The 143,655-nt window shown below is 40.1% G+C and overlaps 9 protein-coding genes, 1 long non-coding RNA gene, 1 other non-coding gene and 1 pseudogene across 13 annotated transcripts; 6 read left to right on the top strand and 6 right to left on the bottom strand.

The window, feature by feature from the left end:
- Positions 1-2,321: 2,321 nt before the first annotated feature.
- Positions 2,322-3,264, bottom strand: LOC126629818 (NDR1/HIN1-like protein 12). The gene has a single exon (XM_050299957.1). It carries the CDS (start codon positions 3,163-3,165, stop codon positions 2,524-2,526), a length of 642 nt encoding a protein of 213 aa, XP_050155914.1. The 5' UTR covers positions 3,166-3,264; the 3' UTR covers positions 2,322-2,523.
- Positions 3,265-24,846: 21,582 nt separating this feature from the next.
- LOC126629817 (uncharacterized) lies at positions 24,847-26,042 on the top strand. Of its 2 annotated transcripts, XR_007625866.1 has the most exons (4): positions 24,847-25,122; positions 25,207-25,304; positions 25,388-25,485; positions 25,661-26,042. It is a non-coding gene; the product is annotated as an uncharacterized LOC126629817 (long non-coding RNA). The 2 variants fall into 2 exon arrangements; XR_007625867.1 differs by having other exon boundaries at positions 24,847-25,304.
- Positions 26,043-27,641: 1,599 nt separating this feature from the next.
- On the top strand, positions 27,642-29,486 carry LOC126629816 (uncharacterized). The gene is made up of 3 exons (XM_050299956.1): positions 27,642-27,835; positions 27,922-28,397; positions 28,478-29,486. Coding segments are annotated over exons 1-3 (1,131 nt in total). The 5' UTR covers positions 27,642-27,834; the 3' UTR covers positions 29,132-29,486.
- A 50,220-nt stretch (positions 29,487-79,706) lies between these two features.
- LOC126629815 (29 kDa ribonucleoprotein A, chloroplastic) lies at positions 79,707-81,204 on the bottom strand. Its single transcript, XM_050299955.1, has 3 exons — positions 80,666-81,204; positions 80,177-80,482; positions 79,707-80,086 (listed from the first exon to the last, which is right to left on the bottom strand). Exons 1-3 carry the CDS (start codon positions 81,134-81,136, stop codon positions 80,018-80,020), a joined length of 846 nt encoding a protein of 281 aa, XP_050155912.1. The 5' UTR covers positions 81,137-81,204; the 3' UTR covers positions 79,707-80,017.
- A 1,106-nt stretch (positions 81,205-82,310) lies between these two features.
- LOC126629814 (conserved oligomeric Golgi complex subunit 4) lies at positions 82,311-85,737 on the top strand. The gene is made up of 2 exons (XM_050299954.1): positions 82,311-84,001; positions 84,942-85,737. Exons 1-2 carry the CDS (start codon positions 82,433-82,435, stop codon positions 85,569-85,571), a joined length of 2,199 nt encoding a protein of 732 aa, XP_050155911.1. The 5' UTR covers positions 82,311-82,432; the 3' UTR covers positions 85,572-85,737.
- A 1,689-nt stretch (positions 85,738-87,426) lies between these two features.
- LOC126629813 (pyruvate dehydrogenase E1 component subunit alpha-3, chloroplastic) lies at positions 87,427-90,141 on the bottom strand. The gene is made up of 3 exons (XM_050299953.1): positions 89,548-90,141; positions 88,267-89,047; positions 87,427-87,890 (listed from the first exon to the last, which is right to left on the bottom strand). Exons 1-3 carry the CDS (start codon positions 89,785-89,787, stop codon positions 87,613-87,615), a joined length of 1,299 nt encoding a protein of 432 aa, XP_050155910.1. The 5' UTR covers positions 89,788-90,141; the 3' UTR covers positions 87,427-87,612.
- Positions 90,142-92,706: 2,565 nt separating this feature from the next.
- On the top strand, positions 92,707-92,778 carry TRNAC-GCA (transfer RNA cysteine (anticodon GCA)). The gene has a single exon. It is a non-coding gene; the product is annotated as a tRNA-Cys (tRNA).
- A 114-nt stretch (positions 92,779-92,892) lies between these two features.
- On the top strand, positions 92,893-94,946 carry LOC126629812 (mediator of RNA polymerase II transcription subunit 4-like; annotated as a pseudogene).
- A 26-nt stretch (positions 94,947-94,972) lies between these two features.
- On the bottom strand, positions 94,973-105,096 carry LOC126629811 (uncharacterized). The gene is made up of 19 exons (XM_050299951.1): positions 103,514-105,096; positions 103,113-103,424; positions 102,747-102,986; positions 102,497-102,623; positions 102,268-102,425; positions 101,480-102,113; positions 100,104-100,168; positions 99,918-100,019; positions 99,675-99,817; positions 99,367-99,422; positions 98,426-99,075; positions 98,150-98,340; positions 97,725-98,016; positions 97,184-97,459; positions 96,963-97,072; positions 96,206-96,539; positions 95,648-96,052; positions 95,290-95,536; positions 94,973-95,202 (listed from the first exon to the last, which is right to left on the bottom strand). The coding sequence occupies exons 1-19, from the start codon at positions 104,939-104,941 to the stop codon at positions 95,177-95,179; spliced, it is 5,796 nt and encodes a 1,931-aa protein (XP_050155908.1). The 5' UTR covers positions 104,942-105,096; the 3' UTR covers positions 94,973-95,176.
- Positions 105,097-116,164: 11,068 nt separating this feature from the next.
- Positions 116,165-120,009, top strand: LOC126629807 (granule-bound starch synthase 1, chloroplastic/amyloplastic-like). 2 transcript variants are annotated; one of them, XM_050299948.1, is made up of 13 exons: positions 116,165-116,515; positions 116,675-117,054; positions 117,272-117,352; positions 117,453-117,551; positions 117,651-117,740; positions 117,867-117,930; positions 118,023-118,233; positions 118,319-118,562; positions 118,655-118,831; positions 118,944-119,135; positions 119,216-119,302; positions 119,387-119,515; positions 119,599-120,009. In XM_050299948.1, the coding sequence occupies exons 2-13, from the start codon at positions 116,698-116,700 to the stop codon at positions 119,713-119,715; spliced, it is 1,848 nt and encodes a 615-aa protein (XP_050155905.1). In that variant the 5' UTR covers positions 116,165-116,515; positions 116,675-116,697; the 3' UTR covers positions 119,716-120,009. The 2 variants fall into 2 exon arrangements, with proteins under 2 accessions (XP_050155905.1, XP_050155904.1); XM_050299947.1 differs by having other exon boundaries at positions 116,165-116,519.
- Positions 120,010-120,277: 268 nt separating this feature from the next.
- Positions 120,278-121,541, bottom strand: LOC126629810 (60S acidic ribosomal protein P1-like). Its single transcript, XM_050299950.1, has 4 exons — positions 121,393-121,541; positions 121,179-121,256; positions 120,678-120,890; positions 120,278-120,564 (listed from the first exon to the last, which is right to left on the bottom strand). The coding sequence occupies exons 2-4, from the start codon at positions 121,245-121,247 to the stop codon at positions 120,511-120,513; spliced, it is 336 nt and encodes a 111-aa protein (XP_050155907.1). The 5' UTR covers positions 121,248-121,256; positions 121,393-121,541; the 3' UTR covers positions 120,278-120,510.
- Positions 121,542-123,136: 1,595 nt separating this feature from the next.
- Positions 123,137-126,404, bottom strand: LOC126629809 (uncharacterized). The gene is made up of 6 exons (XM_050299949.1): positions 125,317-126,404; positions 125,083-125,215; positions 124,700-124,820; positions 124,517-124,553; positions 124,034-124,313; positions 123,137-123,915 (listed from the first exon to the last, which is right to left on the bottom strand). Exons 1-6 carry the CDS (start codon positions 125,533-125,535, stop codon positions 123,824-123,826), a joined length of 882 nt encoding a protein of 293 aa, XP_050155906.1. The 5' UTR covers positions 125,536-126,404; the 3' UTR covers positions 123,137-123,823.
- Between the last annotated feature and the right edge of the window lie 17,251 nt (positions 126,405-143,655).

Here is a 143,655-nt window from a genome sequence, read left to right as displayed (position 1 = left end):
TCCAAAGAGGCATCACCCATGTCATCCTTGGATATTCACCGAAGTCCGGAAGGTCAGCTGACCCTTCTTGCCCCTTAATTGATTCGCCAGTGTGCGTTAATAAAAGGAATACTTGTTTCCGATCTGATCTATCAAAAAAATCAGAGTTTTTCTTATGCTTGTTTCCAATCTGATCCATCCAAAAATCAGCCCTATTAATAACCAACGTTTAATCAATCAATCAACTATTCCCACATGTTGGCTAAGATTATTCAATAACTACCCTTTTTAACACCCACATGGTGATCAGGTTTGAAGAGAACAGAATTAAGCACATTCCACATGAGTCTGCATAATGTGTATGTTTATATTGGTAAAACCTTTGCATTTCTTTACAGAAATATTTCTACAGATGAGAGAACTTAATTTATTACCAAAAGAAAAATGTAACAAGTTTGAGTACAACCTCCAAAAGTTGTTTCCAAATCCTAACCCTAAAAATAAAATTAAGACGACAAATTACAAAATTGTCATATGTTCAGTAGAATCTAGAAAAACATATTTTACGTATAGCAAAAGACATTAGAATGCGCAAACTACTCTTATGCCACGGCGAAATGAGTGGGTTTACCATGGGCTCAAATTATAGGTTCCAAAGCCTCTCAAAAGTTGTTTTATTTGTTTATTTTACGCTTGTCAAGCTGCTGTATAATTTAATTTGTTGATTGCAGCAAATAGACCAGAGTGTGTGATGGTGTACTGCAAGTTGGAGTCAGGTGCCTCAACATTCATTACAAGCCATTCAAGCTGTTTTAAATGAACGAGAATGATTTATCCAAGCAAGTTCCTGCACATAGAAGGTGAATCTGATTTTTCTATGTTCTTTTTCTTCTCCACTCTGTGTGTGTATGAAAATTGAATCACTTTACTTTGCTTTATCCTTGAAAGTGATCCCACTAAATTTTTCTCGATGATTTAGGTCCTTCACAATAATAATATTGACTCATAACAAATGCCAATCTTTAAGTAAGATGTGAATCCGATACCTTAAGCTGCATGCACTAGCTAGACACCGAGAATATAAGTATTGCAGAGAAAATTGAGAGATGCGATGCCCATTAGGCAATTGGGCCGGATTCCATCCATGTTACTCTACCTCATTCTTAACTGAAGAAGTATAAATAGAGATTAGTACTGAAGGTATTCACCCCTGGGCGAAAACACCTTTGAGGGAGCTTTGGCACAACAAAAATAGTGCTCTTTTGTGACCGAAAGGTCACAAGATCGAACCATAAAAAAAACCTTTTTAAAAAGCAAAGGTAAAATTGTAACGATAAAAATACTCCGGAATCTCGCAAAGTAAGAAATCTTGCTAGCTTTAGGCAGCTCTTAGTGCTGAAGATATTCATCTTAAATGAATTACCTAAAACAATTAAAGTTAAAATTTAAAGTAAGAAGTCAATCGTTAATTAATGTTTAGTAATGCCTCTAAAAAGTGGTTCAGACTACGTTAGGTTTGGCTTCTGATTCATATATAAAAAATATTTGTAAAGAAAAGAAGTTGTAAGGAAGCAATTGACAGGTAGTAACACTCCCAAATCTTTTTGGGGAGAACTCGAAACATTTTAATATAAAATATTTTGTAGTAAAAATCACTTGTAATAGTTTCTACGGAAGCAATCCAAAAAGAATACAAACCTTTACTTTGGCTTATATAGATATTAAACTAGTATATGACCACAAACTTGTGTGTGTGAAATTTCTATTTTTGTTTTTAAAATTGAAGGAGAGAGGAAGAATGTGAGAGTGGGAAGAGAAAGAGGTTTATTTTTAATTTTTTTTATTTGTTATTATTATTTATGTTTTTTTTTTCAAAAAAAAAAATCATTTTTTTAATTTTTAAAATCAAAGATGTTAAAAACACTTGTAGTGAAGCTTAAACAAAAATTAGCAAATTGTATTTTATGAAATTACATTAATACCCTTACCTTTTTTTGTTGTAATAGAAGACTAGACAGTCTTTGCACCCTCTTTTAGTTGAGGAATAGGGTTCTATTAATATGTAGTTATATACATATATACATATTTTTTTTTCAAAATGAAAAGTTATTATATATGTACATAAAATGATGGTAAAGACAAGCGGTTATAGCTAATCAACTGCATGGATAGCCAAGCGTCCAAACGTCATGTTTATACCATGTGGCAATGCTAGAACATGAACACCAATAAACCATGCATTCAAACACCAAACCAAGAGCAACAAATATGTACATAAAGTATAGATATGGAGCTAGTTTTGAGTGCGAAAGGAGGAGGAGAAGAAGAAGAAGAAACAACCCTAGCATATTATATCCTTGTTCATTTATTATATGCTCAAATGGTTACAATTAACTTCCTTAAGTTGACCCACCATCGATGACTAGTATTACAGATTAAATGAATAAGGAAAAACTAGACAAAATTAACCAAAGAAAAACTGCACAAAATACAGAAGGAAAAAAGTCGGCAGACCTAATTGAAATCTAATTTTTATTATGATGCTCATATATCAACCTTACATGCAGGATTACCAAGCAAGGGCACTTGACCTACAAAACCTCTCTTCAATCCAACCAAAACATCACATTTCACATAAATCCCGTAGTGCCCCGTCCTTATTGCGCCGGCCTTCCACCTCAGCCTCCCCGTCACCACCACCCTTAGCCCCACCACCCCGTACACCTCGTCCATCATCAGCCCATTCACCACCTCCACCGCCACCGGCACCTCCCCACCACCCAGAACCGGCGACACAGCCACCGTGCTTCGATGCTCGTGCACCAGCGGTGGCAGTGCCACCTGCGGTGTGATCGCCTGGTTCTTATAGGCGACGAAGGCAGAGAGGCGGTCGTAGTAGATGGAGACGCGGCGATTGGGGTTTCTGGTGACGAGGGTGAACTGCATGGCGGTGGAGATTAAGGGAGGGGAGGTGACGTTGAGGCTGTAGACGGCGGCACCGACGATGGTGAACTGGGGTTTGTGGGGGCGGTAGACGAGCCAGAGGGTGAGGGCCGTGACGCCAGCGAGGAGGAGGAAGATGGAGAGGCAGGTGCACAAGGCTCTGTAGGGGCCGCTGGGTTTGTCCTTGGTCATTTTAGGGAGGTGGTGGCCTGGGGTTTCTTTCTTAGTGTGTTCTTTTGCCATGGGTGTGTGAGATTTTGATTGATTTATAGATAGAGATAAAGACCAAGAATAGTTCTCTGAAAAGCAAACAATACTCTCCCTTTCTTTTCCCCTTAACCTTTTGTGTTCCAATTGTCCCACAGATTCTTCTTCTTCCTTAGCTTTTTATATCTCCCTCACTTGCCACGTCCACCTCTGCTTTACCTTCTTAACATTAATTTCTCTCTCTCCCTCTCTCTCTTTCGATAGATATAAACTCTTACAACTTTTATTTCTTAGATAAAACCTCATCTAATTCTAAATATCTAAATAAAATTCAAATTTAAAAAAAAAAACTGCCAAGTAAAAAAGTAATTGACCTATGATTACAAAATATTTACAGCTTGTGCCACAATAATCAAATTAAATCAATAAATGTTATTGCTCACCTTAATTATAATGAACAAATAATTATTGCACATACTATTACCCCTAACACACACACACACACACACATATACACACGTTCAAAAGTATATAGTACTACTATAAGTTCAATATATATATATATATATATATATGCACAGTACTAACATATATGTTAAAGTAATTAATTTACCTATATGTAAATTTATGATTAGCAAATAATATATATTTTGTAGGTAAATTAATAATGAATCAAACAACATTCTTTTATTTTGTAGGCAACTTATTTTTTTTTATACATTATTACATAAATTTGACACATTTTATTACTATAAGATATATGTACAAATAATAGGTAAATTAGCTTCGAATCAAATAACATTGCTTTATTTTGTAAGTAAATTAATTTTGAGTCAAATAGCATTCTTTTGTTATGTAGATATTTTATTTTGTATGTGATTTGGTAGAAACTAACACACAAATTAAACCCTATAAATTATGCAATCGTAGTACAAGTAAGTAGGGATCGTTCTATTCTGGGGATTAGAAGGAATGCTAATCAACAAAAATTAAACTTATAAAATTGAAAACTAAGTTAAACTAACAACAAAACAATGACTGGGGGGATTTTGTAACCTGTCCCTGATTTTATAATTTTATTAATTTTAAAAGTGTGAAATTGACGAAATTGCCCCAGAATCGAGATTGTTGACTTTAGTTTACTGTCTTTTACGCGTACGAGCTATTATTTTATCATATTCTCAAAGTACTCGACGATACGAACGCGTAGGTGCAAACGAAATCAAAATTGGAGCTACAGTTAAAATTTTACTAAACATCAAATATCGAGGACAAATTGATAAATTTCATATTTTGGAGATATTTTTGTGACTTGTTTTAGGGAGCCATATGGATGATTGTGATGAGAGAGAGATGGATGAGATGAGGAAGAAATGAGAGATGGGGGAAGGGATTGCCTAATTGGAGGAGAGAAAATGAGGGTGGATAGACCAACCAGAAGAAGGAGGTAAGGAGATGGACCAATTAGGAGGAGATAAGGGAGAAACAATATGGAAATGAGAGAAGGAGGGGATCCGAACCCCCCTCGACCTGGTTGGCCTTGGACCCGCCGTCGACCCAGTTCTAGGTCGAAAATCCGACGATTTTTCCGTCTAATTTCCGGCTTTCTTCAACCTCCCATCATCATCAAACCTCATCACAACCTCCCCATCACCTAATTCTAGCTAAACCTAATGAGTTTTAGCTCGATGTTGCTAGAAACCCACTGACGGGTACGGGTGGTTCTCGGCTTTGAACCATCATTTGTGAAGTGAATTCTTTCGATCTTCATCACCATTAAACTTCCCTTGAGACCTAGAACAAAGCCCAAACAACTATAGGGGTGGCGAAGGTGACGGTCGAAGCTACCCATTTCTAGGGTTTCCACCGAGTTTGAGACAAATTTTTCCTAGACGGTCTGTCTCCATAAAAAATCATACGAAGTACAATGGGGTGGACATGTACCCAAGGATGACTAGAATGCCTTCTAGCACAAGAGGTGAATATGGAATCACAGTTAGAATAAATGCTAGTCTAAACACCAGAAAAATTTGATAATTTCAAGAATGAGTAATTTTCTCAAGTGATCTAAAATGTAGTCCCTCTAGACTAACAAAAAGTAAGCTAACTTGTCAAGTTGGTCGATAATCACCGAAACATCATCATAATATCCACATGTACTAGATACCTCGTGCCGATAGCTTATGTGATAGTTCCCCATCTTCGATCGAATAAAGGAAGTGATTATAACCATTCGAACGATTTCTTGGTGGTTTGTAGGTAATGCCATGTCAATACTTGTGAATTCCACTTGAAATGAGATAAGACAAGCTGAAGGTGTGCAAAGGTATACACGTCTTTTGATGTGGTAAATAATAATTACATTTACACAATCGGAGGAATGCACGTTAGTGCAATCGTGGACATTGATTTGGTTCATCTAACGCCATTGTCAGAAATCTAATTCTTTTCAAAAGAATATGTACTTGAGAGGTCTAAGATTGATGAAGTGTCATCCACTTTTCAAGTAAAGGTGCTAACTGTTGACTCTAAGTCATGAATAAGATGGTTCATGTCGAACGGTTATAAGCGATACTCTGCCATACTGCCTCTACACGACCAAAACATCCAAGAAAAACATCACCATGGATTTCAAAATAATCCATGTCATCGAAGGGTGTAAAACAGAGGTAAAGCGAGACAACAAATCGGTTGTCAAAAACTTTACTCATAATCAACATCCCAAACCAAACTAATTTTCCTTGGTCGACTTGGATAGAAAAACATTATATCTGAAAAGTCGTTAATGGACTGCTGATAAAATCGATAAGGCCAAAATATCTCGCATTTCACAACACTTGTGAGAATTTCAACTTTCTTTCGCTACAACCTTTTGGGAAAAAGAAAAGAATCTCGTCCACATAGATCATGTCTCCCAAGAAGAGTACCAATTTAATCAAAGTTTATAGTCAAGCAATTTGGTATAAAGCTGACTAACAGTCCTTAGAGAATTTGGTCTCATTGCTAAAGTAGATGAGAAAGTCGTCGAAAAGACTACTACGAATTTGTCGGGTTATGGAAGAAAACTAGGGCTCAAAATGTTTATCGGAAAGACCAACAATTCAAAATATGGATTAACGATTTTAATCGTCACCAGATTAAGTTGCTAAAATATAGGTACGATCCTAAGATTCAGTCTTTCACCTTCGCGGATAAGTTTGAGGTTCCCAAGATAAAGTGTTTAGTCCCTTGTTAGGTAAATTCCTAAGTGGTAAGCTTTAGTAACTAAGTTCTCTCAATGAAGTAAGACTTGTTCAAAAATTCGCAAGGAAAACTGATGTAGTACGAGAAAATGGATTGATGGTGTACTTCACTTCACCATTTGGTGATATCCCATGTAAGATTTGAGAATTGACACCAAAGGTAGACTTCCTCGGAATGTACAATACTACTTCCTTTCACTACACCACATGTTGATAGATCTTCATAGCTTTCTCAATATTCAATTCACTCTTACAACGGAAACTAATTTGTACTTCGACTAAAATTTACTTGTGGAAGTAATTGGAAAGATGGCTGACCAAAGTGGTTTTGGTTACCCAAGTGGGATATGGTTAAAAACAACTGCATGTTTACGGTCCTCCTACAAGGCTGTTCCTAAGTTTACGGTCCTTCTAAAATGGGTGCCCCGATTTCATATTAGACATCCGATTGACGAAATTCCGTTTGGTTATATTTCCGTTAAGGGCCACCACTTGGTTATTATATGATTCGATGATACGACCATTGGATCGTCACCAAACTTTAATACATAGTAGTACATAATATTTAAGAATATTAGGAACTGACGGATTGGGAATCTGAAGTACGGATCTTTTGGGATGAGTTTTCTAAGTTTGTAAATCAAAACGTCAGCCGCCACTTAATGTTAGCGATTAGCGGAGATCTGACCGTTGGATTATTCCAAAACTTTAGGATGTTGTTCTAGAAGCTTATTGAAACTCTTGGGAAGTTACGTGTAATGCCCCGACCCGAAAAATTTACTTTGGAAGATAATTACTATGATAGGCCCAAATTAAACTCTTCTTTAATTTCTACCAGTTATCACAATTCCTTTATCTAAATCTTAGTTACTCACAAAATCTATAACCCAAATTTGTTTACCAAAAACGTAAGGTTAATTTTTAAGTTAATCACCCAATTCCCTTTCTTAGACAAATTTTCAACAAAATATTATTCTCAGTTATTTTGAAGGCTGCATCTAACTCTCGTTAGATTACCTACGTACCCTTGAACGGGATCAAGCATTTCGTAGTTCACATTTCATTTTCAATCCATTTCCATTTATATTCAAATAACTGAAATAACCAACATTAACTTTAATAAATGAAACACAGCAAATGGATACCAAATTCGTATTTAGAATATTAAAATTACCAAATTTTACAGGCAAGTAGAGTTCAATGAAAGGAATTACTTTTATACCTGGGTTGAAGTTCAATTCGGCCGGGAAGTGCTCGAAATTGCCTCGAACCTACCGAAACCCTAAAATTTGGGTGTCCTTTGATTCGTCCATTTCACAGCTCCGCTGCCCCCAAACTTGTTTAGGCTTCAATCCAAGCCTCAAGGGGAGTTGGACAAGGGTGGTGGTTGTCGGCGATACCAGCAGAAACGTCAGAATTTCACCGTGTACCTATGGTTCCCGTCGAGGTGTTCTTCCCCAAATCCACCACCAAATTCCTTCAAATTTTTAGTGGAAATGGAAGAGGGAAGCCTAGGGAGTGGTTTACAGGTGGCAATTTGCCTCGATTTGTCATGAAACGCCATAAATGGCATCGGGTTTTGCAAACCACTGTTAGGTCGGGTCGGCGGGTGTAACGGTTTTAAGTAATTCCATGCCTCTCGCCTCTCTCGCTTCCCTTCCTTTCTTCTCTCACTCATTGGTCACTTCTCTTTTCTCTCCCCTCCTCATTGGCCGAGCCCCCCTATTTTCTTCTCATTTTTTTTCTTTTTCCTCCCTCCATCTCTCTCCTTTCTCTCCTCAATCCCACACCCAGCCACACACGTGGCATGTCTTCCGTACTCCAAAATTGCTGGAGCCTTCTAGATGAGGGCCAAATTTACAAGAATGTCCCTAACTTTAAACATTTGTAACTCTTTCGTTATAACTTCGTTTGGTGAACGATTTTCACCTACACGCTCGTGGGACTGAGCTCTATCCAAATATGGCAAGAAATAATTTAAAAGATATGAGGATAAAATACGTCCTTGTATAATTACGTTAAACCAACTAAGGACATTTTCATCCTTTTCACTTATTGATACATTTTACAACATAAATTATAATAATTTTCAGTAATGAAACTTTCAAATTTCTCAATTAAATTTTTCGTAACCATAAATCGATTTATTTTCAATTTTCTCCACATATTCATAATTATGAATATCAACTCATATACTTAAACTTTTCAGGGTATTACATTACAAATTGGTAATCTGAGGTACAGATCTTTAGGATCGAGTTACGTAGGGTTATGGACCCTACCGTCGACCTTTGACCGACAGTTGACTTTTGGTCAATTGGTTTCAAATCATTCTAGAACGTTCTTGGGGATGTGTTTTATGTAAGTTACGTGTTCTATCAATAAGAATTCTGAGACGTGATTTGATATTTGTTCTAGGCGATGATCATTCGTGATGCCTCGATATTCGTGCTAGGTAGTTGTAGCGTTGACTTTAGGTGAGTGGGTCTTTTCTTTTATATAGTATATACATATTTGTTAGTTTCCATTTATACATTGAAAGAGAATTTACTACGTATGCCTAGCTTAGACTAATGCTTATAAGAATTAGCGAAATAACGAAAAATTACAAAGTGATCATAAATCCTACGGGATGCACAGGTATGCGTATGTTTATTGATGTCATGATTATACCTATGGTTATGGATGATATTATGTTGATTAGAACTATCGAACCATTATGGCATGCTTATATTTATGTAGTCTACTCATCATTGCTGCACCCTGGTGTTAGTGCTCGCCTAGGGCCAAGGCCAGTTCTATCGTACAGGTTGCATTAGGCAACTTCGACTCATAGGTGATTACGAATAGCGCCAGTCTTCACATGATTATAGCACTAGAGCGTATATTATGATTACTCCCAGTCTTGTCGTACAGGTTGCATTAGGCAACTCCGACTCATGTGTTAGCATAGATTGATGAGCATCAGTTTAGTTGTACAGGTTGCATTAGGCGACTCTGACTTGTGTGCTAGTAGAGATCAATAAGCACCCGATATGATATGTTGTTTATGTGAGATTTTGTGATTATGGATATCATGCTTTTATTTATGAGATATTGTGCTGTAATGAATTCTTGAGATTTTTGCAGGCTACGATAAGTATTTTGATACTATACGTAGTAAGTATATTTTGGAAATTATACTTGTTTTACGGCGATGGGTTACAATGTTTTCAGAAAGGTTTTTATAAAACTTTATTTTCAAGCCCACTCACCCTTGTTTTTCGCCCCTCCAGGTTTTAGCTGCTAAACTTTTGTATTGACCAAGATTCTTGGCAAATCTTAGTATAGGTGGCTACCTTTGAGGGTATAATCTTTATCCTATCTTACTATACTTCTCTTATGCTCTGACATCACGTGTGAAATGGGTTCATTCCCGCTCACAGCGCACTCTTGTAATTTGGCGTTTTTAGGTTTGAATTTATTCACGTTTTCCACATCACTACACTTTATGGCTTCATCACCTTCCGGGTGTTGGTGAGCACAACTCGATTCGGAGTCCTAATGGACATTCTGGGTCGGGGAATGTCATTTTGGACAAATTTAATTAAAACAAAAGTAAATGGTAGCAAGTGAATTAAGTTGTGAATGAAATATGGATGAAAGGATAGCTAAAGGATTTTTCTCCACACATGAATCATATGCATACAAATCGATTTCCAATTATTCTTCCTATAAACCATGAATGACAATGCGCCAAATTAACTGTGAACATCACTAATTAACTCTCAGATTTTCCAAAGTTCATTGAATTGGACTCAGCGACGCAACCAAATTATTCTTCTCAAGTTCCCTAACTATGAAAAGCATGATAGAGATACATATCAAAGATCATTAAATTATGTGAAAAGTATAAGCATTGACAAAGCATTCGTAACTATGAAAAGCATGATATTCCTGCCAAGAATTTACTTAGCTCAATCATGACTAGTGGCTTTTACTACTTACAAATATAAGTTCATAGCGATTGAGTTGATTCTCTTATATTATAGCATCTAATCCCTGTATGCAAACTAAGTATGCATCCTTAAAAAACATACAAGAATAAGTTCCCTATAAAACAGATAAGTAAATCGCATTCATGTTCTATGAAACAATAATTGGATGTAATCAGTTTATATAAAACATGTGATCATGGCTTCTAATTCACCTCTAGCTAAAAAGAAACTTAGGTACACATGTTCATCATAACTGAAAAGCAATCTAAAATAAACATTGAAACTTAAAACAATGATATAAAGAACTCTGAAAATTAAAGCAACTTCAATGGATGAATGGTAGGCGCGGCACACTCTAAATGATTGCATGAAATTCATATATATAGGGGAAACGGCTGAATCTAAGGAGGAAAGGGTTTTGGTGTTTTAAATTATTTTAGAACTCTAAGAATCAGGTAGAAAGTGTTGGAATGTGATTAGGATTCCTCCTTGCAGCTAGGCATAAGATAAGATAATGTTGGATAAGATAGGATAAGATAATGTTCCTCTCCAACTATGATTCCTCTTTCTTGTGTAATTCTTGCCTTCCAAGCCTCAACTTTAATTTCTCCAGATTTTAGCACATATATAACACCATTTAAACACCAAAAACGTCCAGCCCATATGCTATCCACGCATGTTATCCAATCCAAGTCCAAAACTGCTCCAAATTGCTCCATTTGGTTATTTATTGTCATCTTTACCAACTGGACCTACAATAATACGAAAATAACTTAAATTACTACAATAAATGGAAATTAACTAAATAAATGTAAAAAAATAAAATAACAAAGTCACATAAATATGCTCATATCAGTATGTATCAATATCATATATATATTTGGCACATTTTATTATTATATGTACAAATAATGGGAAGTGTTATTGGCACTCCAAAAATCTCATTCTACACTCCTCACAAGTGTATTTTTCTTTCCTAATATAGAAAGTCTGGAGTGTAGAATGAGATTTTTTGAATGCTAATAACAATTCCCCAAATATCAGGTAAATTAATATTAAACAAATAATATTGTTTGATTATGTAGATAAATTAGTTTGCATGTATTTTGCATATATGGGTTTGGTATTATGTAGGTAAATTATTTTGTATGTATTTTACATATATTGGGTATATTATTTTTTTTTTTTAAGCAATCTAACATTTTAAAATTTTAATAGTAAGTACACTATTTGAATCAAATGTGTTTTTTTAGGTAAATTATTTTGCATGAATTTTACATATATCAGGCATTATAATATATATATATATATGTGTGTGTGTGTGTGTGAAATAATTTACCTACATTAATATGTAAAATATAATTTTATTGACTTAATTAAGCATGTATAATAACATATATTAGACATGTTTTATGTTATTATATATTAGGCAATGAATTTATAACATTATTTTTTTTTTTGTAAAATTAATTCTCCCTTACCATCCATCCTAATGGCATTAATTTAATTATGTACATCAAATATTCAAATAGGGTTTATAAAATAAAATATAAAAAAAATCAAATAGGGGTATTTTAGGCATTCAAAAATTTTTTAATGTGTTAAGTCAAACATAATTAATGAATTTGTTGATGTGAAATCTAATCAATGGGTTTTATTCAAATAAAAAATTTATATTGGGTTTTATGTGGAGAAAATTATGTTTTAGGGTCTAAAGTCATAACCATGGTGCCATACTAGCAAGTAGTTAACCTTCCCCATTATATTCTAGCTAATTTAATAGCACACTATTCACTCTTTATCCATCCACAATGTAATCCATAGTCCGCAATAGCATTTTTTTAGTCACTTTTTACCAAAGCACAACAAAATTATATTTCGACACTTGATACTTATTATTAACACGTTCCCTAATACGACTTTTGAATGAATAATTTATAAGCAAGATATAAGAAAACAACGGTTCAATTTGCAAATTAACCGCACTGTGAGGTCACTGACATGAGCTCAAGAAAAAGATTAGCTTCGTATTAAGTAATTAAATTGTGGTATGTCCTTGAAATTAAGTTTCTCCACATTAATTACTGTTTACATTTGTTATTTCTCACGTTAGACCTAATCAATTAGACTTTGTTCAAATAACTTTATCGACTCTTCTTGTTTTAATCCTCAAGTTAATAATTATTTACTCTTTTTCTTAACTGTTAGTTAATTGGCCATACGATTGTTTAGCTGAGTTGCTTTGTGGTTAAGTATTAGGGCTAAGCTCCCAAAGGCACCAACCCCACTGCTTGCGTATACATGCACTAGCACTAGTTGCCCTGTATTCAACTGGGACTGCCCTTTCACAATTTTGTTCCTTTTTTTTTTCTTTCAGTCCTTTCCTTTTCTACTAATGAGATATTAGCAATGACTTAATTAACCTGATTAGCCATTTTAATTATTTCCGTCTTAATATATTTTCCATGTTCGAGTTAGGCAAACCTTCTATAAGTTTCTGGAGGGAGGGAAGCTTACGTAATACGTACTGCTATTTTTCTGAGATCTGGATAAGCTCTATCGAGTCCTTTGATGAGGTTGAGGGAAGCAAATGGAGCTATATCTGCATGAAGACAGTAGGTGGCTACGTTTTGCCATTAACACATGCTTTGCTTTTGCTGGATCCCTGCCTAGTCACATCCCACGTGTTACACACAATGTTTCAAATTACAAGGGTCCCATATCGCCAACATTTCATGCTAATGCTAAGGTGTATATAAAAGCAAATGTTGACCTTGCATGCAATATATTTGCGTCACTTCATTTTTTTATATTGGTATGTGTGACTTCATTTTGCACTCCAATGGAATTCCTAGCCTTATGGTCAAGAGGGAGAAAAAATTCCAAATGAGTCGGTTTTATTAATAAAATGCATAAATTTAGACTGGCTCGACTCGTTTACAAATAAATAAATAAAAAAGTAGACACTACAAGAAAAATAGACTAAGAACACAATTGATTTGTGCCATTCTCGTTTTATTGAGCACAAATACATATTTGTGCTTTTTAAATTTCATTGAGCACCAAAATATCTCAAATGTACCCTCTAACATACAAGCACATTAATTTGTGTCGGGTATTGGTGCCTACTAAAATTTGAACACAAAACTTTGTGTCCAGCTTGCATGTCAAAGATGAATTTTTTTTTATTAATTTACACACACACAATAAAGGCTTTTGTGTCCTCTATTTTAATATATTTAAATAAAAAATATAGTTTCCTATTCCCAATTATTTTTTCCCTATTCACAATTTATGAAAATATCTAATTGCAACCAACTTGAATTATTAGTGAGGCATTTAGATTGAGATGCCTCATTTTACTATTTCTTTTATTAAACATTTGGGTGTTTTAGACCTTTGAACAAACTGCCACCTTAAAATATTGCGCCATTTAGATTATCAGAAGCCCATTTTTCTTTATAAAATTACGTTAGACGCCATTGCACTTAAATAAATGGACTACAATTCTTGAAAAACAGTGATTGATATTTCTATGTTTCTGGAAATTAACTGTTTAAGTCATCAATATTTTTTAGGGAGTTTTAACGGAAAGCCCACGGTACTGTTCACTTTAACGAAAAACCACATTTTTACACTAAAAAGTCAAACTTGGTATTATTCACTTTACCCTTTATTTTGTCCTTATCATTAAAACTCAAAGTTTTCAAGCCATTTTCATTAGTTTTCCTTATTTTTTAATGTTGTGTTTGGTTTTGTACATACATGTTAATAGTTGTTTATGCAATTTTCTCTCTCTCTCTCTCTCTCTCTTTTTCAACTTTATTCTCACATCTTACCATAGAAATCAATGTACAAATGTCAACAAAATTATGAAAATGTACCCATAGTACGTGTAACACAAATGTACACAATTTATTTGTAATACCCTATGTATTTTTAGATGTATGATTTGGTTATTCATTCTTGTATGATTATGTGGAACTTGTTGGAAAACAAATAAGATGGTGGGTAATTTCGTCTTTTGTGGGACTTTCAAGTTCAAGACACTTGGTGAATATTTTATTTAAATAATACTTATTGTAATGAACGTGTGGTCACAAACAGATGTGAATTTGAAGTTAGAACGACTAAGTTACGAATTTTTTAAGTTAGAGGGCAAAATGGTAATTTTGGTTGGGAGTATTCTAGAAGAAAAATGGTAATGCTACTGTGTTCTTCTCTGATGCGAAATTAACTAGCACTCAAATTAAACCCTCTTTTTATCAATTGTAGTATGGAAGTAAGTAGGGATCGTTCTAGGCCGGGGATTAGGAGGGATTGCTAAATCACTTGAAAATTGACTCAAAACGTAAAAACAAAGTTTAAAACACTAAACTAGACTCAAAGAATGCAAAACTAAACTATAAAACACCAAAACAAAGCAAAAGACTCAAAACAGCAAACAAACACTCAAAACTGCCTTAAAAACACTTTCTGGGCAGTTTTGAACACTAAGGAAGAATTTGGATGAAAATTGGTTTTAACTTGACTCAAGACACTTAAAAACACAAACTAAATTGATTTCTAACTAATATGACTTAACAAAGTAAAGGGGGATTGATTTTGACGAAAATTGAAAACAAAACAAAACTTTGTAAATTGACAGATTCTAAAACGAATTTGGTTAAAGTGAATGGATGGAAAGCTAGCTATGGGGTTCTTCTCCACACATGTCACACTTGCATACAAAACGATTTCCAATTGCTTCTCAATAAACCATGAATTCTCAACGCCCCAAGTTAATTAGGTCCGCTTAAATTAACCCTTAGATTTTCCTTAAGTTATTGAATTGGATGAATTGCATACGACAACCCAAAGCATTCCCCACAAGTTCCCTACATGAAAGCGCATAATAGAGATTTAAGCAAGGATCATTAAGTTCTATGAAAATCATAAGCATTGACGAGGCACTCGTAACTATGAAAGTGCATGATACTTATGCCAAGAATTTACTTAACGCGATTGTGATCAACAACCTTTACTACTTGTGAATATAAGTTCATAACAATTAATTGAAATTCCCTTATATCCTAGCATCAAATTCATGCATGCAAACTAAGCAGGCCCTCTTAACCAACATACACAAACCAGTTTTAATTCATATAGATAAAAGTAAATTGAATTCACAACTCATGAAACGCAATTAGAAGTAATCAAATCATATAGCAAGCATAAACATGGTTTTGAATCCCCGCCTAGCCAAGGGGGGGTTTAGTTCCTCATACTCGCAAAGCAACGATACATAAATTTAGAAATTAAAATCCAAAGAAAGAAAACACCTAGAACGCTCCAACTTGGCAGCAAGCGCATCAACGATTTCTCCTTCTTCCTTGCTGCGGCAGAGAAGTTTAGAACAGGTTTTAGGTGGTATTTATGGTGTAGAATGGATGGGGAATGGTATGGAAAGGTTTAGGGTTGATGGGTGGCGCGGCAAGGGGTTGTTTTTGGCAGAAATTTGGGAGAATGGTGGTGGAAGGCTACGGTAAAGGGCAAGGCAGATTTCTGGCTTGAATTGTGAATTATGAGAGGTGGTATATTCGGCCAATGGAGTTAATGAGTATATATAGGCACCCAAAACCCTAAGGCAATCAGATTAGGGCTTCTAGAAACCAAATCCAACAGAAAATAGGTTAAAGTAATCAGATTTTGAATGGGAAAAGGCCTAGGGTGCGGCTGGATGGATAGGGTAAAGGATGGGCCTTCTAGAATGCCTTGCAAGGCAAGGCAAAGGGTTTCTAGAAAGGGGAAAGGTGCGGCAGGTTTAGGGTATGCAGATAGGGCTTCTAGAAAGCCCAAAACCAAGAAGAAATAGACCCTAACCCATGGCAAGGATGAGAAAATATTCTAGAACCCCTCTTCGTGTCTTTCAACGCTTAGGAACCTTCTAAGATTGCTTAAACTCAAGGCCATTTAGGTTTAGGAAAGATCAACCCAAAATGGAAACTTTTAGGCTTAGCTTTCCTACTTCAAGTAAGAAACCTCGTTTGAGTAGGAATCTTCGTTCTTCTAGGAATCCATCTTCAACTAGGAATCCCTCTTTGATTAGGAATCCTTCTTCAGTTAGGACTCCTCCTCGGACTAGGAATCCTCAAATCTTCAAATCTTCAATTTTGTCCAAACCTTGTGTTCTAAGCATGTACTTTTCAATCTAAGCTCACATTTGCTCCAAAAGCTCCAAATTGCATCATTTTATGTAATGTGCCCTTTAAACCTGAAAACACATGAAACTAGCTTAAAAGACTACTTTAAACTAAGAAAACATAATGAAAATGCATAAGAACTAGCTAACTAAGGCGCATAACTATGCTCCTATCATTCTCCCCCTTAATTCTTCTTCACTCAAAAAATGATAACTTTCTCATAGGGCAACGAAATCACGCACGGTTGAAGGCTATGTATTCATAGTGAAGCCCTCTTCAATTTGATACCAAACCCATATGCTGGAACCAAGCGTGCTCATATATTGAAGTCTAGAAGTTTCAACGGTTTCGTGGTTTTTTCGTCGATTCCAGCCAACCTCGCAAGAGATGGGTCTCGACCCAAGAGAGAAAAATACTTCTTTCATCATGCACTTCTAGGATATGTAAGTGGATCTTTTGAATTCCAAGGCTCATTTTCGAACAAGTTTGAGATTTAAGGGTGCGTTTGTTACCCTGGACTATCTCGGACTAGACTAGTTTCAGGGACTAAGCTGGACTGGCTTAGACTAGACTAAGCTAGACTAACTTAGTGAAGTGTTTGGTGCAGTGTTGGACTAAAAAGCTAGATAAAATGACAAATTCTAATATTATATTATTTAATATATATCTAATAATAATTTATTATTAATTCAACATTTTTTCCCCTTAAAATTCAAACACACACTTCTACCTCTCTCTAGAAAGTTCTTTACTTTTGTTCCTCTTTGATTATGTCCCCAATACTTCCTTTCATCCCAACTTTTTCCTTCAAAATGCTTCAAAACCAAGTTTCTTGCAAAATTGTCCCCAAATCTACTGTCTTATCCATCTCTGTCTATTAATCTCTCTTCGTCCCCAACTGTCTCCCCTTCTCTATCCATTTCTCTCCATAATTTTATGGGAAAAAGGGAACCTTTATGAGAATTTTCTAGGATTTTTGGAAATAAGGTAGAATTTTTCTATTAAGATTGTTGTTGTTATTGTTTTTTTTTTTTTTTTTTGGATTTGGTGGTTGGATTTTGAGATTTAGGTTGTGAGTGGGTTTGGGTTTCAGATCTGGGCATAGGAGGGCAAATTGAGTTGCCCAGAAGCATGCTTGCAGACTTGCAACTTTCATATGACATGCAGACAGTTTTGAAAACGGGACTAGCAATCCCATGGTTTTTTAGGGGTTTCGCTAAGACCGATTAATCCCATGGTTAGTTGGGGCAAGTGAAGGTTAGTGCAATTAAAGTTAGTCCTAGAGGGTACCAAACACAGGATTGGACTAACTCTTAGTTGAGTCCAATCCAGTGAGAGTTAGCGAGGGCAAACAAACGCCCCCTAAGTGTTTAACTCGAAATTTTGGGGTTCTTGTTGAGGATTCGTGGTGATGAAGTTGATTTAAGAGCATAGTAGCGAAGTGGCAAATTGGTGAACAACTTTGGAGGAGTTTGGAGGTGAGAACCCAAGAAACCTTATCATATTTTCTTCTTGGTTCCAATAGATGAGTTAATTTATGTTGAGTTCTTAGTGTAAGTTGGATGAATTTGTGTGGATTTTTAAACTTGCAACTAAAGTGGCAAAGAATTGGATTAAGTTGATAAGTAGGCTTGCCGTGAGCCTTACCTTGGATTTTGGGTGATCTTTGGCTAATTTTATTCATGTTGGACTTGATGGAGGAAATATGAGAAAGTTGTGGAATCTGGTTATGTATATATAATTCTTTGTTGAGTATTAATCCATTATTTTATTAATTTTTTGATGGGATTTTGTGTCTCGTAGGACCCACCCACTTGGGTCTTCACCTTTCCCCATGCTCTTACTCATCTCTACACTCCATCACTCTTATGTCTCCCTCCTTCACGTAATCCTCTCTCTCACTAACTTTCTCTCTCTAGTTCTTCAGACCTTTGTCTGTCATCTCCCTCACCATCTATGTGCTCACTACACAGAAAATCACAGCATCCATCTCCACCTTACTCGCCACTCCGGCGAACCACCACCCAAACACTACACTACCACTCTCATTCTCTCACAATCATTCTGTCTCTCTATTTCGACTTCTTCCTTGAAACAGAAAAGCACAGATGCAATGACGGCGGTGGAGCTGCCGATCTCCGGCGAGGCAACCACCAGCCTCACCTTTCTCTCATCACTACAAACTCCCCATTACCTTTTGCATTCTGGAAACCGAAACTGACGTGATGAATTGACAAGCTCCATCGCAGTTTGACTCCCCGGTGAGATTTTCCGTCAAATCCCGTATGGGTGAGTCTCGAAAACACCTTAGTTAGGCTCTTTAAGTTGTTTAAAGAAGTTTTTGTGCACTGCATGCTTGATTTGGTTAAGGTTGGATGCAGTTTCAACTCAGGGGACAAATTCCCCAAATTTTTGGCGAGGGCTACATTTTTTAGGCTGATTTTAGGTAATCACTGGCCACCCAATGGCCCTAAAGAAGGTAAATTTCGAATACTTACCTTTGTAGTTTTGTTTTAGCTTTTAAATTGTTGAAAATGGTTGTGTTTTGGACCAAAACAGACTCTGAAACCCCTGGTGTAGCTGCAGGTCGCACTATCACTGCATGTGGTACTGTTGTGGATAGCGCGTGGAGTACATGCGCCTCCACCGAAAGGATCACTGCCTGAAATGATGAATATACGTTTTCAAATGTTTGTTTCAGGTTGTAGGGTATTTTGAATTTGTTATTTTTATTTTTTTTAAATTTAATTGATAGGGCATAATTACAAAAATTGTGCTAACATGAATCTGAAATAGCATTTGACACAGGTGTCAGAACATGGCACAAAAAATACCTTATTTGTGCTCAACTCTTTGAGTACACGTGGCCATATCGTGCCCTCTAATCAAAAGGCACGCTCATAAATGGCACACATATAGTTTAGTTGATGCATTGTTACCATTGCTTTATAGACACATATGTTGGTGCCCTTTGACCTCATAGGGCACACAAAACTTTTTGTGCACACTGGCCATATTTTTTGTAGTGAGAGTTCACACAGACTAAAAATGGATCTAGCTCGATCTACACCCTCCTATACGAGAGATTTTTCAGTGTGATCGACACACAGGTAGTACATCACATGTCACTTTACAAATGATGAAATATGTGTGTAAAAAGTTAATAACTTAAAAAAGAAATTTTTTTACCACTTATATAAAAACACGTGATGTACCACATATGTTCTCGTTCACAATGAATAATTTCTCCTCCCGTACAACCCTTATTTAACTTCCATGTAAGCAAAAAAACACACGCGCCCTTGAAAAAGTATATCAGCTACTTGACAACTTAAACAAATAAATAGGCCAACGCAGTGCAAAAATTTGCAACTTTGTGAGTTAGGTTTTTACAAATTGTTACATGCGAATCAAAAGTATGCAAAATGTAGGCTAAGTCTTCCATCAATGAAAAATATGCAAAATATGAATGGAACAAAAAGTAAAAGAAAGAAAATGAGACATTCCTCAACTTAGTGTTGATTAAGATAATTGAGTGAACTCTTGAATTGGTCCTTGAATTTGCATTTTAGTTTAAAATTTGTTCATGAATTAAAATCTGTTAATTTAAGTCTGTGAATTGAACAAAATGTGCACCATTGATCCTTGTCGTTAGCTTTCCATAAAAATTCTAGTAGCCAAATGACATGAACACATGCCGGTCCCATATGTTTTTATAACATTCATAAAAATTAAAATTAAAACACAAATAGCAGAAAAAGAAACCCTCACAGTCGTAGCCCTATCTCTTCCCTCTCCAATCAGCTTCCATCCCAGCAACTCAACTCTTCTGTGTCCTCCCAACCCCTCCGGTGCCAAGCCATTTCCACCAAATCTTGTCAATTCGGTCGAGATGATCAAGGAAAGGCTAAAGGCTACTTAATCTGAAATTTTTCCTCGCACTTTGACCATGCTACATCTCAAGCCTTTGTACGTGACTATTTACATCGAAGGATTGCCAGTGTTTGAGGGTTGTGGGGCTACTGTAAATATCATGCCAGTCTCACTCCATCACAATGAGCAGCTCGTTGGTGATAAGTCTCAAACAAAGGAGTTCTTCGTCGTCAATTCTATACCCGAGTATAATGCTCTACTCCAGTCGAGATTGGATTCACCAGACTGGTTGTATTATATCTTCCCTATATCAAGTTTTAATCTTCTGAGATAGAAAGTCAGTTGTGGTGTACCCGGCAGACAGTCAGCCAGTCGAGACCAATATAACCTGTTGATGCACAAAATCAGCGAAGACTTTGGTACAACAGAAAGTGTCAGGTTTTGTGACCTTCGCTTGGTTGCTTCGGTCACTAGTGAGGATAAGTACGTAAATGAATAGAGACAGAGAAGCAAACACAGGATGTACATGGTTCACCCAGATTGGCTACGTCCACGGAGTAGAGGAGTTCTTATTAGTAGTGAAGGGCTTACACAAGTACAAAGGATCAAGCTCTCAATTTAGTGAGTTCTTGTGAATGATTTAACACAAATGGCATTAGGCAATATTGTGGGGGAATGACCCCTATTTATAGAAAAACTTGTAGCTTTGTCACATTGACATGTGTCATGTTATGATTGGTTCTTGATGTCGACACGTGCTGCGCTCTGATTGGCTTCTAATCTTGACACGTGTCGAGTAGTGATTGGCCTCCTGGTCGGAGGGGAACTCTTCTGGGTCCTTGACAGTATAGCGTTGGCCGGTGCTCGGTAGTTTCGGGATTGGTCAAGTATGGTACAAACAGTGCTCCCCTAAGTTCCCGAGTGAGGGAAACTCCTCGGTTGGGGACTTGCAAGATCCAATCCCTTGAGTAATCACGAAACTTCTAAGTACTGAAGTGTGGTCTGATCTTCATCTGCCCTTCTCTGGAAGTACCTTTCCTCCATCCGGGAATGGTGTATTTAGCTGATGTTGACGCACAAGGTAATGTATCAATTTCACTTGAAGCTTAGTTGTAGTTTCGGGCTTAGTCAAGTGTGATACAAACCCTATAGTAGGAGTCCCCCAAGTCGCCGAGCTAGGAGATCTGCCGAAAGAGGTGACAGACAAGGTAAGCAGTCAAACTTCCAAGTAAGCAACCCAGGATCAGAGGTTTGACTTCGGCTTCCGGTTGATTGTTCTCCTTCTCCTTGTCTCTCATTCAACTGCCAGGATAAGGAGAAGCAAATGGATAAGAGATGATATGAGATACTTTTGCTTTTGAAGAAGTAACTTTCCACAGGCTTATTCTTGAACTGTGCTGGAGGGTTTTCTGGTGCCCTTCAGAGTATAAGGCCGATTCAAAAATTTGAGGGTCAAAACAAGTCCATCAAATCTAGAGTACGTTCGACCTTGATGATATGGGATACTTTTGCTGTTGACGGAATAATGAATGTGGTATGGAAAGGTGTCGTGCTGTAATGATCTGTTTCAGCTCACCGTTGAACCTTCTGCTTCAATCTTTTGCATGGCAGAAGTGGTGTGCAACCTTTGCATTTAAATGGTCATTCAGAACATTCCTTCATAGTGACTCATCCACGCTTGGCAGCTTCAGTGTAAAGAGCCAATATCTGATCAACTATCATGAGGTATTTGCCGGTGGAATTCGTGACCTTGACAGCAGTTGAGGATGAGTACTCGAGAGCAATGCTAAGTAAGCAACCAGGCAAAGGCTCCAGGCAGTCAGTTCTAAATTGGAGGTTTGATTTCAGGTTCCGACTGACTGCTCTCTTTCTCCTTGTCCTGCAGGTGTGGACAAAGACAAAGACAAAGACAGGGAGAAAGCATGATATGGGATACTCTTGCTTTCGATCCTGATGATATGAGATACTCTTGTTCTTGGTGTGGTTTATTTGCTGAGGTATTATCGGGGGGAAATAAAGCTGAGTATTTCGAGAGGTTATGTTGAGGGTGCCTTTTCGAATGCGAGAAAGGGTTGAGCATTTTTGCAGGTTTGCCTGTCCGTTGAGGAGGGAGGTCAATGTATATAGGGATTTCCCAATAACAAGTAGTAATGCTATTCCTTTACCCTTCTTGGTCACAGCAATGTAGTGGGAGCTGCCAGCTTCACGTGTTTTAATTTTGTCAGAGCACTTTGAAAAAGTGGTATGTGGTATCTGGAAAGCTGATGTTACGTGTGAAGATTACAGACAAGCTTTATCTAAGGAAATCTGGCTCTCGAAGTTCTGAGAGTTGTGCCTCTTCGGTTTTCGAACAAGCAATCCCGTCGAGGATCTGACTCTCGAGATTCGGAAAGCGGTGCTACTCCGGTTTTTGAGAAAGTAATTATGTTGGGAGTCTTTTCTCGAATGTGAGTAAAGGTTGGACGTTTTTGCCAACCTATCTTGCCGCAAAACACGGAGGTCGACACACATAGGGACTTTCCAGTTGTCAAGCAGTGGTGCTGTTCCTTTACCCTTATGGGTAATAGTAGGGTAGCTGGAACTTCGAAATTCTCGTGCCTAAACTTTGTCAGAGATCTTTGACAAAGTTATATGTGGTACCCGAGGAGTTGATGGTGTATATGGAGAGCGGTGATTGAACAGTAAGATTCACGTGCTTTCTACTTCACCAGAAATCTTCGACAGATTGCCCGTAATTTCCGCAAAGCTGAGTGTGCATGTGACAGGTGCTGACGAGGCTGAAAAAGCAGGTGCTTCTTCGATTTCTGAGATCGGCCCTCGTGGTCTCTGAGCAGCCCAGCTTTTGAGAAAGCAAACGCCTCTTCGATTTCTGAAGCTCCGTCGAGTGCAGATTTTTATAGAGGCTGGCATTAAGTTCCACAGCACACTTGAATCTCTACCAGTAGAAGCTCATTTCTTGCACTTCTAAGATCTTGATTTGTCTGACCTCTTCCCTCTTCAACACATTTGAAAATGTCTGGACCCTCCGACCGTCGTTTTGACTTGAACCTTGGAGAAGAGACAGCCACGCCTTCTCCAGACAACATATGGCGCCCATCCTTCATATCCCCTACTGGTCCTCTTACCGTTGGGGATTCTGTGATGAAGAATGATATGACCGCTGCAGTGGTGGCCAGGAACCTTCTCACTCCCAAAGATAACAGACTACTTTCCAAACGGTCTGATGAGTTGGCTGTTAAGGACTCTCTGGCTCTTAGTGTTCAGTGTGCAGGTTCTGTGTCTAATATGGCCCAACGCCTATTTGCTAGAACCCGCCAAGTTGAATCATTGGCTGCTGAAGTGATGAGTCTCAAACAGGAGATTAGAGGGCTCAAGCATGAGAATAAGCAGTTGCACCGGCTCGCCCATGACTATGCTACAAACATGAAGAGGAAGCTTGACCAGATGAAGGAATCTGATGGTAAGGTTTTACTTGATCATCAGCGGTTTGTGGGTTTGTTCCAAAGGCATTTATTGCCTTCGTCCTCTGGGGCTGTACCTGGTAATGAAGCTTCAAATGATGAACCTCCAATGCCTCCTCCTTCTGGGGTTTTGTCAAGTACTGAGGCTCCGGATAACCACCCTCCGGTGCTTTCTCTTTCTGGGGCTCTACCGACTGCTGAGACTTCCCCTAAGCAACCTTTGTGAAGGCTCCCTTTTGTTTGTTTATTTTGACTCATGTATATGTACATATTTGTGGCTTATCGAAAATATTAATAAATAAGCTTTGCTTCATTTCAACATATTGTGTTAAATACACCAAAGCCTTCTTAATAAAGTTCTTTGAATTTTTGCTTTTGTTGAAACCTGTATTGTTGAAGCTTTGTGAGTGAAGCATGTAGTTTGAGGTAGTGTTCCCTTAATTTCCCGAGTGAGGAAAACTTCTCGGTTGGAGACTTGAAAAATCCAAGTCACTGAGTGGTTGTGAGACTGCCGAGTATCAAGGTGCAGTAGCATATGGTGGGAGTCCCCCAAGTCTTCAGGCGAAGAGAGTTGCCGAATGAGGTGTCTAGCTAGTAGTCAATGTCATGAGTAGGAAAACTTCACTTGTTTCTTTTCGAAGTGGTAACTCAGGGCTCTTTCTTCATATATTGTTTTTTTTTTTATGAAGATGTGTTAGGCCCAAAGAAGTGGAGGCCTAGGCCCTTTTTTCTTTTTTCTTTTTTTTTGTTTTTTTTTTTTGTTTTTTGTTTTTTGTTTGTTTGTTTTTTTTTTTTTTTTTTTTTTTTTTTGTCGACTGAGTGGGATGTTTTCAGCTGGATCCAAATAGGGGGATGTTTTCAGCCGAATCCAAGGAGGGGGGAAAGCATGACTCATCATCATTTGTCATGATGTTGTTCCCACACTTCATCATCATGTACTACTTTTCCTTTTCTTCTTTCATAATATGCCATCAATGTGTTTAATTTTCTTTTGCTTTGCCTTTCCTTTTTGGCTGGAAAGATTGCCATCTTTCCTCACAATCGGATTTGCTGCAGTCTTGTTGAAGGAAATGTGGGTGTTGGAGCTAGGTAAACCAAGGAGGGTGTCTACGTAGAGGGAGTGGTAGCTCTTCAATATAACACCATTTTCTGTGGCTCAAATCGCAAAACCATCTTCATGAAAGTTGTTCCTTAGCTCGTGAACTACAACATATCCGAATTGGAGATCCATCGGAGCAGTACAACTCCAGAAATTCAGGTATGATGAGTGATTGTTCGTCATTTGTATATCAACGCGTCAGACTTGTTGTGAGCTTCAAAAACTCCATTTTCTCTTGCTCAGATCAACATACTTTCTTCATCGAAGTTGTTCCTTAACTTGTGAACTACAACATATCCAAATTTGAGGTCCCTCGGAGCAGTATAACTCCAGAAATCCAGGTATGATGAGTGACTGTTTATCATTTGTCTGTCAACCCGTCAGATTTGTTGTGAGCTTTGAAACTCTATTTTCTCTTGCTAAGATCAGCATGCTTTCTTCATTGAAGTTGTTCCTCAGCTCGTGACCTACAACATATTCAAAATTGAGATCCCTCGGAGCTGTATAACTCAAGAAATTCAGGTATGATGAATGACTGGTTATTATTTTTCTGTCAACCCGTCAGATTTGTTGTGAGCTTCGAAACTCCATTTTCTATTGTTCAGATCGGCATGCTTTCTTCATTGAAGTTGTTCCTCATCGACTCTTTCATAACATATCAAAAATTCAGGATGAACTAACGGTTAAATATTTCCAGATCTTCGAAACATCACAACAGCTTCGAAATCTGCAAGAAGCCGACTATCATGTTTGTAGCTTCAACACTTTAATTTCCGTCGCTCAAACAGAAACGATTCCTTCTTGAAAGTTGTTCATCTGCTCAAGAACTAGAGGGTGTCCAAAATTCAGCTCCATTGGAGAAAAGCAGCAGCTGCAAAAATTTGATAGGGGAAAGGAGGCGAAGCTTTGTTGGATTTCTAGGCTGGGGAAGATTCCAGTTTTTGTAGCAACTTCAGTACTGGTGAATTGCTTGTATTTTTGTCCATAACTAAATTTTGGACTTTGAATTATTATTTGATCTATTATAATATGTTTGGGAACATATATAAGTGAATAAATAAGAAGGAAGATTTTGGGCCCTTGTGGGTGTAAAACAAAAAATGTTTATGTTTACCCAAGTGTTTTTGTACAAGTTCAAGGGCATCTTGGGTTTTGTGAACAAAATTTGTTTATTTGGAGCAAGGTTTTGTGTTGAAGCTTTGTAGGTGAAGCTTTGGTGTTGAAGCTTTCTAGGTGAAGCTTTGATGGTGAAACTTTGTAGATGAAGCTTTGTAGATGAAGCTTTCTAGGTGAAGCTTTGATGGTGAAGCTTTGATGGTGAAAGTATGTAGAGGGAGCTTTCTAGGTGAAGCTTTTTTAGGTGAAGCTTTGTAGGTGAAGCTTTTTTAAGTGAAGCTTTCTAGGTGAAGCTTTGATGGTGAAGCTTTGATGGTGAAAGTATGTAGAGGGAGCTTTCTAGGTGAAGCTTTTTTAGGTGAAGCTTTGTAGGTGAAGCTTTTTTAAGTGAAGCTTTTCGGGTGAAGTTTTTTGGGTGAAGCTTTTTTAAGTGAAGCTTTCTAGGTGAAGCTTTGATGGTGAAAGTATGTAGAGGGAGCTTTCTAGTTGAAGCTTTTTTAGGTGAAGCTTTGTAGGTGAAGCTTTTTTAAGTGAAGCTTTTCGGGTGAAGCTTTTTGGATGAAGCTGTTTTTTTTTTTTTTTTTTTTTTTTGGCGCTTGACACGGTCTTCATTTGCTTGTTTTGTAGTGACTGTGGAAGACGGATTGCTTTCTGATTGAGAAGGGTTCCGGCATCGCTTTGCACCATCTTCATGTGGGTAATATAGGAACTTCCTTATGCTTTGATCATGCATGTAGTGATAGAATTTGTTTCTTCTTATTGTAGATGTCAGAGCCTGGAAGTTCTAGTGATGAGGGCTCTTCTAGCTTTAGCTCTAAGTCTGAGTCTGCAATGTCGGAGTCTTCAGGGTCTTTGTTAGAGTCCGGTACTAGAGAAACATTGGATGATCTTCCCAACCGTCAAACTTTAGCTATTGCTAGTTCTTCCTCCATGGCGTTGGGTGAGGGGGTTGTTTTTGATGCCATACCCATAGTTCGCTCTGAGTTCACAGCAGACCATCTAAAGAATAACTTGTTAGATAATGAGAAGCAGGTTGAGGCGCTAAGGCAGTCATGTAATATCCCTCGTAGTGTAGGGATACGTTTGGTACATGATGAAGAATGGCCTTCTGAGCCTCCCCAGGGTCATGTTATGTTCTACACCCAGATATTACTGACTTTAGGGGTGAGACTACCTTTACATCCGTGGTTGCAAAAGATGTTATCTTTGATCGGATATGCACCTGGGCAACTCAATCCTGGTTTCTGGGATACTTTGATTGGATTTTATATCATTTGGATGGAGTGTGGGTTGTGTGAGCCTTCCTTCCATCAGTGGCGTTACTGTTACAAGATGCGCCCAGCAAAATCATGCACTGGTTATGCCGAGTGTGCATGTCGGAGTGAGAGAGAGCGTATTGTGTATGGTAAGAAAAAGGCATACTACACATGGAAAAACCGTTGGTGCTTTCTGTATAATGATAGGGAGTATGATAAGGGTGTCACGCCTGAGCGACGTGTGCTTACTCACTTCCAGACTGTAGGTTGTAACGTATCAACCGTTCGTACTATTTGCTATTTGTTGTGGTCTTTTCTTGCTTCTAACACTTTGCTTCATGTAGTGACGCGGGGCACCATCAAACTGTTTGGGCAGGAGCTATCTGACATAGAGAAGGTGTTGAGGGTGCCCAAAGAGGATAGACACTTAAGCAAGCTACGACCCTTATTTCGTCGGTACGGTTTCCAACCCTTAGTTTCCGAGAGCCAGGGACGATCGAGTAAGTTGTATCCTTCATGTAAACTTTGCTCTTTTCCTTACTTTATTTGGAAAGTTGTATTTCTTATTTTGATTTTCTTTATGCAGTGGAGAAGGTAAGCAAGAAAACAGGGACTAGCACCCATAAAAGGAAAGCACCAGTGTTAGTTCCTTCGGAAGACATCCTACCGCATAAGAAAATTCATAAGTTCCGAGGGGAACCATCCGTTAGACCTAAGTCCCAAGATGGGGTCCTTAAGGGGCCTGCCTTTAGGAAGACTGGAGTCGAGGCCGTTGAAAATGCTGCTGCCGTAGTTGCAGGAGAAGGGAGCCGACTGTTGCCTCCTCCTCTTACTATGGAGCACACTATCCAGGAAAGTGATCCTGGTTCCCGCCATGAGGGGAAAGGCAAGGAAAGAGCTGGCAGTGTCCCGTGGAAGGACTTGAGGGTTGCCACGCGGCCAAAGGATTTTGGGGATATCAACAATTGCTTGGCAGGGCGTCGATTCGCCTTCGATGAGCTCGGAGAGCCCTTAGCTAAGGATGAATCGGATTGCGACCGGATGTTGAAGCTGTCTTCATATGTGAGTGTTACTTTGTCATTTCCTTACTTTTTCCTCTTTATTATCATTATTTAGGTAGTGATGATCGTCTTGCCATGCAGGTCATGGCCGAGTATCACGACAGACTGCAAGAGGTTGAGCGGTACAAGGCAAAACTGAAGGAGAATAAGCAGCTTGTGGACGAGGCCCGAAGGAATAAGGGACTTTTGACTCAGGCTCTCCAACTGAAGGACGAAACCATGGAGAGCTTGAAAAGGCGAAATGGTGAGAACCTAAGGCTTAAGAAATTGTTTGAGGCAACTAAAAAACAGTTGGAGGTGGCTACCTTGGAGGTATCCAAGGTTAGGGGAGAATTGGATGGTGCCTTAGTTGAGATTTCTGAACTGGAGAAGAGCATTCCAACTGAAAGGGAGGCTGCTGTGCAAGAATACTTAAGTTCTTCGACCTTTCATCTTGCTATTAAACCCTACTGTGCTCAAGAAGCTCGCTTTGAAAAAAGGAAATGGATGGCCGTCCTTGATCGTTATGATGATGGGAGCATTCTTCGAAAATACCACGAAGATATAGATGAGCATCATCGAAAGGGCGAGACATTTGTCCTTGCTGTTGATCCTAGCAGCGAAGATGAGTCTGATAATGAAGGTAATGCTGATGCACAGACTCAGCATGGTGAAGAGGATCTTGGGGATGCAGAGGATGATGGTAGGACGCGGAGTGATACTGCCAGGGGTTCGGCTTCAGATGAGAATGAATAGCAGTGTCTTTACTATCTGCATGTATTCTGGATGTAGTAGTCTGATGTGTGTATAACATGTGCCCATGTTATAAGCTTGAGAGTTTTGGATTTTAGGTGTTTATGAGTGTTTGCACTATTATTAATGCATGTTTGGCTATGTATGAATAGATCTATTGTTTGGATATAAGCCATTGTTTGGTTGTTCCTTTCTTTGTATAGTCTTGTCGACACATACTTAGATTTTGTTTCGTGTTGGATATATCTGCTTTGAGGTTTCAACACTTGAGTGTTCCCTTGCTAGGAATGTAAAAGAGTGAGGGCTGAGTTGGCTAAATTACCTCTTTATTGAATTCATTGCCAAATGGCCTTCATTACAGAGGATGCCGAACGGCTATAGCTCAACACTTGTACATCGTGAGTCTATTTGTAGTAGTACTTCAAGTGATCAGCGTTCCATGGATGGCCAAGGGTCTTGCCATCGGAGCTTCTAAGTGTGTAAAAGCCAGGGCGACTGATGCCAATGACTTCATACGGTCCATCCCAGTTTGGACTAAGTGTGCCTTCACTCGGGACTCTGTCGCAGAGTAATCTTTTCTTTAAGACCCAGTCTCCTATTTTGAAAGAACGAGGCTTGACCCTAGAGTCATAATAGTTGGAGATGCGTTGCTTGTAGGCGACATTCCTCAAGTGAGCTTGGTTTCTGTGTTCCTCGACTAAATCCAAGTTGAGGGTGAGTTGTTTGTCATTTTCACTTTGAATGTAGTTCTGGACTCGGAATGTTGCTTGCTCGAGCTCAACAGGGACAACCGCCTCTGTGCCAAAGGCAAGTGAGAATGGAGTTTCTCCTGTTGAAGTCCGATATGAAGTGCGATATGACCAAAGAACTTGGGGTACAAATTCTGGCCAACAGCCTTTAGCTTTGTCCAAGCTGGTTTTCAAAGTGCGCTTGATTATTTTGTTGATGGCCTCAACTTGTCCATTAGACTGGGGATGAGCTGGAGAGGCAAAGCATAAGTTGATGTTGAACTTAGAGCAGAACAACCTGAACTTCTTGTTGTCAAACTGTCGCCCATTGTCAGTGACTATCGCATTGGGAATGCCGAATCTACAAAGGATGTTCTTCCACACGAAGTCTTCTATCTTTGCCTCAGTAATGGTTGCCAAGGGTTCTACTTCGGCCCACTTTGTGAAGTAGTCCACTGCAACGACTGCGTAACAGACTTTGCCCTTCCCTGCCGGCATTGGGCCGATCAAATCAAGTCCCCACTGGGCGAAGGGCCAAGGGCTGATCATAGGAGTAAGAGGCTCTGGAGGGGAATGAGGAATAGTTGCATATCGTTGACATTTGTCACATGAGCGGGATACTTTGATGGCATCCTGGTGGAGTGTTGGCCAGTAATATCCTTGGCGAAAAGTCTTGTGTGCTAGGGACCGAGATCCAGCATGATCTCCACAGACTCCCTCATGTATTTCCCGAAGGACGATTTCCGCCTCGGCAGGCGTAAGACACCTTAAGTATGGCAGGCTAAAACCTCGCTTATAGAGTTGATCATTGATGATCAGGTAGCGGGTAGACTTGTATCGAATTTGCTTAGCCTGGACTTTATCATTTGGGAGGGTGCCATGAGCAAGGAAATTATAGATCGGGGTGATCCAACTATCCCCCTGTTGTAAGTTGCATACTTCTGCGGCCATGGTGCTTGGTGTTGCCAACAGTTCGACATGAATTTTTCTTCCAATCTTGTCTTCCACAGCTGAGGCGAGGCGAGCCAGGGCGTCTGCATGACTGTTTGCCGCTCGAGGAACTTGGGTGATCTGGTAGTGGAAGTGCTTGACCAAAAGTTGTGTTTGCGCAAGATATGCTGCCATGGAGCTGTCCTTAGCATCAAAGTTGTTGGTAACCTGGTTGACCACTAATTGGGAGTCACTGAAAATATCAATTTGTTTAACCCCGAGGTGTTTGGCCAAACGTAATCCTGCTAGAAGGGCTTCATACTCGGCCTCATTGTTTGATGCCTTGAATTTGAAACGAAGAGCATACTCCATTGCTACTTTGTCGGGCATAGTCAAGACTAGTCCCGCTCCACAGCCCTGTCGGTTGGATGAGCCATCAACATACAGACTCCATGCTGAGGTCGTTGATTCTACTTTCTGAGCTTCCGATGGTAATGAAGCTACTGCTTCAGGTGTAGAAGCAATGTCAACAGGATATGTGAAGTCGGCGATGAAATCTGCTACTGCTTGACCTTTTTCGGCTGGTTTTGGTTGGTAGGAGATGTCAAACTCACCCAATGCTATCGCCCATTTGATCATTCGCCCAGACGTGTCAGGACTCTGGAGTATCTGTCGAAGAGGGTGATTGGTAAGCACGATGATGGCGTGTGCTTGGAAATAAGGGCGAAGTTTCCGAGCAGACATGACCAATGCTAGAGCTAATTTCTCAATGTTGGAGTATCGTGTCTCCGCATCTTGTAGGGCCTTGCTAGCGTAGTAGACGGGCCGTTCGACACCACTGTCCATTCGAATAAGAACAGAACTGACTGCTGAAGCCGAAACCGATAGATAGATGATGAGAGTGTCACCAACTTCTGGTTTGGAGAGCAGAGGGGCTTTACTCATGTACTCTTTGAGGTTCCTGAATGCCTTGGCACATTCCTCCGTCCATGTAATGTACTTCTTATTTCCCTTGAGTGCTTTGAAGAAAGGAGCACATCTGTCTGTGGCCTTAGAGATGAATCTGGTTAAGGCTGCCACCTTGCCAGTAAGGCTTTGGATGTCTTTTGAAGTTATTGGCTCTTTCATGTCGAGGATTGCTTTGATCTTTTCAGGGTTAGCTTCAATGCCTCGTTGGCTAATCATGAAGCCTAAGAATTTGCCAGAGCCCACGCCGAAGGCACATTTGTTGGGGTTCAACCTCATTCGATACCTCTTTAGAATGGTGAAAGTTTCAGATAGGTTGGTGATGTGTTGGTCAGCATGTTTGCTTTTGACTAGCATATCATCAACGTAAACTTCCATGTTCTTCCCAATTTGTTCGGCGAACATTGAATTGACCAGTCTCTGATAAGTTGCTCCTGCATTCTTTAGGCCGAAAGGCATGACTTTATAGCAATATAGTCCCCTGTCAGTAGTGAAGGCCGTGTGTTCTTGGTCTGAGGGGTTCATGAGGATTTGGTTGTATCCTGAATAAGCGTCCATAAAGCTCAAGAGCTCACACCCTGCCGTAGAGTCTATAAGCCTGTCAATAAGAGGAAGAGGGAAACTATCTTTCGGACACCCTTTGTTTAGGTCGGTGTAGTCAACACACATCCTCCACAAGACCTTTTGAAGCGAAAGACTTTCTTTGGTCGGATTTTTCCTAACAAGGACCACATTTGCTACCCATGTCGGGTAATTGACTTCGCGGACAAAGCATATGCCTTTGAGTTTTTCAACTTCTACTTTCATTGCCTCGTATCGTTTAGCGTCATAAGATCTTCGCTTCTGTCTCACCGGCTTGATCTTGGGGTCAATACTCAAACGATGACAGATGACATCGGGAGAGATGCCTGGCATGTCCTCGTATGACCAGGCGAAGACTTCAGTGTTCTCTTTCAAAAAAGATATCAATGCTAACCGAAGGGGTGGTGACAATGTGGTGCCAATATTCACCATGCGGTCTGGATGATCTCTTGAGATAGGTACCTTCTCCAACTCTTCAGCAGGTTGGGCTTGCTGGGTGAAAGAGTCATCTCGAGGATCATCGGGTTGATTGTTGCTATCAGGAAGATCCAAGGTCGCTTCATCTAGGCTGGTCTTTGTGACTTGGTCATGTACAGACAGGGTTTCCTTGGGTCCGGGCAAGTGTTGTTGCTTAACTGAAGTGTTGTAACATGATCGTGCACTAAGCTGATCTCCTCTGATGTAGCCGTTGCCATGGGGGGTTGGAAATTTCATCAACAGCATATGCGTGGATACCATAGCCTTGAGATCATTGATGCCTGTGCGCCCAAAGATGACATTGTATGCCGTTGGGCAGTCAACCACTAGGAAGTTAGTGGTAATGGTAGCCGTGTAAGGGCCTGTACCAATAGTAAAGGGTAAATGTATGCTTCCTAAGGGTTGCACGATATCACCGGAGAAGCTTATCAGAGGAGAAATCGAGCGATCGAGCAAGTGTTCAGCTACACTGAGTGCCCTGAAAGCTTCGGCAAACATGATATTGACCGAAGCCCCTGTGTCTACGAGGATTCGTCGAACATCAAAGTTGGCTATGTGAGCTTCCACGATCAATGGGTCGTTATGAGGGTAGATGATGCCTCTTTCTTCCTCAGGGTAGAAACATATCGGATCCCAGTTAGGTTTTTGATACTTCCCTCCCCTGATGTCTTCCACGTGAAACACTTGGTGACCAGGCCTCAGACTTCGTTCACTGTTTTTCATGGCCCTATTGGAAGATTCAGATATGGGTGTGCCGCCGCTTATGGAATATATGACATTCACCTGGTGTTGGTTACGGTTATCCCTTTGAGGGTGAAGAAGGAATTGATCAATTTTTCCTTCTCGTGCCAAAGCTTCAATACGATCACGGAGGATGATACATTTCTCGCTATCATGGCCGTTATGCTCATGGTAGCAACAAAACATGCCCGCGCTATTCGGGGGCGTGTAATCTGGGTGCCTCGGCTTTGGCTTTGGTATTAGGTGAGCTATGCTGGGGTAAATGGCCGCGCATGTGGCATTCAAGGGCGTGTATGTCTCATACCTTGGGGTAGGGGGTATCTTGACGCGAGTTTGACCCACTGCATTGACTGCCTGGGGGCGAGCGTTATTGTGACGATACCCTTGGTTATCGGGATAGTGTCCCTTACTCTTTTTACTGAAAGGAGAGTGGTGAGGATGGAAATCCTTCCTCTTGCCTTGAAATTGATATGTCTGTTGATTCGGTGAAGCATTATGCAAGGCATGGGGAGGTGCCACTGCTGTTTGGAAAGTCGAGGTCTTCTCATTTAGGTGAGTCTGGCTTCCACCTCCCACTTGTTGATAAAGGATGGTTGTAGGGGGTTTCTCCTGATATGTCTTTGCCTCGGCGGAGGCATGGTTATAAGCCTGCGCCATCACCTCAGAGTAAGTCTTCCAAGTATTGGCATTGATCATGTATTTAAAGAAACAATCACGTAGGCCTGCCGTGAAGGCTTTGTGGGCAGTCTTGTCGTCTGCCTCGGCACACCGGGAGTATTCATGGCTGAAGCGGCCAGCATACATACGTAATGACTCGTCCGGCTTCTGGCGGATAGTGTACAAGTCATCTGCAGAGTGCAAGCGATCGGTTTGGAAAATGTGTTGGGAAACAAATAGTTTCCTCAATTCCTCAAATGAGTCTACCGTCTCAGGTGTAAGACGACAATACCAATTTAGAGCTCCACTAGAGAGGGTGGAGGGGAAGAGAAGACATCGCTCTTCGTCGGTGTGCATCCGGTATGCCATGGTGGACTCAAAGAGGTTAAGGTGCTCAATCGGGTCCTTTTTTCCAGTATAAAGTTGCAAGCCAAGCTTTTGCTTTGTCTTTGCTTGAAGGGGGGTGTTGAGGATCCTCCTTGTAAGAGGGCCAGGCCTAGGTTGGTTCCAGTCAGGTATTTCAGCCTGACGTTCAGCCTTCAACTTGTTTACTTCCTCAAGAAGTTGTAGGACAAGGGGGTCCTGAGCGGAGTTATGTGTCACTGGAGCTTTCTTTCGTAAATCTCCATCTCCTATTGGAATTAGGAAGGTTTGATCAAGGGCATGTGATTTTTCCCTGGACTCGCTGTACTGGCTTCCAGGGTATGTCTGTCGGAACACCTCTGAGTCCCCTGTACCCTCATGTCTCTCTAGGACTTGTTGCCCCTTCCCCAAATTGGTGGCCGGCTTGGGCCGTGGTAGGGGACCGAGTCTCTCAGAAATCCTTAGGTCATTAATCTTTGAGCTTATATGGATGGAATTCTCTCGACGTTGCTTCAGGAAATCCCGACAATCGCGAAAGACGGCTGTCGATCCTTCTGCCCCTTCAGCAAAGAGGTGTCTCCCTCCACTTCTCATGGTTCGGGTCGAAGCAACTGGGTTAAGAGAAGCCTCATGTTGATTATCAAGTCGAGGGGTAATCTGTTCCCTATCAGGGATATCTATGTCGAATGCATGTGACCCTCCATGTTGGAGGGCACCCAGTTGATGGTTGACTTCCACGGGGGCAACAAGCTCGCGTGTCTGAGCTTGCCTAGCTTCGTGGAGTGTCTCGAAGAGCTTCTCATATTGCTCCTGGAGGACCTCATTCCTCATTGCTATCTTGTTGTTCTGAGCTTCCAACTCATCGACTTTAGCTTGAAGAAGAACTCGTTTTCCTTCCTTCTTTCGTTGTTTCGCACTATGTGCAAGGGGGGTGTCATTCTGTGTGCTGTGGCTTCCTTCGCTTCCCATGTTGGAGAGGGATGCCTGATCAAAAGAAAGTGTACGAATGATAGAAACCAGCTTGACACAGCTGAAGAGAGTAGGAATAAGTGTCGTTTCCCACAGACGGCGCCAAATGTTGATGCACAAAATCAGCGAAGACTTTGGTACAACAGAAAGTGTCAGGTTTTGTGACCTTCGCTTGGTTGCTTCGGTCACTAGTGAGGATAAGTACGTAAATGAATAGAGACAGAGAAGCAAACACAGGATGTACGTGGTTCACCCAGATTGGCTACGTCCACGGAGTAGAGGAGTTCTTATTAGTAGTGAAGGGCTTACACAAGTACAAAGGATCAAGCTCTCAATTTAGTGAGTTCTTGTGAATGATTTAACACAAATGGCATTAGGCAATATTGTAGGGGAATGACCCCTATTTATAGAAAAACTTGTAGCTTTGTCACATTGACATGTGTCATGTTATGATTGGTTCTTGATGTCGACACGTGCTGCGCTCTGATTGGCTTCTAATCTTGACACGTGTCGAGTAGTGATTGGCCTCCTGGTTGGAGGGGAACTCTTCTGGGTCCTTGACAGTATAGCGTTGGCCGGTGCTCGGTAGTTTCGGGATTGGTCAAGTATGGTACAAACATAACCCAAGTTCGTTATACAATGATCAAGTCGGCTCCATCACGCTTCAAGGTCTAAATGAAGGTGGCCGACCAACCAAAATCTTTATTCAGAAAGTTATCAATGTAAGTGCCGAAAACATTCAACAGGATTCAGCGCGACTTGGTTTGGCTGATCTCATTGATTTCTCCAATGAATAGCCACATTAATGACGACAAGCAAAAGACCACAATTTCATCTATAATGGAACATTTGCTAGCAAGTTGATACACAAATTCTCAAGACGCTCATTCTATAATCAACTTGATCGAGTTCCTCGCTGAAATGGATAATGGTGTTAATCTTTCTTTTGAAAATTTGAAAGCAGCACTGGCCGAACTTGAGCTTAATCGGCCTGAAGTCCAAGACTTATTAGAAGAAATAAATGTAGGCATGACCGATTATCCACGACCTCTTTTTATTAGCTCATTGTTACCTTGGCCCACAAAGGGCAAGCTTTGTAAATTACTTATTGAATTCAAAGATTGCTTTGCTTGGAGTTATCACAGATGCCTGTCCTAAATAGGTCTTTGGTTAAACATGAACTTAAAATAAATAAAAAAGGATTATAAGCTGTTTCGCCAACCTCCACGCTGATTCTTAACCGAAGTACAACTTGACATCAAAGATGAGATTGTTCGTCTACTGAAAGCCGACTTTATAATTTAGAAGGCTCAGTATGTAGAATGGCTTGCAAATATTGTGGCAACCATAAAAAAAGGGCATCCTTCAAATTTGTATTGGATTTCGCTATCTTAATTTGGCAACACCTAAAGATGAATATCTAGTGCCAATATAATTTACACTTAGTGGTTCTATTTCGAATTAAACATATTTTGCATATATGTTTGGAATTGAAATGATAAGTATACAAGGTATATCCATTCTTGATAAGTAAAAACATGTTCAAGTGGCGACAACACAAAATGACTCACTATGGATGGGTAGCTCTAATCACAACAATAATTAATACCTCAGTCATGAAAATCAAGAATCAAAAGCGTCATCAAATGATGCACGAGATGTTAGTAAAAGAAGAACAAAAGAAAACATACAACCCACAAGAGTGTCCTTAAGCCTATCTCCCAAAATTTCAAGCGTTTCCAACACTCATATAAACAACTAGCTAGCCAAGCACACACTGATGCAATGAGTCTCGGCAAAAAAGTTTCTCAAACAAAATTACTTTGGATAGAAAAAAAGTCCATCACATATGTTACAAACTCCAAGTGAGAAATCAAATGCACCCTGATACTCTCCATGTCATCAACAACATTGAAAAGCTTGAAGCATCAAACTTACATAAAAAAGAGTAATGTTATTCATACTATGTTTTTTATTTTCATACCACCTTAGGTGGCATTTGATGTGAACAATCACATTATTTGAATTAATCAAATTTTTAAATTTAGTTCATTATTTAATAAACTAATAATTATGTAGATTTTGTGGTTTAAAGTTTCAATGTATATTTCATGTATGTTTGTACAAGAGTGAGTCTAGGTATATATGAGAAGAGAAAGGGAAAAGAGATGGGAAAGATGGCTGCAGCAAACAGCCGACAAGAAAGAAGAAGGCGTGTTGCCTACCTAATCTAAACCTTACACAAAGACATTACCCTAATCAATCTCATCCCTTAAATCAAGGGAAAGGAGATTTACATACCCTTACCCTAAAGATTACAATGAGCCTTACCCTAGAGATTTACCCTAGGGGTTACCTTGGTAATAGACTCCATATGCAGCATCAATAGATGCAGCATCAGTAGATGCAGCATCACAACACTCCCCTTCAAGCTGGATCGAGGAGGTTAATCGAGCCAAGCTTGCCCAGAAAACGATGGAATAGAGCAGAGACCAGAGCCTTGGTAAAGAGATCTGCTAGTTGATCATGGCTTCGCATGAAGATTGTCAGGATGACTTGAGTTTGCACTTGCGCTCTAACAAAATGACAGTCCACTTCAATGTGTTTCGTTCTTTAATGGAACACAAGGTTAGCAGCAATGTGCATGGCTTCTTGATAAGTTCACATAAGAGACATGAGAGAAGTACTAGTAAACCCTAAGTCTAAAAGAAGCCCTTTAAGCCATATAAGTTCACATGCAGTGGCTGCCATGGCTCGATATTCAGCCTCTGTGCTAGAGCGAGCAATGACATGTTACTTCTTGCTCTTCCAAGTGACAAGATTTCCACCAAAAAACATGCAATAGCCCATGGTAGATTTCATATCAAGTGCATTCCCTGCCCAATCTGCATCAGTGTAGCCACTTATAGCAGTGGAATTGTTGTTACTTATGATGATTCCTTGTTCTATCGAACCCTTTAGATAATGCAAGACTCTCTTAACCATGATCAACTATAGGAAAATGCATAAATTGGCTTGCCAAGCTCACTGCATATGTGATATCAGGACGTGTGATGGTGAGATATATAAGTTTGTCTACCAATCGTTGATAGTAGGTCACATCATGCATGGCTTCTCCATTTGTGTTAAGCTTTAGTTTAGAGTCCACAGAAGTGATGGCAAGTTTGCAATCAAGCATTTTTGCTTCCTGAAGAAGATCCAATACATATTTTCGTTGATGTAGAAACAATCCATTTGAAGAGGTTGCCATTTCGATGCCCAAAAAATACTTCAGCTTTCCAAAGTCTTTGATAGAAAATGTTTGGTGTAGTGAGAGTTTTAGTGCCTCAATTTCAGCATCACTATCTCCTGTGATGATAAGATCATCCACATAGATAAGCACCACCAATTTCTCACTAGTGCTAGTTCTTATAAACAATGAAAAGTCAGCATTACTTCGTAGGAATCCAACCTTTTTTAGAACTGAGCTGAGCTTGGCATACCAAGCTCTTGGGGATTGTTTCAATCCATAGATTGCCTTGTGTATTTTACAAACCATGTTGCCTTTTATACCATTATAACCTGGAGGAGGCTACATGTACACTTCTTCTTGTAACTCACCATGAAGGAAAGCATTATTCACATCCATTTGATAAAGAGTCCATCCACAATTGATTGTAACTGAGAGTAGAACTCTTACTGAATTCATCTTGGCCACAGGTGCAAATGCTTCCTTGTAATCTACCCTAAAGGTTTGAGTGAACCTTCAAGCAACAAGTCTAGCCTTGTGTCTCTCGATAGAACCATCAGCCTTGAATTTAATCTTGTAAATCTAACGACTTCCAACAGCCTTTTTTCCTGGTGGCAGTTGAACCAAGCTCCAAGTTTTATTTTCTTCTAGAGCACGAAACTTATATGTCATGGCTTGATTCCATTATGGGAAGGGAGATGCCTCTTGAAAGCTTCTAGGTTCACTGTGTTTATCAATTTCACAGAGAAATGCAGCATGAGATGTTAAGAACTCACCAAGGCTGATACTTTCACTGATAATATATCGTGAGGCATAAGTAACATAGTCATGCATCTTGGTTGGAGGTTTTCTGGTTCGAGGAGGATTTCTTCTAAGCCCTTGAGACTCTTTAGAAGATTGTGAATGATCAGAATGAGACTCATCATCTTCCTCATTACCAGGGATACGATGATTAGAGATGAAGTCAGGTTGTATTTCTTCAATATCTGGTGTCACAGCAACTGAGCTTTCTTCCAACACTGGATTATTTATGACTGGAGGAAATGGAAACATTTTAAATAGTTCATCCCCCTGACCTACAGTATTCCATTTGTGAGTAAAATAAGGGCAATCTTCTTCAAATTTGACATCCCTTGACACAACACACTTCTTAGTGGCTGGATTATAGCACTTGTATCCCTTTTGGGTGGAAGAATACCCCACAAACACACACTTAGTTGCCCTGGCATCTAATTTGTCACGGTTCAAGGCTTGAATGTGAACAAAGCAAACACATCCAAATACCTTGAGGTGTGTCAAATCAATTTTTCTACCCTTGAGTACTTCATAGGGAGATTTAAACCCTAGCACACGACTTGGGAGTTGGTTAATGAGGTAAGTGGCAGTGAAGATGGCTAATGACCAAAATTTCTTTGGAACATGCATATGAAGCTATTAACCCTAAAAATTACCAAGCCTACGTGGCGCGCAGGTTGAATAACTAATGGGCTAACTAAGTCCTTCGGTTGATGCGGGGCGTGCCAACTTGTCGACCGAGCTCGATCAAAGAGTAAAATAACTTGAAGTAACGTTGAGCGCACGGCTGACTTCTCGATCTTACGACTGCGACTAAGGAATGAACACGTCTCGACCTTTAGTTTCTAGAGCCTGAAGACAAGGCTACTAGTTCTGTGAAGTTCACAAATTGTCGGCGCCAGATTCGGTCATAGTGATTATATTCGTACGAGTATAAGCACGTTGAATTAACACCAGAGTATAGGGGCACATATACTCAAAACGGATATATGTCTTCATGGTAAATGTGGCTCGACCGTCAAAATGCCAAACTCTAAAACTTACTTGTGAGTATCCAACAACTCGACGTTCAACGTGCTGAGCCCTAGAAAACTGTAACACCTCACCTCGCCGAGAAAGCTAATGAGATGACCCCTGAAGATGTTCGCCAGTTGCCTTCACAATTCTGTTTATCCAAACTGAAGATATGTTGGCGGAAAAAGAAAATAAAATTCTCAAGGTTGTTGAGAGGTTTCGCATTGAGCAAGAATTTACGCAAGGTAGTTTGTGTGTTGAATTGGAAAGAGCTTGAATGATACCCTCTATTTATAGTAGCAAACCTGCTTCCAATCGAATCAAATCTACACTCAGATTAGGACTCCTTACCCTGATCTAATCTTATCTCTGTCAGTCCTACTTCTATTAGGATTTTGAACTCAACCCCTTATCAGGCCGTATTTATTCCCAAATTTCAGCATCCTCATCCTGCCGAGACTCTTTGTTGTATCAGGATTCAATTACCCCATCCTGATAGGATACGGTTGACCCTTGAGCAACGCTTCCGGGCTGAGAATAATTCTAAACTCGACCCAAACCAACATGGCCGGCCCATAAGAAATGCTTCCAGGCCGAGAACAATTTCTAAACTCGACCCAACCCAATATTTTGGGTCCAAACATTGCCCCCTCGCTTCTGAGGTCGTCGACCTACGCTCCTTGGTTCGAGCCTCGGCCTTGAAGAAGGGAAACCAACCTAAAACGAACATTGAACCCTTCTTGGGAAATACTACCATGCGTATTTATGAGACATGATCCCACGATCTCGATTTTCCCAACCATCCTGCCATGTGTTGGTCATTTGGTTAACCTAGCAGCCCTTAATCATGACCCTCGAAAACGTGCAACCACCAAAACATCTCTTTGACACTAAACATGTCGCAACATGCAATTGTGCATCCTCAAGCCGCGAAAACCTCGGTCTTTTCATCCGTATTCTCTGAACATCTACAATGATTAGCAACTTTCTCGCTTGATTCTATCCCCAATTTTGAAAATCAAACGTTTAACCTTCCTTCTAAAATGCCTATAAATACCTGAATCCTTTCTATTCATACATTATGCTTTCTGAAACCCTTAAAACCTTCTTGCTATTTTGCTTTCGAAACCTAGAAATCCTCGACTCTTCATCAATGGCCTCCTTCATCTCTAAACTCTCTGATGAATGCAACAAGTGTAAGGACTTCATTGACTGGAGCGCCATCAAAACTCTACGCTTCGAGAGTAATTTAAGCGCCACTCATCAAAACCTAGGACCACTTTTCAAGGATGCAGTGCCGTCATCCATCATCAATATCTTTAAAGACCACTGTCTGACACTCTTGCTACAAGGGTTTGATTAGTCAAAGTGGTGTCTGAAGAAGCCTCAAGGAGCCTAGCCTTCGACCAACGCGACCTGGGTGGCCTGGGTCGAACGAATGGAAAAGTTCGTTGGCAAAGAATTGGGGGCTCTCGGCATCCACAACGCTATTAAACTTTTGACCATGGAAATTGCCATGGACAAAGAACTCCTTATGGCAACTCTGAGCTTCTGGTGCTCGGCCACCAACACCATGAACCTTCCCTTTGGCCCTATCACCCCCACCATCATTGACATCTCAGCCATCCTTGGGACTTCTCTTTCAAGCCTCCTAGTAGATGCCGCCCTTTTTGGGTACCCGTCGAATCCTGATCTTAAAGCACTATCCAACGAACGGGTCGTCGAGACGCTAAGCCAAGAAGGTCAAGAGCCTTCAAAAAAAGAAGTTCAGAAGTTGCACAAGAACTTCTTCAACTACAACACCCATATCCTTCAATTTGCTGGTTGAGGGGAGGAGAGTCTGAAGAAGGGAGAACATGAAGCCTTCCTATTTTACTGGTACAACAAGTTTATTTGTTATACCAAGTCAAATAAATGCTTGGTCGAAAATATGCCCATGGCTGAAACCTTGGCTAGTGGTCACTCCCTGGCGCTAAATCCAGCTATCATTGCCAACCTCCTGCCCTGTCTAGCCAAGATGACCATCAACAAGATCTACCCGTACCAGAACGGACCTCTCTGGGTATTCGAACTTTGGCAGCAGTTCTATTTTTCCACACTTCAGCCAAAGATCCCCAACTTTCAGTCCACTATAACGTTCGGCCTTTAGTTGGCCTCTCGACCGGCGCCTCCTCACCAGGCCGAACAAGTCTTCAAATACTTCTTCGGCTTAGATGTCCTTTCAAATGATGAGTTTTTGATATGTCGTTGTCAAGAATACCCTTTTTCCCTCATGCTTCCATCATCAACATAGGATGAAAATGAAGATACTGATCTTCGTCAAAATTAGGGGTCGTTCGTGATAACACGCAACCTTCCCTTTGGATGTGACGCTCGTCAAGCGAGCTGGGAGGTCTACCACCCCCACTTTGCTGCCCAACAGCTCGGTTACCTCCAAGGTTGCCCGGTACCTTTACTCACTTCCCGCTCCTTCCTAAGCCAATGACATCTCTCTGGTTCTTCAAATAGGGAATGTAAAGATACCGAGAAAGAGTTCCAGGAACGGTGCAAAAAATTTGGTCTCCAACCGGCTGTTCCTGAATCTCTCGGCATAACACCTTTGGCGACTGGTGGGAAGGGTATACTCGTGACTCCTTCGGCGCTTCCATCAAAGATATGGTCAACAAAATTTTTGGCGACTGACACCAAAAAATTCCTGCCCTTCAATCCAAAGAGACGACCTAAGGTATATGGCTATCTTTACCTTTAGTCTTCAAACACTTAACTCTATCTTACTAACTTGACTTCGCTCTTTTAGGCAGTCAAGTACTGAAACGAGTGGACGTGATCGCCGCGGCTGCGCCCAAGAAAAAATTGCCCTTCCTCCAAGACAACTAAAACTGCTATGCAAACCCTGCCAAGCAAATGGCCTTGCCAGGAAACCGAGATGGCAGCTGAAGCTCCTCGTCCCAAGAAACGTGTTAAGAAATTGACGAAGAAGGGAGAACGGGAAATTCATGTTATCTCCAGCCAGACCACGGGGAGCGACCACTTCTAGTGCTTCTCATCTGCTCCCGTTATCCAAGTCTTGATGAGAAGCGGCCAACTCCCACTAGCCAAGCACCCAAATTCAACTCATCTTTAATGTCCCTGAGGCCGTGGTCGAACGAGCTGCTGCACCGTTGGTCGAAAAGCCTACAGCTTTGGGGTCGACCATTGCACCTGTCTCAGAGGAGGTAACTCCTTCAGTCGGGAAAAATCTCCTTAAAAATCCAAAACAATCAGCGGTCATCCTAGAAGAGGTATGATTATGTTGTTGATAAATCCTTTTTCTCCTTAAATTTTAACAAATTTTTATTTCAAGATGACAAGAACGACGAGACTCTACTGGCGATCGTGGAAAAGGGCCTCAAGTTAAGCCTGAAACGACAACAGAGACACCAATTCACCCGCAAGATCAAGACCTCGGCATTCCCCTTCAAGAAGCGACTTCAGCTTTTGTAAGACTCGATCACTTTCTCTTGTTAATTTTAATATAACGAGTCTGAACCGAAAAAAATATTACATGTCAAGTGCCCAATTATTCATTTCACCAAAAATTTTATACGCCGAAGAGCGTTATCTACATTTCTTGGCTACCTCCATGGCCGCCAAATGTAGATAACCTTCATCAGCCGCATGAATTGAGAAGCAATCTAAAACATTGGGCTCGGCCATTAAGCTTTCTAGGTTCGAGCAATGAACCAAGAGACCTAGCCGAAATCTCCTCTCGACAGGTTTAAAAACAAATTATCTCTACTATATTCTTTTATGTTTTCCTTTTGCCTAAATTCTTTTCATATGCAGCCTTCATGGGAAGTCGAGTTCGATGCTCTTCTTTTGAATACTTCGGGAATGGCCGGCTTTTCGGTAGCTACAACCGGGTCCTCCTTACTAACGGCCGAATCAAATGCTCTTGTTAAACTATAAAAGCTCTTGTCTTGATCGGCTTCACAGGTTCTCGAACGTTAGGATCTCGATTCCATGGGTGCATGCCTAAACAATCTTGCAGCTGATGGTCACTTGAGCACTGAAGCCATCACTCAAGTGTTTTCTACCGTGGAACGAACCCGAGAATACTTCAGTATTTTTTAGAAAGCTCTATGGGTCGAAGATGACTTGAAAGTTGGGACGGCCGTTTGAGAAGCTCTTCGTCCAAAGGTCAAAGTTTTAAAGCGAAGAAAGAAACGTTGGCCGACCTCGACCGTCAAATTGCCAAACTTTAAAATTGAAGGTCGGCAGTTGCTTACAAGCTTGCAAAGGATTTTGAGTCAAGTGGCAAATCTTGCTTAACTGAATATACGGCTAGTGTGAAACGGGTCGAGCAGCTGAAGATGGACAAGAGGAATCGGCAAATGGAGGTCACGATGGGCGAGGCAAGGTGGTTGGAGTTGAATGCCGTTCTTGAATCTCTCCTACCTTCATCACCCTAGAATTATTTGATTGTAACTGGTCGACCAACTCCATTTGTACACCTTTTTGCGAACTTAATGAAATGAACTTTTATTCTCGCATTTCCCATGTGATTGGATAATACTTCTTTAAAAACTTCATGTTGGTTGGTAACTTGTGAACTTCACCAATTCGATCCTTAAGATAGTATGTTCCCTTGCTGAGAACTTTATGAATAATGAATGGCCCTTCCCAATTCGACGACCATTTGCCGAACCTAGGGTCTTTAATATCTACGGGTAATACGGTTTGCCAAACCAACTCTCCTTCCCTGAACTTTTTTTTCTCTAACCCGTTGATTATAAGCTCGCTCGACGATCTTCTTTTGTGCCACTAATAAGTTATAAGCATCAAGCTGAGCTTCTTCTAAATCTTCTAACTCTTGTCTCATGGCCCAATTGTACTCGGCGCTGAACAAACTACTTTGTTCAATTACTCACAACGAGTTTATACTTAGCTCGACTGGCAACATTGCATCGTGTCCATAAGTCAACGCTTATGGAGTCGTTCCAGTGGCTGTCCATAGAGAAATTCAATAAGCCTATAATACTTCGTTTATCTTTAAATGCCACATACCCGGCCTTTCTTTTATCATTTTTTAAAGAATACTGATTAAAACCTTATTACTTGCTTCGGCTTGTCCATTCGCCTACGGATAATACGGCGTAGATTGCTCAAGTCGAATCATTAGATTTGCCGTATATTCCTTAAACCTGTCAAATGTAAAGATCATACAGTTATCTGTTATGATTGTTTCTGGCACGCTGAATCTAGTTACAATGTTTTCTTTTACGAAGTTACAAACTTCTTTAGACATTAACTCGGCATATGACTTAGCTTCGACCCATTTGGTGAAGTAGTTCGTTGCAATGAGTATCCATGCATGTTTGGCCACACCAGAAGACGGTGTGATTTTACCAATTACATTCATGGCCCATCCTCGGAATGGCCATAGTTTGGTGACCAAATGTAGTGATTCGGCCGGAGCTCTCTGTATATGCCCATGGATTTGACATTGTATACATCCCTTTGCGTACTTAATACAATCTTTCAGAATATTCGGCCAGAAATAACCGTGCCACCGAAGTAGCCAATGTATTTTTCATCCAGATTGGTGAGCTCTGCAAATTCCTTCGTGTACTTCTGCCATTGCTTGAGCAGCTTCCTGCGGGTCGAGGCACAACAACAGTAACCCATCCTCACATTTTCGATACAACTCATTCTGGTATAATACGTAATTTGTGGCATGAACCCTTGTCTGTCGGTCGTGTTTTTCGTTGGGGTTATCAATATATCGCATAATCGTCCTTCTCTAATCGTCTGGTAATGCCTCGACAACATAAACCTCAATAGTCTCCTTCCGTTTTAACAAGGAAGGTAAGGACATGACCCGTGTACGGATCACGCAATCACGTTGGAGAACTTGCTGATTAATCAAGGCCGAATGTGCTTGTCATGATACATGTACTTCTCGACCTAATTTTCCCCCAGGAGTTGTGCTCTGGAAGCTATTTGAGCTAATTCATCGGCGTCAATGTTATGAACTCGTGAAATATGTTTGAAAGTAACGCCGTCAAAAGATTCGTCCAAATAGCTTGCAACCATGTGGTAGGGCGCCAGAGTACAACTCATGCAACAAAAATTCCCATTGAGTTGATTAATTACAAGTTCAGAGTCACCAAGAACAAGGACACAAGTCGCTCGTAAATCATGTAGGACACCGAGGCTGATGACAAGGGCTTCGTATTCGGCCTGATTTTTCGTAAAATCAAAGTCGAGGTTGAGAGAAAAATACCAACAGCTTTGAGTTGGGGATTGAATAACAATCCCAACGCCAACCAAGACTGAAGTGCTAGAACCATTAAAGTACATTGTCCAGTAATTATCACATGTTTCTACCATGCCAATTTCAACGTCACTGCCTCCAAACTTGTAAGGGGAATGGTGTTGGGCTAAGAAATCGGCCAACGCTTGGCCTTTGATAGCTTTCTGAGGCACATATTCGACCCTTTACGATTGGCCGAGTGAGCATGTAACGAATTACATCAGTTTGGGCGATGACCTGAGTGACTGACGGGAGCATGTAATGTCAAAGTTTTGATGTAGTAAAAAATAGGGCGAGACAAAGCTTCTCGACGGCAGAGTAATTAATCTCTAGTAGGTTGAAGTTTTGGCTAAGATAAAAAATGGCATGTTCGCGCCCGACGTAATTGTCCTGTGCAAGAAGGCATCCGATGGATTATTTAGCTGCCGAGATATATAGCTTAAAAGGTCTGCCACATCGTGGTGGGACCAAGACGGGTGGAGTTGTTAGGGAGACCTTAATCTACGTAAATGCCTCTTGGTGTTCTTCATGCCATTCGAAGTTATCGGAAGCTTTGAGTTTCAAAAGTGTAAAGAAAGCTTTCAGTTTCTCGGCCGAATTAGCAATAAATCAATGAAGAAAGTTAGTCTTACCGAGCAACGACTGTAGTTGTTTCTTAGTCGTCGGGGATAGAGCGTTGATGATTGTGCGAGCCTTGTTTTCGTCTACCTCAATACCACGATGATGTACGAGGAATCCTAAAAAATTACCGGCTGATACGCCGAAAGCATATTTGGCGAGATTCATCTTAAGATTGTGACGACGCATACGCAGAAAAGCCGGACAAAGGTCATCCAAATGTGTATGCCGACGTTCTGATTTGATTACAACATCATCGATGTAGACTTCGACGATGGTACCAATCAAATCATGGAAAATAGTGTTCATGGTTCGTTGATATGTGTCACCGGTATTTTTTAGGCCGAATGGCATGACGACCCATTTGTATGTGCCGAGTGCCCTCGAGCAACGAAAAGCAGTTTTATGAACATCAACTTCGACGATGAAAATTTGGTTATAACCAGCATGTCCATCTATAAAGGATAAGATCTCGTGGTTTACCACTGCATCGATTAACAAATTTGAAATTGGCATTGGATACTCGTCTTTAGGCGTTGCCAAGTTCAAATTTCGTAAATCAATACAGATGTGCAGGGCACCATTTTTCTTTAAAACGGGGATGATATTCGCCAGCCATTGGACATATCAAGCTATCTGAATAAACCCAGCTTTTAAAAGTCGGACAAGTTCGTCCCTTACACCAAGCTATACTTTGGTCGAGAATCGTCCAGGTGGTTAGCGGAATGGTTTACATCCAGATTTGATACGCAATTCATGTTCAACTAGGGTGCGATCTAGACTAGGCATCTCATGGTAACTCCAAGCAAAACAATCCTTAAATTCTTTAAGCAAATTACAAAGATCAATTTTTACATGTTGGGGTAACAAAGCACTAACGAACAAAGGTCGTGGCTCTTCGTCCGTTCCAACATTTATTTCTTCCAATGGATCTTTAACTTGAGGTTGACTATCCTCGAGCTCGGTCGGTGCAGTCTAAACCTTGTCTAGTAATAATATAGGGTCGTTGTCTCCTTAGGCCAAAAATTCAACTAAGTTAATGGCCGAATTTGGGTGTTTAGAAATAACGTACCAGTGGGCTAGCAGTCGTTCCATGGTAAATCAGATCGGCCATCAGTCTTTCTTCAGGCATCAATGTCGGCGATCAGATCGGCCAGCCCAAGTCTCTTCGAATCCTGATGGACAATCTCGGCACCTACCTCGATCGCTTTTTGGACCGACATTTGAGTCGATCACCCTTCCGCGTTTAAACCCTGTAGGAATATAACTAACATGGTCATCATAATACCGTGCCTGAATCATATTGGCTTTGAACGGCTGACTGTCGACCGGATAAACCACAATTGATTTTCAGTCCCAAAAGATGACAACTTGATACAAAGAGGAAGGAATGCAATTCGTTTGATGAATCCAATCCCGATCGAGCAATGCATTATACTCAGTCTTAGAGTCAACGATAAAAGATATGGTCATGTGATTGCGACCTACGACGTTTACCTCTAAATAGAGTACTCATTTGGTTTAGGATTTGTCACCGACGAAGCTGCTCATGGTTATTCCTGATGGGATGAGTTCGTCGTTGGATCGTCGTAATGCTTTCATGACAGATATAGGCATGATATTGATCGTTGCCCCACAATCGACGAAAATTTTAGAGATTGGATAACCTTCAATGTGGGCCGTGACATACAACGGCTTTAGATGTTGAAGATTAACCGAGGATGAGCAAGGAAACAATATGGCCAGAGCTGCTTTAAGTTTGTTGTCGTTACTTGCTTGCTCATCTTCGGTGGTGGCGACGAAGTCGACTTGATTTGCTTCCTCGGCAACCACATCGCCATCCAAGAAATTTGGTTAGTGTGCAGTCGGTTGAAATTCAGCAAGTAAAACGTGGACCATGCTGATTTCCATATTATCGAGGACTGAAGAGCCCATTAGATCTTGGTCGTCATCTTCCGTGTTATCGGGGACTGATCATCGTGTGCCTCAACAGGTACTTGCTCTTGTGGTATGCAACCTAACCTTGTTTCCTTCTTACTATCGCCCTTGAGCCCGTCCATTTCTGGTGTTTGACTTTGTCTCTGCAATGCTTTACGGGCTCGTTCTTCATAAGCGATCCGAGCGTCCCTTGCGTCTAGGTAGGCATCCAAACGTGTCATCCAATCTTGTTCATCGACCGTTAGACAGAATAAAGATATGATCGAGAAGACTTTAAAGTAATATCGTAAATATTAAAGGTCTTCAAGAGAAAAAATGAGCTTGGCCATATCAATGTTCGTGTATGGGTTGACCTCGAAGGTAAGAACCCTAGCCTCTCGTATATGCTGGAATTTGGCCTTCATTACCGGATCAGTGGTTTTTTGGATGATCTGCTCAGCATCAGGGCAAGTTAGTGCCATGTCGAGAGCTTCTTAACACGCATTAGGTAATCTGTACAAGTCGTTGGCAGAAAATTTCTTGTGAAACTCCCTCATGTATTCCAATGACTCACCGAGGAATGGAGGGTGTAGATTCCGCCGAACTCTTATTAGCGGCTTTTGTAGGGGTAACGGGGGAAGTTTACTTTTGGCTTCATTCCTAAACTGCTTGAAGCAAGCTTTCATCTTCCCGGGCCGGAGGATAAGTTTTATGCACTTCTCAGACTCTTCAATGGTAGTTTTGACGTCGTGATTGGTTACATTTTGCCCCTGTAATTCAGCCATGATTATTGGGGTTGACTGGTCATCTCCACTTCCTATCGCTTCTTTCGACTGCCATTTAGCGGCCGAAACAATATGGGCTGCCTATCGTCAAGCCATGCAGTCTATATGCTAACGTCGATGTTTCTGAGATTTGGAGAGTGCAGTATACATCCCAGTGGGAGAATTGTAACTGTACCAATGTTGGTCGCGTGGTTCAAGCGGCTTGAAGGTTTTTTTATTCACCGATGAACTTAAGTTGCTGGAATTACACGAGTAATAATCCTCGTTATAAAACGGCGCATCAAAATTAAGACGTCGTCTGACCGAGGTAGGGTCGTTTGTCCGTTTCTGGGGGCCAAGCCTATCGAACACTTTTTGGCGCTGGCTTCTACCAAGTTCCTTTGGAGGTGTCGTCGCGGCCTTAGATGGTTGTCGTGGTGTTGGAGTCTGAGGCGGTTTCTCCTTTGGTTCGGTTAATACGACGCTTACCTTGCAATTGCTGCATAAAACCATTGGCCCGTTGGTCTCTTCTGTATTGGAGTCTGACATAGGTTCAACTATGACCGGTCCCGAAAGCTCTGTGGGTGGTTCGTTGGAAAATAAATCAATTTTGATCTGTGGTCGAGAGTTCGACTTTGGGATGTGTTGTATTGGGACAAACTCGGCCTTCCCTTTCCCTTTGTTCTTGGGCAAGTAGGCGTTTACCATACCGACTGTTACCGAAGGGAATGGATCAATGTCAACCGTCATTTGTTTTTCAGGAAACTTTAGCTTGCCTTTATCAATCCAGCTTTGAATATCATCACGGAACACGACCCAGTTGTTTGTGGTATGCTTATTCAAGTTATGGTACTTGCAATATATCTTGCCTTTAAGTTCTTCGGCCTTGGGAATGTTATGTCCTGGCAAAAGTTTGATAATCTTTGCTAGTATCCAATCATAAAATAACTCGGCGTTTAACGTGGTTCGGCCGTCAGAATGCCGAACTCTAAAACTTACTTGTGAGTATCCAATCATAAAACAACTCGGCATTTAACGTGTCGAGCCCTAGTAAACTATAACACCTCACCTCGTCGAGAAAGCTAATGAGATAACCCCTGCCAATAAGGATTCAAATATCCTTCTCGACCGAGACTTGGATAGATAACCAGTCGGCCTCGACGCAATGCTGTTTATCCAAACTGAAGGTGTTTCGCAGTCGGCTGATTCTGTTGCAACAGTGTTGTTTATCCAAACTGAAGATGTTCGCCGATTGCCTTCATAGTGCTGTTTATCCAAATTGAAGATGTGTTAGCGGAAAAAGAAAATAAAATTCTCAAGGTTGTTGAGAGGTTTCGTGTAGAGCGAGAATTACCACAGGGCAGTTTGTGTGTTGAATTGGAGATAGCTTGAATGATGCACCCTTCCCTCTATTTATAGTAGCAAACCTTCTTCCGATTGAATCAAACCTATACTCGGATTAGGACTCCTTACCCCGATCCAATCTTATCTCGATCAGTCCTACTCCTATTAGGATTTTGAACTCAACCCCTTATCTGGCCGTATTTATTCCCAAATTTCAGCATCCTCATCCTGCCGAGACTCCTTGTTGTATCAAGATTCAATTACCCCATCCTGATAGGATACGGCCGACCCCTAAGCAACGCTTCCGGGCCGAGAACAATTCTAAACTCGGCCCAAACCAACACGGTCGGCCCATGAGCAACGCTTTCAGGCCGAGAACAATTTCTAAACTCAGCCCAACCTAATATTTTGGGTCCAAACAGAAGCATAAGAGCACGAGTCTTCTCCAAGAGATCTCTATTTTTTCTCTCAACTACTCCATTTTGTCGGGGAGTCCCTACACAGCTAGTTTGATGTATTATGCCCTAAGAACTTATGTATTGAAGCATGTTGTTGGATAGAAATTCAGTGCCATTATCAGATCTCAACACCTTAATGTCTTATTGAAATTGTGTTTTAACATGCATATGAAAATCTTTGAAAATAGTTTGGAATTCACTCTTTGATTTCATAAGATACACAAAACTCATTCGCGAGAATGTTGGAAATGTGCCCTAAAACCAATCATATGATGATACTTTACGGACATTTCACAAAGTTAAACTAATGTAGTTTAAACATAAAGGGCAAAGATTATTGTTTGAGCCGTCTCATATAAATGTTATATGCTTAAACGATAAGTCCAAGGAATATGTGATTGGGAGAATGCAATCTAAAGAAGTTAGATTCATGAGACCATTCTTTCGTAGACACATCCTAAACGTTCCTGATCATAGGATTGCCAATTGGGCATTGACAGTCCGTTAAGATCAGTACGTGATGTGTCTTCTCTCAGGGAGAGTGACTAGTCTTGAGTCATTGGTGTGTGTGACATCAAGACAAGTACGTAGGTGCTCAATAGAGAATGAGTTCACTGAACACAATCAACGAAGAGTTCTCATATTCATGTCACATAAGAACTCATGGTTGGGATAATGCAAAGTAGTCCTTTGACCTGAGGCATCACAGTTGTCTTGTGGTTAAGTCCTTGATCTTTGATTATGTCAAAGTCACCCCATACGCGAGTGTCCACGGCATCGTTGGGGTTAAGCCACTTAGCCATGGAGGCAATTGAATGCGCGACAAGGGATCTCTAACTTTCAAACCGTTTGGGGGAGAATACTCTATGATATGATTGAAAATCTCTTATCAGAGTATGAATGAGATTTAGGAAGGCGTTCCAAATCACATTCAAGGTAATCATATAAGTAAACGAATCACATTGGATAGTAGACATGAATAAACTATCAAACCAAACAATGTGGTCAAGAGTATTGTATTAGAGAAAGACCGTATCGCATTTGTAATCCTAAACTGAATAGGTTCTCCACCTCTTCTGATTAGCATGGGTAACCATGATATGCTGCTAGGTGTCACTCATGGTTTGTGGAAGCCCTAAACGTGTATAATCACTAAAGGGAGAATTGAAAGTAAGTTTCAATTCACAATCGGTTCGAAAGAGTTCTAATCGCCCACTGCCTCGCTAAAAGGAACCTAATGGATCGTACACCGTGTAAGGTAAAGATTGAAGAAACAACGGAGATGAGTAAGAATAATTAAATGGGTTAATTATTTATGGCAAGGATTAATTAATATGTTAATTAATCAAACGAATAAGTTCGTTAAAAGACCACGGGTTAGTTTTGGGCCTCAAGGCCCAATGGGCTTCGAACGTCAAGCCCATTGACTTAAGTTGTATGACAACTTAATTCACAAAGGCCCAAAAGCCCAATAAAACCCTTGTGGCCGGCCATGTTAGAAGAATGGCTTTTTGGTTCTTTAGGTCACTTATTTGAAGGGACTATATAAAGGACTTTATAGCCTAAATTCATTAAGGGTTTTCTTTTTGAGAAAAGATGAGAACACAAAGCTCTCTTTTCTCTCTAAAGAGGCCGGCCACCCTAGAGGAAATTATCTAGCAATCTTGCTTCCTCTAGGTCACTCATTTCTTCATCAATCCATCCTTGGTGTGGAAACTTAGAGGTTCTCAATTTTGGGAACTTGGAGAATCCATTCTTCCATCCAAATCCATGGATCTAAGAAGCAAGGAATGAAGGCCCTCTCTTTGGGTGATTAGCCTTTGCTTATGCAAAGAGGAATCTACAAAGGTATAATTTCTCAACTCACTTTGATTTGAGTTGAGTATTGGTTCACCAATCTACTAGGCTTTGAATTTCATGGTTACTGTTTTGTTTTTGAGTGCATGCTAGCATGATTCCGCCTTTAATTGTTAATTGCATGCTTATAGATGTTGCTTAAATGAACATGTTTTCACAAAATCATCCTTCAAGTGGTATCAGAGCCTAGGTCTAGTAGTTGGTGAATCCTTTTGGGTTTTGTATTTCATAGTTTTGATTTAAAAGTTGTAATATGTTATAAGCTTTATTCTTGTTTCTTTGAATGTAAATTTTGTTAGAAAATTTGCCATCTCAAATGTTGTAGATGTAGTTCATATGAGCATGAATATTAGAGCTAAAATTTGGTGCCATGTTTTTGGGAAAAATCGGCCAAATCCAAAGGGTGGATTTTTGGGTTCTTGTTTGACTTGTTAAAAGTGTTTTCAAGTGACTTTTGGAACCCCTATGTACCCTAGTTTGGTTATATGTTATTTCCCTAAAGTTTGAGTGGTTTTGGGATGTTTTTTGGGTGAAAATTGTTCATGGAAATTTTTTGAGTTTTTCATGAGTGTTCTTCATTGTTCTTGACATTTTTGCCAAGAACAAAAAGTTTAGTGTTTTGATTCAAAGTTTTGATTTATTTCATAAAGTTTTTGTTTTATGATTTATCATATATTTAAATGTATTAGATATTTATTTAAAAGGTGTAAGAAATATTGGTGGGTGTGAAAGGATTAATTTCCTTTCACACACACCACTTGCATGACATTTATGTCATGCACCACTTGCATGCTTTATGTCTAAAACTACAAATCAACACACACATCACTCCCTTTGCTTCCTATAACCGGCCACTCCCTTAAAGGGAATACTTTTGGGGCTTTTATGCAATTACATAAAGTTTTGATACTTTTGTGTATTTGCACTTTGGCCCAAAAGTTTACGTTTTTACATTTAGGTCCAAAAACGCTAAGGGACAAATTGTTTTGCTCCTTTAATGGAGTTTTTGCATTGTTTAAATTTTGGGTTCTAGTTGTAATTACATGAAGTAGTGGACTTTTGTGTTTTTACAAAGTGACCCCAAAAGTTTGTGTTTTTTTGCAATATAGCTCAAAAGTTGTGGTAATTGCATTTTGGCCCAAATTAGGTTGAGAACAAAATTGTTTTGTCTCTTTAAATGAGAATTGGATTTTCATTTTATTTAGCTCCATTTAAATCAATTTTATGGATACAAAAACCCAATGAAAATGTTGCATTCAATTTAATTAGTTAAAGTGTTAATTAATTAAAGGGTGATTATGAACCTAAGCCTACGATAATTGAGCTATGTGAAAGGCCGTTTCAAATTTGTTTGAACCATGGGAATGTGTAGATTAGATTTTGGTTGTAATTTGATTTGATCAAATGTTGTAAAAGAGCTTAAGCTCTTCTTTACTTTAAAGTAATTTGAGTTGTTCAAATGTTGTAATGAGCATAAGCTCACCTTTACTTTGAAGTACTCCTTTCTTGCTTTATTTGATATGCATGAAAATGAAGTAGTTGGGTCCAACGCCCCTAAGACAACACGCCTTAATGTGATTAAACGCGTAACTAAAATCAATCACCATCCTTAGACCGAGATTCAACACTAGGCTCGTGTTGAATCTAAACAAAGGTTCATAGTCATCCTAAGGCCCTAAGGCAACTATATAGTCCATCAAATGAATGCAAAAGGTTATGTTAGTAGTATCATATACTCTTACTTTAAAAACCGTTTTATAAGTATAGTGGGAGTATTATATACAACTAAAACAATCAAATTGACCAATAGTTGTAATAGGACCAAAATTGTTTTAATAAAGATTAAAATGAATATTTATATGTGATGAGACCTAAAACCCTCAAACCAAACCATTATTAAGTTTGATAAGCGTGAGAGTGCTTTGAACACTCTTTCGTGGCCTTCCACCATGGTAGACTCCAATCGTTTATGACTTGTACACCGCCTTCACCCTATCATGGGGGAGTGCAAAGTGCATGCTTATACTCAGGAGGAGTTTATTTAAAACATTTGATGAGGTTAAGGTAGGCAACGAGTGTGGCCAACATCGTATCATCGTGAGGTCATACTTGAACCCCTTTCTAAACCGGCATGGTGGGAAAGAACTTAACTAAGAGGAATGGAGCCAACATCATATCATTGTGAGGTAACATTCTCTAGAGACCAAATAAGATGGGTACTTGCAAGAGATGCAAATGAGTAAGCGTACTCTCTCATTATTATTAATGATAGCCAACATCATATCATTGTGAGGTGGGCTTGGTAATAGTGAGTCTCTCATACCCTACTAAGAGTTTCATCCAAAACTCTCGAATTCCAATGAGGGATATGGAATTTGCCAAAAAATAGTGGGTGGTGCTATTTGATTTAAAGACCCGAATCAAATGGCTTAAAATCAATCAATTTATATTCGTTATGTATTTATTTACCAATATATTTGCAAACGCTATCCAACACTTGACAAATAAAAGCCGAAAGCTTTAGTCTCCGGACTTGGTACTACAAAACCATAGATTGTCTTTAATGGCTTGTAAATGTACCTAAGTAGTCTCATCCTCACAATCTTCCTATTGATAATGTATCATTAGAAGAATATGTTAGAAAAAGTCTATCATAAAGAGGACAACACTTTTAATGTCATAATTCTTCAATTACAAATTGTTGTATGAAGAAATAAGAGTTGCTTTGAACAACCCTTAGTCAATGCAAACACTAGTGCTTGTTTTCTTTGTTAAATGAACAAAGAACTTGAGAAGAAAGCACAATGGCATGGACACTTTATGTGCCATGATTCTTCACTTACAAATTGTTGTATGAAGAAATGAGAGTTGCCTTGAACAACTCTTGAAAGTTTGTAATTATGTTTAGAACATAATGGTTGGTTGACAAAAATAGTCCATCAACATGGACTTATGATGATTTTGAATCATTGAGTGTTGAAGTGTTAAACCACTTCTAGAGACGGAAAAATAGGCTAGGACTTCACCTTTATGTCCCTATCCTAATGGTTCACTAAGTTTATTGCAAACTATATAGTGAACAATAACCACACACTCTCCAAATCGTTTGATGTGTATAACACAATTGAAATAAGTTTCAAGAGAGATAGTGGGAGTTTAGGGACCATGACTATTGTAGTCAAAGGAGAAGTCAAATGAAGAAGATAAAATTAACTCCAAGGGAACAAACTTTCTTTATGAAAGGATGGACATTGGAAGGGGTATTTGCAAGAAATGTCTTGCAAATGTCAAGAACACACCTTTCGAAGGTGTTGTAAATTGTTCTTGAATAGTTCAAAATAGTTGGTTCTTCTACTTGAATGCTTGATTCCGTATTAGTAACTATGTTTTACAATCGTTGTAAAAGTGTGACTAATAAGAAGTAGAAGATATATGAGAGAAGAAAAAGGTGCTTCACATTCGGAAAGTGAATAAAATATAGATCTCTGCGAAATCAGATAGTACTTACTTCCTCATATGAACTACCAAAGAAATTGGAAAAACCAAAGATAGTCTTTACATTCCAATTTTAAGGAACTTAATTCCGTCACTATAGTAGAGATGGATGAATGTTTTGTTTGACAAAACATTGTTCTTTATTAATCAATGATTGGATTATAGTAATCTAATTGATTGTCTCTATAGTAGAGATGATATGGTAATGTTAACTGTTTAGAATATAATGATGCTTAAAACCCAAAAGGTTGCAAGGTAGTGACTAATCCCAACTGAGTTGTGATACCTCTAAAACATAAATTACGAGTTGATCATAGATGGATGCTTTGGATCGTAAGATCCGGATCCAATACCTTCTTGTTAAAATTGTATAGAGGCGAAATGTTCGAATCTTTATTCTTTTGGAAAGAAGAAAGAATCACAAAGTTGTTGAGGTTAATTCACTTAGATGTTAGTGGCACTTGTCCACAACATAATACTACTCATGTTGTATGACATTCACCGAAGATCACTCTCGGTTGGACTATAGTTTATTTTGAATAAACACAAGTCCGAATACTTTTAAAAGGTTTCAAAGAATTCAAGAAATGTAAGTTGATGAGTAAGATATCTAAAGTATTGACCTCATTAGATTTGATCCAAGGAAAGGTAACACTTTAGATGAGTTTCCTTGAAAGATATCAAGGAAAGAAGCATCATAAGATAATAAATTTCTCCATTAGAAGAAGAACGAACTCGAATAAGATTTAGTTCGTTAGATGTTATCTATTACCCATATATAAGATATATACTTCTAAGACAATATGATTGTCAATTAGAAGATCTTCCAAAATTTTCATAACTCCATAAGATGTAGTTGGAAAGAAAGACAAATCTTAAGCATGTTAAGATTTGGGGTTGTGTGCTAATAAGCAATATTTGTTTGATAACAATCTTGTGGGATATCCTTAAATTAACTTTTGGATATCGCTTCTATAAACCAACTAACAAATGTTGTTTTGTTGGGTAGTTCATTGTAATCCTACAATGTGATTTGCCTAAGCGCAAATGAACGAGAGATAGAACTCAAAGAATGGGTTCTTTGAAAGACAAGATAATAATCAACAAATATAACAACCTAGTTCCTATACCAAAAGCTCCAAGGTAGTCGAGAAGGATTTATAAACCGTCTCAGTTGAATGGTTTGAACTTTATGACTATGTCATAGAGTTGCACCTCTTAATTCGAAAGAAATAAGAATGAAAATCCTTATGACTACATTGAGTGTATATATGATATATACTCAAGGAAATGGTAAAGTACCATTTGACCCGAAATAATGAAACCTTCATAAGCTAATTGGTAGCTTAAGGTGACTACAATCAAAGAGAATGGTTGACTTTGAAGAAACCATCTTTGAGATAGTCTTGGTTTCAATTAATTCGAAGATTGCTAGCTACAACTAAATGGTGATTCAATGTTTGGACATAATATGGGTTTCCGAAACCATTATTAAGATAGTCTTGATAATATATGTCTAAAACTATAAATCACAAGACATGTAAGTTGTAGAGATCCATCCATCATGAATCTTAGCAAGGTAGTGGGAGCTATAAGCATTTTATGAGAAAAGGATCAAATCGTTTGATTTCTCATAAAGATGTAAATGAATCTTTTGTTTACTAGGTTTACAAAAGATTAGTGGGAGTTATTCATATTCCTAAAATTTAACATATATATGATATATTAATTTTGGAAATGAAAAGAATTCTTCTTCGTTAAAGTTATGACTTTAAAACATTATATGAAGATAGAATGTATATGGGAGATATAGTCTATATACATGGGATGGAAATCTATAATGATATATTTCATGATATAATTGGATTATATCAATCCCTAATAATAGACAATAGATGCTAGGAAGTTTCTCATATGATGATAAACTTCAATTAGAAGGACAACTCTAGTGAGACTAAGAAGTTGCTCTTCTCAAAGAGAATGTACTCTTTGACTCCCAAAGAAATAATGCGTAAATATAATCCTTTATGCATACGCATAAAGGTGATTTATGTATTTCATATTGTATGAAAAACATTGATATGAGTTGTACCTAGAACGGTACAAGACGATATCAGTGCAAGCCCAGGATCAGAACCATGGCAACTGTCAAGTAAGTCCTTAAGTATTTAAGAAATACTAAAGGATAGATTCCTCAATAATTGAGGACGAATTAGAGTAACGTAATGGAAGCGTAAATGTATTAGATTATGAATCTAATCCATCATTGGATGTTTCTTCATTATGAATGAAGAAATAATCAGATACCTCTTTATTATGACTAAAGAGATATTTGGATGGAAACATTAAAGTAATGACTTTAGTGTGTTCCATTATGAATGCAAAATATATTGCCATATAGAAGCTTACAACAATGTTGTTTGGATAGGAAAGTTCATTTATGAACTCTCTATTCAGTTCCAACCAGAAAGTGTATCTAGTGTATCGACACTATGACACTAATGGGGCGATAGCTCAAGCCAGGGAATCAAGGTCTCATCAAGATCCGAACTCATATGAGAGACTGAACCACATGATTGAGAATCATGTATAATGGTGACGTCGTTATTCTCAAGGTTGCTTCTATGGATAACATATAGATATCCATTGTCTAGGCCTACTACTCAGCCATTTATGAAATGACTACAGAAGAGGTATCATCACTGATGACCAAGCTGATTGGCTCTAGTGCAAGTGGGAGATTGTTGGAAATGTGCCCTAAAACCAATCATATGATGATACTTTACGGCCATTTCACAAAGTTAAACTAATGTAGTTTAAATATAAAGGGCAAAGATTATTGTTTGAGCCGTCTCATATAAATGTTATATGCTTAAACGATAAGTCCAAGGAATATGTGATTGGGAGAATGCAATCTAAAGAAGTTAGATTCATGAGACCATTCTTTCGTAGACACATCCTAAACATTCCTGATCATAGGATTGCCAATTGGGCATTGACAGTCTGTTAAGATCAGTACGTGATGTGTCTTCTCTCAGGGAGAGTGACTAGTCTCGAGTCATTGGTGTGTGTGACATCAAGACAAGTACGTAGGTGCTCAATAGAGAATAAGTTCACTGAACACGATCAACGAAGAGTTCTCATATTCATGTCACATAAGAACTCATGGTTGGGATAATGCAAAGTAGTCCTTTGACCTGAGGCATCACAGTTGTCTTGTGGTTAAGTCCTTGATCTTTGATTATGTCAAAGTCACCCCATCCGCGGGTGTCCACGGCATCGTTGGGGTTAAGCCACTTAGCCATGGAGGCAATTGAATGCGCGACAAGGGATCTCTAACCTTCAAACTGTTTGGGGGAGAATACTCTATGATATGATTGAAAATCTCTGATCAGAGTATGAATGAGATTTAGGAAGGCGTTCCAAATCACATTCAAGGTAATCATATAAGTAAACGAATCACATTGGATAGTAGACATGAATAAACTATCAAACCAAACAATGTGGTCAAGAGTATTGTATTAGAGAAAGACCGTATTGCATTTGTAATCCTAAACTGAATAGGTTCTCCACCTCTTCTGATTAGCTTGGGTAACCATGATATGCTGCTAGGTGTCACTCATGGTTTGTGGAAGCCCTAAACGTGTATAATCACTAAAGGGAGAATTGAAAGTAAGTTTCAATTCACAATCGGTTCGAAAGAGTTCTAATCGCCCACTGCCTCACTAAAAGGAACCTAATGGATCGTACACCGTGTAAGGTAAAGATTGAAGAAACAACGGAGATGAGTAAGAATAATTAAATGGTTTAATTATTTATGGCAAGGATTAATTAATATGTTAATTAATCAAACGAATAAGTTCGTTAAAAGACCACGGGTTAGTTTTGGGCCTCAAGGCCCAATGGGCTTCGAACGTCAAGCCCATTGACTTAAGTTGTATGACAACTTAATTCACAAAGGCCCAAAAGCCCAATAAAACCCTTGTGGCCGGCCATGTTAGAAGAATGGCTTTTTGGTTCTTTAGGTCACTTATTTGAAGGGACTATATAAAGGACTTTATAGCCTAAATTCATTAAGGGTTTTCTTTTTGAGAAAAGATGAGAACACAAAGCTCTCTTTTCTCTCTAAAGAGGCCGGCCACCCTAGAGGAAATTAACTAGCAATCTTGCTTCCTCTAGGTCACTCATTTCTTCATCAATCCATCCTTGGTGTGGAAACTTAGAGGTTCTCAATTTTGGGAACTTGGAGAATCCATTCTTCCATCCAAATCCATGGATCTAAGAAGCAAGGAATGAAGGCCCTCTCTTTGGGTGATTAGCCTTTGCTTATGCAAAGAGGAATCTACAAAGGTATAATTTCTCAACTCACTTTGATTTGAGTTGAGTATTGGTTCACCAATCTACTAGGCTTTGAATTTCATGGGTAATGTTTTGTTTTTTAGTGCATGCTAGCATGATTCCGCCTTTAATTGTTAATTGCATGCTTATAGATGTTGCTTAAATGAATATGTTTTCACAAAATCATCCTTCAGAGAAGTCATCAACAAAAAAGACAAAGTACCTAAACACTTCTATTGATTCAGTTGCTGGTCCCCATACATCGGTGTGCACCATTTCAAAAAGTTTACTTGTCCTAGACATTGAGTTACCAAAAGGTAGTCTAGTAAACTTAGAAAATTGAGAAGTATCACAAGTAAAATGTGATTTACAAAAATTTGGAAACGGTTTAGACAAGATAACTTCAGAGGGGTAAGCTAATCTCTTATGCCAAAGTTAGTTTTCATCTATGGACTTTGATTGAGCTTAAAGAGCTTGAGTAAAACAAGTGTTTTTCCACAGGTAGTAAAGTCCATTTCTGAATACCCCTTCACTAATCATTTTCATGGTGAGAACATCCTAAAACATCACGTTATTTGGTGAGAAAATGGCACGGCAATTTAGGGTGTTTATGATCTTTCCAATTGACATAATTTGGAAAGGAAAGGTTGGTACATATAAGGCAGTGGAAGGTGTTTTGTGTGAGAGTAAGTTTATTTCTCCTTTTCCCAAAACTAAAACAGTTTTTTCATTTGCAACAAACACATGTGAGGGATTTGAAAAACGTTTAAAATGATGCAAATTTTTTATTTTGTTTGTCATATGATTTGTGGCTCCTGAATCAATTATCCAACAATCATTTTTAGTACTAGTTAACAAGGCAGTAGTGAATGCTTTGAGTATACCTGGTGCTTCATCCCGTGAAACTTTCTCATTTCGAGCAAAAAAAGCCGGCAAATTGTCCCAACATGGATGCATGATTGTTCTCTTCATTTCCTTGAGCTTGCGAACCTCCTTCGTGTCTCTTGCTTTGAAGATACACTGCAAACTCATTGATAAGAGACAATGGATTGGCAGTGAACTCCATGGATCCTTGTGAGACAATAGAGGGATGAGCAAAGTGTTCTAAAAAATGGCCTAGGCAGCCGCCTAGACGCTGGGTGGAGGGTGGCCGAGGCATTTTCATGCAAAACAGTGGAAAAAAAAACTGCTAGGCTCTAGGCAGGCGAGGCGGGCTAGGCGATCTTTTTTTTTTTTTTTGAAATTGAAAAAAAAAATTCCTATCTTTATTGAAGTTTATTCTAACTTTGTAAGTCCCCGTGCCCTGCAGCTACCCTAATTTCATTTCAGAAACCAAGTCCTTTGTCTCTTCTTCCTTCCTCAAGTGCAGTGCACTCACAGACTCACCTGCTGGCTGCTGCGACTTCGAGAGGTTTTCTGGGTCTTCGACTCATCGTCGTCAATCATCTTTCCCTATTTCCACAATCTCCACTCTCCACGTGCTCTCGCATCTCGATTCTCCATAGCTTGGCTGTGACTTCGAGTCGAGGAACTCATCGATTACGAAAAAGAAGAGGAAAAGGCCCCTGACTCTGCAGCTGAAGTAAACGGCAAAGCCCCCAAAAAGTGAGTTTTTGTTCTACGGATTTGCTTGCTTATTTTTTTTCAGTTCGTTGTTTGGTCGATCGGAATTAAAAATTCAACCTTTTTGTTATTCTAATTGCTTATTATATGTTGCTTTGCTTGCATATGATTGTTGTAAGTCAAAATCCGATCGTAATGCAGAAGAGAAGTATTTTGATTGCAATTGAATATTATTTAGGTCTAATTTGGTTATCTTTGCCATTGTATTTTTGCAGGGGATACGTTGGAATTCACAGTTCAAGGTTCAGAGATTTCCTTTTCAAGCCTAAGGTTCTTCGGTCTATTGTCGACTATGAATTTAAGCATCATTTTGAAGGTAAAATCTTAGACTTTTTTTTTCGATTGTTATTTAGTAGCCGAACTGCCGAAGTCAAACCATGTTATCTTGATTTTTTTTTCCTGTTTCATAAGTGAAGTTTATGATTATGTTTTTGGTCATATATGAATATATAAGTATATTTGAATGCCCATTATGTTATTTTTATCAATCTATTTCTTTGTCGGTTAAATATTTAACTTCTCGGGCCTCTTCTGATTTGTTTTCTTTTATGTGCTTAGTTCTAAACTTCATATATATTAGCAAGTATATATATAATATATGTAAGTGGGATTTCATCCCAATGTTTATGTAGCTACTGTTTGGGATATTAGCAAGTATATATATAATATATGTAAGTTCTTTGTAATGTTTATTTTATATGAATTTTAGGATTGTTTCTTGTGTGATACTGATGACTGGTACCTCATCATCTGGAGCATCTAATGCAATGTCATCATCCTCCCAAACTGAAAATGTGTTGAAGCGTAGCTCGGAAGATGTGGGATGGGAATATGGGATCTTGGCAAATCCTACAAACTTAGATAAGGTGAAATGTAAGTTGTGTAATAAAATCATTAGTGGTGGAGTGCATAGATTAAAACAACATGTAGCCAACATAAGGGAAAGCATAATGAGTTTATGTGTCAATTGCAAGGAGGGCACCGTATTTCTTTCTTCTAAGGAATGCTCTAGTGAAGCACACACCAGAGAATATATCTTTGAATATGTTGACCAGTGTATTGAAGAAATTGGGCCTCAAAATGTGATTCAAGTGGTAACCGATAATGCATCTAACAATATGGCGGTGGCAAACATGATGAAGAAAAAAAGGCTTAATATGTTTTGGGCATCATGTGCCACTCATACTTTGAATCTCATGCTTCAAGGGATTGGTAATCTCCCTAGGTTCAAAGGAGTTATTGACAAGGCAAAAGCTTTCACTATCTTCATTTATGCACATCATAAAACTTTGGCATTGATGAGGAAGCACACCAAGAAAAGAGACATAATAAGGCCCGGAGTCACTAGATTTGCAACTTCTTTCCTCACATTGCAAAGCTTAATGGATAAGAAAAAAGACTTGAAGGTTATGGTTACTAGTGATGAATGGGAACAATGCAAACATGTCAAGACTACAAAGGGGAAACGACATATGCTACCGTAGTGAATGCACATTTTTGGAATGGGGTCTCACTTTGCTTGAAAGTGTTTGATCCTTTACTCAAGATACTTCGAATTGTGGATGGGGATAAGAAGCCATCAATGGGCTTTTTGTATGGAGAGCTACAAAAAGCAAAGATGGAGATTAAAGAGACATTCAAGAACAATGAGGTCAACTATCAACCAATTCTTCAAATTATTGATGAAAAAGCTCGTGAGCGGCTTCATAGTCCATTGCATTTGGCGGGCTACCTCTTGAACCCTTATTATTTCTTCAAAGATCAAAGCATACAACATGATCCAATTGTCATGGAGGGGATTTTTACTTGTATTGAGAAGTTCTTCCCCGATAATTATGAGATTCAGAACCAAGTGATAAATGTTGTGTTTGGATTAAAACTGAACTTTAGGCCCAAGGATGGAGTCGGCCCAAAAGGGGGCCTAGAGGAATAGAAGATCAAAACCCAGCCGAAACTTGGAAAGGCAGGAAAGGGCCTTTTCTGACTTGATACAAATCACAAAGGCCACTTGCCTACCTACCTAAGGACCAAGTGGTGTAGACTGATCAAACTGCACAGCCCATAAAGTACTTTATGGTGGCATTACATGTAATAAAGCTGATGAGTCATCACCCTCAGACCGCATTCGGGCAAAGCTGTTGCTACAAGAGCCAAACCGAGTAGTCTATAAAAGGAGGAAGAGAAGACAGGAATAAGGACACTCAAACAAACAAACAAATACAAGCCAAAACTCTGCTCAAAGCCAGATTTGCCTTCCAAATGAAGCTGTAGTCAGCCAAGCCTTCATCCCATTCGGGACCAGCCTTTATCCCCCGCGGGATACTCTTTTCTCCTAAACTTTGTAATAGCTCTACTACCCTGCTCTAACTTGTCGTAGTATCGATTCACCCTTTTGTATTCTCCTTCCCCCTCTCCACCTCTAAGCTTTCAGACCTTTGACAGAACCACAAAGATAGGGACCTGCAAGACGATCAGCCTTAATTGATAAGGTTTAATCTTGCCCGACCTGCTTTGTTCTGTCTTTTTCTTATCTTTCTTTAAAGTCTAGCAATATGTTGTATGTTTTTAGTTATATGCAAGTCTGTTCCTAGCAAAATCACTATGACAAAGCTTTCTCAATACTTGGATCCGATTTAAATATATCTTCGATGCTTAAATCAGATCCAAGTCCTAAGCCCGCAGGCATGTAAATCTGATTAGTTTAAAAGTCCTTGGCCTCAAGGCATAAAAAAGAACTTTATGTGGACTTAACCCATCCACGACAATCCTTGATAAACGAGAAGTCCGAAGTTACTTGGGGCGCAAGTAATCGACCTACCTTCTAGTTTTCTTTCTATTATATCATGATTATCATAGAACGCTTAAGTATGGGATGAACTCTAATGGAAAGCCTCAAGGCCTACACCTAAGGCCTCACAAAGGCATCCATTTGGATTCATCCTATTCAGCGATCTCAAGAGTCTAAGCATAAGAATGAACTCTGATGGGAAGCCTCAATGCCTACACCTAAGGCCCCACAAAGGCACCCATTTGGGTTCGTTCTATTCCTTGGATTCAGGTAATCAGAAATATAATAGTTAGAAGACTCCTACAATCACAAGAATAAATATGATGTGTTCGAGCACTGGTTTAGCTATTGATGGGAAGCCTCAAGGCCTACATTTAAGGCCCCACAAAGGCACATGTTGTAACTAACACGGTTTCTTGGATACATATATATATATACAATGAAAGAACGACAACCATTTTACATCTGCCATGCTAAAGATGGCAGTGGCACGCCTGAGCACCTAAATGTTAACCTTGATTGTGAGCCTCAAGGCCTATACCTAAGGCCCCACAAAGGCACCTCTCAAAGTTAACGCTGTCCTTCTCTTTCAGCCTTTCCCGAAGAGCCTTGCCCGAAGAGTCTTGCCCGACGAGACTTGCCTGACAACGCCCAGAAACGAAGCAGAAGCCCGACAGCAGCCCTCAACCGGCGCCAACCTCCAGGGGAGCTGTGTGCTCGTCGGCCAGGAAACATCCCCAGCGGAAATTCCTGCCACGAACATAGTTTTGGCACGCCCAGTGGGACCTCTAATCAGAAGATAGAGAAACAGATATGCTAGAAGACTTGCAGACCACGTTATTTCAAATGCTGCAACGCTTGGAGAAAGCCTCATCGGGCTCTAGAAGTGACATTGATGTGGTTTCTCCCAAAGGAAAAGGACGTAAAAACAACCAGCTAGACGGGATGGACGTAGTCAACCCTGCATTTCCCTTTTCAGAGGCCCCTATAAATATGCTCAATATGACGTGGGCGGAGAAAGGAAAAGGGAAACCTACAGAGAGAATAGACAAACTTCCCGAGTATCCAAAGGCTGCCATAATCAAGGGGATGGTTATATGCAGTAAATGTCAGTGTAAGTGTGAGCTCGAGATTCCTTCGGCTGGAGTTCTCATTGATCGCGAGTTAATCAGGAGGAAGGAAGAAGATGCAAGAAGAGAAGCCCGCGAGAAAAATAAGCAGGCAACAAGGAAGGACACCTCCCGAAGTGTTTTTCAACGCTTAGGAGGTGATTCCCAACCCAAGGCTTTGTCAGAAGTGTTTCGAAACCATGAAGCTTCTGACGAGGCAGAAAAGATGGAGGCCACAATCCAAAGAGGTGCAGATCATCCTCAGAATGGCCAGATGGGGAGGGAAGTCAAGAGAACTGATGGGATAGCTAACCCCGACAGAAAAGGGAATCCTGCCCACCTCGGGAGAAAATGGTATGTGGTCGGGAAGAACGGACAGCCTACCAAACCAATGGGAGCCTCTATGATCAGAAGGGTTCAAAGGCAGCACAAGGCCTACATGAATTCCTTAAAGACCCCCACTACCTCTAAAACCTCAAAAACTCAAAAGTTGGAAAGAGCGACATCTGGAGGTAGTAGCCAGTTCCGTTGGCGAAATAAGAATGAGGTAGAGAAAGCCAACAGCAAAGCAGAGGGGGTGGGGGATCATGTGCCACAGAACCGACATCCTGGGAAGTATAGGATCTTGAGAAGAGCTCAAGAAGATCTGATCATGGTACCAACTCCTGGATGGAAGCCGGAGCCTATTCACATGGGAACTGTTGCAAAACCACTTTCTCTGCCAGTGGTGGATCCCTTTGGTGAAGTTCCGAAACAAACGCTGTACGAGGGTATGGATCAACCACAACAGGAGGGGATACCAGAACCTCTGCTTCCAGCCGATGCGATGGCCTGGTTAGATGAGTTCATGGACCAAATTGGGAGCAAGAAGGAGGATGTACTCGAGCCTAGTAATTTCCACATCAACATGGCGTATATATTATCCGCCACGTTTGGGGCCAGACCTGATCAGCCTGCTACTATGGAGGGTGATTACTTAACAACAGAGCCAATGATGGCACAAGTCAATGTGGATATAGCGGAAGAAGAAGACTTGGGCAAGGCTGAGCCCTCAGAAGCATCCAAAGGTGGTCCTCTAAGGATTTACACAGATGAGATGGTGTTCAGCCGCCCGAGTATTTCGTTGGCCAACCATTTGAAGCCTATATATGTTTCAGCTCACCTAGAGGGTGTGCCCTTCAAAAGAATTTTGATTGATGGAGGAGCAGCTGTTAACGTGTTACCGGCCAAGCAGATGAGGAAGATGGGGAGAGGTACAGAAGATCTTATTCCCACGGACCTTACGGTATCTAGCTTCTTAGGTGTTATCACTAAGACTCATGGGATATTACCTTTGGAGGTGGACTTGGGATCCAAAAAGATCATGCTGGCATTCTTTGTGGTGGACTGCACCTCCACTTACGGAGCCTTACTCGGAAGAGATTGGATCCATCAAAGTTTAGCCATACCTTCCACTCTTCATCAACAAGTGGCTGTATATCATGAAGCGGGTGTTGAAGGACCAAGCTTTTGGGAGATAGTAGAGGCCGAAACACGGCCGTTCCTCCCCTCAGCCAATGTTGCGGAAGCAAGTTTCTACAATCCCAACATAGGAATCTTGAAATGTTCAGGAGCTGATAAGAACGGCCGCCCTACCAAGGTGACGGCCCAAAAGCTTTTGGAACAAGGAATGCTCCTTACTAAGGAGGAGTGGGATAAACCCTGCCTCATACCAAAATCCCTACACCATCAATGACTGGACAAAAGAAGAAAGATCAGGTCATGGCAGTCAGATCCCTGATTAAAAGACTGTTGGTATATGGGAAGGGAAGAAGACAAGAGAGGGAGCAAGAAGAGCAAGAATGGCAGGGAGAAGCTTCGACCAGCCAGCATGAAAATGAAGAGGAATCTTGCGGTGAAAAACTGGATAGGGCCATTCAAATGGCCGAATGCATATATGATCTAGATGAGCCAGACGACTTGTCCGAGAGCCCAGAGTTGGTCGAATTTTTATGTGCATAACCTGATAAGCCATCACCCGAAGTACAGGATCCTTTGGAAGTTATTGATCTAGGCACAGAGGAGGATCCAAGACCAATACAGATCAGTGGTTTATTAGGGGCCGAGGATCGGGCCAAGATTATTTGTCTTTTGCAAGAATTCAAAGACTGTTTTGCTTGGCATTATACCGAGATGCCAGGGTTAGATCCAACCTTGGTGGAACATAGAATGCCCATCAAGGAAGGATATAAACCAGTCAAGCAAGCACCACGGAGGATGTCAAAGAAGATAGAAGAAAAGGTCAAAGAAGAGATTGAGAGGCTAGTGAAAGCTGGCTTTATCAGACCAGCCAAATATGTGGAGTGGTTGGCCAACATCGTACCCGTTTTAAAAGCTGTAATAAAAGCAGTACGATATTGTGTTGATTACAAAAATATTAATGGCGCTACACCAAAAGATGAGTACCCCATGCCTATGGCTGATTTATCCATAGATGTAGTAGCAAAGCATAAAGTTTTATCTTTTATGGATGGAAATGCCGGATATAACCAGATAAAGATGGCTCCAGATGATATTCATAAAACAGCTTTTAGATGTCCTGGTCATGTGGGGGCATATGAGTATCTGGTCATGCCATTCGGGCTCAAGAATGCTGGCGCAACATATCAAAGGGCAATGAATGCCATTTTTCATGATCTAATCGGCCAGAGCATGAAGGTATATATCAACGACATCGTGGTGAAATCTAAAACAGAGGAACAGCATCTAGTAGATCTCAGGCAAGCATTGATAAGGATGCGGATCCACAAATTGAAGATGAATCCAAAGAAATGTGCATTTGGAGTAAGAGCGGGCAACTTCTTGGGATTCTTGGTGCATCAGAGAGGTGTGGAAGTGGACAAAAACAAGTCTCGGGCAATATTGGAGTCACCTCCACCCATCAACAAAGTGCAGCTTCAAAGGCTACTAGGCAAGATCAACTTCTTGAGGAGATTCATTGCCAATTTAGCAAGCAAAATCCAGCCGCTAACTCCTTTACTAAGATTGAAAGATAAAGAGAATTTCGAGTGGGGGCCGACCCACCAACAGGCATTTGACAGCATCAAGGCCTACCTAACTTCTCCACCAATGCTGGTACCACCTCAAAGGGGAAAGCCCTTGAAGCTATATATTTCTGCTTCGGAAAAGTCAGTTGGGAGTTTGCTAGCTCAAAATAATGAAGGTGGAAAGGAGCAGGCCGTATACTACCTCAGCAGAATTTTGACCGAAGTAGAAACAAGATATTCTCCGGTTGAGAGATTGTGTTTGGCTCTATATTTTACTGCCAGCAAGCTAAGACATTATATGTTACCTTGTCACGTACACATCATTGCCAAAACAGATGTGATAAAGTACATGTTGTCAAAGCCTATGCTAGCAGGAATGATTGGGAAGTAGATTCTAGCACTGTCAGAATTCAGCTTTCAGTATGTACCTCAAAGGGCAGTCAAAGGCCAGGCAATTGCTGATTTCTTGACCGAGCATCAGGAACCTCAAAGTGAGGTAATCAATATCCCAGGAAGTTTGGAGGTTACTAGCGTTTGGATCCCACCAAGAAGTGATGTTTCGGGCAAAGAAGATTGGATCCAGCAAGAGATAAGAAGAGTAACGGGCCTCTGGATTACTCCTTGGAAGCTGTATTTCGATGGATCCCACACTCAGAAGGCTGCAGGGGCTGGGATTGTGATTATAAATCCTCAGGGGGTTTATCATTATTACTCATTCCTGCTCGATTACCAAGAAAATACTAATAATCGGGCAGAGTATGAGGCATTGATTATTGGTCTGGAAATCCTGTTGGATTTGGGGGCAGCAGAAGTAGAAGTCTTTGGTGATTCAGAGTTGGTTATAAACCAGCTAAATGGTGAGTTCAAGTGCAGACATATCACTATGGCGGGGTACTATATGGCAGCAACACAATTGTTGAGTTTCTGGGAATCTGACATATCAGTCAATCATATTCCTAGGGGATCTAACTTGGCAGCCAATGAAATGGCGCAACTAGCCTCAGGAGTGCCAATACAGGAAAGAAAGTATGGAATAGATGTCGAGATTCAAACAAGAAACCTTCCTTCCATCTTAGATCAGGGATTTAGTTTGGATGTAATGGTTCTAGAAGCCAAGATGGAAGATTGGAGGGCACCCATCATTCATCATTTGAAGGATCCCTCTTCACCTACAAGTAAGAAGAATAGGCAGCAAGCAGCCAAATATGTCTTATGGGCGAAGAACCTGCTAAGAAAAACCCCAGATGGATTACTGTTAAAATGCTTAGGCCAGGAAGAATCCATGAGAGTGATGGCCGAAGTACATGAGGGAATATGTGGAGCACATCAAGCAGGGACAAAGATGAGATGGCTACTCAGAAGGTACGGTTATTTCTGGCCCGACATGGAAAAAGACTGCAAGTCTTATGCCCGCGGTTGTGAAGAATGTCAGAGGCATGGACCTCTCCAACACGTGCCTTCAGTACCTTTGAATCCAGTGGTCAAGCCTTGGCTGTTCCGAGGATGGGCGATGGACTTTATCGGGCAAATTTATCCAGCTTCCAGTAAAGGGCATACTTTTATAATTGTAGCGACGGATTACTTCACCAAGTGGGTGAAAGCATCAGCAGTAAAATCCATAACTTCCACCGTAGTCAAGAATTTTATCGAGACCAAGATCCTGCACAGATATGAGGTGCCCGAGACTATAGTGACAGACCGTGGGCCATCTTTTATTTCAAAAGAAGTCGAGGAGTTTGCAAGCAAGTACAAGATAAAGATGATCCAATCCAGTCTGTACTACCCTCAGTCAAATGGGCAGGCCGAAGCTAGCAACAAGATCCTGGTCAACATTATTAAAAGAGTGGTGATAGATAGTCCAGAAAAGTGGCATGAGATGTTGGGGAACACGTTGTGGGCATACAGGACTTCCAAAAGAGCGGGGACAGGCACAACTCCTTATGCCTTGACGTTCGGGCAAGATGCAGTGCTCCCCATGGAGATCAACGTTAGTTCCGTAAGAAGTCAAAATCAATTTGGGTTACATAGTGCAGAATATATTGAAGCCATGTGTCAAGGTATTGAAGACCTGGATGTAGCCCGAATTGAAGCCTTGAACCAGATTCAAGAAGGAAAGATAGCTGTTGCCCGAGCTTATAACAAGAAGGTGAAGGTAAAGTCTTTTAAAGAGGGAGATTTAGTATGGAAAACAGTCCTCCCGCTGGGAGCTCAGCTTCGGGGTTTTGGAAAGTAGAGCCTGACATGGGAAGGTCCTTTTATTATTAGTCGAGTCTTGAATAAAGGAGGATACTACCTAGCGGACCTCGAAGGAAATGGGCAGAAACATCCCATTAATGTTAGATTCTTAAAGAAATATTATCCTACATTATGGGATGTTAGGGATTGTTACATTGAAGAAGGGGCAGAGTGAAACGAGCTTCGGGAATCTCATATGCAGTGTTTTTTGTTCATCAAACATTCAAAGAAGACAGAAAGACAGAAATTGCTAAAATATTATTTATTTCATGTCGACAAATTGATGAAAATTACAGAGTTCCAATCCTATGTATTACATTTAATTCTCTCTGAGTATGGTGTTGTCTTCAGCTAGTTTCCCGACGTCTTCATGGATGGAACCCAATCGGGTGATCGGGTTGTGCGGCCAACATGGGCCTAGTAGAGGATCCTCCGACGGGGCTGTCACCATATGTGATGGTGAAGCCCAACTTATCACTGCGACTTGCGGGAAGGCAAGCTATCGAGAGGAAACCGCCTGACCAGGGGTGTTGGAGATAGAGAGGCGGTCGACCAAGGGTGTTGGAGATAGAGGTCATCAGGTGAAACCTCATTTTCTTGCGAAATGGGAGTTTTAGGAAACTCCACTCAAAACCTAAGGAACCCATTTCTCAGATGCTAAGAGAAAATAAGAACGCTCAAGTTGGATGGAAGTTGAAGGCCAGAGCCAAAGGGAAGTTGGTAGTTTGATAGGAGGAATCCCGAGCTAGATTTTATAGGGCTCAAAGGACAGTTCAAGGGTCATGAGAAGAGCAAGGGGCACCGGAAGCACCAATTCCCAAGGACGGATATGCATGCATGCGGGTATTCAATCAATGTCGACGCTTGGGATTCTAACCTTCACATTAATTGAAGGGGGCACTGTTTGGATTAAAACTGAACTTTAGGCCCAAGGATGGAGTCAGCCCAAAAGGGGGCCTAGAGGAATAGAAGATCAAAACCCAGCCGAAACTTGGGAAGGCAGGAAAGGGCCTTTTCTGACTTGATACAAATCACAAAGGCCACTTGCCTACCTACCTAAGGACCAAGTGGTGTAGACTGATCAGACTACACAGCCCATAAAGTACTTTATGGTGGCATTACATGTAATAAAGCTGATGAGTCATCACCCTCAGACCGCATTCGGGCAAAGCTGTTGCTACAGGAGCCAAACCGAGTAGTCTATAAAAGGAGGAAGAGAAGACATGAATAAGGACACTCAAACAAACAAACAAATACAAGCCAAAACTCTGCTCAAAGCCAGATTTGCCTTCCAAACGAAGCTGTAGTCAGCCAAGCCTTCATCCCATTCGGGACCAGCCTTTATCCCCTGCGGGATACTCTTTTCTCCTAAACTTTGTAATAGCTCTGCTACCCTGCTCTAACTTGTTGTAGTATCGATTCACCCTTTTGTATTCTCCTTCCCCCTCTCCACCTCTAAGCTTTCAGACCTTTGACAGAACCACAAAGATAGGGACCTGCAAGACGATCAGCCTTAATTGATAAGGTTTAATCTTGCCCGACCTGCTTTGTTCTGTCTTTTTCTTCTCTTTCTTTAAAGTCTAGCAATATGTTGTATATTTTTAGTTATATGCAAGTCTGTTCCTAGCAAAATCACTATGACAAAGCTTTCTCAATACTTGGATCCGATTTAAATATATCTTCGATGCTTAAATCAGATCCAAGTCCTAAGCCCGCAGGCATGTAAATCTGATTAGTTTAAAAGTCCTTGGCCTCAAGGCATAAAAAAGAACTTTATGTGGACTTAACCCATCCACGACAATCCTTGATAAACGAGAAGTCCGAAGTTACTTGGGGCGCAAGTAATCGACCTACCTTCTAGTTTTCTTTCTATTATATCATGATTATCATAGAACGCTTAAGTATGGGATGAACTCTAATGGAAAGCCTCAAGGCCTACACCTAAGGCCTCACAAAGGCATCCATTTGGATTCATCCTATTCAGCGATCTCAAGAGTCTAAGCATAAGAATGAACTCTGATGGGAAGCCTCAAGGCCTACACCTAAGGCCCCACAAAGGCACCCATTTGGGTTCGTTCTATTCCTTGGATTCAGGTAATCAGAAATATAATAGTTAGAAGACTCCTACAATCACAAGAATAAATATGATGTGTTCGAGCACTGGTTTAGTTATTGATGGGAAGCCTCAAGGCCTACATTTAAGGCCCCACAAAGGCACCTGTTGTAACTAACACGGTTTCTTGGATACATATATATATATATATATACAATGAAAGAACGACAACCATTTTACATCTGCCATGCTAAAGATGGCAGTGGCACGCCTGAGCACCTAAATGTTAACCTTGATTGTGAGCCTCAAGGCCTATACCTAAGGCCCCACAAAGGCACCTCTCAAAGTTAACGTTGTCCTTCTCTTTCAGCCTTGCCCGAAGAGCCTTGCCCGAAGAGTCTTGCCCGACAAGACTTGCCCGACAACGCCCAGAAACGAAGCAGAAGCCCGACAGCAGCCCTCAACCGGCGCCAACCTCCAGGGGAGCTGTGTGCTGGTCGGCCAGGAAACATCCCCAGCGGAAATTCCTGCCACGAACATGTTGAGATGCACAAGTATAGGGTAAATGAAGGTGGATTTGGAATACATTTGACCGAAATTGGATGCATTGAGAATGATGAAAACTATAATCCGGGTATGAATATTCATTTCACATATGCTTATGTTTTAACTTTTATTTATTAAATTTGAGTTTACTACTTATTTTTCATTACTAATTGTGTGCTTTTTTTCTTCATTAGTTGCATGGTGATATAATTATGGAAATGGTGTGCCTAATTTGCAAAGGATGGCTATAAAGATTCTCTCATTGACTACAAGTTCATCCGGTTGTGAAAGAAATTGGAGTTCCTTTGAAGGCATACATACAAAGAAAAGGAATAGACTAGATACAACAAGATTAAATAATTTGGTGTATGTCCAATTTAATGCAAGGATTATGAACAAGAAGAAAAGAGAGAAGGAGAAGAAAGTGGACATACTACTTGCAAGTGAAGCTAGTATGGCTCAAGGTTGGATTTTGGAGGGTGGTGATGAAGAGCTTGAGCTTGGTTCGGGAAGTAGAGAGACATCGGAGGTAGGTAGTTGCCTAGAGCCTAGGGGAAGTTCCAAAAATATTGAAGTAAGAGAACTTCATGAAGAAGATTTTCTATCGGATGAGGACACGGAAGAAGAAGGAGATGATGAAGAAGTTGAGTTTGAATCCGACACCGAGAGAGTCTTAGAGGGATATGGTGAAGAAGAGTTTGATGCCTGGTAACTTTCGTAGCTTGATTTTCTTTTCTATGTCTAATTTTGAGAAAGCTCATTCATTTAGATATATACTTGGTGGTATAGTGGTATGAATTAAAATTTAAAAATAAGGTTGATAGAAATCCCATCTTTGACTAGTGACTATCCAATTTCACATATATGATTGGATAAAGTGAGTTGCATGAAAAGGACATCGGAAAAAAAAAGTTATCAAAAAGTTAAAAAAATATTGGATATTGGCAGAGAAATAAGCCGATATTGGCAGAGAAATAAGCCAATATTACCAAAACCAGCAACGGCACAATATTTCTTTTGAACATTTTCTATGTGTTTTACATACAGGTATAGGTGCTAAAAAATTTATGTCTTCTTTTGATTTACAGATGAAAGGAGAATGAAAATTGTGGAGATGGGTGGTATTCCAAAGCTAGTGAATACGTTGGGGGCCGCTAAAGATGACAGCACAAGGAAGACATTTTCATTCACAGTTGGTACTACATGCGCCTATGTTTATACCTTGAAATTTTGTTAATTTTATAGAATAGCCGAATAGGTGTGTATCAACTTAAATTTCGGGATGCTAAAGATAATTATCTTACATTACTATATTTCCTTATTTTCCTCCTATTTTGAATTTTATGTTGTTTTAAATTGTGAACTTGTTGTACTTGTACATGTGTCATCATAATCCTACAATACTCCTCACTATGGTAGTATGGTTATATGGCATATATGTTTAAGGTATTTTTAAATTTTGGACTTGTTGGATACTCTTTTTGCAGTTTATCATTCTTTTATTATCTTATCCATGGATTTCATACAAGTATAATTTTTTGTAAGTATCAATATGCATTTATTTACAAGACATACAAGAAATTTACCTAAATCCGCCTAGGCGCTAGCCCACCGCCTGACTAGCGCCTAGCGTTTTTTAGAACCTTGGATGAGCATTAGCAAGTTGGGCCTTGTACTGAGGTTGAAATTGCTGTGAGGACCTTGGTATCATTTTTCCATCTTTGTTGAACTTAGGCTTAAGTTCAGGATGAAGTTCCCAACACTTGTCTTCCACATGACCAACGCCATTGCAATATTTACATTTCAGGTGTGGATTTCTACCCTTGTACACCTTAGCCTCTGAGGTCTTGTAATTTGAGGCATATGCACAAGTCTCAGTCAGTCTAGAGTTGTGCTTAGCATTCATCATTCTCTTTCTTGCTTTTTCTCATTGGATAGTTGCACAGACATTGTTGAAGGTGAGAAGCTCTTAACTCATCAAGATGTGACTCCTTAGATCCTCGTACTCGGAGTTCAAACTCCCCAACAGCTGGTAGATTCTGTCTTCCTCGGCTCATTTCAAGAAAATGGTAGGATCTGTGGTATATGGAAGGTATACATCCAACTCATTCCACATAGTCTTGAGGCGTCCAAGGTGTTGAACAAATGTTTTCCCTTCTTGTTGGGCACTAGCAATGTCCTTCTTAAGTTGAAAGACACGTGCATAGTTGTTTTGATTTCCATACATATCTTGCAAGGCTTTCCAAAGCTCACATAAAGAATTGTAATAGCTAACAATCTCAGCAACATGTTTCTCCATGGTGTTAAGCAGCAAGGACATGACAAGTTTATCCTTGCAAAGCCATGCATCATATGTAGAGGAAGGGATGTCTGGAGCTTCCACACTTCCATTTACAAACCCTAATTTCCCTTTGCCGCCGAGAGCAAGACACACAACTCGAGACCAAGGGAGATAATTAAACTCGTTCAAGAGAACTGAACACAAACGTTGATTGGTGTTAACCTTGACGTATGAGAAATTTGAAGGAGAGGTATGCGAGATGTCACCCTCTATGTTTACTGAATCTTCTTCAGCCATGGCTTAAGATTGAAGGAAAGATGCAACGGAAAAAAATGGCTAGAGGCAATTTTCAAAACCTACTTTGATACCATGTAGATTTTCTGGTTTAGAGTGTGAGTGTGATTCTTGTGAGACTTGTAATAATCATTAAAGTGTTTTGAATTAATATGAAGAAGTCTGCGTAATTGGAGTTGTTCTATTTTATAGAATTGAGACTCATCAACTTACTCGGATTAAGACTCATGCTTGGATAAGGATTATGGTTTAGTATTCCTTATAGGATTGTAATAGGGCAATCAAGTTGTTTTTCACAATATAAATAACATGGGATGCTGCTCTCACAAGATACAGACTCTATTGAGAATCAAATACCTATTGTTTGATTGAGCATCGAGATCTTGCAAGAGAGGAGAAGTTTCTGTGTCAGGATGGCTTCTACATCGTCTTCCTCATCTACAGGTTAGTCATGTTCTTCTCGTTCTTGATTTAAACAGACTTGTTGTGGTTTGATTGCTAGAACAATTCCATATTATGAACTAAGATATAATCTTTAGTATTTTGAGTTTAGTTTAACAGGCTAACCCTAGGAGAGGTGAAAGTTCTATAGGATGGTACTAGTTTAACCTAGATGGGTGAATAGATTCCAATTTAAAAATCCAATTCAATTTTCAATTTAATTTTGAGTTCTCAAATTAAATCTACATTCACATCACATATCAAACTATCATACTCATATGCAATTAGAACGATAAATAAAAAGTGCACAAGGATGTAGGATTTAACGAGGCAAAATCCTGGTGCAATAGATCTAAAACATGCAGCAAGTAATGGATCTATATAATGCATGTAGTCGTTGTAGAGTATCATATATATATGACTTAAACAATGAAAGTAGTGAAGCAATCCAAGACTAAAAAAACTTATTCTCGTATAGCAACAAGATCCTTTTCACTTTCATGAAAACGCAACAGCATCCTTTTCACTTCCACGAAAACGCAATGGCAGCAACCACAACTCCTTTTTAACCTAGACCCCTATATCAATAACATGCGGCAACAGCAAAAACGAAACCCTAATGTAATCCCATCTATATATAAGCTGCAGTAGGAGACTTCAAAATGACTTAAAACTCTACATAAAGGAGATAAAAATAAAACCAAAAACATTTGAAGGTGTTGAGATAACAAGGCATAAAACTAAATTATCAAGTGACTCATCCGGATGTATATGCTAAGGTTTTGTTCACACTTAAAAGTCATGGGCTTTGATTAAATCCTACCTATCATGTAAATAAACCCAAGTATACTCTTTTCTCTGTAGACATATCACCGTAACAATAATCATGCCAAATTGATTGGTCTAATATATTGTAGTTAATCCTAACTACATGAATGCATATACATGACAAACTTACCTGAATGGATGTCACTGAAACGCTTGTTATTTTAGTGATCGAGAGTACGAGAGACAAACTTAGACTAAAATAATTACAACGGAAAACATGTGCTAGTCCAGGAATAGCCAATTTTACCCAAACAAGAGGTTACTAAATGCTTTTTGGTACTTGGCTCTCTGGTTTTTATTACTTCCTGGGATCTGTTAGATTTTGGTCGAGTTGCTAGCTCCAGTTTTTTCTGTGTTTCACGAAATCCAGTCATAAATGTGACAAGTGCTCTTCCAAAGGATGCATCTTGCTCCAAGCAACTGAAGTTAGTCGCTACAGGTTTAATTTTGTTTCAATTGGGAACCGGATTGTGCTCATGGTTCACAGCTAGTATGATTGTAATGCTACTGAAACAGATCTCTTTCTGGGATTGTGTAGAAGCTGTATGCTTTTGTGTTTGTTTGTAGGCAAAGATCAGCCTACTCGCATAGTTTGAGCATTGACGTTGTTGTTGTTGTCTGAGTTTGGCTGAATTTTAGACATCCTACCTTGAATTCGCCTACGTTTTACAAGAAGCTTTCTTAGTTCTGATTCTAAGAACAACATTCAAGAAATTCTGGAGGTCAACTTGTTGTGTACAGCATTGTTTTCTCTTCATTTTCGTGATATTTACTCGTTAATTGTGGTCCCAGTGTTCAGTGCAGCAAAGAAATTGACTTTCTGGTAGAAATAACATCATTTCTCTGCATGTATATGAAAAGTTAACAAGTATTCTTACTGTATCATCAACTAGCCTCTTCACTTTCTCTTGCTCTCTAAATACACGATACACAAATCTATGAAACAACTCACCGCTGTCCGCCAATGTTTGTATTGCACAAAACTATGAAGACTAGGCACATTGTTGCGATGCAAATGTAAAAGTTTTATAATCCGGCAGGCATTCGGATGGATGACCGCTAGCGCTGCGTATCTGATTTGCCAAGAATGATGCTTAGTAGCCATTACCAAAGCATGTGAGTGACTGATCAAGTCTTTGCTGCAGTGTAAGTCGTTTCTGGAAGTCCTCTAACCACTATTCTCCGACCGCAGAACTCCTGCCAGTGCAATTGATTAAGTCACAAGGAGAACGGATATGGAACAGGAAATCGAAGGACCAAATCTCACGTTGGAGTTCAAGTATTTACCGTTCCATTTAACGACATTGCTGCATCGCGTTCTGCAGCCGAAGAGAAAGAAAGGAACCCATAAGCGCGATTCTTCCCTGCCTTGCGGTCGTGCAACACTTTTGCGCTAGCTACAGTCCCAAACTGGCTAAAATGGCTTCTCAAAACATGAGGCTGGACAGCCCGCGCAAGGTTGCCGACGTAGAGTTTGTGAGGGCTCTCATACACCATGTTTTTCACCGGTGATGAATTCAATGCCTCGGTGTTCTTCCTCTTCGGATTCATATGAACCGAAAATCTCACCCGCATTTCCCTCCCTCCAACATCCTTCAAAAACAAATTTAACATTCAGTTATATTACGAGCGATATTCTACTTTAAACTAATCCAAACTACGGATAGGGGGATTTGAACCCGGACTCACCGGGGAGCTCATCCGATTTGGTACTAGCATTCAGTTAAACTAAGAATATAATGAAGCGCTAAAAGGGTGGATAAGTTTAGTACTAACAGATCGATCCAATGCAGCAATGGCGGTTTTCGCAGCGGCCATGGATCCCATGGTAACGTAGCCGCATCCGCGGCTGAGCCCAGTATCCGGGCTCCTGCAAATCTCGACGGAGAAAACAGTCCCGTGAGGGTTGAACATTTCCATCAGGTCCGGAACATCAATGCTTCTCGGAATATTGCACACGTACAGCTCACAGGGTCTTGACTGCTCTTGCTTGTCGTCCAATCCCCCATCCGAATCGTCGTCGTTTCGACTGTCGTACTCGTACTCCGCCACTCCTCCGTCGTCAGTGACTAGGCCTCCCTCCCGCTCTTCCACCACAGCCAACGCCGTGAAAACCCCAGCCTTCAAATTGGGGTACTTAATCTTCTGCTGCAATAAAGGCGACGAGACCCAATTTGAAACGGTGCGTTTTGGTGTAATCCAAGAGGAAGATAGAGTGGGTGTTAGGTTTAAGCAAGTGGCCGCCATAGCCAGAGCTGATCAGCAGCTACACAACTTGGATTTTTTTTTTTTTTTGTTTCAGTCTCCATATTTGTGTTATTGGTGATGTGGATAAGATAATGAGATCACGGCTCTCCGAGTCCGGGCATCCAAAGGCTCCACAATCCGTTAGATTACCCGGCCCAGATTTATTTAAAGCCCAAACTAGGTTTCGGAGAAGCAAGACACTATCGCTTCCTACGTGTTGGACCTAAATGAAATGTCACGTAATCAAATTTGAAGGTAGGAGCAAGTTTCAAACAATATATCAAATCTAAGTGATATGAGTTTTCATATGTCAAATTTGATATATGAGAAAATGTGATGTCAAATAATTTTTAATTATTTTATTGTGTCCATTAATGCACCAATTATAAATCTTGAAAATTTATTTTAATTGATTTCCTTTTAAAACATACCAGTTGGAAAAAGAGAAAATCTGACATTGTTACATCAGCTATCAAATTAACATTTGACATTTATCTTTTGACATCTCTTTGAAGATGCTCTTACATGACGTAGTATTCATAGCACTATTCTAAAAATCTCCGTCTAGTCTCGCTTAGGAGCTAAGTGATTGGCTCGCCCTGATTACTTGCTATGTGTTTGAAAATTAAGAAAGAACGCCTAGAATGCCTAGGGGCCCATCTAGCCTGTCCAAACCTGCCTAGATCGCGACTCTTACTTAGACAGAAACTATAAAACTTTTGTTTTGCATTTTGTTTTGTTAAAATAATTGTAAGAGACCTATTGAATATTGATGAACACACATGATATAAGTGTTCCCCATATTTTCATTATGTTCTAATATTATATAATATCTATGTCATTTTTATTTTCTAATTTATGTGTTCTTATGAAATCATGTATTTATTAAGTATAATTAGACACTTATTTGTACGATATATAATATATTTACTTAAATTCATTGAATCCATCTAGGCCCCTGTCTAAGCGCTAGCCTAGGTTCCAACTAGCCATCCGATTAGCACCTAACGTCTTTTAAAACCTTAATTCATATGCATGATGCCAAAATTAAGGATGTTTTTAGAATAAATATGGTGAACTTAATAAAAAGTTTAACTTTAAATGTTTATAGGGGTAAAAATAGAAATTGTGTAAACCGAGATGAGTTGTTTAAATACAAAAAGTTTTTGTTTTTTCTCTCGGCATTTTTTTGGCTTCGTCTTCTCTTCTTCTGCAACAGTCCAACCGACACATCTGAGACCCGAGCACGCAGATCACAACCAAAACGTCGTCGCCCAGAGACACCGGATCAAGGCAATGGAATCGGATCAACCGTCCATTAAGTTCGGTACCCAAGAGGCCCTCTCTCACGTGCGAGCCCTGACGGACGTCGGCGCCATGACGCGCCTCCTCCACGAGTGCATCGCCTACCAGCGATCCCTAGATCTGGACCTCGACAACCTCCTCTCCCAGCGCTCCGACCTCGACAAGCAGCTCCTCGCCCTCCGCAAGTCCTCCCAGGTTCTCGACATCGTAAAGGCCGACTCCGACCACGTCCTCTCCAACGTCACCTCCACCTGCGACCTCGCCGACAACGTCAGCGCCAAGGTCCGCGAGCTCGATCTCGCCCAGTCCCGCGTCAAATCCACGCTCCTCCGCCTAGACGCCATCGTCGAGCGCGGCAACTGTATCGATGGCGTGAAGCAGGCCCTCGACGCCCAGGACTACGAGGCAGCCGCCAATTACGTCCAGCGCTTCCTCCAGATCGACTCCGAGTACCGGGATTCCGGCGCCGACCAGCGGGAGCAGCTCATGGAATCGAAGCGGCAGCTCGAATCCATCGTCAGGAAGAAGCTCTCGGCGGCGGTTGACCAGAGGGAGCATTCCAATGTATTGAGATTCATCAGGCTCTACACTCCGTTAGGGTTAGAAACGGAGGGTTTGCAGGTTTACGTTGGGTACTTGCGGAAGGTGATTGGGATGCGATCCCGGCTCGAATTCGAGCACTTGGTGGAGCTAATGGAGCAGAACAATCCGACCCAGGCGGTCAATTTTGTTGGGTGTTTGACCAATTTGTTCAAGGACATAGTTTTGGCGGTGGAAGAGAACGATGAAATTCTGAGAGGGCTTTGTGGTGAAGACGGAGTTGTTTACGCCATTTGTGAGCTTCAAGAGGAGTGCGATACGAGGGGTAGTTTGATCTTGAAGAAGTACATGGACTATAGGAAATTGCCTAAGTTAAGCTCCGAGATCAATGCCCAGAACAAGAATTTGCTCAATGTGGGTGGCGTTGGTGTTGGGTCAGAGGGACCCGACCCGAGAGAGGTTGAACTGTTCTTGGAGGAGATATTGTCTTTGATGCAGTTGGGTGAGGATTACACTGAGTTCATGGTGTCTAAGATCAAGGGCTTGACGAATGTTGACCCGGATTTAGGTCCACGAGCCACTAAGGCTTTTAGGAGTGGAAGTTTTAACAAGGTGGTTCAGGACATTACCGGGTTTTATGTCATATTAGAAGGTTTCTTTATGGTGGAGAATGTGAGGAAGGCTATAAGGATCGATGAACATGTGCCTGACAGTCTCACGACTTCAATGGTGGACGACGTGTTCTATGTTTTGCAGAGTTGCTTGCGGAGGGCAATATCCACTTTGAACATCAGCTCAGTGATTGCTGTGTTGAGTGGTGCGAGTAGTTTGTTGAGCAATGAGTATCACGAGGCTTTGCAAGAGAGGATGAGAGAGCCAAATCTTGGCGCAAAGCTGTTCCTAGGTGGTGTTGGGGTGCAAAAAACTGGGACGGAGATTGCCACGGTTTTGAATAATATGGATGTCAGTAGCGAGTACGTCCTCAAACTAAAGCACGAGATTGAGGAGCAATGCTTAGAGGTAATTGAAATGATTTGCTTTACTCTGTGCTTTAATTATCAGGATTTGTGACATGAATAATAACTACATTGTTTGGGCAAGTCTTTGGCTTGCATTTCGCTTTGTATTAGGTTAGAATCCCCAAATCACTATAATTATGCATACTTAGGTTTAGTCAAACCTGCATTTGATGTATCCAATTTCCTGTAGTTGGAGTTTCCAATGGCCTTGACAATGTTTGCGAACATAATAGAATGCTACATACTTGAGCACTTCACAGAATTTCCTGCTAATACAAATGGGAAATGGAGTTTGATGGTACAGTGTTAATTGTGAAAGAGTGATGTGTGGTTGCCCACTGATTGTGCATGATTGATCACTGCTGCTATCGTAGACTTGGTAACATGAGTCTTCATAGTTAAGATTTCTTATTTGTTGTCTTTTAAGTCGATAAGGACAGTCAGTCGACAAGGAAAAAAGAATACGGGCTTGTGTTCTGTTGTTTTATAGATGGCGTATGGTTTGTTCATGTAGCTGTTGCCTTTACCTCCTTAAGCCTTTGGAGGTTTCAGTTTTATGGTTAATTGTTTCCATGTTTTTTACTGAAATTTTGTCCATAGAAATGAAGAGTCAAGAGAGCATTGTAACTCAGTAAGACAATTTGGCCTTTTGCAAATCGCCCATTTGCTAATTGCTTTCACCCACCTTCTTGCCTGTACTGGAACTCTAAGTATTGAAATCTAGATCGGTTTGACATTTGTCACACACTCGCAAAATTGTGCAAGTAGTCTTTTGGCTTCTTTTATATCCTTCTCGCTTGTCTTAAGTTCATGTTTGATGTTATCATCTGATGTGATCATTCGTTTGGTTGGATTTAAATGTTTGCGCTACATATTATTTCCTTCTATATCAAAGTAATTCCAATATCGTGGATTAAACGGGAACGTATCATGTTTATCAGGTGTTTCCTGCGCCAGTTGATAGAGAAAAGGTCAAGTCTTGCCTGTCCGAGCTAGGGGATATGAGCAACACATTCAAGCAAGCGTTGAATGCTGGCTTGGAACAACTTGTGGCTACTGTGACACCCCGTATCCGTCCAGTGCTAGATAATGTGGCAACGATCAGCTATGAGCTATCAGAGGCTGAATACGCAGATAATGAGGTTAACGACCCATGGGTTCAAAGACTTCTTCATGCTGTTGAGACGAATGTAGCATGGCTCCAGCCGCTAATGACTGCCAACAACTACGACTCATTTGTGCATTTTGTCATCGAGTTCATTGTGAAGAGGCTTGAAGTGATTATGATGCAGAAGAGATTCAGCCAACTTGGAGGCCTTCAGCTGGACAGAGATGCCAGGGCATTGGTAAGCCACTTCTCTGGTATGACTCAAAGGACCGTCAGAGACAAATTTGCGCGTCTCACACAAATGGCGACAATCCTGAACTTGGAAAAGGTCTCGGAGATTCTTGATTTCTGGGGCGAGAACTCGGGACCTATGACCTGGAGACTGACCCCAGCCGAGGTCAGGCGAGTCCTGGGTCTGAGAGTTGATTTTAAACCAGAAGCAATTTCCGCTCTTAAGTTGTAATCCCCATCCCAATCGACACTTAAACCTTCACATTCTTTTGTTTTCTTCTTCATAAATATTATTCTTCATTCATATTATTACCAGTTTTTGTACTAATTTACCTTCAAACTCATACAGTGTAGAAGAATACTTGGATTATGAATTTATAGATTTTTTCATACTAGAATTGCTATATATAAAAATAAAATAAATAATGAGAACGCATTTTCGCTTCTCTGGCATTAGTCTTAAAAAAGGAGTTCTTCAATTCAAATCTCAATGAACGATACTCGTTGATTAAGAAAACAACTCCGTTTACTTGGGTGCCCCTTTTTAGCATTCTGGAATCAACAAAGAGACGTTTGGCAACATTTTTTTCATTGTGACAGGAACATGAGTAGCATACCACGTGTTTTTATATAAGTGGTGGGACATTTTATTTTTTCAAGCTATTAATTTTTTAGCACACATCATACAATTTGTATAGTGACATGTGATGTATCACTCCATGTTCCCGTCACATTGAAAAATCTCTCTTCCCTATGGCAGGTAGGCTTGTTTATCTCCATTCAGTCGCCTCAAGCCCCTTTGATATACTCAATGCAATCTACTCGCCTCCCAGTTTCTATAGTGATGGAGAGTCGGATCTGGAAGCCATATTAATCTTTGGAAAGACAAATGGCTTGAGTGTGGTGTGCTTGAAGAGTTTGCTACCATCCCCTTTTCAGATGATGTGCTTGAATGGATTGTTGAAGACTTCCTTATTGATTTTGGTTGGAATATGGATTTGTTGTACTCTTGCCTTCCTCCAAATATTGTGGAACAAATTTTCAGTTTACATATTGGTATTGCAAATAATAGGGAAGATAAATTAATTTGGAGCCTCACCAAATCTGGAACATTTTCTGTGAAAACTGTATCTCTTTCTCTTTGGCGATGATGATATCATTCCCTGGAAATGGAATTTCATTTGGAATCTTAAGCTCCCACCCAAATTGGTGACTTTCCTCTGGACTATTGGTCATGGAAAGTCTTCGCTAACGTGTGTAGAGAGCTAGAAGAGGACCCTTGTTGTCCAATCCGCTCTAATGTAGAGGAATCAATGGATTGTATTTTCAGGTTTTGTAGGCTGAAAATAATTTGGGCAAATGAATCATCATGGAAGCTAAGCTTTGGAGTATTTTCATAGGTCTTTCTATAGCTTGGGATGAGGGTTGTAGGGATGTAATTCTTGTACTGTTGTTATTTTGATCCAACAACCTATTTTGGTTTGGCACCCGCTCTACAATCTTATTATTAACTGCAAAGAAGCTATCGAAAGAAATTGAAGATGCGAAGTCACTATATCTATAGAGAAAAGAATGTCTCAAGTGATCACATGGCTGACTTGGATCATAGGTTATCTCTTGGTCTACATGTTTTTGCTTCTCCTCCTACCACTGTCACAGCCCTTCCAAGGGAAAAGGATCCTCGCCGAATCCCTTTCCTAGGGATCTAGGAGATCCCGTAATCGTGTTCGTTCATCGTACATCGTACGGTCAGTTTTTGTTAAGTACTATTTATATTTAATTTTAAATTTTAAATTTAAAATGATTTCTGACCACACGATATACGATGAATAGACATGATTACTGGATCCTCCGAATCCCCAAGAAAAGGATCCGGCCCTTCCTAAGGCTGTTGTTGCCTGGCTTTTTTGTTTTGCTTGCTGGGCTTTGCCCTCCTCTGTACCAAAAAAAATAAGAAAAAAGGAACCCTCGAGTACTAGGCTCCGTATTTTGGGAGTGTAAGCAATGCATGAGCTCCAGTTAACTCGTTAAAACGCGAAATGGGTCGAGTTAAGACACGAAACAAGTCGGATCCAACGAATGCAAAATTTTGTAAATGTGTAGATGTAATAAAATTGGAAACAGCGAACCAACATCACTATAGGGTTTTGCTTGCCAATCCAAAAACAATGAGAAAACCAAAATTGAAAAGATTTAGCAGGACATAAAGCTGATACAATCTTCTTAATAGTTGATTGTATAAGTCGATTGCTTGAGGCTCCAACCGGCAGAGATTAGACATGAGCAGTGCCCTGAGTGAATTTAGGATCCTCGCATCTGTAACTGCCATCAGGCCCGATTCCAAAACCCTTGGGATCGGCAAACACGTTCTCGAGCAGCTGGCTGCGAGGTGGAAGGGGGCTCTCATCTGCAAACTCAACGGCATCCTCAACCAACTCATCGATCTTCTTATGGATGGCCTTCAAGTCTTGTTCAGTCGCCAAATTGTTCTCAAGTAAGTATTTCTTGAGGGCAGTGATGGGGTCCCTGGCAGCGTAGTGTGCCTTCTCAGCTGCCAAATGGAACATAACATATCAGTTAATACACAGCTATAAACTCCGTCAATAACTAATTTTATAAGCTCGTTAGATATACTAAGAAATACGAAACTCCATATATGCTTCAACAATGACAGACACAGAACCATCTAGTTCATACTAGTGGTTTAAGTTCATAATCCAACAAGTAAACTATACCAGGATATTAGATATGAAAAGGCAAAAAACTAATCGCAGAAGAAACCATCCACTTCTTAGTGCATATAGCGGTTCAAGTCCATGATCGAACAAAACATATACGAATCAGGATTTTATAATCAAAAGTTAAATCCCAACATGTTGAATACAAGTACACATCTAAAGGACGAAAGACATAATTCAAACACTCACCCGGGTCACGAAGCTCATCAGGATCTGCCAATGAGTGTCCTCTGAACCTGTATGTTTCACATTCTACCAAAGTTGGCCCTTCTCCTCTCCTGGCCCTTCCAATCGCCTCCTTTGCCACCTCCCTCACCTTCAACACATCCATACCATCCACATGAACACCTGGCATACCAAATGCAGGCCCCTTCTTCCAAATTTCGGGATCAGAAGTAGCCCTCAAATGCGACATTCCAATGGCCCACAAATTGTTCTCCACAATGAAAATAATTGGCAATTTCCACAATGCTGCCATGTTCAAACACTCAAAGAACTGGCCGTTATTAGCAGTTCCATCTCCAAAAAATGCCAAAGTCACGTGATCACAGTCTGCCTGTTTCATCACTTCCCTCCTGTACTTAGAGGAGAATGCTGCACCTGTTGCCACTGGTATACCTTCACCAATAAATGCGAACCCACCAAGCACATTGTACTCTTTCGAAAACATGTGCATAGAACCACCTTGGCCTCGGCAACAACCAGTAGCCTTTCCAAAGAGCTCACTCATCACCTCACGAGCAGGGACACCCTTACTCAACGAGTGCACGTGATCACGGTATGTGCTCACCACAGAATCCTCCTTCTTTGTAAGCTTGATAAACCCAGTTGACACGGCTTCTTGGCCATTGTAAAGGTGAACGAACCCGAACATTTTGCCTCTGTAATACATCTGAGCACACATGTCCTCGAAAGAGCGACCCAATACCATGTCTTCATACAGCTCCAATCCTTCCTCTTTTGTTATTAGCTAAATGCACAAAAATTCAAAAACCATAGTCTTAGATGGGAATCATCTCATAAGAAAATGAAAATTTTCGAAAAACAAAGCTCAGATGTGTTCAAAAATTCAAAAACCATATAGTCTTAGACGGGAATCATCTCATAAGAAAATGAAAATTTTCAAAAAACAAAGCTCAGATGTGTTCTTCTACATCTCTTTAAAATTAATTGCATCGATTCGATGAAGTTGCATGACCTTGAAACATACTAGACAAGTCAAATTGGATTCAATCCATCCAGAAACAAAACTGAAAGCTATAAGCTTTGGATTGATCTGTTCTGGGTTTTCAATTTTTGGATCAAACAAAATTCGATCGTAAAGCTCAGCTACCCAGCACTAAAAACCCCAAGATTGATATAATTGAAAATCCATTTCTCTAATCCTTCAGTTGGATTACCATGCATGAGAAAAACAAAGCAAACCCAGAAAACCCAATCAAGCAATGAAATCCAGAACAAAAGCATTACCAGATTGGAGGAAGCCTGGACCTTCTTCTCCTTAACAGCTTCGGAGACGGCAACGACGGCGGATCGGCGGTGAGCACTGGAATGAGAGAGGGAAGCGGGTCGGAACTTGCGGGTAGATCCGAGAAAAGAGGATGCCTTGGGGGGGAGCAGGAGGGAGGGCTTGTCATTGGATCTGGGGCTGGCGGCGGCAGAATTGAGCTGGAGGGGCTGGGCCAAATTGGTGGCGGAGGTGAAGGACATGGCTGCTCCCTGTTTCCACTGCCTCCGTCTGTTTGGCAAGTGAGAAAATTTGAGAGAGAGAGAGAGAGAGAGAGAGAGAGGGAGGCGGAGAGAGAAAGGATGGGGGGAGATGGAATGGGGGATTGAGGGAGAGAAAGTATCAGAGGAGAAGAAGGGACGGAGGAAACAAAGGGAGGAGGCTTGGAAATAACCGCCGGATATAAAGAAGTGGGGAAGCCAACCAACAACTTAACCAACTATTACTACTTCTAGTCGGTGTTCTTCAATTTACTTGTTTTGGTTTTTGCAGCTTTCATAATTTGTGTGTTGCCTCGTAATCTCCGATGGACTTTCTGTCCACCCAGTGTCCGACTGTATTTTCTTGTGACAGTTGGGGTTCTCTCTCATTAACTACTGTGTCCATGTCCTTTTGGTGCAATGCACATGTTCAGTTTGGTTTAGCGGCACTCAATTTCAATATAACGGGAAAATGTTTTATGTTTGTGTATTTATTATCATATAAATAATAAGGGAGGAGAAATCAAATCTACATTCTCTGATGCAGAGATAAATGTTCTTAATCACTTAAGATATAAGTTGGAAGGTTTCCAATTCAATTTACAGGATATGAATGATGTGTATTTGAAATGATTTCGATACTAGATTGTGCTCTACTCATAGGTGTGATGACAACTTATCAAATGTACATAGAGTTTCTTTGTGTATGTTAAAGGGAAGATTGGGGATTAATCATTTTCTCCATAGAGACTCCCTCTTGAGCAATGCTTGACTCCTCAAGAAGACCCCCAAGCAATGCTTGAGCATTTTTGAGTTTTGTCGGGCAATGCACGTAGTATGATTAAAATTATGTAAGATAAAAAGGATAAAATATTAACACATCTACATTTTCTTAAGTATATATTTGTATAACATGAAGATCGATGATAATTACTCATTCAAGAAACTTATTCAGTTTAAGGGGGCTCAAAATGAAAAACGTTTCCTTTCTATTTAATTCCTTTTTAATTTTCTCCAAATAAAAAGTCATTCACATTATCTTAAATATAATGAACATTTATAAATCAACCCATTCGTGCGTATCAAAAGAGGTCAATGTTTATTATTCCAAGAACTTAAAAGACCAACTATTATGCATGCATTACATGCTAGGTGGAATGCCAATTTGTGTGATATATTATTAAAGATAGAATACAATTTTCTTTTGACTACTTTTTTATTTTACTAAATTTTAATATTTAATATTTATTACTTTGTATATATATATTTTTAAAATAAAATATTATCAATCTGGTTATATTCAAATTACATATTAAAATAACTCTTTCTTTTAAAGCCTCACCTAAAGATATCCTAGCATCCTCTAATCTCAAACATAAAAAATAAAAGGTCAAATCGGATAAATGATCTTTGTGGTCATAAGGTATTCGGAAGATAGCCCTTGCACTAAAAAAAACTCAGATTTAAACCCATGTGGTGTACTCCATTAGCAAATTTAGTCAAAAAGTGATTTTTCCGTTAACTATATGTTAATACATAGGTAAAATTGTGACGTGTGCACCTTCTTCTTCCTGCATCTCCCCTACGCAACCCTCAAACTCACTTCATGAAAGAGAAAAAGGAGAGACCATTTTCAGTTTTCCACAGAGCTACCACCGCAACCATGGCGGCCACCGTGTCTCTCCCTTTATTGCGTGAAGTGCGGAGGAGGAGGAGGAGGAGGAGGAGGAGGTCTCGCCGAAGTTCTCTCTCACTCGGGAACCATGGGTACCACTCAGACCCCTCCCCCCCCCCCTCTCTCTCTCTCTCTCTATGTGTATGTGTGTCACTGGTTTTGTATATGTGATAATATGCAGGCATCTCACGTGACTTGATGCACAAGCACCGTGCTATTGGAGGCAAGAAGAAGGCATGGAGGAAGAAAAGAAAGTAATGCTTTCTACCTTCAACCACATCTATCTCTCTCTGCTTTACTCTTTGATTGCTTGGTAATTTTCCTTCATTTTCTATTAGTTCCCCTTTGTAATATTTTTTAATTGATTTGTTATGTTGCAATTAGGCGACATATCTGTTATTAATCGTAAATTATTTTTGGGTTTTTCATTGTGAATAAAAGGTGAGGTCTCATCGTATCTTCTTTTTCTTGAACATGGTCTCTCCTTTTTCTCTTGCGCGAAGTGAGTTTAGGGGTTGCGTAGGGGAGATGCAAGAAGAAGAAGGTGCACATGTCAAAGTACAATTTTACCAGTATTAACATATAGTTAACAGAAAGATCAGTTTTAGATTAAATTTGCTAACGGAGTACACCACAGGGGTTTAAATCCGAGTTTTTTTAGCACATGGGTTATCTTCCGAATACCTTATGACCACATGGATCATTTATCCAATTTGGCCAAAATAAAAAGGAAAACTTCTCTATCCAATTTGATGTTCCTTTTTTCTCCCTTTCTCCTTCCCATTTTAAAACAAAAATAAAAATATTTCCACAATCAAAGTGTGTAACATATGCTAGTATATTTTACACAAAACAATTAGTTGTTAGGAAGAAGAGAAGCGATAAAAATTGAAGGTGCACCAAGGCAGATAAGCACAATCACTTTCAGTCACTGCTGTAATACGTCATATGAATCAAACTCATTGTATAAGTGAATAAGAATATCACTATACAAGCAATTATTTAATTATTTTCTTTAATAAGACTACATTATTTTGTGTTGTCAAATTGTTTCCGAGTTTATTAGTTGAATTGAAACCAAAACAATTAAAAAAGAATATAGTATGTCGTCATCCAAATCTTATGACCATGTGGACAAGGATGACTTCCAACGTGTCATTGGAAGAGATCTACAAAAGCAAAATCCATTTTCTAATTTCAAATATTCATATTTTATAAGTACATTTACACTGCAAACAAACAACAATGGGTCCATAGCTCAGTGGTAGAGCATTTGACTGCAGATCAAGAGGTCACCGGTTCGAACCCGGTTGGGCCCTTTTCCCTTTGTTTTTTTCACGTCAATATAAAGCTGGGCCCTTAAAATCCGCTCCAAGCCCATACCCGGATTCGGAGCACCCGCAAAGCCATATGTGGGTCCTCTTCTTCTCGTTGCAACTGCGAAAGCATTCGCTCCAGTTCCGATTTCAGCCACCCTGCCACTCTCTCACTAAACCAGGCGAGGTTTGCTTCTCTCCCCCTCTCTCTCTGATTCGTTGATTCTTCGTCCTTAGCCGATTGAGCTCTTTATCTTTCTCTCAATTTTGTTTGATTTATGATGAAAATCGTGGGTTAGCTTTAATTTTGTCTGAATTCTGCCTTGAATGGTTTTCATTTTTAGGGTTTATCAAGAAAATTTTCCCCAATTTAGAATTTAATTTGATCGTGGCATCCTTTAATCTTTCCAGTGTTTTTGAGTTGGGTTAATTTTAGATTGGCAGGTTAATCGATGCATTCAATTCTACATTGTTATCAGGGAGTTTTGGTTTCAAGTTTATATTTTTGCTCTAATTTGCTGCTTTTCCAAGCGTCATTGTTAATTTTTGTCCAGAATTTGATATTAGCAACCCAAATTCATTGGAGAAATATCCGGAAAGATTATTGTTCCAAGCACTTGAATTGGCCTGCATTTTTCAAGTATTTCTGCTACGAGCCTTACCCGTTTGGCTTATGTGGTATTGCTGTTTTTTGTCGTCAAATATTTAATTTCTTCAATTTCTTGTTGGTAGGATATTTGAAGAAACAAGTGAATCACAAAATGCTGCAACCCCAAATTGTTCAATCCCCAGCTAGGCTAGGCCTAGCAAACCCCACTTCGCCCTCTCTTCCGAACCCTACGCCTCCAAATGTCCCTTCACAGCCGCAACCCAATCTCTCCCCAACCCTTGTCTCCCTCCTCCCGCCGCTCCCTAGAGCCCAATCCCTTCTCGTCCAAATGGCCTCCCTTGCCTCTAAACTCTTCCAAGTCTCTCCCAATCGGTCACTCTGGCTCAACGCATTTCGGGGGTCCTTCCCGACTTTTCTTCCCAAACTCAGTCACTTCCCCCAACTGCGCTTGAATCTTCTCCTTCCTCCACCAAAGAGATGCTCTCCCAATTCACTGCCCTGCAAACCCAACTCTTTGAGGCTGAACTCCAAGAAATTCTTCATCTTCAGGATGCTAAGCTGAAAATTGCATGCGAAGTGAAGTCCAAGGATGCTGCACTTCTGTCCTTTTCCAAGAAACTCAGGGATGTTGAGCAGGTCCTTGATAATCTTGTTGATGATTACTCTGATTTTACCCGCCCCAAACGAACAAAACAGGAGGATGGTGCAGATGATGATTCTTTGTGCACCACTACGGTTTCATATCAATTGAATTTGTCAAATATACTGTCGTATGCCCACCGGATAAGCTACACAACCTTTGCACCTCCAGAATTTGGGGCTGGACAAGCTCCTCTTCGTGGGGCACTCCCACCTGCCCCACAGGACGAGCAAATGCGCGCTTCTCAGCTGTATGCTTTTGCAAATCTTGATGTGGGCTTACTAAAACAGTCGAGGGTGAAGGAGGAAACGATGCAGGCAATGTTGGAGCCCACGCCTCCTGAACCAACAAATCAACTTCCCAACCTGGGTGCACTCCAAGGTCTGCTTCCTCCCAACATCACAGTCCCATCAGGTTGGAAGCGGGGGGTGCCTGTGGAATTGCCAACCGAATTTCCTGTGCCCCCGCCCGGATGGAAGCCTGGGGACCCTGTGCCTCTTCCCGTTCCTAGGGTCGAGGACCAACAATTACGGCCTAATGCTCATCCAGCAGTACATAAACCACCAGCAACGATACAGGTCCAGCATGTTGAGCTGGATATTCTGGATCCAGACGACGATAGTGATTATAGCACTGAAGATGGAAGCTCTGACGACGATGAGTAACAGCGAGCTACTACTGCGACGCTGGAGTTTTACAGGAATCCTTTACCGTCGCATGAAGCCGCTTGGATAGCAAATTTGTTTCAAGTTGCTAAATTTTGGTGTTTAAGCTTTAAAACTCAAATAGCAAACTTGTTAGTCGCGTGAAGCAGATTGCAACATGAATAATTACTTAGAGCACAAGTGATGTACTTTGTCGGAGCATGTTTACTTACAGAGAACACGAATCGGAATATTAGTAACCTTGTTTACTACAAAATGTTAGCAACCTTTATAAAAAAAAAAAAAAAAAATGTGCAAAATTTATACCACTTTACAAATTAAGTAATTACAAGTTTACGAAGGTTTCAAATACAGACACAAAATTGACACGGAAAGAATAACACAAGAAAAAAATAGGTCGGGTCGGGGGTAAAAAAACTCTACTTTACAACATCTGCAGAATTTCCAACTCTAGTATTGTTGTTAGTTGTGTACATGACAATAACGTCATCGCTTGCTGGTCTTCTCCTTGCCTGCAAAGTGTATCGACGCGTTACAAGTTAGAATTGGACACATTCACAAATTTAACAACTCTTACATAAGGCTAACGACGTACGTACCATTACCAAAGATGTTTGATTTTAAGGGTAACCGGAGAGACGACCCCCTTACTTTTAGGTCCCTGAGTTGCTTGGTTTTACTTTGTTGCCCTACTCTCGAAAGATCAGTGCTGCTTTCCGCCGGTGAAAGAACAGTTCCTTTCTGAACCTTCTCATGATATACAGCCGGAGGTGCGAGCCTTAGTTGAGGCATGTTTTCAATCTCGACTAATCCTCGGTCTCTTTGCAAATTGGTCAAGATATCAAACTGTAGCATCCCGGTTCAGCTTTTCATTAGTTTGCAATGTAAGAACGGTGATCATAACAACAATGATAAAACAATCACTACAAGGACAACAATAATAAGATATTGCCATACCCGTGATATTTGCTGAAGCCCGTACGTATTCTCTGATGCACTGCTTTCGTGTGGGTGGGAAGTTGTTCCGTGTGTTTGTTGGGTTCTTGACAAAAACTCCTTCACCAAACTCTTCTCTGGAAGGACCGATTTGCTTCTAGACCTCTGAGACTTCTTCTTAGGCATACAAACAGGGCATCCAGAGGATGAGCTACTACTTGATGCGCCATTCTCTAAAGCTTCACATTGAAGATGCGTTGCATGACCGCAATTGAAAATGCGAATGTAGCTAGAAGAGTTCTTGTCAAGAAGACAATCACATAAACAACATATTTGACTCCGAGGGGCATACCCATGGGAGGCCCCTTTCTTGAGTATGCTCATAGTGTAGAATGTATCATCTTCTATCAGGGACTTGGCAGTATCCTACATACCAGAGTAAACAATTTCAACGCAATTGCAGAGAACAAAGAGGAAGAAGTATATTGGACGTTTTAACAACACGATTCCCTTAAACAAGTTAAATGAGAATACATCATGCAACATGACTAGCATAAAAGAGATAAAGAGATGGTATACCAGAATTCTTCTTTCGAAGCCATATGTGCTAAGCATCCCCAAAATTGTGAATTTAAAATCACCAAATTCTTGGTTGCCATTATCAGAGAGGAGTTTGGACATGATAGTCGGAAGGCGAACATATCCTATCATGCCCTCAACAATCTCCTTGATGAACCGAGAGAACAGCTTTCTTAAGATATGAAAGCCTTTATGGAGCTTTGAGATTCTCCACTTGATTATAAAAGCCATCTCATCCTCTTCTGAGTCCAACGACTTGGCCACCGTCGTTTTAACATCTTCTCCTTTAGATACCGTTCCAGCATCAAATGAATCTGTTAAAGGCTCACAAAACCTGTATTGAAATTTGGAGGATGATTAGTCTTCAGCAAATCCATGAACTTGTACTTTTAGAATACAACAAAATTTCTTCACAAATAATGAAGAGCATGGCAGCTCATTTAAGGGACAATGGAACAAGAATCACTCTATTATTATTATTATTATTTTTCTTTTAAAACTAGTGTATGTCTTTGACCCAACTAATCACTATACCCCGTCTGACCCCACAACATTGGGGAGCGAGAAACTCTAGCATTTGCTAGGTGAGTAGCATGGGAGAGAGTTGAACCCCAGACCACTTGGGAGCAAACCAAGGACCTGACCGCTAGACCAACAAGGAATCCTGGGAAGACAAAAGGCTGAAACCTAGGACTGTAATAGCCAGATACTCATGCTCGTGGAAAACTCGGTAAGAAAAAATTGGCTTTGGACTTACGAGTCAAGTAATCTAAACCAGAGCGCCTCTGATTCATCAGGATTTAAGCGATGGGTGTTCCTTTGGCACAGCCCAATACAGGCATGCAAAATGCTGTTAATGTCGTTCACCTGTAAGAGATAAATTACAAATAATAAATAACAGTCCAGTGAATCTGTAGTAACATACAAACAAAAATCTACTCAAATGCTATGGCTAAAATAAATATGATATGTACGGACCTCTTCCAATTTTAAAGCATTGCTGAAATGCTCAGTACGAGCAGAATTACTTGACGCCAGACTTGCCACAGCAGTATCAAGCTTCATAAATTTGTCACTGAGGGTGGAAAGTGTCAGTAAAAGAGCACTGCCGACATCACCAACCCTTTCCAACAAGAAAGAAGCAGCATCTGTTATCCCATATTTCTGGCACAGGCGTAAACAGTGTTCCACGCGATAGCTATCGAATGTCTCTAAGAATTTGAGAACTGAATTGCGCTCGTACTGACATAACAGCTGAAAAGTGAAAATGAAACATTAAGAGGGCAACAACTAAGACAAGCTTTATGGTACAGAAACCAGGTGGCAATGAAACACAATCACTCAACTCTTTCAAGCCCCGTATTTAAAATTTGGTCAAAATGAATATACTGACCTAATAAGAACATTATCATACAACAACAACAACAACAAAGCCTTTTCCCACTAAGTGGGGTCGGCTAAGAACATTATCATAGAAGGAAGAAATTCAACTGAACACCTAATTATTAAAAATGCTCACCTCCAGATAAAGTTCAATCATATCATCAGTCACATTAACAGGATTACTACGCAAAAGCTTTGGGAAATCGGAGATCCTTTCCAGATACGCCTCAACTGCTTTCGATTGATCCTTAACCCTCACAAGATCATCTTTTCTTAAACTTGAGAAGTCGAGCGTGCCGGATAAGTGGACCTCAATCACTGTTTTTAAGTAAAGGAACAGACTTTTTGGATGGGAACGAAGTTTAGAGAGGATATGAGAACCTTCTTCAATAGTAAAATGATCGATAACCAAGAAGAATGTGCCCTCTCTGCATTGGATAAATTTTTTTTTTTTTTTTTTTTTGAGGTGAATAATCAATAAGGAAGCTTTCACTGGAGAAGACAATCTACAAATGACTTAACATGTGACAAAGAAAAGATTCAAGATAACTAAGAGATAACCTGTTTAAGTAAAAAAGCTCTGGAATTCGAGAAATAATTTCTGATCGAAAAGCAGCGCATTCCTTGTCAGTCAGCTGTAATAATGTTTTGTTGATAAAGGAGAAGGCATGAATGGGTTCTTCTACATCTTTCATGTAGCAATCCAGAGCAGCAAGATACTGATGTCTGCTAGTATGAATTAGGCCACAAACCTAAATGTCGCCAAGAGACCTTGTAGTGAGCAATCTTAAACTGAATGAATTATGAGACAACATCGTATGGTATTGGTAAATATACCTGGTAAAATTGCGCTTTCTCGCATAGCTGTAACACATAAGATGAATCCCAATCGGTCTCAGGCACTACCTCAAGAAGTCCCAGAACCTGCTTTTCTCTTCTTTTTGAAGTTATGCTATCTCTGGAAACACATGGTGGAAAGTTATTATCTGAGGTCAAATACTCCAAAATCTGAGACAATACACTTTTCGAGACAGTGGCTCTTCCACATGCAACATAGTATGCAATAAACTCAAATAGATGATCTATGTCTTTCTTTGAAGGCCACACTACTACTGATCCAGTGTCATCATTGCTAGGAGATCCATCTGTTTGAGAACTGTCCTTACTAATAATGCGAATAAGAGTATCTACTGTGTTCTGAACCATTGAATTTTTATTTTGAGCCATTAAATTGTTCCCATCCTGCATATCTGAATCATGAGAAGAAAGGTCAGATTTTGAGATTTCATCTTCCACGAAAGCACATCTCAGAACGTCCAAAGTAGCTTCAGTATCTAGCTCTAACAGAAGATACAGGTTAATATATTCTCCTCCTGGCATTACACTTGAGACTGATCTTGAATTAGGGGCATCAGAACCCTCCAACAAAAATTGCAGAAGTTCTGTTCTCAGAGATGGCAAGCGTGAGGGGGGAATTGTTCCCTGTCCTGCAACCACAGATAATAAGTGCAAACTTTGTTGATCAGATTAGTTCATGTTAAATGCAGCAATAAATGAAGCTATACAAGTGAGTCAAACATGTATTCAAGTACAAAATAATGCTAGTTTTCCTTTGATTGCTTCATACTTATTCGGTAAGATTACTCTCTCTTTTTCGATGAATTACTTATTATTTCAAGATCACAAATCCATTTCTAGTTACAGATACGATTATCACACAGAGGGATATACTCCTGTGATATTCCAATTGAACAACTCCAATAAGTGTAAGTCCGTACCTGGTGGAAAAGCAAGGCCTGAAAAGCAGTACTTTAAATAAACCAGCATCCTGTAACTGTAAACAAGAAAAAAAAATACAATAAGACCACTTGAAAGGCTCAAACAAAAACTAACAACATACAACCATAAAGTAACATGAAAAAAATGCTATACAACTGATTATATGCTTTCAGTAAGATAATAATAATAAAGGGTAAAGACAGCACAAAATGAAAGGAGAAGCAACTAAAGGAGCACGATAAACTACATATTGACCATTTAAACTCAACTAGAACACACAAAGGACTCATTATCAAGATAAACATACCCAAGGGCAGTAGCACCTTCTCTTTGACTATTTCGCAAGACCACCAAAAGCTCCTCTAAGGGTGACCTGAAATCATCCAATCCTTTATTGAAGAGATACACCAGAGCACTATACAGCCCGTGCTCCCTGCATAACCTAACAACCTACAATACATAACAAATTATCTGCATGTCCAGGTGAAAAATATGACAGACAAATACAGCAACATGAAAAATTATAAGCAACAATCTGAGAGGCACAGACCTGATTGAAATCCAAGGACGAAATATCCATGTGAAGGACACATTGTTCAACGCGCTGTAACCACCCTGTGCGGCTGTAGTGCTCTACCAGTGCTTGCATAATCTTAGGAAAAGGGCAAATGAAATAACATTATTATGTATAACATACCTGCCAATACAGCCAAAATACTTGAACAGTATGCATTACCTCAGGTGGAAGAGAACCAAGCATGTCCTTCAATATATAAGGCTCCAACAGCTCCAAAAATGTGTCTAACAACATTTATAAAGAACATTTGATTGGTAACATGCAATGATGGAGGAAAATGATATATGCATGTTGTTGTACTTTTATGCGCAAATAGAAGCAAATTCTAACAAAATACCAAATATCAACGTCGTACACGAAATTGAAGAAACAAACAATCTCAAAATAAGAACACAAGATATTAACGTGGTTCGGCGTAAAGCCTACATCCACAGGTGAAGCACAGCGAGGAATTTCACCAAACAAACGGAGATTACAAAAGAGTGTTCAACTCTCATAACCCAAATCCCACAAATTACAAACCCTAAACCAAATGAGTAGAGAACTTGAACAAACAGAGAAGATTCTCCCAAATTGGTCTGTAACCCTCAAACCCACAAATTGACTCTCACCAAATCGCAAAACGAATGAGCCATGAAATTGTCACATGGTCATGACTCCAAAGGGTGACCTCCACCCATAACAAAAGAGAAAAACTCTCTAAACTAATGGTGACAGCACACAAAATAAACTAACCCTAAGGTCCTATTTATAATGCATAGGACTTAGGTTACAATGAGAATCCTAATCCTAATTGGAAGTAAATCTAAAACCTAATCAAATAGGTAATTAGGAAAATTTCTCCACCAGCAAGGAATCCAACCAAAAAAGTCAAATCAAAGCCCAAATAGGACACCAAAACAAAATAGGTAACACAAACCTAATTTCTGCATTATCCTAATTTTGTGCCGTAAATCACAACACATGTAGCTACAAGCTATTGAACGATGCACATACTTAGAGCAAAGGCTGCAAAACTGCAGCCGAGACAAGCTAAAAAAAGATACACCGTACTTAGAACTTAATTGCCATGTTCTATCATATGTCAAAGTACTAATCCAGTCACTGTCACATCATGATGAAAGTTGGAAAGTATGGTTCTGAGTACTTTCAATATTTATTTTAAAATAAGAAATATTTCAAGCCCATAATACAGGACATCAACTGTTCACTTAATCCCCTTTCAAAAGAAGAAAATATGTTATTCACTCCAGATTGAGCATGACACTTTACGGTAAGATAATATGAGATGGCAAGTGTATTTTGTCTCGTTGATGTGACACAGTTGGACATTACAAAAAGCCATTCTAACTCAACCGTGCATGGATGGTAAAATGGACTTTCCCTCTATATAAGCATATGAAAACCAAAGGATGTTTCCCTTTTTGTTTCATTTCAATAGAGTAAAATGTAATCCAGATATCCAAACTTCAGCTTAAAGTTGATGAAGTTTACAAAAAACCATAAATGCAAAAAAAAAACTGAAATGAGAATACCTCTCTGTTGAACAGCTACGAACTTGGAGAATATTTCATCAAAAAGTATGTCAGTCCTTTTGATATGGACACAGAATTCAACTGCAACTCCACCAACACGGGTGTATTGCTCTTTTATTTCAGAGTGCATAGAACTGCTTTTGCTGTTTATGTCATCAGCTTGATCCCTTTTTCCAATTTGGTTGCAGAACGCTACTGAGATATATGAAAATACTTCCTCTACATATGACAATAGCAACTCAACCAGGTAGGACATTATGGTCTCCTGTACAGCAACCAGAGTTCTAGGAAGGTCAACAACACCATGAGCTTGACCATCATAAATTGTCATTGCCATGTTCAAGGCACCCATCCAATCACCTGCTCCCCGTAAAACCTGAATTCGTTCTTTCCATGGGAGAAGTCGGGAAACAATAAGATGCATCGGTCCGAGTACATATACTGAAGCTCCTCTTACAGCTACACAATTGTGATAAGCTTTTTCAGGATTTCCAAATATATTAATGAAGTGAGTATGATAAGCAATGAGATCATCGCCTCCAAAACCATCAACAGAAAAACTTGTTTGGTGAATCACAGTTCCATCCTTCGCAAACAAACAAAGTTGTCCGGTCACCGTGAGAACCACCAGCATCTGAAGCCACAAAACTTCAAATTAAGCTCATTCTTAAGTGATGTAAACTTGAACCATGTACAGAACTCTTCATAGGCAGAATAACATAAATTTCTTTGGTTAAAAGAATAAACATAAATTCAGCACGACAGAAAACAAATAAACAGGTGCATACCTGATCATCTAGCCAAGCCACACCTATGGCTGCACTTTCAAGAGACCATTTCCCATATACTTTCAGCTCTGATTTGACCAACTTTGCCACCAGAACTTTTCGATCCCAAGCAAGTGCAAGTAACGAAACTCTTTCAACTGCTTCAGCAGGCATATTTTCTACCAAAAATGAAGAACCTCATCTTAGGAAACCATCAACAGGAAACTTAACAAAGAAAGTCAATCCTTACCGCTACTAGCAGGTGAACTGTGTGATTGTATTGTACATTTCCAAGCAGTACAAGGCATAGAACCCTCCCGAACCCCATCTGGTTTGGAAAGTCGTGCATACACTTCCAAAGTGGGAGTTAGTCTTACCTACAACAAAGACACATGGCATTTAGCACACTGAAAAAAAATAAACTTTTTATAAATAGGTAATCATCAAATCCCAAACCAAAAGGTACATGGAATTCACGCTATCATCTGAGGGCTTCATACCACCAGAACAGTGTGATGGGTGACAAACACGACCACACCTTCTTCGACCAAAGAAGATCCCTCATTGAAGAGTTTCCAACCTGCATCTCCACCAACCACACCCCCCATCATACCACCAATACTGCTGCCTGAAACCGCCCCACTTCCCTGAGAAGACAGTGAAGCCCCTCCACAGAATTCATCAAACAGGAGTGGTGAAGCTGACAGCACTGTGCCTGTATTTTGTCCATCAAGAAGGCACTGTTCCAATCAACATGCACAAGATCATCAAGTTTGATAGAATTACATTGTAAAAGATCACAGATTCACACATCAACCGCAAAGCAAGCATTTTTAAACATAATGCCAACAATGAAATTTTTTTACCTGTGTTTTAATCGAGAACCTATTAAGAAGGGGAACCACTGAGGAAGAATGTAATAATACCAGACCCTTACTATCACCGGTAACTGCCTTAAATTGACGTGTAACCTGAGAATCCTGCCCCAAAAACAACGTATGTACAACTGGAGCTGTATGTTCTCCGGTAATTATTTTGGCAGCCGATGCCCTCTGCACGTCCCAAACTGTAATGTGACCATCAGCATAACCAGCTAAGAGCAAGTCCCCTTGCTGATTGAAGCACATAGAAGTTACAGCAGCATAAGACCGTTCTCCTTGCAACCCAAGAATTAGCATCTGGTACGTATATAGCATAGTTTGTTAACATGAATTCCCTATATCTATATCATTGGAAGTTAAAAGTAAGTAAAGGAATGAAAGCTAACCTTTGCATCCATGCTATCAGCAGTATGAGCAGAGTACTTGCTAGGAATAACAAGAATAGACCCTCTTCCCATTCCTATTGCAATGTAATTATTGTGAACCGCCAAGACTTGCGGTGAGCCATGATCACGCCTTAACGCCGGAGATGAAAGGGTCCGAGTAATGGGATTGTTAGCATCAACATTGAAGTATCCTAATGTGGTGGAGCCTCTCCGAACACCCTCAAGCCTCATGGGTTGAGCAGCGGCACCCTCTTCCCAATGCAAAGCATTAGAAGCTTGCTTCTTCTCTAGCTCTTCAGCGATTTCAAGTGGCTTGCGCAACTTCTTTTCATATTTTTTACTAATCCTCCTGCTCTCTAATTCCCCAATTCTCTCCTCCACGAGTTGAGTGATTGAACTTCCCAATTCATCGTCATCACCAATATCGCTATCGTTACCAATATCGCCTTTGTTATCCTCGGACTCCTTACCACCACCATCATCACCATCATCCTTGCCACCACCGCCACCATCATTATCCTCGCTATCACTCTCTTTCGAACAAGGACTGTTATCATCTAAGTCTCGAATATCTTGTTTATATTCCTCTACGACCTCAACATTCTTACTAAATTCCGTATCTTTAACATCATTTGCGTCTAAATTTGTCAAATTCTCATCAAAACTACTTACATTCTTCTCTTCTTCCACAGCATTACCAGCACTCGCCTCATCAACTTGAGATCGATCAACTCGAAAAGTCTGCTCTAACTTGCTTTCGCTCTCCAAAACCCCGCCTTCTCTCAACAATTCACCCCCAAAATCCACTTGTAATTCATTTGAATTTGTCCTAAGCACTTCCGAACGAATTGCAGTCGTATCACCAGTAGAATTGGAACTCACCTCGGATTTTTCATCCAGTTCTGAACCTTCAAGAACCTTCTGGATAACTCCGCTCACGGCGCTCCTCCTCGACTTGATTGCCGCGGCGTGCGGCGTTGGCATCGACCTTGAGGCCGCCGCAGCCGCAGCCAGGGCCGCCCCGGGCTTCGCATTCGTTCTCATGCCTCCGAGCAACCATGGAGACGGCTTCGGAACCCTCCCGGCCGGATCCTCCGATAAATCCACGGACTTGACCCGACTGTACAGATTGGACCTCGGCCGGACCACCCTTTCATCCTCGGACTTAACGACGGGGACCGATACGGCGTCGTTGGGAGGTTCCGGTGGTTTGGGATCGGAATTGAGGCGGTAGATAGTGGAGGAGGGCGGGGACGATGAGGCGGACGAATCGGTGTCGTTGAGAATTTCGTCAATCGTGCGGTGGGGGACGGAGCTAAGGTCGTCGTCGTCGTCTTCGTCGGAGAGGGAGAGGTGCGAATTGAGGAACGAGTCAAGGTCGAGTTCCATGGCGAGTTGCGGTTCGAAGCGAGTGAGCTTCTTGGTCATGCTGGTGCAGCCCAAGACGCCGCTGCTGCTGCTACTGCGACGTCGTATTGGTCATCTTCTTCTTTGTCATGACTGGTAAGTCTCTGGGAGTTTGTTTCCTTCCCACGTCATGTCGTTTGTTCTAATGAAATTGGGAAGTGAGTAAAACGGTCTGTCGTCTGATTGCGAAAAGGCGCGGCAGCTGCCTTGCGGTTGCCGGCACGCGTCACTTCGGTAGCGATGCGCAGTTATTGTCTTGGGTTGGCTTAAAGCCAGATAGAATTGACAATAACCACAGGAGTTGATTTGGGACCTGTGGTCGTTTTTTTTTTTTTTTTTTTTTTTTTTTAATGTTTTGGCAGGATTACAAAATGTGAAAATTCTAAAATATCACCATGTTGATGAATGAATAAGATTTAAATTTTAAATTATTTTTGTCTACTTTGTAATATTTTGATGTACTTAGGCTCCATCTTAAGGTTTAAAATCTACAATTCCTCTTTTATTTTCCTCCAATCAATTCCAATCCAAGTTTTAATTTGGACCGAAAACCTGAAATCTAAACAAAAAAACAAATTTAGGCCAAAATTAGGCTTCCTCCAACCTTGAGCTAAAACTTAAATTTCCCCTCCCCCCCCAAAAAAAACTCAACCCAACTCAACCCAAGTGCTAAACAAAACCTAAAACTCAACAGATGACCATATACCTACCCGTTTTTAGGCCAGAAATCATTGTGGGCCCCAGCTGGTGTTAGTGAACCACGGGCTGTGAAGCCCAGACGCCAAACCAACTCGCCCAGTGGGACCCCACCCACGTGGGCATGTCCCCCGGCTGTCAGGCCATGTCGGTAGCCCAACGGCTACTTTTTCAATCCAACGGCTGGTTTTAAATGAGTCGTTGGTTAATCCAATGGTCCACGTTCAAATATTTTTTTTGTTTTATATTTATATATTAATTGAATCCAACGGTTTAGATCAAATATAATCAAATCTAATGGTAAAAAAAGATCTAACGTCCCAAATTTAAATCCAAAGGCTAAAATAATTAAAAAAATTATTTAACTCAAAATTCATCCAAAAACTCTATAAACACCTATGTATTTGTTCAAACGTCCACACAATACTCACTTTTCTCCTACAATTCTTCCAATTTTTCTTTCTACATTTCTTCTCATTTCCAAAATTTTGAAGATGGCAAAAGAGCATGTTAAAGGTCATAATTGGACCTTTGAGGAAGATATTGTCTTATGTTTGGCATGGATTTCCATTAGCGAAGATGGTGTCGTCGGCATGAATCCAAATAAAAATGTTTTGTGGGGTAAAATCACTGATAAGTTCCATGAAAACTCCAACGCCGGCCAAAGGGAAGGTGGTGGTGTTTATGATCGGTGGAAGGTTATCAACAAAGCATGCACTTTGTGGAAGGAAAGCTTGGAGAGAGCCACAGTTGACATTCCTAATGGAAGGAGCTTCTCATAAATTGTAACTTTCTTTGTTGATATTTTATTTGTCATGCACATAATAGTATTTTTCAACTAATTGTTTTTACGTATTTGATGCATAGGGTGACAACACAATGACAATTTACAAGACAAGAACTACACCAAAAAATCAATCTTTTAAGTTGCATCATGCTTGGAACGTGGGGAATCGATGTGGACCAACAATGGGGAAGATTATTTCATAGTGAAGCCCCGTCCTAAATGATGTCAATGAAGGTGTGAATGAAGGTGTCAATGAAGGTGTCGAACAAATGACCCCAACTTCTTCTTTACAAGGCCCCCGGGAAGCGATAACCAAAAGGAAGCAAAGAGAAAAATGAAGTCCCAAGATACCATTAGTGAACAAATTGCTACCGAATTTGCAAGATTGACCAAAAGTCATAGCTCTCGGGAGGACGAAGCAGTCCGAATACGTGTGGCTATGATGCAACTAGGGGATAGGGAGCAAGAGAGGTTCATAAATATGATGGTGGAGGACCTCAACAAATACACTTCAGAGAGGAAGAAGTGGTCATGTGGTAAGGAAAGGGAAATTTTGCAGGGGGATGCCAGAAGGAGTATATTTCAAGATGATAATTTATCTCGAGGCTATATCCCAAATCCACCACCAAGTCCATCACCAAATCAAGATGGTGGATATCATTATTAAGTTTATGTAGTTTATGAATTTTCGATTGTATTAAGTTTATGTAGTTTATTAATTATCGTTTTTTTTTACTTTATGTGGTTTATTAATTGTCCTTTGTATTAAGTTTATGTGGTTTATTAAATGTCATTTGTATTAAGTTTATGACTTATTAATTATTGTTTCAGTAGTCTAGATGCCTTCAATAATTATTGTACTTATTGTCAGTTGAGTCTGTAGAGCACCCATTAATTATTGTGCTATAGATGCCTTCAATAATTCAAACGGCCTTCAATAATTTGGACAATGTACTAATGAAAAGACTTGTCACAAGAAGACAATTCAATTTATTACTAGAAAATACCAACATAGTACATGCAAAATTATTACATAACATAACACATTATTACACTTAAGATTATCCATCATCTACGTTCTCCTTTTCGGCGCCATATATGCTCAACCAAATCCTTACAGAGTGTGTCATGACCTTGAGGAGCTTGAATTCTATTTAAACGTCTCATATGCTCATTGAGTGTGACCCTATCATGTCGGGTCTTGTATGTGGTTATAGCGAGATATTCAACATCTCTTGTCAAAACTCTTGCATATGTTGGTTGGTCATTATCCACCTCTTCGTCAGAATCTTCCTCAATTTCGACATATTCATCTTCCACAATCATGTTGTGCAAAATTATGCACGTTATCATGATTGAATTGAGGTCTTCGATATGCCAAAGTCGTGCAGGCCCTCTAACAATGACCCATCGAGCTTGTAGGATCTTGAACGCTTTCTCCACACCCTTCATGTAAGATTCTTGTCTCTGCGAAAATAATTTCTTCTTTGCATTATTGGGATGAGAATAATTTTGACAACATCATCGAACAGAGGAGAAGACCAAAGAACGTTGATATCGTTGTTTGATCTAGGTGCACCAAATAATGCATGCCAGATCCATGTGTCGTAAGACGCCACATCCTCTAGCACGATGGTTGGCTTATTATGATAGCCCTTGAATTGGCCAGCTCAAGTAGTAGGACAATTCTTCCACTCCCAATGCATACAATCGAGACTTCCTATCATGCCAGGGAAGCCTCTTTTGTCTGCCTTGCATAGAAGCCGCTTCAAGTCTTCACGATTTGGCTTGCAGAGGTATGTGGCTCCATAGATGGCTTCAATTGCTTTACAAAAACGCTTCAGGTTCTCAATAGCAATACTCTCCACAAGTCGGCAATACTCGTCAGTTGAGTTTGCAGAGCACCCATTAGCTAGCATCCGAAATGCAGATATGAGCTTCTGATGAGGTGATAGGCTTTGTTGGCCTACGAAATCTATCTTCCTTGCAAAGTAGTGGTCATGATAGACAACTGTGTTCAAGATGCTTTCAAAAAACTCTCTCCTCATCCGAAACCGCCTTCGAAAATCATGAGAATAATATCTCGGACTTTCAATGAAATAATCTTTCATCATTCAATCATGACATTCTTCTCTATCACGCTGCACAAATGAACGCTCCATGACAGAACCATGATGGCTAGATTTGGCATGGTGCTGATATTAAATAAGCGAGTTTGTAAATTCGGCTTCTTCTGCGTTCATTTCTGCATCGGCAGTTGCACGGCTTGCTTGGTATTATGCCATCTGCATTGTCAAGCTATGCCTTCTTCTATCACCCATTAATGAGATATTGATGATTTTTAGGAAACAAAAAAACTTTGAAAGTTGGAAGATTAGTGAATATAGAGGATTATTGAAGGTTTGAATGTTGTGTGATGGTTTGATATTCAACCTGTGTTTGTATAGAGAATGATTGAAGGTTTCAGTTTCATGTGTTTAGGTTTGTGTTTCATGTGTTTTGTATGTATGTTGGTATGTTTTTCGTGTGTGTCATGTGTTTCACATGTGTTATGTATGTGCTTCATCTCTATCATGTGTTTTGTATGTCCTTCACATTTGTTTTGTACATGCTTCACATATGTTATGTTTGTCTTGTGTGTTTCATGTCTTTTGTGTTTATACATCTCTACCATGATTTTCATATTCTTCCATAGTGTTTCGTGAGTTTCATGTATCGATTTAGTGATTTTTCAATATTTATCAGAATTTAAATATTTTTAGATTAAAATGTTCATAAAATTAATTTACAATAGTCTACATATTTTTTTTAAAAGCTAATTTAAGCAAAAAATTAGCCCAAATTCATTATTTAATAATCTGGGGCTAAAATTTTAGGCCAGAAGGGTTGGAGCAGAAAAGCTGTTTCTGGGTTAAAACCTAAATTTTCAGGGCTAAAAATTTTAGGTTTTAGGCCAAGAGTTGGAGATGGTCTTAGTGGTGGAGCCCCCACCCACATGGGTGTGTCTCTCACTTGTCTGCCAGTAAAATTGAGCCCAACGGCTCTTTTGGTTGATCAACAGCTCACATTCAAATGGGCTGTTGGTTATCCAACGGTCCACATTTAATTTAGTTAATATTTTTGTTTTATATTTATAAATTTGTTGAATACAATGACTGAAATCGAATATGATCAAATCTAATGGTAAAAAAAAAAATCTAACGGTCCAAATTTAAATTCAACGGTTAAATTAATTATAAACAATTATTTAAGTCAAAATTCACCCAAAAACTCTATAAATACCTATATATTTGTTGAAACATCCACACAAAACTCACTTTTCTCCGACAATTCTTCCAATTTTTCTTTCTACCATCTTCCAAAACCTTGTGTTTGCTCACGTGTCTTGTGTTTATACATCTCTATCATGTGTTTCATATTCTTCTATAGTGTTTCATGAGTTTCATGTGTCGGTTTAGTGATTTTTCAATTTTTATCGAAATTTAAATATTTTTAGGTTAAAATGTTTATAAAATTAATTTAGGATAGTCTACATAATTTTTTTTTAAAGTTAATTAAAAAAAAGCCTAAATTCATTCTTTAATAATCTGGGGCTAAAATTTTAAGCTAGAAGGATTGTAGCAGAAAAGCTGTTTCTGAGTTAAAACCTAAATTTTCTAGGCTAAAAATTTTAGGTTTTAGGCCAAGGGTTGAAGATTGTCTTAAAGTCATATATACAAGTGAATTTTAATTCAATAAAGATATTAGTAATTTGAATGATTTGTGATTGTGAATGTTATTTAGAGTCTTTCTTTCATCACATTCTATTAGCTAACTGAATAAGCTAGTTATTCTCTAAACATAACATTTGGTTCCAAAAAAGCCTTGCTTATACTTAACTTTCTTCACAACGTTGCTTGCTTCAAGGTGTAGAATAAGCATTTGGAACTTAAACGTTAGATTCTAGTCTCATAGTGATAATTACTTCAATTATAGGTTATAAGTCTCTGGTTCCAGTAATTTAATGCTTAAACTCTAAAACGGGCAATTCTATACCCTAAGCAATTAGTCATGTCAATAAGTGAGATCATAATTGAGTGAAAACGACCATGACCTTAAATAAGATTTTCCAAAATGTTAGTCCCTTGAAAATAGAAGAGGAATTGGATCCTTTCCGAGGCAACCCCTCGGGATCATAATTGAGTGAAAATTACCATGACCTTAAACGTTAGATTCTAGTCTCATAGTGGTAATTACTTCAATTATAGGTTATAAGTCTCCGGTTCCAGTAATTTAATGCTTAAACTCTAAAACAGGCGATTTTATACCCTAAGCAATTAGTCATGTCAATAAGTGAGATCATAATTGAGTGAAAATGACAATGACCTTAAATAAGATTTTCCAAAACGTGAGTCCCTTGAAAAAAGAAGAGGAATTGGATCCTCTCCAAGGCAACCCCTCGGGATCCTCCTGACCGGTGTTAGTGGGCCGTTGAATTTTTATCCAATGACTACAAACAGGGGGTCTTTTAAAAGTTATAATAATTGTAGTTGTTTGTACCATACTTAGGGCATCCATATTTAGACCTCATATAAATACTCGGGGAGACTCAAATGTCATTATGCAATAAATGGAAGGGCAAATATGTAATAAGTGAGGAGCCATTATTCTATAAAAGGACCCCTCACTCTCCTCATTAGGGGAGGCCAATTCTTAGGCCATGGGAAGAACTCTCTCACCCTCAGAAGCTCTCTCTCCCTCACCATCATTAAAGAAAACAATATTAGTGTGGACGTAGCCCAAACATTGGGGTGAACCACGACACATCTTGTGTTTTTTACATTTCTTGCAGATTCACGGTCGGATTTACGTTGTTCCAAGACCTCCGGTTTTGTGCATTAACATTTGGTGTCGTCTGTGGGAATCAATATGAGAAGTTATGTCGGTTCTCTTTCATTTTTCCACCTCCACTGTGAATCTGCAAAATCTGCAAAAAACTCGAGAACCCAAAGTTTTCCCAAAAAACCCACGGAGCCACCTCATCTCTCACTCAGTCTCTCTCTGCAATTGCAAGACAAAATCCCCCATCCTCATTTACCCTCTCTCTCTTTCTAGATTGATGGGTATTAAAATCTCAACCACTATTTTCAGATTTGTGGGTATGGAAATTCTAAATTCCAGCGTTCGTCAGGTGGGTTGATACTGGATGAGTGGTTGGGGGTCTGATTTTCATAATTTTCCGAGAGAAGCAATTCGACATCTTCAACATCTCAGAGGATTCACAGCAGCCATTGTACTTGGCACCCTCCGACCTCGCCATGCTTGTTCACTATATCCAGAAAAGCCTCATCTTTGCCAAACCTCCGAAATCCATGGATCACCGCCACAAGGCGGAGTTCATCAATTAAAAGAATAGGCAAAGCCCAGATCCAACGTCGGAGAACGAATATCAGGCTGTCAGTCGTCGCATCCAGCAGTTGTCCCTACACCTAACCCCTGATCACACCCAGTGGGGAGTCAATGATGATAAACCCAGTGGTTTGAACTGAAGTAGTGAGAGATCAAGCACCACGTGCGGGACCCAGTTGGCTTCTGATAGCCTGCGCTTCCGACAGATCCGAAGAGTTCCTGCCAAACCAGAGGCTTCGTTTCCAGTAGTTTCCTCTGTAAACCGTCTTCCAAATCTCGCCTCCAATGTCGAAGAAACGAGGTCTTTCGTTGGACGAGAAGCGTGAGAAGATGCTTCAGATCTTCTATGATTCTCAAGATTTCTTCCTTCTAAAGGAGCTTGAGAAGTCAGGGTCAAAGAAATGTGTAATCTCTTAGTCTGTGAAAGATGTGATTCAGAGTTTAGTGGATGATGATCTTGTTTTCAAAGACAAGATAGGAACCTCCATTCGCCCTGACATCGTCGGCCAACGAGAACAAGGTTCAGGTACCGGCGACATCGCCCTCTGTGGGGAACACGTGGTGTGTGGTAAATGGGCAGGCAGGGGAGGAGAAGCTTCAGACATCAGCTCAGACACTAGCCCTCACTTCTTCAAACACTAGCCTTCTTTATTCAGCTGTCGTTCAGGACCAGTTAGATGTAGTCAACGCCATCTTGGATGCCGACATCAGCTCAGACAGACTCAATGAGATCACTGTTATATTTCTACGCAGGAAATGCAAGAGAGCAAGCCATTTGGTTACTTTCGAGGCCTGTAAGAAGCAAGCTTCGTGTCATGGGCTATCTGGTTCTAAATCTTTCTGTGTGGTGAGCTGAGCTGTACGCAGTTTGTGTATCAACTTAGGCTCAGAACGTCGGTTGCCGGTGGAATTGGCTGCGGCGCTCAGGACGGGGCTTCTGCAGTGGAAGACCAGTAGAATGATGAAAATGGTGCTCTTTTTGGGTGTCGAGAAAGACGATTTTGACGCCGTTCTTGGGTTTAACTTGGTTCCTCCCAACGCCTCAGTGAAATCTTCTCGTGTTGCTACCACTGGGACAAGCTCAGATCATTCCGTAGATCTTTCAACCAAAACGCTGATAGAGGAACAGTGGGAAAGCAAAAGCAAAGCAAAAGAGAGAGGCGCAGTGGAAAAGCAAAAGCAAAGCAAAAGAGAAAGGCGCAGTGGAAAAGCAAAAGCAAAGCAGAAAGAAAAGCAGAAAGTAAAGGCAGAAAGCAAAAGAAGATAAAAAGAAGCAGACATAATTGCGGTGGTGATGACATGCATAAAAAAGAATTATGGGCGTGACCCATTGAGCAGAATGTCGGATTTATTTTTAAATGATGTAATTTATTTTTCATATCTTTCGGAGACATCTGTATAAACCCCATCAGAGAGGTAATAAAAAAAAAATGGCAAGCCCATAATAATGGGCTAGAATGTTATGTGGAGGACGAATGCCCATATGCCCAAAAAAGTCAGGCCCTCTATTATCATCAACCAGGTGATCAAAATTACGTCCAGTACTACAAAAAATTATTCGGCAGCTGTTCGCTTTTACCACCAACCAGGTGATCAAAAGTACGCCCAGTACTCCAAAATTATTCAGCAACCTGCTGCTATTATCACCAACCAGATGATTAAAAGTACGTCCAGTACTCCAAAATTATTCGGCAGCCTGCCGCTATTATTACCAACCAGGTGATCAAAAGTATGTCCAGTACTCTAAAATTATTTATGAGCATCACTTATGTCAATCATACATAAACATTCATGAGCATCACTCATGTCAATCAAACATAAACATTCATGACAATCATTCATGTTAACATTCATAAGCATCACTTATGTTAGCATTCATGAGCATCACTCATGTCAACATACATGAGCATCACTCATGTCAATCAACATAAACATTCATGAGCATCACTCATGTCAATCTAGCTTCAAAAGCTTCATTTACAAAGCTTTAGCTTCAAAAGCTTCATTTACAAAGCTTTAGCTTCGAAAGCTTCATATACAGAGCTCTAGCTTCGAAAGCTTCATTTATAGAGCTCCATCTTTGAAAGCTTCATTTGCAAAAGCTTTAGCTTTAAAAGCTTCATTTACAGATTCGGCCCATACATGGATTCAATTTGAAGTCTCCAGCCAATAGACCCTATTGACTTAAGACTTGGGGGACTACATTATGTACCATCTATTGGGCCTCAACTGGGCCTCATGAAAAATACTTGGGGGACTTAGCCCATTATTTATGTACTGAGGAGCGAGCTCTTCTTATATAAAAGGGACTCCCTCACTTTCATTAGAGAGCACCCCTTATTCATGTACTAAGGAGCGAGCCCTTATTTTATAAAAGGGACTCCCTCACTGTAACATCCCACATCGCCCAAGGGAGTGATCCTTAAATGTATATTCCCATCCTTACCTAGCACGAGGCCTTTTGGGAGCTCACTGGCTTCGGATTCCGTCGGAACTCCGAAGTTAAGCGAGAGGGGGGCTAGAGCACTCCCAGGATGGGTGACCCATTGGGAAGTTGCTCGTGAGTTCCCAAAAACAAAACCGTGAGGGCGTAGTCGGGGCCCAAAGCGGACAATATCGTGCTACGGTGGTGGAGCGGGACTGGGAAGTGATCCACCCCGGGCTTGGATGTGACAATTTGGTATCAGAGCCTAACCCTGGTCGTGGTGTGCCGACGAGGACGTCGGACCCCTAAGGGGGGTGGATTGTAACATCCCACATCGCCCATGGGAGTGATCCTTAAATGTATATTCCCATCCTTACCTAGCACGAGGCCTTTTGGGAGCTCACTGGCTTCGGGTTCCGTCGGAACTCCGAAGTTAAGTGAGAGGGGGGCTATAGCACTCCCAGGATGGGTGACCCATTGGGAAGTTGCTCGTGAGTTCCCAAAAACAAAACCGTGATGGCGTAGTCGGGGCCCAAAGCGGACAATATCGTGCTACGGTGGTGGAGCGGGCCTGGGAAGTGATCCACCCCGGGCTGGGATGTGACACTCACCTTTATTAGAGAGTATCGCCGCCAACTGAGCAACCGCCTCGCCGCGAGCATCACTCCTAACCCATTATTCATGTACTGAGGAGCGAGCCCTTATTTTATAAAATGGACTCCCTCACCTTCATTAGAGAGCATCACCGCCAGTTGAGCAATCGCATCGCCGCGAGCATTAACTCTAGCCCATCATTTATGTATTGAGGAGCGAGCCCTTATTCTATAAAAGGGACTCCCTTACCTTCAACGCCATAAGCTGAGCCAACCAAGGCAACATAAGCCACAAGCCGAGCTGACTCGCAACATGTGCTACTTCTAGTTGAGCATCATTTCAGATTGGGCACCGCCACATATCGAGTATCAATTCTAGACAACATCTAGTTACTTCGGCCCACACATGGATTGAATTTCAAGTCTCCAGCCAAAAGACTCTTTTAACTGAAGACTTGGGGGACTACTGTTTGTACCATACTTAAGGTCTCCGTATTTAGACCTCGTATAAATACTCGGGGGACTCAAATGTCATTATGCAATAAATGGAGGGGCAAATATGTAATAGTGAGGAGCCCTTATTCTATAAAAGGACCTTTCACTCTCCTCATTAGGGGAGGCCAATTCTTAAGCCATAAGAAGAGCTCTCTCACCCTCAAAAGCTCTCTCCCTCACCATCATTAGAGAAATACAATATCAATGTGGACGTAACCCAAACATTGGGGTGAACCACGATACATCTTGTGTTCTTTACATTTCTTGCAGATTCACGGTCGGATTTACGTTGTTCCAAGACCTCCGGTTTTGTGCATCAACAGTAGCCGTTAGATTTTTATCCAATGGCCCACTAACCCCCATTAGGAGGATCCTTAGGGTTTGCCTCGGAGAGGATCCAATTCCAAAAGAAGTGACGTCTTGTGTAGATATTTGTTGAATTTTGCTACACAAACCTCTTGCGGTGCCTCACCTATTCAAATTTGAGCACACTATAAACCTCATTCATTTCTACAAATTAATATTTTATGAACATATTTTAGTGAATAAATTTTAGTGAGTGGGTATGAGTAAGGATCCTTGCCTGATTCTCTTTGTGAGGATCTCAAGGATCATTCAATCACATTTGTTCATCGTATATCGTGCGGTTAGTTTTTGTTAGGTACTGTTTATATTCAATTTTAAATAAAAAAATTTACAATAATTTCTGACCGCACGATATATAATAAACGGATGTAATTAAATGATTCTTATAATCCTCACAAAAAATAATCTAGCGAGGATTTGGTTGTTGACTGAAGTCCAATGCGAAATGCTAGTATAAGTCCCAAGGTAGGGTAGGCAGCCTAGGATTGAGAATCTGGGATACGAGACAAGACCACAGGAAGCTGTTTCCTCCTCTTGTTCTTGGACATTAGTCCAAAAGACCCCAAGGTGACTATGAGAGAGCAATTTGCACATGAGAATTTGTTTGGTCATATTCTGCTGCGGATTGCACACACCGCTAATGAATCTTGAGGTTCTTGGCACTGCAAACCCCTCCACCATGCACCTTTTAGTCGCCTTCTGCAAACTCGAAATTACGGTTTAACCCTCCTGCTTCACTGCTTAAAACCACCACTATTTGCACTGCAGCCTTCACCACACAACCACACAAGACAGAAGCATCCATCTGCAGCTTGCTGTGAGGAGCTCAACTGCTTCTGTAGGAAGTAGGTTCTTCTACGATCTAGAAACACTTTTTAAGTTTGACTGCCAAACATAGGCAGAAACCCTTTTGATTGTCAAAAAGCACTTTTAGCCGTTTCAGAAGCAATCCCAAGTTGATCTTATTACGATTTGATAATCTTTTGTGTTTTACTGTTTTGCAGAAGATAATAGAATTACGAAGTTTATGGCAACCATCACTGCTTCAAGCTTTGCCTCCACAAGTTCCCATGTCAGCTATGGCGCTGTATCGTCCGGATCAGACCCGAAAACAGGATTTAAGAAAATGAGTTTTGGAAAACAGACCCTGACTCACAATGGGTTGAGAGCTTTGAACTCGGTGGACGAGCTCCGAGTCAGAATCATGGCCAATTCAGTTGCAAGGCTAACGAGGGGCAAAACCGTCAACAGCACTAGGAAGACTTCGGGAGTCATTGTTTGTGGAAGTGGGATGAATTTAGTGTTTCTGGGAACTGAGGTTGGTCCATGGAGTAAAACTGGTGGACTTGGTGATGTTCTTGGAGGCCTCCCACCGGCAATGGCTGTAAGCTTTGCTTCCTCTCTTGATTTGTAGTTAATACGCACAAATAGAAGCGGACGATACTAAACAGACAATAAACTGTATATAAGCAATGGTTTAGTTCCCATTTATTGTCAGCGTAGTGTCAAGCGAGTTTTGTTTTTGATTAAAAGTTTGTGACCGGTTATGTTTGCACATATTTCAGTAACGAATTCTGGTAACTAAATTGATCCTTCTTCAGGCAAATGGGCATCGAGTGATGACGATTTCTCCGCGTTATGATCAGTACAAGGATGCATGGGATACAGAAGTCACAGTTGAGGTGCGTGTAACATATAACCTTGATCAACATTGAAATAGAACAATGAATGAATTTTTGGTTGTTCAACTGATTTATTCCTATCCTATTCCCATCTGTGTAGCTTAAAGTGGGAGATAAAACCGAAACAGTTCGATTTTTTCACTGCTACAAACGAGGAGTTGATCGTGTTTTCGTGGATCACCCATTGTTTCTCGAAAAGGTTTGGTCTTATATTTTCACTCACTGATCTTTCCAATGTTTTGGAAATAGCATGACAAGGAAGAAACCTCGATTTCTTATTTTGTGATTGGTTGTTAAGGTATGGGGGAAAACTGCATCCAAAATTTATGGTCCGGTCGCTGGAGTCGATTTCAAGGACAATCAACTTAGATTCAGCCTTCTATGCCAGGTTAGTAATGTCCACCCTCGTTTGTCTATTTTCGTAACGAGCGTAAATAATACATTTTGTTACTAACTGTTATCAAGTGTTTAGTACAAATGTTAATCTGTGCATCTTCTGATTGTATAATTTTAGGCAGCTCTAGTAGCACCAAGAGTTCTGAACCTTAACAGCAGCAAATATTTTTCTGGACCATATGGTAGGCAAAAATCATCTCCAATTCTTTTCACCAACACCACTTTTACAAAATCTTTTACGCGTTAATTGGTAGTACGACATTTCTGCGTGCAGGGGAAGAAGTTGTTTTCATTGCCAACGATTGGCACACCGCCCTGCTTCCATGCTACCTGAAAGCCATATACAAGCCTAAAGGCATATACAAGACCGCCAAAGTAGCCTTTTGCATTCACAACATTGCTTACCAAGGCAGATTTGCTTTCGCTGACTTTGCACTTCTCAATCTGCCCAATGAATTCAAGAGCTCGTTTGATTTCATTGACGGGTAAGTTTTTTCGCAGTTTTTAAATAGCGTAGACCGCATAGCATTATCTGACTGAAAGTTGAGTATGATTGGTTCAATTCCACAGGTATAACAAACCAGTAAAGGGGAGGAAAATCAACTGGATGAAAGCAGGAATCTTGGAATCAGACAAGGTCTTGACTGTTAGCCCATACTATGCCGAAGAACTTGTTTCTTCAGTTGAGAAAGGAGTTGAATTGGATAACATTCTTCGGAAATCTAGAATTCAAGGAATTGTGAATGGCATGGACGTCCAGGAATGGAATCCCGTAACTGACAAGTATACAACTGTCAAATATGATGCTTCAACTGTAAGAATACTCATCGTACAACTTCCATAACCGCACTGCGTGCAAATTCTATGATTTGTATGGCAATGACTCTTTAAATTTGACTTGCTTAGGTGGCTGATGCAAAGCCTCTTTTGAAAGAAGCCCTCCAAGCAGAAGTCGGACTGCCGGTGGATAGAGACATCCCTGTCATAGGTTTCATTGGGAGGCTTGAAGAACAGAAGGGTTCGGACATTCTCATAGAAGCCATTCCCCATTTTATCAAAGAGAATGTTCAGATTATAGTCCTCGTAAGTACCGGACATGGAAGTTGTTCCTCTCCTTATATTGCTTATCTGTTTGTCATGCCACCAAAACCTATATCTGTATATCATCCTGATCTGCATTCTACAATTTCCTCAGGGGACTGGCAAAAAGCCAATGGAGAAGCAGCTTGAACAGCTGGAAACAGAATACCCAGACAAAGCCCGAGGAATAGCGAAATTCAATGTCCCTCTGGCCCATATGATCACGGCAGGAGCTGATTTCATGTTGGTTCCAAGCAGATTCGAGCCATGTGGTCTCATCCAGTTGCACGCCATGCGTTATGGAACTGTAAGATCCATTTCCCAAGCAAGTTCTACGTCCGAAGGTACTTCTTGCCTTAGTACTGAATCGCTGCTACGCTTCTGCAGGTGCCCATTGTTGCGTCAACCGGCGGGTTGGTAGACACTGTTAAAGAAGGATTCACTGGATTTCATATGGGAGCCTTCAATGTGGAAGTAATACTTAAGTTCCTTCCCTTTAGTTTTACAGAATCTTTTATACTTTTGTGTGAGCTCAAGTTTCGGAAATTGATGTTTCAGTGCGAAGTTGTTGATCCAGTGGATGTACAAGCAATTGCTACAACCGTCACAAGAGCCCTCGGAAGTTATGGAACTCCAGCTTTTACTGAGATCATAAGCAACTGCATGGCTCAAGATCTCTCGTGGAAGGTAAAGACATCGCGCCTCACACAATCCATTTACAATTAGTCGCATTCTTGCATTCCTAAATCCTTTGAATCGGAACCGCGCAGGGTCCTGCTAAGAAGTGGGAGGAAGTGCTGCTGAGTTTGGGTGTCGCCAACAGCGAACTTGGGATTGAGGGTGAGGAAATTGCACCGCTCGCAAAGGAAAATGTCGCAACGCCATGAGAAACACGAGTTAACCAGCAGTTGACCGGTTTTGTGAAGAAACACGGAAGAAATCTGCTGCGCGCCCTAACTGACCGTCTTGTGTGCAGTATATTTACAAGCAACACAGTGCGTGAGGGCATCAATTGAGGCAATTTGCGTATCTTAGGTCGCCCGTGGAGGGCTGTAGCGGGGCTATAGATCTAACGAAACCAATAGCAGATTCATATTCGATTGTCTTTTCTTCGATGCATATTTTCACATACATTTATCGTAGCATCGCAGTTCGATAATATGAAGTTTCCGTAAGCAAAACACACATCAAGCCGGGAAATTTACAGCAACTCAAGTATTGAATGCAGAAAATATAACCGTAGAGTTCGGTCAGGAAAACACGAGCACAATGCAAGTCTTAACTGCCTCCATGTGCCCTAAAAACAATTTGGGCAATGCCCAATCAATCTCTGTAAACAAGACTAAAGCATTCTAACGAGAGTTATGCAACCAACACAGAGCTCGTGATCATGTTCCGAAGCATGTATTGCACATCAAACGGCAGATAAAACCATCGCAAACAATTCAATTTCAAGATCAAAAGAGTAACATACGTTTATATCAAGAAATTCAAACATAAGATGTTCACAAAAAGGACACGTTCGGCAGAAAACCAGGAGCCTTTAACAATTTCTCCATTAGCACTACATATCATAAGCCAAAAAGAAAGACACCCCCTACCAGATTGATACGGTAACTAATCTCAAAGTACTAAAAACCATCAAACAGAAGAATGGATTACATCTTTGCTGAAAGGAGCTCCTAATCGAACAAGCTGAATCCCATATCGTCATCACTCTCCTCCTTGGGCTCTTCCTGTAAAAGTCATAATCGAAACCAAAACGAGCAAATCAGATAACCCGACACTTACTAACCACAACAATTTCAACAAATTCCCTCGATGAAAAATGATAGAATTGACCCAATACCTTCTTCTCCTCTACTGCAGGAGCAGCGGCAGCTGGGGCAGCCCCACTGGCACCTGAAGCAGCAACGGCTACAGCAGCACCGCCGCCACCAGCGCCAACATTCAGGATGAGGTCTTCAATGTTCCTCTTCTCGGCGAGCTTGGCGAACAAGCCGGGCCAGTAAGACTCAACAGTGATATTAGCAGCTTTCACCACTGTTGCAATCTTCTCAGCCTATTACAAACCAATATTAAGGAGAATCACAGCTTCCATAAACAACATTTCTAAATTTCTATTTAATCTAACCCATTAACTTAAACCAAATCAAAATAAAATAACACAAATAAACACAACTAAATCAAACCCATATTAATCCATAGAAAAAAAACACGAACACGAAAGTTTAACAATTGCAGCATAAACATTAATAGCAAATCATAAAAATAAAACAATAAAAGCTAAAAAAACAAACTAACAAATAATAAAAACGAACATGTGAAAGAAAAATGGAAAAAAGGATACAGTGATGGGGATGCCATCATCGTGGAGGATTAGGGCGGCATAGGTGCAAGCAATCTCTGAAATCGACATCGTTTTTCGCTATAACGAACAACAACCAAGCCCACAATTATTAGTTTTGCCATGGAAAACATACTCAGAAGAGTTTGCAGTCGATGCTAACAGGAGAGAGAGAGAGAGAGAGAGAGAGAGAGAGAAAGAGGAGAGAGAGAGTCACCTGAGGGAGATGAGATCTGAGACTGATGGGTGGTAGAGAGCTGCGCGGCTGCAAAACCTCAACACTTTCTGGTCTAGGGTTTCTGATTTTCTAGCGAGGTAGGGCATTTAAAGGTGCGCAACAATGGCCTCGCCGGATTTTTTTGGAAGCGCAAGAGTAGGCTCAGGGCCCAGAAAGCCCAGTTCTCATTTTCTTATGGTGGTCAAAGCCCATTCATCCACTGGAGTTTGGACTATGGGTGATTTTATGGAGACCCCAAAATGATATTTGGACACCCAAGTTCTGACAAAGAAAAAGAAAAGAAAAAGAGATTCAATTTGTAGAATGAATTGAAAGTCCTTTATTAGACCTAGCAAAAACATTTCTCCTAAAAATAAGTTCTACTAGTTAAAATTTATCAAACACCCAACTGCTTTATTTTGCAACTGATTATTTTTAAAACACAGTAGAAATAATTTATTAAAAAAAGCACAACAATTCCAAACCGGCCCGGAATGATCTCATGTCATCAATCAATTTCTAGTTATATTTTTATTGACAAGCATATAGACAACCAATCAAAATATCGATTATATCAGTAATATAGACGATATATTGATAGTTAATATAGATTGAATGTGGTGAGCTAACTATTTCAATTTAATTCTATATAACAAACGAGGCTTAAAGGCGTCTCTAACAGCCTTGCTAAATGAGGTTGTTTGGGCATTTTAACAGAAATATCACAAGTTCCAACATGCTATTACTTGCTATATGCCTCTCTACTTTGACATTGTGAGCAGTTTCTTGCTAGATTTAGCGATGAGGAAAGAGAAATTCGCAAGCTAGCTTATACAAAAACAATTATCATTTATGTTCTTCCTCCACACGCTGTTTGGGTCGTGAATTGTGGATACTTCCACGATTAAGCGATCAATTCTAAGACGATGGAGTAGTGACTATTAGTTGCGACAATAACGACGAAATCGATGAGATATGGGATGACGGAGCTGATGAGATGGCCTAAGAAACGACATATAGGGAGAGTGAAGGGAAAAACAAAAAATAACGAAGAGATGGAATATGAGTGGTTCGAGAGAAATTGACGGAAAAGAGAGAAAGGTAGAAGAGAAAAAGAAGAGAGAGAGAGAGAGAGAGAGAGAGAAAAGTGGCTCTAGATAATGGTACAAGTTGACTTTCCTTTATTTTTTTTTGTCAAAAATTATAAATAAATTATTAAGACCTTATACAATCAATTAAGAATTTAAGATAAGATAATCCAATTCGATGACAAATATCTTCTCTCGTTAAAGTTAAACAATAGTACATTGCTTGAATTTCTTTTGTGACAAAGCAAAAATTCAGCTAGCAATTGGAGAAATTCCCCTACTGCTTACTGTTATTTTTTTCTTCAATATTGAAGCATGTTCATGTAATTTGAGACAAGTAATTCAATTTTGAATCTCAAAACCAAATCAAATTAATTATAAAAATACTACTCTCACCACATATTCGTATCATTATTTATATCATATCTCTTATAAAGATGAGACGCACATGTGTTGATGAGTCTATTTTTATTAAAAATACAGTACAAATAATAATACAAATATGCAATAAGTGTTATATTACTAAATTAATTATGCAAAACCATGCATTGCCTAAAAAATGAGAGATCTCCTTGGATTCCAAGCACATGCTTCAAAGCCTCAAAAGTGATTGATTGATTGTGCAAAAGAAGAATCATAGTAAAGAAAAACCAAAATAACCAAAAGGACAATCTTCTATTTCTTCAAATTAATCCATCCTATCTGAAAAAACAGTGACCAAATAAAAAAAAAATAAAAGTTACAAGTTAAATGGCCAATCAAGCTATCCCAAGCTTTTGACCAAACTGGTGTTTCAAAGACATAAAACAAATCTTTTGAAACCCGATTGCTTTTACCAATATAAACAGAGGTGGCTTTATGCCATTGGATGCTCTCAGCAATCCCAGACACATAATCCAAATGCTAATTAGTGTTGTGACTAGTGAGGCAGAAACCAAAGCCCAATATTTAGCTTCCACCTTCATGCAATTACATGAATTAATGATTACTTATGAGTCTTAATTAATTAATTAATTAATTAATTCCTTCCCTAATTCTACCAACTAACTTGAAAAATAAGCTAGACTCCCCCTAATTGTCCTAACCAAAGAACATGTTTGATGATGATGATGATGATGATGATGAAGTTAGTGAAGCAAATGAAGAACCAATCGGATGCTGACACTTGGATGAAACCCTTTTACCCTCTTCTGATAGTAGCTGATGTGATTAATCTGCAGAAGCAGGCAACTCTTCGGAAATGATGGCTTAAAATCTGGTTCTGTTAATGGCATTTTCCCCCTTCCCTTCCATCAATGCTGTTAGTCTTGAAAAGTTGACATTGTTTTGATGCTTTGTGGATATTAAGTTGCAGAACTCTGCCCAGAATTTACCCCAGAAGGTTGTGGGGCGTCTGCCCCCGCTGACGTGACCCCAGTTGCTGCTGCTGTTTCACCTGTAACATTTTGCAGGTAAACTGTAAATTCATATTTTCTCTTTGGAGTGTCACGGCGACGATATCTTAAGCGAATTATGCTGGAATATTAGCAGGAAAATGGTTAAAATGTTTTTACCTGGGGTAGTTGTGGAGGAGGTGATTGGCATTGAAGGAGGAGGAAGTGAGAGGATCCCAGCTGTGGAGGCGGACCCATAGGGCTGAGGCAAATAAGGGTACTGTACCATTTGGGGATATTGGACACCAAGGGCATGAGCCTGACTACTACTCTGAGCATATTGAGCATATAATGGGTAGACATTTTGGTAAATTCCAGCTGGCCCAGATGCACCTCCAGTTGTGGTGGTGTAGTAAGGTGAGAATTGTTGGCCGCCGCCACCATAGACACCGTAATAGTTCTGCACAATAACATGTATTTTGAACAAAAGTCAGCTTAAGAAAAAATCAAGAAAAAACAAAAGAAAAAATAGATATTATGTACCCACTTAAAGTGGTAAAACTATTTAATACTATGGTCTAATGATATTTTTCTTCAGATCTTTCTCTTAGTGTAAATAATATTTGTTTGTTAAAAAACAAGAAAAAGTGGTAAAAAATTTACCATGGGATACATGGAATCTTGTGCATATCCCTTGTACCTGTAATTTTACACCCAAAAAGAAGGAAAGAAAAATCAAATATAGGTAGACAGCAGTGAACTCGTATCATGTAAATTGTTCTCGAAATTATATGGAGAAGAAAAGAAAGTTTTTGATGTTTTTGTTCTGGGGAATTTGAGGCTTACCCATAAACTGGATAAGGAAATGTGTATTGGCCAGTGGGTTGAGGGAAATAGGTTGATGAGGATCCATGATAAGCAGCTGGTGGCGCCACCAACCTATGTGCTGCTCTAAACCTTCCTGCACCTGCAGCATTACCATAACAAAATCAACAAACACATTGGGTCTCTTTTCTTTGTTTCCAAACCCTAGCACATTTTAGATCCACATTCCCATTTAGGAATGGAAATATTTTCTGCGGGATGTGATTACTCGGTTCACCGGCAGAATACAGTAGGTCAACCAGGCACTCACATCCCGCAGAAGATTTATCCCGCATTGGAGAACAAAATGATTCAAGAAATGGTAAAAGAAAAGAATAAAATTATAGTATGAGAAAGGCAAAAACCATGAAGAGGAATTGGTGGGCGAGTCTTTTGTGCACCAAGAAATGCGAGATTGCAGTTTGCCCTCCTTCCATCAATCACAGGGGATGGATTTTGGCACGCCCTCACGGCTGCCTCTGGATACTTAAATGTAACCTAATCAAAGCAATCAAACATTAATTAACAAAGAAACACAAATTTTATGATCAGAAAAACCCAGAAAAATCACAAGAAAGAAAGTAATGGGATTTGCTTACAAATCCATAACCCTTGGATCTTCCAGTGTTTTTATCTGTGATCACAACAGCCTCCAAGATCTCCCCAAACTGTTCAAAATACCTTCTCATGGTTTCCCTTTGAGTCTCCCAGGCCAACCCTCCCACAAAGATTTTGGTAAAAGTTGTGTCATTGTATTGCCCTTGATTGTTCATGTAATTACTTCCCCCCACCATCGGAATTTGCCTTCCTTGATTCATCAAAACCAAAAACAAATACCCAAAAAAAAAACAAAAAGATTAAATTTTTTAATTTTTTTTTTTAAAAGAAGAAAAAAACCCAGAACCCAAATTTCTTTTGTGTTTCGTTTGAAAGATCACATCAAAGAAAACAGAGAAACACTCGTGCGGTTGGTGAGATTCTGTTTGTTCTTCTTCTTTGTGAAATGACTGGTTTTTTGGAATGAGACTGCTTCTTCTTCCTCTTCTATAACCGCCACTTTTTCACTCCGATTCTTCAACAACGATTCCCCTAACGAGAAAATCATTACTGTTTGAGGGTGGAAAAAGGAGAGAGAGAGAGAGAGAAAAATATTACCACCCCATCAAAATCTTTATATGCAAAAACACTAAAATGGAGTCGGAAGAAATATAAGAGGAGAAAAAGAAATATTGAATATTTTTAAAATTATTGGAAGAAAAAAAAAAGAAAGGAGAAAGACAAAAAAGCTGCCAGTGGGAACCCACGACAATGGTCGGCAAAGGTGGTGGCCAATGGAAATATGGAAGACCAGCAGAGACCAAAGGACTAGCCTTTCTTGCTGTATCACCACTTTCTCTTATTCTCAACTATATGCAATATTATATAATATATATACACACACACACACAAACACACGTAAGAATATAAATATTAAAATAATAATAATGTAGGATTGTGGTCTGTGGAGGGGGTGGGTCTGCATGAACAATTGCTTCGCTGTATTCAACCTTCCATATTTCCTGTTCTTCTTCTTCTCTCTCTCCTCTTTTCTCTGTGTTTCCACCCCCTCTTAATATTGCTTGCTCTGTTTATGGCATTTGGTTCGGTCTCTGAGGAGATAACATACCTTTGAGACTCTCTCTCTCTCTCTCTCTCTCTCTCTCTCTCTCTAAAGCTGCAGTTATCCTCCTAACTGAAAAAAGTACAGGAAGGAAGGAAACGGGATTGTTTTTGGTGGGCCAAAACTTTCTGGCACAACCTTCTAAAGTTTTCTTTGGCAATTATGGGTGTTTTAATCAATAATAAAAATTTTGGACCCCTTTTTTTTTTGTCAATAATTTTTTTTTTATTTAAGCATCTCTGGTTTTGTTAAGTACACCATCTCTCCTCTTCCTGATTCGATGCTGTTGAATACCTTAAATTGCCTACCAATTAGTGGCAAAGTCAAAATTCTAATTTTGGAGGCTTCTAATGTAAAAAGTCCAAAAATAATTTAGACGATAATAATATGAAAAATTAAACAGTAACACTTTTTATTTATAAATCGTAAAAACAACATTACAAGTTTCAATCCAAAATCATAAACATCGTTCTTAGCTAGGTCATTTTAAAAAAGAAAAAAAAAAATTCTCTTATGAGTAAATTGATAACTTTTTAACCTGTTACGAAGGACAAAACTGAGGGTTTTTCTTTTTGTTTGGTTAAAAAAAATCTAAATTGTTGTCCATTATTGTGGTATTAAGACTTTTTTCTCCATTACCTCATCTAAATAAGTGGTTAACTTAGTGGGCTTTATCACTTGCTAAATTTGTTAGCCTAGATAGTAATAATTCATGTGTTAAAATTTCTAAACATGTGGAATGAGCCGTTTCATTTAAAGTCAATTAGATCAAACAACGACGTAGAAGAAAAAAAACAAAGAACGACGAAAATAATTTTAGCATCTTCTTCTTTGCGAGGCAACTACTGCCTACAACACATTCAGGCCTCCTCTATGGATGTACCAAAATTTCGACTGGGCTATAACCATATCCTGTCTAACAAAAAAAAAAAAAAAACCAATCTTCTTCGAGATGTTGAAACATTCCAAGGGTCCCTGGAGGACCTTCATAGGCGTTTTCCCAGCTTCCGGAGGGTCCAAGGACCACCGTGTCCTCATATGGATCTGCGGCCACCAATGCATGCATGGAGAAGAGACTCTACTAAGGGCATTGTTTGGGATAAAATCTGAACTTTGGGCCAGAGAGAAAGCCGGCCCAAACCCAAGGCCCAGAGGAAAACTTAAGAGGCAGGAAAGAGGCTTTCGGCTGGGCACAAGTTACAAAGGCCACCTGCTTACCTGCTCAAAGACCACAGGGGGTGGGTCATTCAGTCACTGCACAGCCCAATAAAGTACTTTATTGGTGGCATTCATGTAAAAAAGCTAGTGAGTCATCACCAAACCGCATTCGGGCAACCGCTATTGCTACAGGAACCCAAGCTGAAGTCGTCTATAAAAGGAGGAAGAGAAGACAGAATTAAGGACACTCAAACAAACAAACAAAAGCCAAAACTCTGCTCAAGCCAGATTTGCCTTCAACGAAGCTGTAGTCAGCACAAGCCTTCATCCCATTCGGGATAAACCTTCCCAAACCCCTGTAATAGCTCTACTACCTTGTTCATGGTGGTATCGATTCATTTTGTATCCTCTTCTCCCCCGTCAACCCCTCTAAAAGCTTTCAGACCTCTGACAGAGCCACAAAGATAGATTTTGTAAGAAGTTCAGCCTTGGCCGATAAGGTTCAAACTTACCCGACTATCTTTGCTCTGTCTTTGTCTTTTCTTTCTTTTAAAAGCACAATAACATGTTATATATTCCCAGTTATATACAAGTTATTTCTAGCAAAGTCATAATGAAAATAAGTCTTCAGCACTTGGATCCGATCTGAATCGTGTCAGAGTTCAAATCAGATCTAAGTCTTAAGCCCGGCGGGCGTGTAATTTAAAGATCAGTTTAAAAGTCCTTGACCTCAAGGCATAAAAAAGAACTCTATGTGGACTCAACCCATCCACGACAATCCTTGATAAGCGAGAAGTCCGAAGTTACTTGGGGCGCAAGTAATTAATCTATTTCTCCGTTTTGTTGCTATTATATCTTGATTCGTAGAAAAGGCTTAGGCAGGGAGTGAATTCTGATAGAAAGCCTCAAGGCGTACACCTAAGGCCCCACGAAGGCATCTATTTAGCTTCATTTCATGTTGTGGTCTAGTTGGTCCGAGTATAAGGATTAACTCTGATGGGAAGCCTCAAGGCCTATACCTAAGGCCCTACAAAGGCACTCATTTGGGTTCGTCCTACCTCTTGGATTCAGATAATCAAAAGTATAATAGTGATAAGACTCTGGCAACCATAAAAGACCAAATATGATACATCCAAGCGCTGGTTTAGTTTGACAGGAAGCCTCAAGGCCTATACCTAAGGCCTCACAAAGGCACCTGTTATATCTAACCTGGTTTCTCGGGCGTATACATATTCAATCAAAGCTTAACACCCATTCAACATCTGCCATACTGAAGATGGCAGTGGCACGCCTGAGCACGACAAAGTTAATCTTGATTGTGAGCCTTAAGGCCTACATCTAAGGCCCCACAAGGCACCCTTTCAAATTAACTCTGTCCTTCTCTTTCAGAACTGTCCGACGAGCCTTGCCCGAAGTGTGTCTTGCCCGACCAAGATCTGCCCGACAAAGGCTTGCCCGAGCGAGCCCGAGAAGAAAGCAAAAGTACGACAGATACCCTCAACCGACGCCATTCTCCCAAGGGAGCTGTGTGCTCGTCCGCCAGGAGATTCCTGCGACGAACATAGTTTTGGCATGCCCAGTGGGACCCTCTGATCTGAAGATAAAGATAAACATGCCAGAAGATTTACAGAATACATTGTTTCAAATGCTACAGAGACTGAATGAAGCCTCCCTAGGCTCTAGAAATGAGACAGGTTTGGCTCCTCCCAAAGGAGAAAGACACAGGACTACCCAACCAGATGAGATAGTCATAGTCAACCCTGTGTTGCCCTTTTCTGAAGCCCCGGTAAACATGCTCAACATGACCTGGGCAGAGAAAGGAAAAGGGAAAATTATAAGGGAAGAAGAAGAAGGGAAGCTAGCCAAACGACCTATGGAAGGGATAGGCAAACCATCCGAGTACCCAAAGGCTGCCATAATCAAAGGGCTGGTTATGTGTAGTAAATGCCAGTGTGAATGTGAACTCGAGATTCCCCCAGCTGTAGTCCTTATTGATCACGAGTTAATTAAAAGAGAAACCCGCGAAAGGCTCAAGCAGGCAACAAGAAAAAATACTTCCCGAAGCGTTTTTCAACGTTTAGGAGGTGATTCCCAACCCAAGGCGTTGTCAGAAGTATTTCGAAACTATGAAGTTTCTGACGAGTTTCGAAACTATGAAGTTTCTGACAAGGCAGAGGACATGGAAGCCAAACTCCAAAGAAGTACAGAGCAGCTTCAAAATGGCCAAAAGGGGAAGGAAGTCAGAAGAACTGATGGGATAGCTAATCCTGTTAAGAAAGCAACTCCTGCATATCGTGGGCGGAAATGGTATGTAGTTGGAAAAGATGGGCAGCCCACCAGACCAATGGGAGCATCCATGGTCAGAAGGGTTCAAAGGCAGCACAAAGCCTACATGAATTCCCTGATGACCCCCATCACCTCTGAAGCCTCAAAAAATCAAAAGCCAGAGAGGGCAACATCTGGAAGTAGTAGTCAGCTTCGTTGGCGAAGTAAGAAGGAAGTAGAAAGGGCCAACGGCAAGACGGAGGGTATGGGGAATCATGTGCCACAAAGCCAACATCCTGGCAAGTATAGGATCTTAAGAAGGGCTCAGGAAGATCTGACTATGATGCCAACACCTGGTTGGAGGCCAGGGCCCACCCATGAGGAAACTGTTGCATCTGAGAGGAGACCAACCTTTCTGCCTTTGGATCCGTTTGGTGAAGTTCCAAAGCAAGCGCTGTACGGAGACATGAATCAACCACAACAGGAAGGGATACCAGAGCCCTTACTACCAGCCGATGCAATGGCCTGGTTAGACGAGTTCATGGATCACATTGGGAGCAAGAAGGAGGACCTGCTCGAACCTAGCAACTTCCACATCAACATGACGTATGTATTATCCGCCATGTTTGGCGCCAGGCCTGACCAGCCCGCTACCATGGAAGGTGATTATTTAACAACTGAGCCGATGATGGCTCACGTCAATGTGGAGGTAGTTACAGAGGAGGACTCAGGCAAGGTTGAATCCTCAAAAGTACCTAAAGGTGGTCCCCTACGGATTTACACAGATAAAATGGTGTTCAGCCGCCCAAGTATTTCGTTGGCCAACCACCTGAAGCCTATATATGTTTCAGCTCATCTGGAAGATGTACCTTTCAAAAGAATTTTGATTGATGGAGGAGCGGCTGTTAACATATTGCCAGCCAAGCAGATGAAGAGGATGGGGAGAAGCACTGAAGATCTTATTCCCACAAACCTTACAGTCTCGAGCTTTTCAGGTGTCATCACCAGGACTCATGGGATATTACCTTTGGAGGTAGATCTGGGGTCCAAGAAAATAATGTTGGCGTTCTTTGTAGTAGACTGCACTTCCACTTACGGGGCCCTACTTGGAAGAGATTGGATTCATCAAAGTTTAGCCATACCTTCAACTCTTCATCAACAAGTGGCTGTATACCACGAGGCAAGTACTGAAGGATCAAGCTTTTGGGAGTTGGTAGAGGCCGAATCACGGCCGTTCCTCCCCTCAGCTAATGTTGCAGAAGCAAGTTTCTACAATCCCAACGTGGGAATCTTGAAATGTTTAGGAGCTGATGAGAACGGCCGCCCTACCAAGTTGACGGCCCGAAAGCTTCTAGAACAAGGGATGCTCCTTACCAAGGAGGAGTGGGAGAGACCCTGTCTTATACCAAACTCTCTATACCATCAATGATCGAACAAAAGAAGAAAGATCAGGTCATGGCAGTCAGATCCCTGATTAAAAGACTGTTGGTGTATGGAAAGGGAAGAAGACAGGAAGAAAAGCTCTTGGATAAAGAAGAGCAGGAGTGGCAGGGGAAAGTTTCTACCAGCCAGCAGGAAAATGAGGAAGAATCTTGCACAGAGGAGTTAGATAAGGCCATTCAAATGGCCGAATGCGTCTACGATATAGACGAGCCAGACGGTCTGCCCGAGAACCCGGAGTTAGTTGAATTTTTGTGTGCAGAACCTGATAAGCCACCTCCAGAAGTCCAGGATCCATTGGAAGTTATTGATCTAGGCACAGAAGAGGATCCGAGACCAATTCAAATCAGCGGTTTATTAAGGATTGAAGATCGGGCCAAGATTATCTCTCTTTTGCAAGAATTCAAAGATTGTTTTGCTTGGCATTACACCGAGATGCCAGGATTAGACCCAGCCTTGGTGGAACATAGAATGCCCATCAAGGAAGGATATAAACCTGTCAAGCAGGCACCACGAAGGATGTCAAAGGAGATAGAAGAAAAAGTCAAAGAAGAAATTGAAAGGCTGGTGAAAGCTGGCTTTATTAGACCAGCCAAATATGTAGAGTGGCTAGCCAACATTGTACCCGTTTTAAAAGCTATAACAAAAGCAGTACGGTGTTGTGTTGATTATAGGAATATTAATAGTGCCACACCAAAGGATGAATATCCCATGCCCATGGCTGACTTATCCATAGATGCTGTAGCAAAGCATAAAGTTTTATCGTTTATGGATGGAAATGTCGGTTACAATCAAATAAAGATGGCACCAGAGGATATTCATAAGACAGCTTTTAGATGTCCTGGTCATGTGGGGGCATATGAATATCTGGTCATGCCATTCGGGCTCAAAAATGCAGGCGCCACGTATCAAAGGGCAATGAATGCCATTTTTCATGATTTAATTGGCCAAAGCATGGAGGTGTATATCGATGACATTGTGGTGAAATCTAAGACAGAAGAGCAGCATCTCGTGGACCTCAAGCAAGCATTGATGAGGATGCGGATCCACAAGTTGAAGATGAATCCAAAGAAATGCGCTTTTGGAGTAAGAGCGGGCAATTTTTTGGGATTCTTGGTGCATCAGAGAGGTGTGGAGGTGGACAAAAATAAGTCTCGGGCAATATTAGAGTCACTTCCACCTACCAACAAAGTACAGCTTCAGAGATTGCTAGGAAAAATCAACTTCTTAAGGAGATTCATTGCCAATTTGGCGGGCAAAATCCAGCCACTAACTCCGCTACTGAGATTGAAGGATAGGGAGAATTTTGAGTGGGGGCCAACCCACCAGCAGGCATTTGATAGCATCAAGGCTTACTTAACTTCCCCACCAGTGCTGGTGCCACCTCAAAGGGGAAAGCCATTGAAACTATATATTTCTGCATCGGAAAGATCAATTGGGAGTCTACTAGCCCAGAATAATGAAGGAGGAAAAGAGCAGGCTGTGTATTACCTCAGCAGAATTCTGACCGAGGTAGAAACAAGATATTCTCCGGTGGAAAAACTGTGTTTGGCTCTATATTTTACTGCCAGCAAGCTAAGGCATTACATGCTACCTTGTCATGTGCACATTATCGCCAAAACAGATGTGATAAAGTATATGTTGTCAAGACCTATGCTAGCAGGGAGGATTGGAAAGTGGATTCTAGCATTATCAGAATTCAGTTTTCAGTACATACCCCAGAGGGCAGTCAAAGGCCAGGCAATTGCTGACTTCCTGACCGAACATCAGGAGTCTCAAAGCGAGGAAATCAATATCCCGGGAAGTTTAGAAGTTGCTAATATATGGATCCCACCAAGAAGTGATGTTTCGGGCAAAGAAGATTGGATCCAGCAAGAGATAAGGAGAGTGGCAGGTCTTTGGATTACACCTTGGAAGCTATATTTCGATGGATCCTACACTCAGAGGGCAGCAGGAGCTGGAATTGTGATTATAAACCCTCAAGGGGTTTATCATTACTATTCCTTCCTACTTGATTATCAAGAAAATACCAATAATCGGGCGGAGTATGAGGCATTGATTATCGGCCTAGAAATCCTGATGGACTTGGGGGCAACTGAGGTAGAGATCTTTGGTGATTCAGAGTTAGTGATAAATCAACTAAATGGCGAGTTCAAATGCAGACATATCACTATGGCAGGGTACTATATGGCAGCAACACAACTGCTAAGTTTGTGGGAGTCTGAGATATCAATCAATCACATTCCTAGGGGATCTAACTTGGCAGCCAATGAAATGGCGCAACTAGCTTCAGGAGTGCCGATGCAAGAAATGAGGTATGGTGTTGATGTTGAGATCCAAACAAGAAACCTTCCCTCTATCTTAGATCGGAGGTTCAGTCTGGATGTAATGGTTCTAGAGACCGAGGTGGAAGATTGGAGGACACCTATTACTCAGTATCTGAAAGATCCTTCTTCACCCACAAGTAAGAAGAACAGGCAGCAAGCAACCAAGTATGTCTTGTGGACAAAAAATCTGTTGAGAAAGACCCCAGATGGGTTGCTATTAAAATGCTTAGGCCTAGAGGAATCCATGAGAGTAATGGCCGAAGTACATGAGGGAATATGTGGAGCACATCAAGCGGGAACAAAGATGAGATGGCTACTCAGAAGGTATGGTTATTTCTAGCCCGACATGGAAAAAGATTGTAAGTCCTATGCCCGCGGATGTGAAGAATGTCAGAGACATGGACCTCTCCAGCACGTACCATCAGTACCTCTCAATCCAGTGGTCAAGCCTTGGCCGTTCCGAGGATGGGCAATGGACTTCATCGGGCAGATTTATCCGGCCTCTAGTAAGGGACATACTTTCATAATTGTGGCAACGGATTACTTCACTAAATGGGTAGAAGCATCGGCAGTAAAATCCATAACTTCAGCCGTGGTCAAGAATTTTATTGAGACCAAGATCCTGCACAGGTATGGGGTGCCTGAAACTATAGTAACGGATCGTGGGCCATCTTTTATTTCAAAGGAGGTTGAAGAGTTTGCAAGCAAGTACAAAATAAAGATGATCCAATCCAGTCCATACTACCCTCAGTCAAATGGGCAAGCAGAGGCTAGCAACAAGATCTTGGTCAACATTATTAAAAGGATGGTGATTGATAGTCCAGAAAGGTGGCATGAGATGCTAGGGAACACGTTGTGGGCATACCGGACTTCTAAAAGAGCGGGGACAGGCACGACTCCTTATGCCTTAACTTTCGGGCAAGATGCAGTGCTTCCTATGGAAATCAACGTCAGTTCCGTAAGAATTCAAAACCAATTTGGGTTGCATAGTGCAGAATATATCGAAGCCATGTGTCAAGGTATTGAAGATCTGGATGCAGCCCGAATTGAAGCCTTGAACCAGATTCAAGAAGGAAAGATTGCTGTTGCCCGAGCTTATAACAAAAGGGTGAAGTTAAAGTCTTTCAAGGAAGGAGATTTAGCGTGGAAAACGGTCCTCCCGCTAGGCGCTCAGCTGCGTGGCTTCGGGAAATGGAGCCCGACATGGGAAGGTCCTTTTATTATTAGTAGGGTTTTGAACAAAGGAGGATATTATCTAGCAGACCTCGAAGGCAATGAGCAGAAACACCCTATTAATGCAAAATTCTTGAAGAAATATTGTCCTACATTATGGGATGTTAGGGATTGTTATATCGAAGATGGAGCAGAGTGGGACGGACCTTAGAAATTCACATACGGTATTTTGTTCATCCAAACATTTAAAGAAGACAGAGATACAGAAATAGATAAAAATACTTATTTCATGTCGACAAATTGATGAGATTACAAGATACCAAATCTTATGTATTACATTTGATCATCTCTGAAAGTGTTGGTGTCTTCAACTGGTTTCCCGCTATCTTCTTGGTTGAACCCAATCAGGTGATCGGGTTGTGCGGCCAACATGAGCTTGGTAGAGGACCCTCCCACAAGATCTTCACCATGTATGATGATGAAGCCCGACTTATCACCACAAGTTGTGGGAAGATCAGTCATCAAGGGGAGACCTCCTGACCAAGGGTGTTGGAGGTAGAGGGGTGATCGACCAAAGGTGTTGGAGGTAGCAATCATCAGGTGAAAACTTTCTTTTTTCTCACGAAAGGGGAGTTTCAGGAAACTCCACTCAAAACCTGAGGAACCCATTTCTCAGTGGGGAGACGGAAGGATTCAAGGTGGATGAAGGGTGAAGACCAAAATGAAGAGGAGGTGATGATTTGAAAAGGGTTTCCAAAGCCGGAATTTATAGAGAACCAGAAGGCAGTTTAAAGGTCGCAAGAAGCTCAAAGGGCATGCATGCTGTTATTCAATTAATGTTGGCGCTTGGGATCCCAACCTTAACATCAATTGAAGGGGGCACTGTTTGGGATAAAATCTGAACTTTGGGCCAGAGAGAAAGCCGGCCCAAACCCAAGGCCCAGAGGAAAACTTAGGAGGCAGGAAAGAGGCTTTCGGTTGGGCACAAGTTACAAAGGCCACCTGCTTACCTGCTCAAAGACCACAGGGGGTGGGTCATTCAGTCACTGCACAGCCCAATAAAGTACTTTATTGGTGGCATTCATGTAAAAAAGCTAGTGAGTCATCACCAAACCGCATTCGGGCAACCGCTATTGCTACAGGAACCCAAGCTGAAGTCGTCTATAAAAGGAGGAAGAGAAGACAGAATTAAGGACACTCAAACAAACAAACAAAAGCCAAAACTCTGCTCAAGCCAGATTTGCCTTCAACGAAGCTGTAGTCAGCACAAGCCTTCATCCCATTCGGGATAAACCTTCCCAAACCCCTGTAATAGCTCTGCTACCTTGTTCATGGTGGTATCGATTCATTTTGTATCCTCTTCTCCCCCGTCAACCCCTCTAAAAGCTTTCAGACCTCTGACAGAGCCACAAAGATAGATTTTGTAAGAAGTTCAGCCTTGGCCGATAAGGTTCAAACTTACCCGACTATCTTTGCTCTGTCTTTGTCTTTTCTTTCTTTTAAAAGCACAATAACATGTTATATATTCCCAGTTATATACAAGTTATTTCTAGCAAAGTCATAATGAAAATGAGTCTTCAGCACTTGGATCCGATCTGAATCGTGTCAGAGTTCAAATCAGATCTAAGTCTTAAGCCCGGCGGGCGTGTAATTTAAAGATCAATTTAAAAGTCCTTGACCTCAAGGCATAAAAAAGAACTCTATGTGGACTCAACCCATCCCCGACAATCCTTGATAAGCGAGAAGTCCGAAGTTACTTGGGGCGCAAGTAATTAATCTATTTCTCCGTTTTGTTGCTATTATATCTTGATTTGTAGAAAAGGCTTAGGCAGGGAGTGAATTCTGATAGAAAGCCTCAAGGCGTACACCTAAGGCCCCACGAAGGCATCTATTTAGCTTCATTTCATGTTGTGGTCTAGTTGGTCCGAGTATAAGGATTAACTCTGATGGGAAGCCTCAAGGCCTATACCTAAGGCCCTACAAAGGCACTCATTTGGGTTTGTCCTACCTCTTGGATTCAGATAATCAAAAGTATAATAGTGATAAGACTCTGGCAACCATAAAAGACCAAATATGATACATCCAAGCGCTGGTTTAGTTTGACAGGAAGCCTCAAGGCCTATACCTAAGGCCTCACAAAGGCACCTGTTATATCTAACCTGGTTTCTCGGGCGTATACATATTCAATCAAAGCTTAACACCCATTCAACATCTGCCATACTGAAGATGGCAGTGGCACGCCTGAGCACGACAAAGTTAATCTTGATTGTGAGCCTTAAAGCCTACATCTAAGGCCCCACAAGGCACCCTTTCAAATTAACTCTGTCCTTCTCTTTCAGAACTGTCCGACGAGCCTTGCCCGAAGTGTGTCTTGCCCGACCAAGATCTGCCCGACAAAGGCTTGCCCGAGCGAGCCCGAGAAGAAAGCAGAAGTACGACAGATACCCTCAACCGACGCCATTCTCCCAGGGGAGCTGTGTGCTCGTCCGCCAGGAGATTCCTGCGACGAACATGCATGTTTCTATAGGTGGAATGGATTTGTAAGGAATATGTATTATTATTATTTTACGGTCTATACTAACAACCAAAGAATGGAGAATGTGGAGCAAAAAATCATCCAAAAATTTTAAAGCTGTCACGTGGACTTTTATATGCAACTGACAAGAATGCCCTTATTAAATTTGTGAGGCTCACATTTATTTCACGCTCAGTTCAACCCTCTGGAAGACCTGAGTTGTTGACTATGATCTCTCGAAGCTCCGCTGCTCATGGCAAGGAGAAAAGTCAAAGGTATTAAATATAAGATTAATAATCAAATCATCTTTTTAAAGCTTTCCTTATTGAAGATCAACTCAATCAAGAAAGGAATAACAATGAAATCCAATCAGAGATTCTACGAGATAATTTCAAGATATTATTAATTACATAATATCTTCGGGATAATTCTCTGCATCATCCAACCGATGACACACCTTGGCCGGATGCCGACACATGACATGGAAAACCCTACACATGTGGCGGCCCTATCTCTATAATACCTAGGGATGGGCAACGGTTATGGCGGGCGAGTAACCGCGGTTATTTATCCATAACCGTTTATTCTCATACCCGCATAACCGTTTACCCGTTGGGTAATTGTCTAAACGGTTATACTCATACCCATAACCGTTTATAAACGGTTAACCATACCGATAACCGTGTACCCATTTAGCCGTAACCGTTTAGTACCCGTTATTTATCATTTTTAACCCGTTTATCCTTTCTTTTTTACCATTTACTCATTTTTCACCCGTCTACGTGTTTTTTTAACAACTTGAAAATTAAAAAAGAAAATTTTGTTATAATTTTCTTTTTCTAACAATTAAACACCGTTATAGGTACATTTATCATACATTTCTGCATTTTATTTTTTAAGTACTTATACCATTCAAATAATTGAAATAATATTTTATGGACGATATTTTTAACTGTTAACAATGAAGGTAATATAAAATTTGCTAAGTATCTTGGGTTATGAAAACTGTTAAATGACAATATTCTTGGGTTATTTAACTCGGAAAGTAAAGTATTAACATAATATATATATATATATATATATATATATATATAATGGACCATGAAATTTAAAGTGGTTAAGGAAAACTATATTATATTAGCTACATAAATCATGCACTATAGTCAATAGCATTGATCTAAGTTTTGTCCGATAAGGAACATGGTTTGTGTTAATTATATATATATATATATATATATATATATATATATATATATATATATATATATATAATAAATGGGTAAACGGTTACCCGTTTATAACTGTGGTTAATACGCATAACCGCCCATTTAAATTTTGCGGGTAAACAGTTATACCCATAACCGTTTATTTATCTAAACGGTTACCCATAATCGTAACCGTGAAATTTAAATGGACGGGTAACCGCGGTTACCCATAACCGATGGGTATTTGCAATACCCCATCCTCCACCAATTTATTGTAAGCTTTTGTTATGCAATTAAGCCCTAAACTCTTTCAGAGAAATTGGCTCAGGCATCGAATCTCCATTGGCCAAACCCCCTACTCTGTGGGCTTGTGGCTTTGGTCATTGATCAAAGGTGTTTAAATGTTTTGTATGTACAAATTCGTCAGGACTGAAGACGGCGGATTTTTGCATACCACATAAAAGATAAATGTTTTCGGGTGTCTCTTACATTTTCATACCGGAAAAATTTAAGTATGGGACTGGGATCACCTCCAAATCCCAGCATGGGGAGCAAACTGACCAGAACATCCTAGCCTTCCAATTTCATCTTGCCTTGTTTTGCGTAAGAATTTTTCAACATTTAAATTTATTCCTGGCCATAGGATCAAAAATGGAAGGTTGAGATGTTCTGGTCAGTTTACTCCGCAGGTTGGGATCTGAGGTGATCCCAGTCTGTAAGTATGAGATTACAATATGGAGTTGTTTATCTCATACTTAATTTTTCATATCTCCATTCCTTTATCTTACCATTCATTCTCAATACAGTAAACTCCATTAAACACTTGAACTACAAATCACTTACTTATTCATTAATTTTATTACAGTACATATTAACCTAAACATCCTCCCCGTGTCATGCTATTTTGATTACCAATTTTAACAATACAGGTCCATTTTATTTAAGGCTTTGATGTCCATAATTTCCACAATTTTCACCATGTAAATTGCCATATAACAATGCAGTTGTGCCATAATATCACCAATTGATCACCATAAATGGAAAATTATTTAATAGACTTCATGTTAGTAGTTGAAAGTTCAAGCTGGCCATGGTGTAGAAATCGAACTTCTTGCACCACAATAAAGAGTTCTGTAATTTTTAATGTCATCTTCTTAATTGCCATATGATGCTTGCACTCTTGCAGAAATCACACATCTACTATGTTTTTATCACAGTTCTAAAAATTCTTGCCTAGACCCCATCTAGGCGCTTGGTGGCTGACAACCGTCTCGATTAATGCCTAGGTATTTGAAAATTAAGAAAGGACGCTTAGACCTGTTGAGGCACCCGCCTAGACCGCCTAGGCACCCGCCTAGCCTGCCCAGACCCGCCTAGGCACCCAACTAGGTTGCGACTCACTTAGACGAAAAATAGATAACTTTCATTTCCCATTTTATTTTTTTTAATAAATTGTAAGAGACTTGTTGAATACTTAAATGAACACACTTTATATGCATGTTCCTTATATTTTCATTATATTCCAATACTTCATAACATATATGTCATTCTATTTTGTAGTTTATGATGAAATTATATATATTTTAAGTATAAATAGACACTTATTTACACGAAATATAATAGATTTACTTACGTCTGCCTAGGCGCCCACCTAGCAGCCTAGGCACTAGGCCTCAGCCCATCGTCCGACTAGTGCCTAACATCTTTTAGAATCTTTTTATCACAAATGACAAAATAATTACACTACTTATTTAAATTGTAAAGAAAGAGATTCAAATTTTGATGCAGAGAGTGGAGCACATTGCTCCAACCAACTTGTGTAAACCGATGTATATATGCACCCATCCACTGCGTTCAAAGTTGACAAACATTGAAAGGGCAATACGGTCTTTTGAATAGGAACACTAAGAAATAAGGGACACCCTTCTCATTACTCAAATATAATTTGGTATTAAATATCGTTAAAATGGTTTTTTATACACATGTAAAATGATTTAGAAAAGGAAGAAGAAAGAACCAGTGGCAAGCGTGGTAAGCGGCGCCATGATGGTCAAAAGGGATACCATAATTAAAAGAGAAATTTTATTCGAATTCATGTCAACTCAAGTTTTTTTTTTTTTTTTTTTTTACGAACAATATTATTTGTTGCATTAATTAAGGAAGATGGGATGAACTAAGTCTTACAATATGATAGTAATAATGTAATCCAAATTTTCTTTTGGCGAGAATGAAACCTAAGACATTTCACTTACAAGTGAAGAGAAATACCACTAGATCAAAGTATTAAATGATCATGTCAACTCAACTTAAGATGTTAATACTCTATTATGTAGATAATATCGTTAGTTAAAAAAAAAAAAACTCTATTATGCAATTATCATTAAAGATTAGTCTCTTACTACACGTTCATGCATATGCCAATATGCTCTTTTACATCTTATTTATTAATATTTATAGTAATATTTATTTTTATTTAGTTATGGATTTTTTTTAATTAAAATGTTTTATTTTAGAATCTTAAATAGGAAGAGGTATTTTGGGAATATTAAAAACTTCACCATTTTTTAAACAAACGATATTATAGATTACACTCCCTTTATATATATACTAGCTCCTTGCTGCACGCTTACACATGTGACAATTGGCCTTTGTAGGTTAAATTAAGTTTTTTTTGTACGATTTGAAAATTTTAGAAAATCAAGTTTTTTTTATTAATTAAATATTTTTTTTCACAAAAAATTATTTGAAAAGAAAATAGAAGTCAACCATAAACCAGCCACTAATTTAACTTCATTTAATCTAAAGGAATTGTTATTGGCACTCTAAAAATTTCATTCTACACTCCAAACTTTCTATATTTGGAAAGAAAAATACACTTGTGAGGAGTGTAGAATGAGATTTTTGGAGTGCCAATAACACTTCCCTAATCTAATTGTAAATTTTGAAGTTTTCAAGGACAATTTATGATATTTTGAATGTTTCATCATTTGAATGTGCTCCATATATATATATATATATATAGAAGATACAGATAATCTCTATTAATTAATGAAACCCTCTTTGTCAACGAAAAGAGGGTGAAAATACTATTTAGTCTTCTATCACAAAAAAAAAAATGATGGGCAATAATGTAATTTCACAGGTCCAAATTTTACTGTTTTTTATTGAAACCTCACCTACACGTGATGTTAAAATACCTTCAATATTTATATATATATAAAAAAAACCTCCCACTCCCCTCACGTTCTCGGAGGCAGATTCTCTGCCCTCCTACTTCTCGTACCCTCTCGTGTCCTTCTGTTTATATGGTCACGGTTAAGTCATGTCAACATTTTATATTACTATTCCTTTTTGTCTTATTATCTCTATAAAAAAATATATAAAATGTTGACGTGGCTTAACCGTGACCACACAAAACAGGAGGGCACGGGAGGACACGGGAAGTGGGAGGGCAGAGAATCTGCCTCCCACGTTCTCTCTCTCTCTCCCTCTCTCTCTTTATCCCTCTCTCCCTCTCCCTCTCTCCCTCTCTCCTTCTCATTTTCTAAAAACATGTGTTTATACAGACAAAGTGTGTAGGCAAATACTAGTATATATAAATACACCATACATTAGCAACAAGTAAACCACCATGAATTCCCTTCAATCCAATTTCTATTCTTAATAAAACCTCCAACCACTCTATCCCAACCCCTAAAATGCTTTTACGGAGAAAAAGAAAAGATCTTACTGAGGGTGCTTTCAAATTTTTTGAGCCTCAGAAATTAGGTATGGGTTGATCTGGGTTGCTTGGGGATCTCTCATGTCCTACCTATATGCGTTTAACTTATGACGGAGGATGGTAGTACGATTCAAAGCAACCTAGGCCAACTTATGATGGGTACTATCAATCAATAAACCCTGAATTTGGATTGCATCACTAGTAAAAAAAGGGTTGCGCGACAAAATTTTGCGTGACGAACAAAAATTCGTCGCACAAGACGCACTTGTGCGACAAAAACAAACTTTGTCCCGCAAAATAGAAAAAATCGAGAAAATAAATAAATTAAACTTGCGCGACGAACATTTCGTCGTGCTAAGTATTCTTGAGCGACGAATATATTTTATCGTCGCTTAAAGTCAGCAAGAAAACGTGGGTAATTTAATTTGGCGGGAAAAACTTGCGTGACGAAATGTTACTTTTGCGAGACAAATATTCGTCGCGCAAGTTCCACCAACTTTTCACCTTCCAATACATCTGAATCAGGTAAATCTGAGGCTATTTAATGCAGATGTTTGCGCGACAAAGCGTTCGTCACGCAAAGATCCTAACTTTGCTATAAATAGGCGCTTCTAGTGTCCTTTTCTTCACAATTCTGTTTGTGCTGAGATGGCGGATAAAAACAACAAGGAGAGTGTGCGCAAGGCCGACGCGCATGATATGAGTGAACATTTTGCGTTTGCTCGTGCAATTGCTGCAGCTATGAGGAATAATTGCCCCAATGCTGAGTGGCGTTCTTGGAAAGATGTGCCGGGAAATGTGAAAAAACTTGTGATGGATGAACTATTAGTAAGTCTATTGTTGATGGATCAATAATTTAGTTTGCAAAATTTTTAGTTATATGTTGGAATTAATTATATGTAAATATGTGTAACAGCGTAAGTATGTTTTTGATGATGAACCGAAAGAACAATTGATGAAGTTGCTGGAGGATACGTTGGAGGAAGGTTACAATATGTGGCGTTATGAAGTCTTGCGGAAAGGAGCAGGATCATCCATATAGTAGTTTAAAGTTTATGTTTTGTACGACAACAATTTTAAATTTAAGGTTTTTTTCTTTCTAATTTATGTATTTGGACTTAATTGGTTTTGAATTCTTGTTTGGTTTTTTTTTTTAGACCTCATGTAAGCACCCTGGTTATGGTTTATATGTGTTTTTAATCTTTAATGAATATCGTACTTATGCCGAAAATAATTGTATGGATGAAGATATAAATTATTTGTAGAATAAATATTTAAGGTATTAACTATTTTTAGAATAATATATTAGGTATTAATTATTGATAGAATAAATATTTAAAGTATTAATTAATTTAAGAATAAATATTTAAGGTATTAAATCATTTATGAATATTTGTTTTTAATTACAAAGTTTACGTAAATATAGATATCTATGTTTACGTAAACTTTGTAATTACAATTATTTGACGAATAC

The sequence above is a fragment of the Malus sylvestris genome, chromosome 7, assembly GCF_916048215.2.
Source record: "Malus sylvestris chromosome 7, drMalSylv7.2, whole genome shotgun sequence".
Lineage (NCBI taxonomy): Eukaryota > Viridiplantae > Streptophyta > Magnoliopsida > Rosales > Rosaceae > Malus > Malus sylvestris.
Note: the sequence above shows the minus strand (reverse complement) of the source record. Positions and strands in the feature narration are given on the sequence as shown.

Coding starts and splice junctions, on each gene's coding strand:
- LOC126629815 (XM_050299955.1), bottom strand. CDS start 81,136: ATGGCGGCCACTTGCTTAAACCTAACACCCACTCTATCTTCCTCTTGG. Junction 80,483..80,665: donor TTGCTGCATTGGATCGATCT/GTTAGTACTAAA, acceptor TTGTTTTTGAAG/GATGTTGGAGGGAGGGAAAT. Junction 80,087..80,176: donor CAATGTCGTTAAATGGAACG/GTAAATACTTGA, acceptor TTGCACTGGCAG/GAGTTCTGCGGTCGGAGAAT.
- LOC126629814 (XM_050299954.1), top strand. CDS start 82,433: ATGGAATCGGATCAACCGTCCATTAAGTTCGGTACCCAAGAGGCCCTC. Junction 84,002..84,941: donor TTGAGGAGCAATGCTTAGAG/GTAATTGAAATG, acceptor CATGTTTATCAG/GTGTTTCCTGCGCCAGTTGA.
- LOC126629813 (XM_050299953.1), bottom strand. CDS start 89,787: ATGTCCTTCACCTCCGCCACCAATTTGGCCCAGCCCCTCCAGCTCAAT. Junction 89,048..89,547: donor TCCAGGCTTCCTCCAATCTG/GTAATGCTTTTG, acceptor TTGTGCATTTAG/CTAATAACAAAAGAGGAAGG. Junction 87,891..88,266: donor TGATGAGCTTCGTGACCCGG/GTGAGTGTTTGA, acceptor TCCATTTGGCAG/CTGAGAAGGCACACTACGCT.
- LOC126629809 (XM_050299949.1), bottom strand. CDS start 125,535: ATGAATCAAGGAAGGCAAATTCCGATGGTGGGGGGAAGTAATTACATG. Junction 124,554..124,699: donor TTTCCTTATCCAGTTTATGG/GTAAGCCTCAAA, acceptor GTAAAATTACAG/GTACAAGGGATATGCACAAG. Junction 124,314..124,516: donor AAGATTCCATGTATCCCATG/GTAAATTTTTTA, acceptor GTTATTGTGCAG/AACTATTACGGTGTCTATGG.
- LOC126629811 (XM_050299951.1), bottom strand. CDS start 104,941: ATGACCAAGAAGCTCACTCGCTTCGAACCGCAACTCGCCATGGAACTC. Junction 98,017..98,149: donor GAGCTTTTTTACTTAAACAG/GTTATCTCTTAG, acceptor TATCCAATGCAG/AGAGGGCACATTCTTCTTGG. Junction 95,537..95,647: donor GGCTTCAGCAAATATCACGG/GTATGGCAATAT, acceptor GGGATGCTACAG/TTTGATATCTTGACCAATTT.
- LOC126629807 (XM_050299948.1), top strand. CDS start 116,698: ATGGCAACCATCACTGCTTCAAGCTTTGCCTCCACAAGTTCCCATGTC. Junction 118,234..118,318: donor TCGTTTGATTTCATTGACGG/GTAAGTTTTTTC, acceptor TCAATTCCACAG/GTATAACAAACCAGTAAAGG. Junction 119,136..119,215: donor ACGCCATGCGTTATGGAACT/GTAAGATCCATT, acceptor ACGCTTCTGCAG/GTGCCCATTGTTGCGTCAAC.
- LOC126629818 (XM_050299957.1), bottom strand. CDS start 3,165: ATGGCAAAAGAACACACTAAGAAAGAAACCCCAGGCCACCACCTCCCT.
- LOC126629810 (XM_050299950.1), bottom strand. CDS start 121,247: ATGTCGATTTCAGAGATTGCTTGCACCTATGCCGCCCTAATCCTCCAC. Junction 120,891..121,178: donor ATGATGGCATCCCCATCACT/GTATCCTTTTTT, acceptor GGTTTGTAATAG/GCTGAGAAGATTGCAACAGT. Junction 120,565..120,677: donor CTGCAGTAGAGGAGAAGAAG/GTATTGGGTCAA, acceptor TGACTTTTACAG/GAAGAGCCCAAGGAGGAGAG.
- LOC126629816 (XM_050299956.1), top strand. Junction 28,398..28,477: donor TGTTGAAGCTGTCTTCATAT/GTGAGTGTTACT, acceptor CTTGCCATGCAG/GTCATGGCCGAGTATCACGA.